The 110,769-nt window shown below is 40.1% G+C and overlaps 3 protein-coding genes across 20 annotated transcripts; all 3 read right to left on the bottom strand.

Annotated features, from left to right (window-relative positions):
* Positions 1 to 4,074: 4,074 nt before the first annotated feature.
* LOC119743067 (mitochondrial sodium/calcium exchanger protein-like) lies at positions 4,075 to 26,690 on the bottom strand. Of its 2 annotated transcripts, XM_038219413.1 has the most exons (18): positions 26,247 to 26,690; positions 24,536 to 24,688; positions 22,727 to 22,779; positions 18,967 to 19,024; positions 18,366 to 18,477; positions 17,663 to 17,830; positions 16,921 to 17,043; positions 15,918 to 16,040; positions 14,822 to 14,896; positions 12,519 to 12,680; positions 11,963 to 12,135; positions 11,274 to 11,406; positions 10,761 to 10,882; positions 10,462 to 10,539; positions 9,329 to 9,404; positions 8,245 to 8,325; positions 7,775 to 7,839; positions 4,075 to 6,685 (listed from the first exon to the last, which is right to left on the bottom strand). In XM_038219413.1, the coding sequence occupies exons 1-18, from the start codon at positions 26,472 to 26,474 to the stop codon at positions 6,500 to 6,502; spliced, it is 2,169 nt and encodes a 722-aa protein (XP_038075341.1). In that variant the 5' UTR covers positions 26,475 to 26,690; the 3' UTR covers positions 4,075 to 6,499. The 2 variants fall into 2 exon arrangements, with proteins under 2 accessions (XP_038075341.1, XP_038075342.1); XM_038219414.1 differs by lacking the exon at positions 14,822 to 14,896 and having other exon boundaries at positions 26,247 to 26,688.
* A 5,815-nt stretch (positions 26,691 to 32,505) lies between these two features.
* LOC119742517 (fibropellin-1-like) lies at positions 32,506 to 55,771 on the bottom strand. 6 transcript variants are annotated; one of them, XM_038218472.1, is made up of 17 exons: positions 55,097 to 55,771; positions 54,050 to 54,175; positions 51,924 to 52,034; positions 50,106 to 50,225; positions 49,394 to 49,510; positions 47,738 to 47,884; positions 45,808 to 45,924; positions 45,021 to 45,131; positions 42,856 to 42,993; positions 41,725 to 41,832; positions 40,038 to 40,148; positions 39,060 to 39,176; positions 38,272 to 38,388; positions 37,433 to 37,546; positions 35,364 to 35,522; positions 33,891 to 33,990; positions 32,506 to 33,001 (listed from the first exon to the last, which is right to left on the bottom strand). In XM_038218472.1, the coding sequence occupies exons 1-17, from the start codon at positions 55,233 to 55,235 to the stop codon at positions 32,608 to 32,610; spliced, it is 2,346 nt and encodes a 781-aa protein (XP_038074400.1). In that variant the 5' UTR covers positions 55,236 to 55,771; the 3' UTR covers positions 32,506 to 32,607. The 6 variants fall into 6 exon arrangements, with proteins under 6 accessions (XP_038074400.1, XP_038074401.1, XP_038074402.1 ...); XM_038218473.1 differs by having other exon boundaries at positions 47,738 to 47,869; XM_038218474.1 differs by lacking the exon at positions 49,394 to 49,510 and having other exon boundaries at positions 55,097 to 55,770.
* A 3,022-nt stretch (positions 55,772 to 58,793) lies between these two features.
* LOC119742514 (fibropellin-1-like) lies at positions 58,794 to 109,633 on the bottom strand. Of its 12 annotated transcripts, none has more exons than XM_038218460.1 (34): positions 109,054 to 109,632; positions 108,213 to 108,353; positions 104,546 to 104,677; positions 103,222 to 103,338; positions 101,610 to 101,726; positions 100,065 to 100,187; positions 98,310 to 98,438; positions 97,735 to 97,857; positions 97,127 to 97,243; positions 96,143 to 96,262; positions 94,704 to 94,820; positions 92,096 to 92,209; positions 91,527 to 91,658; positions 89,635 to 89,754; positions 88,785 to 88,904; positions 87,143 to 87,259; positions 86,037 to 86,156; positions 84,649 to 84,765; positions 82,996 to 83,112; positions 82,020 to 82,148; positions 78,239 to 78,346; positions 77,265 to 77,387; positions 75,922 to 76,041; positions 72,700 to 72,813; positions 72,186 to 72,299; positions 70,872 to 70,985; positions 69,893 to 70,006; positions 68,816 to 68,929; positions 67,839 to 67,952; positions 66,877 to 66,990; positions 64,627 to 64,746; positions 63,075 to 63,092; positions 62,476 to 62,602; positions 58,794 to 61,496 (listed from the first exon to the last, which is right to left on the bottom strand). In XM_038218460.1, exons 1-34 carry the CDS (start codon positions 109,181 to 109,183, stop codon positions 61,109 to 61,111), a joined length of 4,254 nt encoding a protein of 1,417 aa, XP_038074388.1. In that variant the 5' UTR covers positions 109,184 to 109,632; the 3' UTR covers positions 58,794 to 61,108. The 12 variants fall into 12 exon arrangements, with proteins under 12 accessions (XP_038074388.1, XP_038074389.1, XP_038074393.1 ...); XM_038218461.1 differs by having other exon boundaries at positions 104,546 to 104,674; XM_038218465.1 differs by lacking the exon at positions 66,877 to 66,990 and having other exon boundaries at positions 109,054 to 109,633.
* Positions 109,634 to 110,769: the final 1,136 nt, after the last annotated feature.

Genomic DNA, 110,769 nt, shown 5'->3' with positions numbered 1-110,769 from the left:
AAGGGTCCAAATTACATCAAAATTACACAGAACTGCAAGCTCCCAGTCCTGTGCACGGCTTCCACCCATATTTTTTACAAACCCTCAAGTTCATGGCCCACAGCATGCCCAAATACCGAAGATTTTGAGGGCATGCAAATCGTGATTTGGCCGGCGCAGGCAATTTCGGACCGATTTACTGGTCTGCACCCTATAGAGAAGCGAGGTTTTGAAAAATTTCCCCAAACCACTTGTACGGCACGAGGAAGGATGGATGACTCATATTTCATCAAAAAATTGCAAGAAAAAAAATCTCTGACTGCGATTTCTGGCCTGAAAACAAGCCCTCTGTTTGCGGCTACCTTACTGTAGGGCGCCCCCAACGGGCGTTAATTGAGTTTTCGCTCCTTCCGACCCCAAATTACCCCCCCCCCCCTTGTTTTTGAAATTGCTGTGATCGGACGACGGTCCATCGGCCCTTTTCAGATTTTGGGCGCATTTGTTGCGGAACCGCCATTGGTGACCCCTTTTGAAACGCTACCCCCCCCCCCCCGGGTTCCGCCCCCCTGAAAAAAAAACACTCCGCAAACATTTGACAACAAACGATGGAAGGCGCCATTTTGAAACTACAGGTAGCAGACCAGTAAATAAACTTCCATAGACCCCAATGGTAAATGCTCCCACTTCAAAAATTCGGGAAAATACTCACAACTCTCCAAGGTGTTTGAGACGCACATCAAATTAAAACTTATTTCATCATCTTTCATTTTCTTTTCAATTTTCGGGGGGTCAACTGATGACTTTTAGGAGAAATTTCCATCTGAAGATGATCACCCCTGAAAATAGTCCTGAAGCCCATCGCCATTTTGAAAAACGATGCCTACACTCCATTGCAAAATAGAGCGCTTTAAGGGTCCAAATTACATCAAAATTACACAGAACTGCAAGCTCCCAGTCCTGTGCACGGCTTCCACCCATATTTTTTACAAACCCTCAAGTTCATGGCCCACAGCATGCCCAAATACCGAAGATTTTGAGGGCATGCAAATCGTGATTTGGCCGGCGCAGGCAATTTCGGACCGATTTACTGGTCTGCACCCCTCTGCACACCGCCGCCATTTTGTTTGTCCTCTATCACAAACATTATTTTGTACATTAAAATAAATAGCGGGAAAGTCGTCGTTTTTTTAACCAAGATGATTTTCCTGGGTATTTAACGAAGAAAGTTGTATTAATGGATAAAATGAAAGAAGGAATCATCGTCAGTTTAATTTTATTGGTTTTGTTTAAAACATGTTATCAAAGGCATAGCTTTTTTTTTTTTTTTTTTTTTAGAAATGTGATTTATTTCAAAAAATGTTGACCAAAATGTTTGGCCGCAGAGAAAAATTGGGTTTTTTTGGGGGGGGGGGGGGGGGAGGGGGGAAGGGAGGACTATTTTTACGTTGGTGGCGCCATTAACATCCCTATTTTCCATACGAAAATAGGCTACATACAATGTCACCACGGTCAAATCGTGGGACCCAAAAAAATATTGACCGAAATTTTTTTTACCACCTCTTGGGCTGGGCTCAAGAACCCCCCCCCCCCCCCCCCCCCAACGTAGGCCTATTCTTCAGTGATGGGATTTAGGAACTTGGGTGCAGAGTGTTTTAAAATAAAACCTTTGGATTTTAACACTGAATATTTGAATAATGCCTGCAAAAGTGCAAATAATGTTGAATATGACAGGGGCGGATCTAGCTTTCAGGAAATGTTGGGGGGGGGAGGGTAATATGAAGGGAGATGTGAGTGAAGACGTGCCTTGCTGGGGGGGGGGGTCCAGGGGCTTGCCCCCAGGAAACCTTTCAAATCTACGATGTTTTCTCTTGCATTCTAAGGCAATTTGTGAATAAATTTTAGCATTTCATTATTCTTTTGGCCCAATTTTACCAGCACATATGAAAAGTAAACGCATGTAAGATCAGCCGTTTCGCGATTTCAACACCTGATGAAAGTAACTGTAGGAAGGCCTAAAAAAAAAAAAAAAAAACCTATAACTAATTGATTTTAAAGAGTATATTTTCCAGGCGATATTTCCATGTATGAGTTTATCATTTTTTTATTGGCATATGAGCACTATGTTATCTGAAATCAGCTTTCCGAAGTACAAAAATAACTTAACTGTCTTAATTTAATTAGTTGAGTATTAAAAACAGATATCATTAAATTTAACAAATTACATTACATGCATACTGTTTCTCTGCTGTTGATTAGCAGTTGGACTCGGTACCTAGTCGGACATAGGTGTTTTATTTTAACTTGTTTGACCTGGGCTTTTAAATTCCTTGAAAGTTTATTACTTCTTGTTTCAAAAATATAAATCCAAATAGATAATTAATTCTTTTTACTATAATCCCTTTTAAGCAGTTTTCTCATAAAAAAACACAGATATGGCTGAATTCTTTGTATCAAGGTTGTTAGGAAGCGTTGATATAAATTAAATGTCGAAATGTAGCTTAAAACTGATTAAACATTTTGGTGAAAGTTTGCATTTAATTAGCAACCCAAACTGAACAGATTTACAAAAACAAAGAAATTATACACATGCAAAAATTGCACATAAAGAAGAACTAACAAATTTTAAAAGGCTATAGAGAAAAACATAAGATAAACAGTGACTGTCTTCTAAAATAATTTTACTTAATAAAAAAAAAAACCCCACTAAATTGCAACTGCATACGTTTATAATGCGACAATCACAAAGCTTAGAAGAAAATAAAACCAGTCCAACATAATCATCAGTTCTGACGGAGAGTTTGTTCGCGTATGGGAAGTGATACAAATCTCCTGTCTGCAAGCAACCACATCGGTCTAGGCCGTGTGCCACCAGAGATTCTATTGCCATCCAAATCAGCTGCGCATTGCTTCTGTCAAGATTTTTAAATCGGAAACTAGCAATTCTCTTAAAACTTAGTTAAGAGAATTACTGATCGAATAAAATAAACATTTTTACTTACACGGGAACAAGAGGTATTGTTCAGACACCATCAATAGTTAAGAATGCAACCTTTTGTGACTGCATTGTTGTTTTGTTTGGTCCAGTTGATCAGATAATTACAAAATTGGAGACAGGCGCTGTCCCTGATCTGCAAGTAAGCCGTTTATCATAGGAGGTACACATCATAAATTCTGTCAAGTTTTCAAACAGAAACAACACAAAATTGAATACAACAAAACAGCTGACAGTCGTCTATTCCATCTGCCTACAAAATAAATTGCAACACAAATACTGCCATCTTGCATGGTCACATTTTCTTATGACGCAGACACTATTGGCATTGAAATAACCAAAAGAAATGTATTCACGTGTGACAGAAGATTCTTTATAATGATTTGCACAACAATAACATTTAAGTCAGCCAAGAACGCAGCAACAGGTGTGAACAGCTTATGTATGCACTAGTTGACGGCTCACCTTTTCACTCAAACAAATTGTCCATGGCTTAATGAATATTCCGAAGTGCATCACAAATAACAAATACCAACAGCGATACCAATTTCAAAAAAAAAAGTTTCAAAAGTTGTGTCTTCACATATGTGCATACTGCACTAATACTGCAAGTATCATGCAAATGCCTGCATTTGCATATCCACGTCATACATTTTTAATATATTCATTCCAGGACAGATCGATCAATCGTGACGATTTGCACATTAAAACTTTGAGATTGATACAACCCACAATGTATCACTGCAATTTGCTTATTTGAATTACACTTGATTTTAAATGGAAAAAAATCCTTAGGCCAAAAAAAAAAGTCTCCGGTTTCTGGTATGCGAGCGCGTCGCCGTAGCCATGCGCGTCGGCAAAATGAAAAAGTTGTTTTTTCAATGAAAGATGATGTCTCAAAACCGCCAAACTCACTGGTTTGACTGGAATCCTGCTGTTGCACAATTTTAACGTGTTTTTAGATTATGATCGAGAATAAGCTTTATGTGGCCTCGCTGGTCTCCCATAATATTTGCACTAAGTTTAGTCGGGCACCATTTGCAGTCATCAGCCGACATTTGAAGCAAACAAAACAGGTAAAAAAAAAAAAAAAAAGCCGCGACGCCACACCACTTTTTGGGCGAGCTCCATACCAGAAACCCGAGACTTTTTTTTTTGGCCTTATGTAGTCTACTTAGGCAAGCGTTTGAAATTTTATTTATTTTATTAGTTAAAGTACTGAACTATAGAAATTTCACACCCAATGCTGATTGCTTCTACTTTGCATATTAAATTTACATCATCATCGAGGTTTATCTAAATAGAGTTATAAAGAATACCTTAGCAAAAAAAATAAAATACAAAACACAAAAATCAATTCTTAGAATTTAACAATTAGGTCTGTGCATTGTTGAGTTTGAGGGGCTATATTAATCATATTTATTTATACAACGCCTGAATAAATCCCTGTCATCTGATTGGTAGGTCATTGATCACATGTCATTGACACATGTCAATGACACGTTCCTTTCCAAAGTGAATGCAAAGGAAAGAATAATTTCATTCGGTGACAGGAATGTTCCATTCCACTCGGCTTCACTTCGTGGAATGGAACATTCCATCTGTCACCTCATGAAATTATTCTTACCATTGCACTCACAAACATTCATTATTTGTACAACAATGTATATTAATTTCAACAACATATTCACATTCATTTAGGTATGAATACATCTTCCTGCAATGGAACGCCTAAAATGAGACAGTGTATTAAAAGGACCATTCAATGCACCAGCATCTAACATTTACATCTAACATTTACGTTTTGATTTTCCTATCTCCAGAGAGAACAAAAAAGTGACATCAATTCACATCATCTGTATGGAGTAGGAAGGTTAGCTCCAACAATGGTCTGCCTCTAGCAGAAATGCCTAACCAAGAGTGCTATCAATTCGGGCGTTTCACAATGCAGTGCACCACCAAGAGTTTGCCATGGAGAGTCCATTTTTCTAGTTTACGGTCGACAAAACATGGCCCATTTGAATGAGTGTCAGTAGACAACTTGAACTAATTTGTTATATAGATTGGGGCATAGCGTTCTGCCGCCTCACAAAAAAACCCACATTGATAAAAAGAAAACAAAAGAGCAAACAGATACTCGAAGCATACCTTTACGAAACTGCTGACTGGAAAAACGAAAAATTTCAAATGTCCCGCGCTGTGAATTTGTTGACCATCTCCCACAATGCACTGGGAAAAATGAACTCTTCGTGGCAAACTCTTGGTGGCGCACTGCATTGTGAATCGCCCGAATTTTAAACAAAAAACTGGAATGCTAGCCTGAATACAATAAGTTATATACGCATTAAACTATAAACTATGAAATTATAAATGCTGTATTTTACTCCAAGATTTAGGAGCAACTTAATGCTGGTTTCTTTAGGGCAGGCTGTACAGCCCACATCTCACTTCATTTCTACAATGTCTCATGATTGATATCAAATATATTAGGTGCAAAAATGTCTTATTTGTAACAACTTTTCGCAGAAAATATTTGATGTAGCTTTATATAAAGTGAACTATGACATGCAGACACAATTTTAAAATTATGGAATGTATATTTGTTTTAACACTGGCTGACGGCTCTAGACACAGCTCGACAAAAGCTGATAAGCCGGGGGACTGCTAGATTGTTGCCGCATTCCTGCTGCATAGCCGCATCCATTCATAGACAACGGACGAATGCCTGCATGTACACATTCCACCCAATGTGCAGCTGTCCATGGCCGAACAATACCGGCGTCAAGGGGTTAATGATCGTTTACAACTAGGTTGCAATGTATTCTTTGGTTGAGGGGGAATGCCTATTTTTCTTGGACGCTATACCATCATCTAAATGCACTACCACCTGAGAGCGCCATATAATGGCGAGCTGGTTCCATTATGCATACATTTATGTTAGCACAGAGTGGAGCACCTTGGTCCACTGCTTACGGTGTCCAACTCGTGTGCGATGGTATGTGGGTTTGAACCCGGATGGGAACACGGTGCTTATGTTCTTAGGCAAGACATTTTACTTCAATTGCCTTACTCCACCCAGGAGTATAAATGGGTACCTGTGAGGGTAGAGACCAGAATGCGCTGATCTCGAGCTGCTGCAGAAAACTGGTCTCATTACCCTATGAACAAGGGTAATAATAAGCCAGTTCGGTATTTCAACTGCACATGTGCACAACGATATGGGTCACGGATAATCAAAAGATCGAAGGCGCATGAACGCGTGGGCGCACGACGCTTGCGTGTCAATTACTAGCAGAATGGGCGTGCGCGTAACAGCAGGTAACATCACCTCAGCGATGTTATACCGAATGACCTCGGGTCATTGAAATACCGAACTGGGAATATTGTGAAGTATATTGAAACTTTGGTATAAAGCACTATACACATTGATGTTATTAAAATGCAATGAGAAATGATTTTTTTTCCTGGGGGTGGTAAGAAGAGGTAAATACACACCCTCCCCATCCCCTTTGGGCCACGCCCCTTCCACTACCACTTAATAACCTTGGTCTCGGTCAGGATGGCAATGACCAGGAAGCACACGTAGAGCACATAGAGGCAGATGCCGTAGACCCTGGTGGCTTGGAACTTCCTGAAGACGTGGTAGAAGAGAGAGAAGAAGAGACTGACGACCAGCCCGGCTGCCAGTACATACTGGAGCTGGCTCGACACCAACTGCAAGATGCAATATGAATAATGGGCATCAAAAACCCTTGTACGTGTATCGCTGGTTTTGATTTTACCATTTAACTCCGGGCTGTGCAAACGTTTCCAACATTCCCGATCTTTTTGTCCATATCTAATAGAAAATCGCTTACATTGTTTGCATAAGTGGAACGTACCCCTGGTACCAAACTTCTATTTTTTTCCTGTTAAAGGGAAAATACAACATTTGCAAACATCGAAAAATAAAACTACCAAGTTGTTACGAAATACCTTACTAGGATGTTGGTAAATGACATGCTAAAGCATCCTGTAAAATCATGGCACCTGGTGTGAAGCCATTTTCAAGAAAATGGTATATTTGTATACATTTCCAACGCTGGTCGGCCGACCACCGTTGGAAAAACCTAACTATTTTTCAATTACTGCTCCAAATTTACCATTTTTTTAGTCTAAATTTTGTTTTGTTAGCTATTGGTTCCATGTTCATGAATGGGTGCAGGCCAGCTAGACTGGTTCCCTTACCTTACAATTTTCCGGTATTTTTGATCCATTTCATCTTTAGTGGAGTCAGGGAACCAGACTACTTGAATATTTTTGTTTTTCTTGGTTTTTCCAGCATTTTCGAACACAAAACGTCAAACATGTCAGTGCAACAATATTTGATCTATTATACTAACCCCCTAAATAGTTCATTTCTGAAGATTACAGCAAAAGCCAATGATGTACATTCCCTTTAAAGTGCAAGTTTTATGCACTTTAATATAACTACAGCGATTCGAGCGCAGACCAGAAACCGGATACTTTTTTCTGGTCTTAAGCAAGTCTAATTCAAATGTGACGGGGAGTCAGTCAGTCAGTCAGTGAGATAGGTATAAATAGCATTGTAGGCTAGCCCTCTAGGACCAGCAGGTGGCACTCCCACGCACAACCTTAAGAATCTATTTACTGGGGAAGACACGAGTATAACTTGACCGCCTAGCTTGTCCAGTTTGGCCGGCCAATTAATCCAAATCTGATGCAGCAGCAGGTGAGAAGGAGCAGATTCTATTTTGGAGACAGAACAGATGAAGTAAAAGGGTAAAAGTGGCAACAACTTACATAAAATGTGCCTCCATGTTTAATGCAGGCGATAGTACATGAGATGCCGATGCCGAGAAGCATATCTAAAAGGTACAGTTGTCAAGGAAACCTCATCCTAAAAATGCTTCAATCATTCAAAAACCACCTAGTCTACTACTTCTCTCCAATGACTATCCAGCATGCATTTGCACACAAATACCGCGCCGTGGAAATAGTACTTTGGTTGCTAATGGTATAGTACTTTGGTTGCTATGCGCATAGTACTTTTGGCCGTGCACAGAAAGATAGCAAAATTAGAAAGTAACATGTGACTCGCTCTCGGCCAATCAAGACACAGAATCTGGGGGTGAGGTGTTATAACACACCATATGTCCTTCAGCGGGTGGGATAACCATGTAACAACATGGTGCAAGTTGTGCATGTTGAGATGAAAAGTTCCACTTTAAGGGCCGCCAATCCCCCCCCCCCTTACTAGACACAAAGGATACTGAAGAGAGGTCCACCAAAGCAGGCAGCCACAGCCATCCTAGGATAGCCCTGCTTAGCCACGGCAATGTCTGAGACCAAATCTGAAATTTGGGAGAGAGTCAATGAGGAGAAAAGAAAAAATGCTTAACAAGCTATCATCATTAAATATTTATAATAGATGGCAACCAAATTTCTTTTGTGAAAGAACTGCAGTACAGTGGATGACAAATGTCCTTTTTCTCTCTCCAAACCCTTAAATGTGTGCAGGCGAGTTTTACCGTTTTACTGGCTGTTAGGGCTTGGCTGGGCCTGTCGCTCAGAAGCTATAAATATGTATTTTTGTATTTTTTATTGTAGTGGGCCCCTCCTGATGTTCAGGGCTGGCGACGGCGCTGGGCTTGGCCCATCTGATCAGGACCCCTTTAAATTTTGTCTTTTCCACTAAAATATTCCAGTCTCGAGGATGGTTCATACTCCATGTGATAGCAAATGCAAAGCGAGTTTCATAATGTCAACAACTGAAGCTCCACTGTGGCGGTCACACTGATAGTTGCACGAAATAAGAATTCATGGTTTATGGACATCGACACAAATAGAAACATTTTCTGCCTTGTATTTGTGCCAAGGCATGCTGAACCAGGCCAGTTTTGTGCAGGGCTCCAACATCGAGCATGAAAGTTCGTTTCCTGTCCCATTATTATATCGATTAAATAAAAAATACCTTTTTGAGACTTTGATCACAGAACTCGTATCAGGAGCTTGCGACACCATCACGGTGTCTTTGTCAACTGGTGTTGTTGATCATCGCCATGGAGGACGACCTCTGGAAGCGCAAAATCCGCGAGGCTGTGGAAATCCGCAGACACCACCCCCATATGAACAGAGATGGAGGGTACGAGCTGGCCCATACCACGTGTACGACCGCCTCCTGTCGCGCGACCAAGCTTGGTCACGTGACGGGTCACGTGAGGGCCTCAACAACACCAGTGACAAAGACACCGTGATGGTGTCGCAAGCTCCTGATACGAGTTCTGTGATCAAAGTCTCAAAATTAAATGAATTTATTTAATTGGCTCCAACATCGATTCCATGTGCCATACATACCTCCTATGCTGTTTCCCCAGGCCAACAACGTCAGCCCCAGAATAGCATTACTTAGTTGGAAGACTAGTCCGTACATCTGTTAAAAAAAAAATGTTGGAAGCAGGACTTCTTAATTATTAATGAATACTTTGAGGTGATGAATGCAGAAACTGTACATTATTCCAAAATTTAAAGAAAGAATTAAGAACCGAAGCGGAAAAGGAAATGTTCAGCTTAGATTAATGAATCAGGAAAAGCAGAAAGAGAAAAAAACTAAAACTGAACAAGATTTGAACCTAGGTAAACGTAATGATGGTAAGTACTACATACTACCATGGATGTGTTTAAAGCTCCATGATACTACTATGCCAACTTGGATCCAAAAATATAATGAATACAAAACAGATAAGTCAATCAAAAATGATTGTAAAAAACATTCACCAAATTAATTTCACAAATTAAGTTGAAAATGAGATGTTCTTTTAATCCTTCAAGGCATATTGTAAAAAAACCTTTAAAATTTCAACAGCACATTTTGAACCATTTACATCCATAGAATTATAAAGTGTAATCTGGCGAACAAAATTAGAGGCCATTTTTTTTTGGTGGTGCCACGCTCACGTGCACGCTGCACGCGTTCGTAAAGACAATACGCGAGCACATTTTGGTAATCCTATTGACCTATCGCGGTAGAATCGCGTCAAAGCAGCTTGTGAAATGCGTCAACGCAGCTTGTGAAATATTGTCCAATTACATGATATACAAATTGGACGCGGAACGCGCAAAATCTTAGACAAACAAAACTTAGTGTACAAAAATTCCATAGGGTTATCTAAGGGGCGTGGCTAACTCGCAAACGGCGATAGGTCAATTGGCCTAGGAGCCCGGAGTGCATGCGTACTACCTGAGTGCAACTCGCGCAAGCCTGGTGCCACCGCAGTTCAACCTCAGAAAATGGCTGTCACCAAATTAGTCTACAGGAATGGAGAGCATACATGTATGGAAACACACTGTCTTTGTGCCATACTTCTGAAAACTCATAAGATCAACTTGGAAATCGAATCAACATTTTTTACAAAATGGGAGCCACACATTATTCAGCAAATGATCAGACCAAGTAAATTTCAAAAAATTCAAGATTTTTAAACACTAACCTGTAATAGATTTACGATTTCATTTGCAACTGAATAGATCCACAGCACAGATACACCAAAGGCAAAATATGCAAATAACTATAAGAGAAAACAAAAGAAACGTTCTGTAAGCAAATCAGTTTAAGCAAAATAATTTCATGACCTGAGCAATGGTCTCCCCCGACTCTCCTTTTCTTACCGTTGAGGGGGTACTTTACCACTGAGCCATTGACATGTGATTGACTTGCTTAAATGAACACCATGACGAATACATTTTAATTGCAAGAAAGAATTGCACGACAAAAGATACTGTGACTTACAAAGTGGTAGACTGGTGGCTTATCGGATCTGGACGTTAAGTACACCACCAACGCTAAGAGGAAGCCTACACACAGCATGAGTTCCCATAGCATGAAGTTACCTGTCACCACCCTGGAAAAGTCTGGAATGCAGAAATTAATAAGTTAGCCTAATGACCTCTATGCATATTCATGATACGTTTGAGGTTTGAGGAGCATACATAAAGCAATGTGGAGATGAAATTGTATATTCCCTATGCATATTCAATAATTGAATGAGCTGGGAGAAGCCTACAGCAGCATGAGCTTGCACAACCAAAAGTGAAGTTATAATCAAAGCTTAACCAAAAATGTCATACTGCAGTAAATGCTTTAAAGAGCAATACATTATATTAGAAATAAAGAATGTCATGACACAAAATTATTATTTAATATTTTTGGAGGAACCACACATCAAACATTTCCTAAAGAAGTACTTGTATGTGACCATTCGAAGATGTTCAGACTCCTGGAAAGGGCTGAGAGTCTACTTACTTTTGGTGACCACCACACAGAAGAGTGGTCCAATGGCGAGCTGGAAGCAGTTCAGGAGTCTATTCCAACAGTGTTTGTCTTCGGTGTGGTCAACGAGTGGGACAGTCGCTTGCATCACCAGCTGGATTGGAGACTACAGCAAGACAGATATCAAGAATAATATTATTAACTTAACTTACTTGACTTTATTTCCATCCATGGTAGGTACATATGCAATAATTATACAAATACAATAATATTCAAAATTATGCCATTGAGTTTTGTTTGTGGCAGATTTAAAGAATTTATTCAGAAGCCAAAAAATCCAAAGGATGCCGAAGGTTCGCAAGGATTTCAATGGGTTCCCAAGGATTCCAATGGATTCCCATGGATTCCAAAGAATTCCAACGAATTCCCAAGGATTCAAACAGATTCCCAAGTATTCCAATAGATTCCCAAAGATTCCAATGGATTCCCAATGATTCCATTAGATTCTGAAGGATTCCAACTGATTCTTAGGATTTCAATTGATTCCCAAGGATTTCAATGGATTCCCAAGGTTTCCAACCGATTACCAAGGATTCCAATGGATTCTCTAGGATTCCAATGGATTTCCTAGGATTTCAATGGATTTCCTAGAAATCCAATGTATTTACAAGACATCCAATGGAATTCCAAGAAACCCAATGGATTCCAATGCTAGGCCTTACCTTGAAGATCTCATACATTTTGCCAATGATGGACTTCCCCTTCCAGTTTTCCGTGTCGATGGGGTTGATCCCACGCAGGAATTCCTTGATTTCCCCGCCAAACCCAGCTATGCAGGTTAATTGCGATTCGTCGTCATTGGTGCGTGTGCCAAGCAACGGGGTACTTGGGTCATCTGTGCTCATAAAAATTTAAACAGATACTGGGTAAGGGTAAAGTTTTCTTCTTATTTTCAATAGTATTTTCAGTTATAGAGTTAGTTCCAATGGCATATTGGAGCTGGATGGGAATTTCCCCCGTGTTTTCCCCCCCAATACGATGCCTTATACTTGTACACTTAAAATGCACTGGTCTATAGTATGTATTTTTCTTTCGTAAATATTTCCAAAGTGCTTGTAAATTGTATTAGTGTTACTAGTCAAACGATGCCCTTTTTCCTTTTGAACGTTACTTTGCCTTAACTTCATTTCATAATCTGTAATGTATGCAGGGCCCCAAAGGAAACCAGTTTTTGACTGTTTAGGCATGTACCCTAGGTAAAGAAATGCAGTAAATTACCAGTGTTAGGAATGAAGGATCTATGTACATCAGGCAGACCGTTCTGAGTGCTGACCACCGGACCGTCCTCTCCCCCAGGTGGTGTGTTGATTGATATGCCGTGCCCAGCCAGCAGTGATGCAGCAACTACCTGCTCAGAGTCTAGCAGAGCCTCGGTAATAGCTGTGGGAGAAAAAAGACGATCGTGTATAGTGTAGGGCCCCTGTTTAGTTTCGATCAAATTAGAGTCAAGGGTGGTTTTATCATTCAAAGATGACCTTTTCAACCAAAAAGCAGACCTCTCTCAAATACAATGACACATATTTTTGGAATTTTCAACAGTTTCTTGGGGTAGAAATTACGATTTTCATACGCGGTTTACAGCTGGTGCCATGCGATTCAACGCGGTACTGTGCATTCACGGTGCATCGCGGTGATCACCATCTTGATTTTCGTGTTGCGTTTGGTCGTCGTCATCGCCATTTTACAACAGTGGGTTTATGGAGCAACTTCAACAAATAAAGAAATAATATTTTAGCTTCAATGATCACATGTCCTATTAGGATTCATCAACGATTACTACTGATTTTGAGGGTCAATGCCACATGACATCAACACCAGAGACAACCTAATTCAAATCAAGATAGTGACAAACAACCTGCAGAGTTCACAAGTTCACACTAATAGAATCTGAGCCTGCTGATAATGTATCTACCAAGTCAATAATGACGCAATATCAGTGTGAATTGCATTTGATGTATAAGCCATAATAAAATGAGATGATAATCATGATAATAGTCAATATTAGTCGGCAAATATCACATGGGCTATTATATTCTCTATGAATAGAGTATGACCAGATGGCTTTAGAAGATTTGGAGATTCCTAAGAGTTCTTAATGCTACTGTAAACATCTAATCTTAAATTTCACAAAATAAATTTGTGGCTTCTTGAATGGGATGTCCACATGGTGCACCAGGGAAAGATGGGTCATGCACATGAATCAGAATATTGTATAGAGTGAGACAGAATGATCTGGACCCAAGTTCACCATTTTTTTGTGGCAAATAGAATATATTGAGAAAGAAAACTGAGTGTTTAATGTGAATGGTTATTACCTTGTCTTTCACAGGAATTTAGAATGTGTTTTAATTTAGTGGCCATTTTCATTGAAGTGGCTCATTTTCCAGTCTGCACACAGAATTGATTTTTGCCTTTTTTTTTTTACACGCATCAATAACTTCAAGTGAGTCAGTCACCATGACTAGGTTTTTCTTTGTTATTACACTGCTTCACATCAGTACGTGATTTCAATCAATTTGTTGAACCATGGAACGGCGGTCAGAGTGTTTTTTAGCATGTGTTTTTTGCTAGCACTACAGCGGATGACACTTTCACCAAATACTAGCCTATTAAACATATCTCCTTTGCACTTGTTATAATTGCTACATGTTTTTAATATATTCTTCAATAGGGTCCAGATCATTCTGACTGACTCTGTACTGTGCTTACAGAATGATTATGGAATGATCACACTGATCACACTTGTGGCAGTACAGGGTGAAACAAAAAAAGCGAAACCCAAATGTCGGGACCACTAATTTAGTGAAGTTCTGATGTAGCACTTTCAAAATCTAGAACAGAATAGAATAGAATTTTATTGTCATTTGTATATAAAAACATACATTAAAATTCATTATGGCCTTGCGAGCTATTAAAAAAAAAAAAAAAAAAGTATAATTACATACATACATAAATCAATGAGTAAAATGTGTTAATAACGACTTATTACTGATAAAACACCTTATACAATCACTATTAAAAAAATGCATTGATACTCAAAACCAAATAAATTAATACTAAAACGTTAAAACTATATTAACACTTGTTCATTTTATACTAGACGTTCCGGTACTGCACTGGGATAAAAACTGTTGAGAGTGCGATTGGAATTAGCCCGGATTGTTCTGTAACGTTTCTAGGATATGAAAGCCCAAATTATAAGCTTTCTTTTAGTACAAGAATCATTCAAATCACTCATGTACTTTTCAACTTACGGAATTAAAAATTGAAAGTGCTACATGCAGAACTTCACTAAAACAATGGTCCCGACATTTGGGTTTCGTTTTTTTGACTCACCCTGTACTCCTGCTGTTGAAAAACAATGCAAAGACTGTGTGCACAGTGACCTGTCAATGGTAACAAAGAGATAAATGGGAGGGACCACAGGAAGGGTCTCTTGGGTGGATTGACGATGACCCCTGACGCTCATATGAAGATGGTATGGTTTTGTGTATATTCGGAATACAATTAACCATACATACTTCGCGCACCACCCAGTGCATCTACGTGTGTTTCTCCGTCTGACGCCTTCATGTGTGGTGACGAAGCGCCGTCTTCTGTTTGTGTGTACGGAGTCCATACAATCACCAATGTTATTTTTTACCATTACAACCTCGCTTTCACATCATACACATGTACCACCCCTCTCTCAAACAGCATGAATTTGAGAAAACCAGGAGTTTGAGCACGGCTACCAAACTGTCACTTCCCTCTATGCATTCCACAAATATCAAGTCTCTACCATGCAAAAGTCCAATCTTCAACCTTATGATCATCAAAGTCTGTTCAGTGGTTTTAGATTTGAGACAATAATGTACAAGGCTTCAGTTTGCCTGCTTCGCTGGGTAGGCCACTTTGCGGAGGAACTACCGATTCAGGGACGAATGCCTGCTTTGTGGACAAACGCCCACTTTATGCGGGTGATCAAGTTGTGAACACACACATGCATACACATTTTTGTTTATGCTATAAATTGAGATTTTTCTTTTGTTCCTCTTCCCTTTTTCTTTGTTTGTACGATAACTTTTTTGAAACAGCTCTCACTGGTTTTGTACATGTTTTCCAATCGAGGTCGTTCTCGATTCGAATCCTATCCTCGATTCATCGATGATGTTGCATGGGTGCGTCCTCAATTTACACCATAAACACGCACATGCATATACTGTACTTTTGAGATTTATAGACAAACCTGGGTACACTGTACACACACAGACACTCCATTCAATGGCGATAGCATTGTGCAAGCTATTGTAATTGTACAAAGCAACTGCCCCATGATGGATTATCTGAACAATAGCTAGCACAATGCTTTCGCCATTGAAGGGGGCCTTCGTGACAGAATTGACAGCGTGCCAGGATTGGTCAATGTCTGGTTCTATGTTTGGTTCATCATGAAGGTTTCTGACACAAAACACTCTAAACGAAGGGTCGCTCTTCAAAATCTGCAAATCATTGAAGATCTGCAAACAACTTTGGTTTAACCGGACATAAAATATACCCCCTCCTGAATCAATTCATCGATCCCAATTAATCGGAATAGAATACCTTGGATATTAATTGTAAATAGAAAGTGCTTACCACGTGGAACAGGTACATTCCCGCCTGGAGTGTAGGTTTCACTGACGTACCGCAGCAGAGGCCCATAAAGCCGCCTATCTGAGTCAGGTACTGTAGAAACTACGTTGCCGCTTTCTGTAAAATCTGCAAATAAGGTCAATTCAGACAAAAATATGACCAAAGTTCATAGTGGGGACATATCAAATATCCGAGTATACAACGGAAGCCAAAAATATTTAAAGAATTTTGTTTTTGGCAATAAATATCAGATAAGAAGGAACATTATATCAAAACTATCCTAAACAGTATTTCAAAACCCAAGTTGTGTTTTGCAATGGGCTCCGTGCGGGAACAAGAGGGGGCGCTTTTTTGCCCGCTTATAATTGAGACTAATGTTATTCTGAAAGTGCACAAAAGCTGTGTCTTTGCATGAGCGACAGCCATCGTCGGCAATGCGTTCCAATGTCTCCGAGGAGTGCCATTCTTTTTGCTGATCTACATGTTTCAATTCAATTTTTGTGAATAGTGAAAAGTAACGTAAAATTACAGAAGGCCAAAAAAGAAGTAGTTCTGCATCCGGCTACATGGCATTTGAAAATAGGGTAGGTAGGTAGGGAATTTTTTTTGGGGGGGGAGGGGACAATTTTTTTGTGTACGATCATATGGAGGGGTCTGCGTGAAGTAAAAGGTAAAAGGTACTAATTGATGGTTTTCAGGTTTTTTCCTCATTTTTCCCCCCATCAAAAAAATTTAGGGTACGGGCTGTCAAAATAGGGTAGGTACCGGTAGGGTAACCGGAAGCCGAACTATTATTTTTTTCTGGCCTCAACTTGAGAATGATTTCCCTGCTGAAGGACAATTACTACGGCTAACTACATCTAAGTTTGGAAGGGGTTTGCAAGTTGCGGATGAAAACACAAAATTTTCAGATATGGAAATGAAATCAATTGTTTGAAATGGCAATAAAACGTCTCGAATCAGTTCACAATAGTTCTCTTTGCAAATTGGTCATCCGTCAACTCACCATGGCCGGTTCCGTTCATGACTGTGGCATTCAGTCGTACCTCCCAAGGCTTGATCTTTGATTGGTACAACTGCCGACCAATCAGAACGAATAATACATAGCCGACGTAGAGAAGAATAAAACCTTAAATGTAAAAAGAAACAAAACAAAATCTGCATAAATTGTCAAGTACTGATGAAGAGGTTAGATTCAAAGTGCAGACTTGTGCACATAACGTTATTTTTTACCCATCCAAACATATTCACTTCTTCAATTTATTCCTGGAATTCCAATAGCAGAACAGAAGGAAGAGAAGTAAAAAGTTTTGTGTCCGAGACAATTTTTTTATTTATTTATGTATTTATTTATTTTTTAATTTTTTTTATTTACCGGTATTGTTTTTGTTTGTTTGTTTGTTTGTTTGTTTTTTGGGGGGTGTTTTTTTTTGGGGGGGGGGGGTTATTAGTAGTCATTCTTTTCCCCACAAATGTGTCCTTCCCTTCCCTCCTTTCCTCATCCCTGCCAAAAAAATAGCTGGTTTTCACTTAGATATTACCCATTTGTATATGTCAATCAGTGAAAATTCTCGGAATACACAGCTGAGAAATCAAACGTTGAAATTCAAATGCATGCTTATTGAAATCGCTTAGTTTTATGAGCAATTGACAATTTACCACAATTTTGCAGATTAAAAAGAATTCCTTTAAAAGACCAGATTTGATCAAATGCACCGCAGTAAAGAAACAGACATTTGTTAGCATACCTATTGCCTCTGCAGTCCATATTTTCCCCGTGTATAAAACATAGAATGTCCAGAATGCTGCACCGATGTAGAAAATGGCGTCTCGTAGAAACGGTCTCTTGGCCAGCTCAAAGGGTTGGGCAATAGAAACAGACCCAGCTACTACTGTAGTCACGAAGACACCAGCCCCTAAAAAGAAAAAAGAATAGTGTTTTCATTTACAAATGTACATACGTGAACGTGTTGCAAATTTGTGATATACACATGTAAAGGGCAAGTATCCAAGCAGCATGTTAGCAGAGTTAAAGACATTTTAAGATTCACTGTCATTGCTATTTTTAAGTTTCTACTCCGAAAAATAGATTTTTAGTTTACACTGCTATTTTTCTAACAATTCCAAAGTTATATTCACTTTCCAAATTAAACATCCAACAACAACAAATATGATAGACCAGCTGGGAACCATCCTGTTGCACAGCCGATCTGTTTTGTGCGCAAAAAGACAAGCCTAAATAAAATTCTTTTTTGAAACGGTTACCAAAAAAATCCATTATAGAAAAAAGGGTAATTTTTATGTCAAAATAAAACAGAGAAATGTTTTGTTTTTTAGAGTGTGGGCATTAGATATTCTGAACTACAATTAATTTTGCTGCATATGAACCACAACATGTATCAAAACGAAAACACTGAACAATAAACATGTTTGTGAGAAATGAAGACGTACCAAACAAAGCTCCGATCGCCAATCCAGCATTGCCATCCTTTGCGTTAGAGATCGCCGCTATGGCACTGAAAATATCTGGAGCTCCATTGCCAAATGCAAGGAAGGTCACACCGTGACATGACAAGGTTAAAGAGACAATTTACAAAGAGACCAGAAATACAATATTCTAAAGTTATCAATGAATCATGCATCCCAGAACTCTAAACGATGATCACCAAATCAATTATTTATCAATTGCTTACTCAGGTAATCATCAATAATCACTCCAATCAATTAATCAATTACTTAATTAAACAACTAATAATTCCGCCCTCCAAAAAAATAACTAATCAGTCAAGAAATCATCCCATCAATCAATATATGTCAGAGATTATCAAATAATTAGTCAACCAAAGAATTTGTTTAATTATATCATTCAACAATTCATATCATTCAACTTAAACTTGAAAAAAAAAAACAATCCCAAAATCTATCAACTAATTATGAGAAACAAAATTTTTAAGAGACCGACAAATCTATACCACAAAATATTAATGAACAAATCAACTTTGTTAAAAACAACTTCCAAGAGAGAGTTGCAAGGGGTTGACAAAAAGGATATTGCTATATTCTGGCTTAGCTTGAGTGACTTGGAGATGGCAGTCAACGATGGACAGAAACTGAAACAAAAGCAAACAAAAATCATATTAGTCCAATAAATGACTTTCATGGAAAATGAAAAAATATGACACGAAAATACACACTGTCTGGCAATTCAGGTGTCAAAAAAACATGTCCTACTTTTGATCCTGAATAACTCTGTTGTTGACCAATGGAATTAACCCTAACTCCCTCGGGCATTTTTGACTCGGATGAAACCTCAATCATGCAACATCCTCCAACTGCCTCCATGTAAAAAATTGCACACAGCCTCAATCCTGCAAAATCATCCGTTTATTTCTTGAATGTGGTCCTTGGAGGGGTGACCACTGCCTCAGTCCAGCAAAATCCTCCAGCAATCACTGTCATTTTGTCAATATGTTGAGGCAGAGCCAGCGACATCCTGGAGCAGTGTGGAGGATATATTATACAGTATTTCAAGTATAATGTACCGGTAGGCCTAAATTTATGCACGGCTGAGCATAAACAACACAAGGTCCGGCCCAAGACCTTGACACAGTGCATCCTCAGAAATAAGCCACACCCTTTGGCCAGTAGCCTCAATCCTGCAAAATCAAAGAGGATTTTTTGAGGTTTTTGGAAGGTTAGGATTAAACCAACTTTTCAGATCATGTAAAACAAGGCATGATTGTGTGTTGTGCCAAACGATGGAGGAGGTGATGACAAACCTTTGTGGTAAAAACTCAGGAATTCCAGATTTCAAAAGGGATAACTTTAAAAATCCTCAAAGCAGGAAATATCCCGACAAATTTCACCCCTGTACTTCTCATCAATTGCATTAAAAATACATGCACAGGTACAGGAAGAGTAGTCATCCTATAAAAAGGTTTTGTTATTTGAAATCAGAATGCTATCAAAACAAACATACACAATGTATCACCGTTCATTCACATTCAGGAACTATTTACAGATTAGAACAAATTTCCTCGCAAATTGCTTCCTCATTCAGTTCCAAACAAAACCTGAAATTTCCCGTTCCTCTCACATCTGAAACCCAGATTTATTTCAGTCCTCTATCCTATCATGTTTGTGGCCAATTACAGAAATGCTGTTAGTGTTTTCCTCAATTAAAAAAATAGAGACAAAGAATTCAAAACAAGGAACCGAAAACGCAATGTACATTACACAGTGTCTGGAAAAACATGTCACAACTTGGTCTAGGTATAAGTTCCCCCATTTATTTTTTTCTGAAACTGAAAGCAATACAAAGGGGAACTGCCATTCGAAAAAAAATACTGCTTGTTTACTGACGGTAAATCCATACCTGCAGTCGTACGAAAACAAACATTTCAAGGGAAAAGCAATAAAAATAGCAGTTAAATAATCCTTTGTGATTGATGCCTGTTTACATCTGTTTCACATCACTTCTTACATGACTATGCACATTCACAATGTTTGCTTTTTTTGTTTGGACAAAACTGGGAACTACCAAACAATTTTCTACATCCAATAGGGGCCTACTAGTATTTGAAGTAGAATAAAATATCAAGCTAATAATCTGTGGAAGACAGCCTGACTATCCGTAAAGGGGGAAGTTTGAAATAAAAATTTAAAAAACCCAAAGGCAGCCACAATGTAATTGTTCATTGCAAGTGTTTCAGGTGACCAAACTATATAAGGAACCAGGTAGACGTACCGAGTGCGGCGACGGTTGTTTCTTTAGTTGCACCTTCTTTATGCTTGCCCGTGACTATTGTGTTCCATTTCTTTCAGTATAATAACATGAATAGGGTTGTTCAAGGTTTTTTATGTTATGCTAATGTGGGTTCACATGAGCAAAACAAACCAGTGATGTCATCATCAAGGCAGGAGCTTCCACTGGGTGAGAATGCTCAATTAGCAAGGTCAACTCAGTCTGTTTGGCATCTCTTTGTTCGTTACATGTGATAGTAAACAGCAATCATTCAATGAGTAAACTAAATGTTCAGGCAAAACAATTATCAGAGGCCACTAGCTGGGAGGCATTAAGCCCGGTTCATACTCTGCGCGAAAGCGAAAGCAACCACGAATTTGTGACGTCGTGGCAAGTATTCGCGCTGCGAATTCGTAAAAGTTGAACATATTTCAACTCGGGCGAATTTCGCAGCGAATGTTCATGACGTCAAATTCGCTTCGCATTCGCATTCGCTTGAAGTATGAACCGGGCTTTAGAATAGATGCCACATGTACATAAGTATTAGTCATTACTTGTTTAAAGAAAAAGGTGGAACATTTATAATACAACCACTCTGAAAAAAAACTAACGTTCCGTGAAATAGACATTGTCAGCAAACCCAAATCTATCACGTGCCTCTGTTTTGTGTGATAAAAATGCTGCAATCTTTAATAACTGAGTTGACTCTGACCTATAAATTAAACACACAGTACAGATTGGAATCTTGGGGCAAGAACGGTTTATCGTCTGGTTCAAGTGGTGTTTGAGTGATCGGTGATCATGTGCAAGGCTGGCCCCGTCATGTGACTACTGCGGCTGTGAGTAAAGCTAATCTTGGCCAAAAGTTCAAATGCCTTTTTAGGAATTCAGGCTGTAAATGTATTTCTTGAGCAGAATGATTCAAGTTCAACATTAATCATTCTAACGGCTGCTGATTGAACCCTGTTTGAACCCTTTTTGAACCACAGCTACATTTGGCTTTTAAAACTTCTTGTTGCTTTATCAAATTGTGTACTATGCAGCTCCAAATAAATGAGGTTATCGTGTAGTTAAGGATTCCGTTCCATATGAGAGAATGCAAAGACACTTTTAGGTTTTGGAACTCACCAAAAATGTTACCAGGAAAATTAACTATATATATTTTTTAGTTCGCTAAAATACAACATTGAATATCAGTAGGATTAAATTGGTAGAAAGAGGGCAGGGTTTAAAGGGAATATACATCATTTGCTTTTGCTGTAATTTTCAGAAATGGATGGAATTGGGGGGTTGGAAATATAAAGCAAATATAGATGCACTGACTTTTTGAAGGTTTTGGGTTTGAAAATGCTAACCAAGAAAAACGATCATTTTCCTGTAGTCTGGTTCCCTGACTCCATATAAGAAGAAACAGAGCAGTTTACATACATTGGGGAATTGTAAGGTCAGGGAACCAGTCTAGCTGGCTCGTACCCGTTCATAGGTTTGTAATCGATTGCAAACAAGTGCAATGGTCAATTGGGGCCGGTATTTGAAAAAAAGCCAGTTGTTTCCAACGCTGATCGGCCGATCAGCGTTGGAAATTGATACAAAAATACCACTTTTCTTGAAAATGACAGTATACCAGGTGCCATAATTTTACAGGATGCTTTAGACTGTCATTTACCAACATCCTATTAAGGTATTTCGCAAAAACTTGGTAGTTTTGTTTTTCGATGTTTGCAAATGTTGTATATTCCCTTTAAATGAGGAAAATTATGGGGTAAACTAATGGCAGCGCCTGAACTGCTGTGACTCGCACGTGTCTAAGTGCTAAAACAGGTAAGAAAGTCATATTTTTTTCCAAAGTAGGCCTACTAATCAAAATTTTAAAAATATAGAGTTAATTAATCTCAATAAAAAAAAAATGCTGGGGGCTGCAAAAGGCATTTTGGAAATTTGCCAGTCATTTGCGAAAGTCATTTTGACTGGAACAAGTAAAATAGGGAGGCGTCCTCAACTACACTTTTTTACTGAAAATGAGCACTACACAAGTTCCATTGAGTATTTTATTTACATTAATACTTACAAATCTTCTGCAGTGACTCCCAGGGCAACAAACAGGAAAATCAGCCAGATAAACTGAAAGGGGAAACAATTGAACAGCTATAAAACAAATTGTAGGAACAAACTCTAGCCAGAAGACAACAGTGCCTATGTCCTCAGGCAAGACACATTACTGTGACTGTTTCACTGTACTAAGCAGGGCATTTCCCGAGTATTTTGTCAGTTATATAAAAAAAAACCCCATACATGTCAAGTCCAATTTTTACTCTGCAAATTGTGCATTCATTCTGCCTGTGAAACTTGACAGTGTTTGTTCTATAGTTCATTCTGCATGAGCAGTTTTTGTGTTTACATGTGCTCATGTTCACATAGTAAAGGAGTGTTCCAGGGTCCAGACCAAACAAAATGTAAGCATGAATAATATGCCATAACAGTGACTGATTTGGGAGATTTCTGGAAACAACAAGACAACTAGGATCAAAAGTAAGGTTTGGCACCAGTTTTTCTAGCCAGGTATGTGATGCACAGAATAAGCCAAGTAAAAAAAACCCACAGTTTCTCGTCCCCGCCCACTTCATTTTTCCTTTACGCTTACGGTTTTTTTAAAATCATACATTAACAATATATTTCGTCTCTTTATCTGTTTCCAGCAAATTGTAGCTATAGGGCCTATGTATGAAAGTTCAAAATCTGGAGGAAAGGGCGACGGCTCCTTTGGACACAAAAGTATCAGCAAAAGAGTCCAGAAATGGAAGAATGTATCTGCTATCTTGGTAAATACGCCATCTTGGGGGAAAAGGGCATCTTCCTTTGTTTCAAAATGCCATACAAGGAGCTATTATTTTTTTACCAGGACTTAAGAATAAGTGCTGTGGTCCAATGGTTACGGTGAATGGGGGCGCTGTGGTCCAATGGTTACGGTGTTCGACTCGTGTGCCGTGGTGCACGGGTTCGAATCCTGACAGTGGGAACATGGTGCTTGTGCTCTTGAGCAAGGCACTTTACCACTATTGCTTCGTCCTTTGGATGGGACGTAAAGCCGTAGGTCCCGTGTGTTGTGTAATGCACGTTAAAGAACCCAGTAACACTTGTCGCTAAGAGAAGGGGTTCGTCCCGGTGTTTCTGGCAGTGGCCGCAGCACCTTGTAAACCCTGGTGCCACATAATGGGTCTCATATCTCTCATGTACTTCATTCATCTAACAATAGACATAACTCCCAGTGCCTTGAGTACCTCAGTGCTCCGTTGCGCTAATGCCTGAATAGGTTTCTGCAACGTAGCCATACAGATACAGATACAGATACAGAAGTGCGCTGCACCTGGCACCTGATGGTACAGGTGGATATTGTTATCAATTATAAGCATTATATACAATTAGGGCGTTTTCGAATCCCTGTTCTTGACAACACGCGTGTAACACGAGAACGTGTTCTCGAGCTGGTTGTTACGAACGCGCGGGTGCGTGTCGCATCGATATAAAGCAATGCAAAATGGCCGAAAATCGTCTGAATTTGTAGGTATAACAAAAATTGTTGCAAAACCGGACATGCGGGGATGAAATTGCAGACCTGCACTATTACGGTATTCTTATTCCAATCATTAGGGTATTAGCAAAAAAAAACACCCACAAAACAAAACGAATCTGCACAGTCCGCCATTTTGTTCAAGCTGCACCTCGCCGAACCCTCCATCAACCGGGGAGTGAAAAAATCGATCCGCGAATGCCCTCTCGGGTCTGTTCGTCACGTTCGAGACCGCTGTTCTCGTGTCGGGTTAACCCGAGTGTTGTCAAGAACAGGGATTCGAAAACGCCCTTAAAGTCTAAGAATTACCAGTAGAACCAGAGCGAGAGGTAGCAGCTTGACTGAGAAGTCACAGTAGGCTACCTCCAAGTAGTTGACGAAACCCTCATCAATCTTGCAGTCGTTGGTGGCTCTGATGAAAGAACACTGCTGTGATACATTTATCTTGTGGTAATCAATGCACTGCAAATAAAATACATGTAACAGTGATTTATAATGAGTATTTGCTTAATTCTGAACTTTTTTAATTTTATCATGATTTTTTTAAGCTGCAGTAACAATTTAAATTAACCGCTCGATGTTAATCAAAGATTTATGATGACAAAATACAATAAATGTTATTCTTCCTATATGTGATTTGAATTGAGTAAAACTGTTTTACAAAACATGTACGGAAAAAATGTTGCAACCTGACGCCACTTCCGCGATTGTGTACAAAGTCTATGGAGAGTCAAGAAAATTTTCAAAGTATTTCCTACCAAAATTGGAAATGTTTCTCAGTCCCAGATTCATGTCTTATCATCATTTTTGCAATAAATGACCCTCATTGAGATGATGAAGCAAAAAGTGGCGTCAGGTTGCAACATTTTTTCTAAATGTACTTTAATACCTTCGCCGAAAAAGATTACAAGGAAACAAATTATCATGTAAAAGTTTCATTTGTTGAAACATCTTTCACGAAAAAAGCCGATAATTAAAGGGTTCATGCAATGTATTTTTCTTAGGCACACATTTTGAGAAACTTTCTTCTCCTCTTAGTCTTAAACGTATGAAAACTATTTGACATCCCTTTTTGGTTAATTTTATTGAAAAGTGCACTCCTTTAAAACCTTTTAAAAAATGTCCATGCTTTTTTCAGACATCTGAGGGTGCTGTTGCTGTGATGTCATTTCAGGGAGAACATGTTCACTAAAATACCTAGTCCAAAAATTTTGGGACTCTCAGTCTCAATACCGTACAAAACTAAGGTATTGAAATTGGAAACATGTATACAAGAAAATAGACTGCACAAGAATCATATATGGCATACTTTTTTTAAGAAAATAATTTTCACAGAATACTCAGACAACATACAAAATCATGACAGTCTGACACTCACTGACACTGATCAAATGTAGCTTGAGTAACTCCAGCTGACATGCTCCATAGTGAATGAATATGGAGCATGTTAGCCCCATAAATGTGGCCTATTTACTGGACTGCCTCCGTAAACATAGGCCACACATCCACAGGTACAAAAATCGTGTCGACGGAGCCAAATTTTGATTTTCACATTTAAGCTTAGTTTGTAGGGTTTTTTTGCTTTAAAAGCATACTCACCCTCTTTACAGGCTAATCAGAAAGTGCTGCCTTTTTCAGATGTCTAATTTTTGTGAAATTTCATGTTGAAATTTTGATACGCAAACATGTAAAAATGAATCTGGAAATTTCACGAAAAATATACATCTGAAAAAGGCAGCACTTTCTGATTAGCCTATAAAGAGGGTGAGTATGCTTCTAAAGCAAAAAAAACCTACAAACTAAGCCTAAATGTGAAAATCAAAATTTGGCTCCGTCGACACGATTTTTGTACATGTGGATGTGTGGCCTATGTTTACGGAGGCAGTCCAGTAAATAGGCCACATTTATGGGGCTAGGAGCATGTCAGCTGGAGTTACTCAAGCTAGATCAAATGATGAACTAGTTTCAAGTTTGAGAGGATCATTACGGATACAATTCAAACAGTTGGTTAGTTACAAACCTCTGGTACTCCAAGATGAGTGTGTGGTTTGTTTTTGGCTGCTGAATATTCCTGGGACTCACTGACACCGAGACCCGAGCTAATCAACCGCGGGCCGTTCGCCTTCGCAGACCCGTTATCAACAACAAGGGAACAGCTGACTGGCAGGCAACACAAACAACACAGCACACCGGCACAAACCAACACCGCACCGACGGAAACCCCGGTGGAGACGGGTACCACAGGCATAGCGATCGCACTACTGGGCCAACATGTGGAGTGGTAGTGCGGTAGTAAAAGGCTTCGTTTCTACAAGAAATACGGATTTGATACTTGGAGATGGAGTTTGAAAACCGCGTGCTTCGTTGACTTTGTCTGAACTATTTGTCATCATTTCTGTCGATCACGAACTAGGCCTACCAATTTAGTGCGGCTTTATTTTTGTTTACTGAGCAGAAATGGTAGGATGACCGAGATACCGTTTACATAGGTTAAAGTGCAAGGGCGTCAGGGAACATGTCTGTTTGGTAAGAATTAGACTCGCCACCAGCTTTTCAATGTAAATGGTTTATGGCCTTGAACAGAGATCAGCAGTGGCCTTGAAGCTGCCGGATTGCGCATCAAGCACAGTTAAGTTCATTGGGACCTTCGATAAACGGCCATTGTATAAAAAGTAATGACAATGTGATAAACATCCTTGGCATACAAATGCACTCAAGCCAATGAATGGCAAACAAACATGGCTAGTGATAAATTTCAAATGCGAGACTCAACTTCATCAAATACTAGCTCCCAACAGTGTCCGGCCAAACTCAGTGCGCCCGGGCGCAAGCGAAGGTGCAATCATTCCTCCATGGTGTAATATTGTTCTGGGGCCGGTTCCTCGATCAGTCAAAGTTTCTAGTTCAACGAGACTTTCGCTTTGGTTATTATCACTGGACAGTGGACACTGTTTGTTTAATAACACAAACTTGATTTTGTGTAACTTTTCCCTGTTGGGGTGGGGCGGCTTTTGACAGTTGCGACGGACGCATGATGCCCGGATATTTTTAAAACTATTGCGCCAAAGACCGACGCTCTCGATTTAAAAAAAAAAAAGAAGAAAAAAAAAGCTGTTTTCGAATTGGAGAATTTTCAAGAACCCGAGGAAAGGTCTTCAAGTTCGACAATTTCTACTAAATTGCCCTTTTTTGAAGTTTGTACTTAAACTAGGATGCCGCACAAAGGGTCTAAAAATAACAAAAGGTTTAGGCCTAATTGAATGACGTATACCTGACCCTGATCATGGAACACAATAATAAAAGGTGTGAGTCATTCATTGGACCGCGAAAGTATACTTGGGTTCGTACAAGGCACCGCCGACTATTCCACTTTATACAACACCTGAATAAATCCCCGTCATCTTATTGGTGGATATGCCTATATGCATGGGCGTCGCCAGGATTTTTTTTTAGAGGGGGGCAAACATTTTTTTTGCCAAAAAATGCTTGTATTTCTCAACACATTCTCGATTTATCAGTTTTAGAGGGGGACAGGGACATTTTGCCCCCCCCCCCCAACTCATTAAATTTACACCACTTTGTCTTCGCGCCTCTTTTTCTTTTCTTTTCTTTTCTTTTCTTTTCTTTTCTTTTCTTTTTTTTTTCTTTTTTTTTTTTTTTTTTTTTTGCTTTTCCAGGGGGGGGGGGGGGGGGCAAGTGCCCCCCCTTGCCCCCCCCCCCCTCGCGACGCCCATGCCTATATGGAAGTATGTGTATTTTAATTGTTCCAATACCCATGCACGGCCTGATGGCTGCACTGCAAAATAGACTCTACGGGAAGTTGCACGGCCACCACGCTTTTGCCAGTTCCGGAGCAATCAAATGACGATGGGTTTTTTTTCCAAAACAAATAATGACTGTTTCACATTCCTGCCATGGAAAGAGGAGTATACAGATTTCACTCGGCTTAGTCGCCTCCTTAACATTCCATCTGTGACATTATTAAATCAGTTACCATTTTACGTTTATTATCAATTTGTATAATATAGGCCCGGGGATGCTGGGTTCACTGTTGAGGGATATAGGCTTTTCTTTCCTGGCCTACATGTTAAATCTCTATAATTCCGAAAAGGACCAGACGATTTCGAGTGATTTATGTCATATTTTACGTGACGTATATTTGTTTTAGATTGAGATACACTGTGAAACAGAATATGAACTTGAAAACATCATTTCATTGAAAGAATTTCACTCTTAAAGATTGATTTCCCAGAGGCGGGGGCATGCCCTCAGACCCCCCCCCCCCCCCGGGCGTGCCGAAGTCGGGACACCTTCACTTATCCCTGCTCCCCCGCCCCCTCCCTGCTCCCCCGCCTTCTCTCACCCCCCCCCCCCTCCCCCCCCCCCCCTTCAAATGTCGGCTGATGACTGCAAATGGTGCCCGACTAAACTTAGTGCAAATATATGGGAGTCCGGAGAGATCACATAAAGCTTATTCTCGACCATAATCCAATCTAAAAACACGTTAAAATTGTGCAGCAGCAGGGTTCCAGTCAAACCAGTGAGTTTGGCGGTTTTGAGACATCATCTTTTATTGAAAAAAAAACTGTTTCATTTTGCCGACGCGCATGGCTACGGCGACGCGCGCATACCAGAAACCGGAGACTTTTTTTTTTGGCCTTAATTGAATTATTTCTCGAAACAAATCGAATTATTGGCCGCCCGACAATAATTCGGCTCTGCAGGGCAGAGTGCGCAGAAATTAATTCCCTTTCCCCTAATTTTCAGAGTTTTTTTCGTTAAAACAAAACACACAAATTGAAAACACGTTGGAAAAAAAATTCAAAATACGTCGCGCTCCATTTCTCTGCGTGAACAAATCGTGCAAAAAATGGGTACTTTTAGCCTTGTTCATTTGCCAAGATTAACTTGGTCGCAATAATGTGGAAGGTAACTCCAGACTTGAAATAAGGCTAAACACTTTGCGCGCCGTTTGTTAAATTAAACGATGTGGACTTGAAATGAGACTAAACATTTTGCGCGGTGAACGCCCACCTTAAACTTTAATGCCAGGAGTCGACACGTCACAGAAACGGAGCACAAAATCTAAACTCAATCACTCGAGATTTGTTTTAATATCAAATAGACGAAAAAGACCGGTGATAAGTGCAAGAAAAGTGGAATTACATTGTTAATTGTGGATAAAGAAATTGCTTTGTAATGAGCTGTTTCAATTTTCCACTAAACTAATTATCATACGAATAAATTCAAATGATGTAAAATATTCACATGCGATATAATAAAACATGACAGCCATATAAAATTGTCACAATGCTCAAGCATAATTTGGTAATATGTTATCAGTAATAAAATATAATTATATGATTGTATAAAACTCTCATAGAAAAATAACAACAGCTAGTTTACAAACACCCTGAAAACAGTACATTTTAATTATATTTGTACATAATGTTTATGATTAATTAAACTGGCCAATGAATGAGACCTCCCATCCCTTTCCCAATAAAGGAAAATATTCACTGAAGTAGGTTCAAGTCAACTGCATAATTAATTAGGTCTTTAAATACAAAACCATCAGCTACAATTGTTTCTGTACATTAATGTTTGAACTAAAGAAGCTAGCCTGTAATTGTGGTTAGCGAAAATTTGTAATATCTTGGACTACGAAGTCCGAGAATTTGGGACTCTCAATACTGTGTATGAGAGTCCCAAAACTTAAGGTACTGAAAACATGCAACACAAAAAAAAAATAGACTGGCACATATGAAACAACTAGTCCAACAACCCTTCAGTACTGCATCCATCAACTGCGCCAAAAGAAACATCTGGTACCGTTCTCTATTTTTTCACATCTCTCCATAGTCTGCCACCAGACTACAGAAGAAGTTAGTCTTTTCAAACAGATGGAAATGTACTAGTCTAGTCTTATAGGCTTCAAATTGAAATCATTTGACTTCATTTTCAGGTGCAAAATAAAGAAGAAATAGTCCCCTTTAAAAATTGAATTGAGACTTTAAACTTGGTTTGTGAAATACTGAGGACCTTTAGTCGTCGCCTCATGAAAATTTGGGAGAATTTTGTCATTTACAGAGTGAGTAAAGTTGGCCTACTTTTGTTTTGGCATGTTTTTCTGCACTCCAGGAGCACTGGCACCAATAACACTTTCCCTTTTGAGATTCAGTATTATAATAGTAATTTCCTGGAACCAGTAAAAATATACATGTTTCCTGCCATAAAAATTGAACAAAAAATGTGTAACAATACCAATATGTGGCTCCCTAAACAACACCAATATCACTTTAAAAAAAACCTCATCTTTGCAGTGACCTCACAAAGCTATAGAAAACAATGTTTAAATCGTCCCTATTCATTAAAAACAACATATATATAACATACCATGATTTATAAAACATAAAAAAAAGAACTTTTTAAAATCTTGCTATTATTACAGAGATGCCAACTTAACAGACTACAAAATAGTAATGATTCTTCCTGCAAAGAGTAATAATAATGTAAATACATGTGGCAACAGTCAAGTTTAAGAGTAACCACAGTACTTTTCAGAGTAGCCACAATGTTGGCATATAGGACAGCTGGAATTTTCAAGAGTAGTAACATGCCTCAAAATCCTAATAATTACTCCAAAAGAGTAATGGTTGGCATCTCCGTTATTATTTTTCGTTTCCTCAACATAATATCTTGACAGGGCGAGTTCCTAATGAAAACACTTTTGGTCCATTCATGGGCAACGGGGCTAGTTTAGGCCTTTTGCGTAGCAGCCAGCATCGTTTTGCTGGGATGCATGTGCATGAGTTGACATGAGGTAATTTGTATGCAAAGTGGTGTACATCTACATGAAGTAAACAGTAAATTTACAGACTGGACACGCGGCCATTCTAGACCAATGAAATGAAATTATCCAATATATGATACAACACTAATTGATGATGATTCATAAGATGGAATTTTGCATTGGGGTGATGTAAATCAAATTAGGTTTTGCCCTTCACCGATGTTTAAACACGTACTGTACCTCCCGAAGGGCAAAACCTAATTTGTTTTGCATCACCTCGACGCAAAATTCCATCTTATGAATAATTAATTCGGAACCCACTGCTATGTACATCAGATTCCCACCAGCCAACCGATCCCGTTAGCTCGGTGGTCGAGTGGTAATTAGAAAGCAGGAGGTCGTGGGTTCGAGTCCCACTCGAGTCATTTTTTCCAACTTTCACTCGGGAGGTAACTGAGTATATAGTGTTTATACGTCGGTGAAGGGCAAAACCTAATTTGACGAATGGATGACTCTTCAGGCTGGATATCAGGTCAACATCTACACTTGGTCTCCTTTCAAGTTGTTCTTATACTTTTGGGATTCAGAAAATAGACTTGCACACTTTATGGCAGGATGCCAGTTTAGTATCTCCTGCACTGCCTACAAGTACATTTTGGATTCATGCACGAAACTTGAACACTCTACAGATTGATACTAGTACTCAGTCAGGTAAACATACTCATGGTCTCCTTTCAAGTCATTCCAGTCTATGTATGTTGTGAACTGCCTACAAGTACATTTGGGATTCATGAGACTTGCAAACACTGTAGGCTGGATACCAGTCTAGTTCTCAGTCAGGTCCATATACTCTAGGTCTCCTTTCAAGTCATTCCATTCTGTCATGTACTGCCATAGAGCTATATTAAAATACCAGCGCTGACTCACGTACAAAGTGATGCCTGCTGGGCACATCCATGTTTGTGCACAAACCTATGAAAAACTTGAAATTTTGTACGTTTTTTTGCATGCATTTGTATTCTATACATTTGTATTCTATACAGGTGCATTATCAAAGCTGATTCGCCCAAAACCGAAACGCACGATCAGCAAATGAGCGTTTCATTTTGCTCCACGCAAGCAGTGCAACGCGTGCGCTTATGCGCTGCAGATGCTTATTGCTGTGACTCTTATTGAACCGTCATGACATGCTTAAGTTGTTTGCGTATGTTCCAATTGAGCGTTGCATTTAGAGTACACTTTTAAAATTCAATCTATCTAATTTGATTGTGTTCTGCAAAGACGAAAAATGTCTGCACCCAGAGCGGCTTTAAGGCGTCTCCGCCTGCAAGACTGAGGAGTTAGCGCTCTAGTAATTCAATATAGCTCCATGTGTACTGCCTTCATATACATTAGGGATTCATGATCATGAGACTTGCACATCTACAGACTAGAAACAAATCTAATACTCAGTCAGGTCCATATACTCTTGGTCTTCATTCAAGTCTTTCAAGTCATTCCGGTCTATGTACATTGTACTGTTCTGCCTACGTGTACATCTGGTATTCATGATAATGAGACTTGCACACTCTACAGGCTGGATATCAGTCTAGTTCTCAGTCAGGTCCATATACTCTGGGTCTTCTTTTGGTCTGTTCTCGTTGACGTCGCGTGAGGGCTCCATGTACAGTTGGGACTCTGCTTCAGGCAGCTCTTCGTAGACGTTGTTCACGTAGGCGTATTCCTCCTCAGGTGTCCGTTGTGGCTGCTTGGGCTTCTTCTGGGACGGTAGTTGCTGCATGGGCATCTGGTACCCCGAGGGGGTCGTGCTACTGGGGCGAGGAGGGGGTTGCATGGCATTCGCACCGGGGGGAGGGGAAATCGTGTAATCATAGGGTGGGGGCAGGTTGTCCTTGACTGCGTACTTTGGTGGTCGGAGCTGGGAAGCGTACTGGGGGTTGGTGAGGGTGGCAGCTGGGCCGGTGCTGAGTCGTGGAGGAGGGCTATCGAAAATTAAACATCAACCAAAAAATAAAATAAAAAACATCTTAATGAATAGCGAGTCAAAATATTCAAGTTGTGCATAATTACCAACCATTCCTAACAGAAAAAAAGCTGATATCCATCTATAGATGTTGCCAATTCAACCATATTCCGGATGCAATTAGTAAAGTCTGTCATGGGTCAATATGGCCCATCAGGCCGGTATTTCTCTCTGGTTTCATGTGGCATGAGAATATTTCTACTCCCCCTGGATGGGATGCAAGTCCATCGCAGGTTACTCCCCAGCTAATGCCAATACCCATACACTCCTGGATGGAGAGAGGCAAGTGGGGGGTAAAGTAGTTTGTCCATGGACATAACATATGTCCAGCAGCTGGATTCGGACCATGGACCTCTTTAGCATGAGCCACAAACCCTCACCACTACATCACATCCCCCCCTCACCTTTAGGGTTAATTAAATGACTATTATTTTGATGGAATAGGTTTTACTCTTTTTCAAGCTTGTACTTCGACTTTAGATTTTTCTTAATAAATGTAAATAATGATATTTTTGTATTAATGAGACTTTATTAGAATGCATCAAGTAAACAATAAAGGAAATATGAATTGACTGCAAGACATTACAAATGTACGTGTATTTGCAGGGCGTGGCCATTGTACTGTGAATATAAACTACAGTAAAAAAAATTTGGATACAAAAGTTTCAAAAATTCGGTTCTATTCTCAATGATTAAGAAATTTATCTTTTCATTCCTAATCATAAGTGGTAATAGAGACAGAGCAAATTTTAATGAATGGTGTTTGTACCAACTTTAATATGTGGTTTCATTTTTTTATTCATCCTTCAAATAATGCGGAAAAGCTGGACTTATGTAATTTTACTAACCCGGTTTTATTCCTTGCAAGGCAACAGCAGATGGCTACCACGATGGCGATAATAATGAGGACTACGACTACTCCGCCCACCGCTGCACCGATGACTATGGCTACGAAAGAGGAAAACATGTGACTATAGGGGTAAATTTTGGCGAGATTCTGAGCACATTAATTTTGCTAAGTACCTAAACATTTTGTTTGAAAAACAAAGGCATGCTTTTAAGCAGACCCAGGAGAAAAAGAACGAGAACAGGAGGATCAAAATTTTCCAAAAAATTAAAAATGTTAATCAAAAAATTTAAAAATAGGAAAAAAGTAGGACTTTGGAGGACAAACTTTTCAGGATAAAAGTAGGATGTCTGCAGGCTTTCAGGAGTAGTCTTTATTGATACGTGCCCATAAGCCTCATTTGGCCTGTCTGTATATACTCACAACACTTGTGCTAAGCTCTTGGGAGTACAGTTGCAGTACTCCTGCGCCCAAACCCTTCATTGTGTGATTTACATCACAATGTGTAACACTAGCTGTTATGAAAAATATCCATTTTGTTTCGGTTTTGTGGGACAAAACAAATAGGAAAAGTAGACATTTCAAAAACAAGTAGGAGCAAGGTAAATTTGAAAAAATAGGGAAAAGTAGGAAAACTTGAAAGCCTGCAAAGGTTACTGGCCATAATGCCATGCGATGTGTTTTGTTTGCTACCGATTCTTAGCCCATCAGAAACATTTTGAATGCTTGATGCCCACGGTTCAGTCGCAGCGCGAGCAAATTGCAGGTAGACCTGAGGGCGGGCTAAGTCACTGGGCCCAGGGTTGCTTGAAATCAAGAATACATTGGTACCGTATCACACTTTGGGTTGCATGCCAGAACAAAAACAGTTTGCTTTGCTCGGACTTTTTTTCTTCAAAGCAAAACACAACCCAACAAAACAGTTTGCACGAGTTGCAAGATGAAATTCAATGCCCAATGCAGGGGTGTGGGTGACCACTGATAAAAATAGCTGAAAACAGCTGAAAAAAAGGGTGTAAAGAAGCTGAACTTTGGAAATCTCCTATACTTTTGTACACAGCAAGTGATGGGAAAAAAGCTGAAATCAGCTTTAAAGCTGAATTTCACACCCCTGCTAATGATTTCCTGTTGTAAAAACAGGTAAATGAAAACAACAATTCGCATTTTTTTTTATGTTATTAGGTAAAGGATGAACCCTACATGTATCCCTGCTAATACTGTTGTTCATTACGATCGATCAAGGGAAAAAAAATTATTTTGTTCCAGAAGTTTGTTTTGGTTGCATACAGCAGAATACCAAGAGGAAATTTGAAGGGGCTTTGGTTAATACGTTTAAAATTAATGCATACCTTGAAGGTATATTGGATAGCAACATAGTCAACTTCTAAACTGAGTGCGTCTCTAAACACAGGAGGACTATAACTTTCCTTCATGACCTTTGAACTCTTTCAAGATACAAAGAGATGGATCTTACCCTGAGACAGTGCCTCGGTTCCCCCACTCCTACTTTCGCAAGAGGGGCCGGTCCAGCCTTCAACACAACTACAGGTGTAGGCGTTGGCGTTGTTTGCAGCTGAGTTGCAAGCGCCGTTGTTTCCACAGGGTGAGCTATCGCACGGATCAACTGTCACTGCTAAAGGACAAAATATATAACAGAAAAACATGCAAACTAACTGGGAATCACAAAGTTGCAGTTTTAAAAGCCTAATGGTGGTCTAAATATACTAAGCCTGTGCTTGATAGGTATTAAACACTATATTTAAGACCGATTTGGACGCTGACAATGACCCAAGCCAAATTATCAGCGTCTAAACTCCAAACCGGTCTTAAACATAGTGTTTAAAACAGGCCAAGCTTCACATTCCATTCATAATAGCTTTGCACTAAAAAAAATCTCAACTTTTCAGTCCCCCAGTCAAAACAAGTAAAAAAAATATAAATTTCCAATAATTTGTTCAACAAGTTTACTTCATGTTTTTTAAACACCCCTCTAGCTACGTTATGGCATGTCCCTCTCCCGAGTAGTTGTAAACAACTCCTCATACGAGTGTGCATCGTGCCAATGCTTGTGCGCGCTTCGCCGAATAACAAAACAAACTACTAATTTGAATTTCCTACGGTGCGTCTTAAGAAGCACCGTTGGAAAGGCCTTCTTTCGTTGATTACTTCAAAATGACAGCTTGCCAGAAAGAATAATTTCACAGGGAGTTTAGTCCCCTTACTATCTTTCAACCAAGTATGTTTTTCAACAATAATTACGACAGTTACTTTTTGGATAGCTACAAATGATGGACTCTGGCTTAAAGAAAACTTAAATGCATCTTTGCTTTTCCCTATGCAAAGCCATTTTCCGTTGAAAGCCCAACCCTCCAAAAAGTTTGTTTATGCGTTTTGACTTGCACGTTATGATCTCAGTTGTCACTTGGCGTACGTGCTTGGGGAAAAAAGTTCTCATTCACGTATATGTAACTGATTGCAAACTGTCTGTCACTTTAGCGCAGTATTTGAAAAACATGACAGCATACTAGGCGTACGCATTTCCCAGGATGCCTGATCCTATTACTCACTTAGAATCGAGTAGGATATCTCATATATTATGTCACTTCGATTTTGAATGTTTTATTTGCATATTTTGTCCATTTAAATCCGTATAAAACTCATAAGTTGATGTCACATGATGTCGACCTATTGCTGACTGATCTATTCTGCAATGCATGAAAATCTCTTGAAATGTGGGCAGTCTCAACGAGTTTGGGCAAAATATCATGGGAAAAATGCATCGGTGTTTGGTCTGACGTATCCGGTTCGTTAGTGTGACTTCATCTCAATTCAACCATGCGTTTTTCACACGGTGTAGCATAGCACGAATGGAACCGGAAGTTAACGCAGCTCCAGCGTTTATCCAATGGGCGCTAGTAATCAGTAGGGCAGGCGCGGGCATGACTTTTTACTAATGAACCGGATAGGTTATCTTTAAAGCTATAGTCCATCATTTGCAGCCATCCGAAAAGTAACTGGCGTAATTATTGTTGAAAAACATACTTAGTTGAAAGACAGTAAGGGAACTAAACTCCCTGTGAAATTATTCTTTCTGGGAAGCTGTCATTTTGAAGTAATCAACGAAAGAAGGCATTTCCAACGGTGATTCTTAAGAAGCACCGTAGGAAAATTTTAATTAGTAGTTCGTTTTGTTATTCAGCGCAGCGCGCGCAACTATTGGAACAGCGCACACGCGCGCGCGGTTGTTATAATTCGTCGGATCAGTGCGCGACGTCACGTATAGCTGCAATTCAAAACATGATTCAGTAACTTTTGATTTGAAATTGAGATCTTAGAATGCTGGTTTTTCTCGGAATGTACAGCTGAAGCTTAGCTGAAACTTTATCAGGTTAGTTGCTTAGTATCCTTTATTAGATTTTGAACACTTTTGTTGCTTCAAACGAACAAATTGCACAAATTACAAATGATGGACTATAGCTTTAAGCATGTCACATATGTCTGGGTTGTCTTTTCAGAGGAATTCACAATTTCATTTGTTTTTACCTGTTTGACAATACTCCCCAGTGTACTGACTTGTACAAGCGCAGGACCCGCCGTTACCACTGGCAGATGCCACGCAGCTGCCCCCGTTTTGACAAGACTGGGCACACACGATAGCTGAAAAGAAAGATTTGTAAATAAATGACCTCAATTTTCTGTAATTACTTTACAAAGGGTGATTTGGATTACCGAAAAAAGGAAAAAAAACCTGAAACAATTTCTGATGTTTGAATTCCAAAAATGTTGGCGGTTGGACAACATCTAACACTAGGTGATGCTGTTAATGACGGAAAGATTTCTGTACTTAACAAATATACATAAGTCTCTCCCCCAAATCTGTCCAGGAAAGACTGACAAGCATGGATCATACTTGGCTTTCAATTTTTAACTTACATTGTAAAACTGGAATCAAAATCATTAACCCTAACAGAACTCGATCAACCCATCAATCCCCAACGACAAGTTTTGTTGGAATCTCAGGATGGGTTCAGTACCCCTATTAATGACAGTCTTTTACATTGGGTTGGCACACTGCCAAATTAAAGTCAGAAATATGTGTGGGCAGTTTCCCATATGGTGCTGGAAATTGCCAGGATGGGTATGGTTCCTAGTAAATCATGCTAGGGAGTTAGGGTTAATGAATTGACTGAAATACTGATGTCGATTTGTTTAAAACTCAAATTTCATCCAACAAACTTATTTTCTCCTTGTTGTCGTTGAGTTAATCACAAGTGTTTTTCCCTGTGTCACCTTTTTGGGATTATTTCTGAAGAGTCCATAACCTTTAAAAAAAACAACTGTAAATTGCATTTTGACCTTAAAATTTAAGCTTAAAAAAATACCTCTTTCGCAAAATTCTCCTGTAAACTGATCCAGACAAACGCAAAAGGAAGTAGACCCATCGTTGGATGCGACGCATGTGCCGCCATTTTGACAAGATATGGCGGAACAGGCTAGCACTAGAAAAATGGGAAGATAACAAAAGTTTTACCCTTCACTGACATATATTTTTATATACACGTACTGTATGCTTAGTTGCATGTTCGACCTTAACAGTTTTGAGCAATGCATTCGTTAAAGGGAATGTACATCATTGGCTTTTGCTGTAATTTTCAGAAATGAACTATTTGAGGGGTTAGTTTAAATCGATCAAATATTGTTACACTGACATGTTTGAAGTTTTGTGTTCGAAAATGCTGGAAAAACCAAGAAAAACACAAATGTTCAAGTAGTCTGGTTCCCGGCCTGACTCCACTAAAGAATGAAATGGATCAGTTTATAGATGCCGGTAAATTGTAAGGTAAGGGAACCAGTCTAGCTGGCTTGCATCCGCTCATGAACGTGTAACCAATAGTAACCAAAATTTGGACGGAAAAAAATGGTAAATTTGGAGCAGTACCGGTAGTTGGGGGAAAAAAATGTAGTTTATACAAATTTATACAAAATTACACTCTTCTTGAAAATGACTTCACACCGGGTGCCATAATTTTACAGGATGCTTTAGACTGTCACTTACCAACATCCTAGTACGGTATTTTGTAAAAATTTGGTAGTTTTGTTTTTTGATGTTTGCAAATGTTGTATATTCCCTTTAATGCTCATGATAACATATCACCAAAATCACACCTACCCGTGTCACAATATGTCCCTGTGTAACCGTGTCTACATATGCAATATGCAATGTCATCACCACGTGACGCAACACAGACGCCGCCGTTGGCACAGCCGGAGTCCCCACAAGTCACTTCTGTGGAATTACGGTTAAAGGAAACAACATTCAACGTTAAACATGTCTATCCCTCATGTTTAGTGAAAGATTACTGTGGTCATTTGCTAAACCTAGGCTTAGACTCCAAGTTTTGGTCAGTCACTTTAAAGCCTTTAATGTGTATGGTGTTCTGGCAAAATGAGACAGAACTGGGCACAGGCCAACTGGAGAAAAATGCAAAAAACCAAAGGTGGTGATTTTTTTTCTCGATTTTTGATTGATTGATATTTATTACTACACATATTTTGAAGAAATCTGGAATAAACATGCTGTTGAGGATAAGCATTATAGGCATCTTTCATACTCACTCCTGCAAAGCAGTCGAAACCTGGAAGGCCTTTTTCCCAGTATTTAACTTTTTTGACACATCGATTAATGCGAACTTTAGATAGCCATAACTTGTCAACGGAATGTCCATTTTCTCTTTCCTAAATATCACAAACTCAATTCAACTGCTGCCCAGTTGTGTCTCATTTTGCCCGAACATCCCACATATGCAGACCAAACAGAAATACTCAGAGAGGCAGTCTACCAAATGTTATTAAATCTTTAAAACTTTGTGCATTATTTCTAGCCAATCCGGTTCATTAGTGTGACGTACTCATCTCAATTCAACCATGCTTATTTCACACGGTGTAGCATATAGCACGAATGGAACCTGAAGTTAACGCACCTCGAGCGTTTATCCAATGGGCGCTGGTAATCAGTGGTTTGCGCGTGTGTATAACGTTTTTACTACCAAACTGGATGGAGATTGTGTACAAGCGATGTGAGCCACTGCTGAGGAAATGAACCTTTTTCTTGTGAATCTTAAACGTTGATATTGCTACATGTACACACCTTCTTCACAAAATATGCCACTGAATCCTAAGGGGCAGGAGCAGTAAGTGACGTCACCAAAGTAAGCGCAGCTCCCACCATTTAGGCACGGAGACATCGTACAGGGCATTTCTGGAAAAATGAATGAATTGGAACACAAACATTTCAGGAGGCATATTTTCTTTCCTGGGGGGAGGATGGGGTGAATTATTGAAGAAAGAATTTTGAGGCAACCATAATATTTTTGACATGTTTGTCAGTTTTGTTTTTAATTCTACAATTTTTTGTGGAATGAAATATTTCCTCTATCATTAGAAATAATGGGCCAAAATGATTTGGTCCATAAATTACATTTTAAAGGAAATTTGGCAAGAAATCATTCTTGACAATCTTTAGGCATTTGAAATTTTCTTTCAACTAGCAACACCGATTATATATTTATGCATAAGCCAAAAAAAAGAAGAAAAAGTTTCAGGGGAATCTAATCACAGTTTTCCAAACTCTCTGTTTTCAATGCAAACTGCTCCATATTTCTCCAATAGGTGTCATGCTGTTTAAGAGTACTTTAGAATCCTTTGCTTTTGTGTGTCTTTTTTTTTCGTCTGAAGCAACAAATTGCTCAAAATCTTGCTCAAAAAAAATATGCATAATTTTGGGGGGTCTCTCAACTGGTTGTTGTTGCTAAATGAACGAAAAAGTCCGCCCATGACCCATTTTGAAACCAGTACCTTTAATGTTTTTTTTATTCCAAACGATACTCTTTCAGACGGAATATTTTCACACGGTTTTTAATACCATTCCTGTCTCCACTTTTGAGCAAGGTTTTCTCATTAAATCGGTAGGTACATTACTGGGTAATTACTAATGCTCCTATGTGCCTTTATTAATCCTCCTGTAATTTAAACAGTCACAGACAGTTCCACTTCCCCTGCTATACTTTTAACACAGGCTAGTCACCAGCAGCCAGATCATATGTCAAGCAAGCACTGTGACTAGTCAAACTGGGTCAACAGACAAAGCAGGCAAGTTGTGGTCACAGCTGTTTTGTCACTCACCCAGAGTCAAAGCATAGCTATATCGAGTTACTTAAAGCTACAGTCCATCATTTGCAGCTATCCAAAAAGTAACTGACATAATTATTGTTCAAAAACATACTTGGTTGAAAGATAGTAAGGGGACTAAACTCTTTGTGAAATTACTCTTTCTGGCATGCTGTCATTTTGAGGAAATCAATGAAAGAAGGCCGATGCATCTAAAGACGCATCGTTCGAAATTTCCGTTAGTACAAAAAATGTTGACAAAGCGCGCGCGTAAGCGTTGACACGACACACACGCGCGCAGTTGCTATAATTCGTCGGTTCAGTGCGCGATATCGCATAGCTGCAATCGGCTCAGTGAGAACGTGTATCGGACGCTGAATTCAGGCCCAATTCAAAACATGATTCAGCAACTTTTGATTGGAAATCGAGATCCTAGAATGCTGAGCTGAAATTTCATCAGGTTAGTTGTTCAGCACCCTTGTTTAGATTTTGAGCACGTGTGTTGCTTCAAACGAACAAATGATGGACCTTTAAACACTTCCAGCCACTCAATCCTGCTTTATGTAGCCTGGGAATTATTAGCTGTTGAAAACAGTCACTTGTTTAATTTCGACTGATATCACTACTTGGCACTGAATGCATGTTTGCAAAGGTATTCAGCCACTTACGTGTTTCGCAGTACGTGCCAGTGTAACCAGCAAGACAAGTACAGCCACCATTAATGGAAGTATCACACTTCCCTCCATTAAGACATGGAATCAGTGTACAGGGTGAAACTGAATTAAAACAAATAACAATAATTCGGTCATAAACAAAATTGTGCAAAAATTCTTGAAAGTTGTATCATTACTGATCAATATTTATCTTGAACTTAACAGCTGCAAAATTATTGCACGTTGTCTTCATTTGAACTACTACGAACAAAATTGGTATTGTGTGTCATTTGTATTGAACTAATCATCCACACGTAGGGGTTTACATTTAGCAGGTTCAAATCGCGCTCCAGTAAATTTCTTTGTTCATTTTTTTTTAACGATTATCAGCACTTTTGCATAGCATCCCAAATATAGACAGAACTTTAATACCAGCAGTGTCAAATCCACTTTTGGGAATGCTGGAAACTTTTATTTGAGGTCCACCTAATTTCAGTCAACTTTCCAACATAAAACAGAACTAGAAATAAATTGGTAAACGTTTGCGTTGTTTGCTGTCAGTGGACTCCAACATCTTGCTTTCAACTTGAGGTATACAGGAAAAACAAGTACACGTCAACACCTGTATGGTGCCAACATGTGGGGCGTTCTGGCAACAATGAGACGGAGCTGGGCACAGGCCGAAGCCGTAAAAATGAAAAAAATGGAGAAAAAAAATTTTGACTTTTTTTTTTTATTTTTTTTTATTTTCAGATTTATTGATATTTGTAATCTTCGTAACGTATACTACATATATATTAAAGAAATTGAATAAAAATTGTGGAGTAAAAGTGTTTTTAAGGAAACAAACCATTTGGCATCTTTTATATTCAAGAATGCAAAACTAAAAATGTTAAAGGCCTTTTTTTCGCAGAATTTTGCCTTATTCTCAGAACCGTATTGTAAGGCGAATATCATTCTCTAATACACACAGACTCTCATTTTGATCACTTTCCAGTTGTCTCATTATGCCAGAATGCCTCACATGCCATTTACAACTAAAAAAAACACCAAAACAACCCTGAAAAAAAGGCAATTGAAGGACTTACATCCCTACATCCCTGTATGTTGTCTAAAATTTCCTATAATTTTTCTGTCAAGGTTTACCCCAATCCTGGCAAAAGACGCCCGTCCACTGGAACGGACAGGCGCATGCATACGCAGTGGACAGCCATGGCGTGGAGTAGCAACTCCCACCGTTCATACACTGGTGGTTAACACAGCCATCATTGGAAGAATCTGCATCTAATGAAAAGGATGAAAAAGGTGTTTGTTTTTTTTTAAGTAACGAATAGACTCTTTGAAATCTACAGGGCGAGTCAGAATGAACTGGACCCAAGTTCACCATTTTTTTTGTGGCAAATAGAGCATATTGAGAAAAAATAAATGAATGGTTATTGCAGCGTGTGTTCTTTGCTAGCTTTTCTTTAAAATGGTACAGTGGATCAAGTTTTGTATTCGTGAAACTGAAAGACAAAAATTGTTTTTCCCTAAAAAAAATTCATTCCACAATTTTTATTGTGTTTCTTTAAAAATGTGTAGTAGACATTTCAAAGATTACAAATATCAATCAATCCAAAAAAAAAAAAAAAAAATCATCCCCATTTGGTTTTTGCATTTTTCTCCACTATTAAAAAGCCAGTAACATATCTCATTTCGTCAGAACGCCTCACAATTTTACATTCAGTCATGGGTATTCAATCACGTCTCGGAGATCGTCAAAACTTTAGTTTGACTATTGAAAACCTCTTAACCAAAACCACTAACATTCTCCAACCCTCTCTGATCTTCAAAATTTACAACAATTTGGCAGGATTAAGATACAAAGTCAGCGTTACTTTAAATGGAGCTTGATAACCATTAAAAGTTAAAGTTAAACAAAAAGCTGCTTCCTGCACAGTAGTTCCAAGACTTCACTCATAAAGATCGTGCACAAGTGAAGTAAGAGCCAAAATATTCACCGGCATTTCTAGACAAAAAGGAAAAAGCTTGAGATTGATATCACCATCGATCTCCATTAGTAAGACTGGATTGGACACAGCGACCTCCATCTTGTGCATGCATGCGTAGTCATATCACTGATCTCTATATAAAGACTGGATAGCTAATAAAGAGCCGCACAATGAATGAATTTGACGCCATATTGGTGAGACCGGTGAGACCGGCTGGTGATCTACAAAGGACAAGTTGCCGTCTTATATAGGCAGCATGATTTCTTTTGTAACGTCGCGGCGCAGTTCACTTGACTTATATTTTGACCATCACCACTGACCAAGGTTTACTACAATTTTTCTAACGTCGTGGTTACTTTGCTGCAGATCACTTTTTCGGTGTTTTTGAAATAATAATCACTACGGAAATGTGTCCCTTTTAGAACATCATAATATGTGTACGTGACCAAAATGCGCGTCAACTGTTGATACAACGCGCGCGTATTTACGCGTAGAACGCTCGTATTATACGCGGCCATCTTCGTGAGACTGGGGGCGAATTGGTCAATATGCAAAGTCTACTGTGTGAATGTTGTATGCATATCCGCTATCCAGTCTTTATATGGTAGTCATCAGTGTCGGAGGCCGTGAGGGTTTGAAAGTTCAAAATGCGTTCGTTTCACACACAGACCATGCAGCACGCACGTCACGCATGCGCGGTCTTAAACCCACACTGTACTACCCAGCTGTTTGTGTCTGCGTTTTCCGAATCTTCAATGCACACAAGTGACGCGTGTCCAATCCAGTAAATGGAGACCAATGGATATCACCACTGATCTCTATATAAAGACTGGAAAGCTAATAAAGAGCCGCACAATGAATGAATTTGACGCCATATTGGTGAGACCAGCTGGTGATCTACAAAGGACAAGTTGCCGTTTTTATAGACAGCACGATTTCTTTTGTAACGTCGCGGTTCACTTGACTTATATTTTGACCACCACCACTGACCAAGGTTAACTACAATTTTTCTAACGTCGTGGTTACTAAAATGCCGCAAATACCACTTTTTCGGCGTTTTGAAATAATAATCACTATGGAAATGTGTCCCTTTTAGAACATCATAATATGTGTACGTTACCAAAATGCGCGTCAACTGTTGATACAACGCGCGCGTATTTACGCGTAGAACGTTCGTATTATACGCGGCCATCTTCGTGAGACTGGGGGCGAATTGGTCAATATGCAAAGTCTACTGTGTGAATGTTGTATGCATATCCGCTATCCAGTCTTTATATAGAGATCAGTGGATATCACCCATGAATAGTCTGGTCTTCGTACCTATTTCGCAGTACTGGCCAGAGTATTGGTCCGGGCATAGACAGTAGGTGAAGCCAGACACACTTTGACACGTTCCTCCGTTCTGGCAAACATTGCTCGGGCAGCTGTAATCTAACAAAAAACAAAAGTCAAAAATAAAAAAAATTATTCACCAAGACTTTCATGGTGTTTGTGGAGTGAACAGATAATGGCTAGATATTTTTAGCAAGCTTGGGTGATTAGAACTATGTCTTCCAACAATGTCATTCTAGTGTCAGACTCGAAGCACAATTGAACATTTGTACACAAAAACTAGACTAACATTTTCTGCGTGTTACATTTCTTGCTAAATCTCGTCAGTTGCCATCATTTCATACATTTATTTTCATGTTGATACCAAGTTACTAACACTTTTTTTTATTCAATAATAGGTTTTTGTCCTTCATCAACATATAAACACTGTACATGTGTACTCGAAGTGTTACCTCCCGAGTGAAAGTTGAAAAAAAATCACTCAGGTGGGACTCGAACCCACAACCCCCCGCTTTCTAGTGCAGACATCTTACCACTCGATCACCAAGCTTTTTCATCCATTTCCAAGTTTTTCTATACTACATGTATAATTCTTAAATAGTAAAAATTGTGTGTGTGTGTGGGGGGGGGGGGCAGAAACATGGATAACATACCTGCAAAAAACTCTACTTCACAATTTAAGTGCAATCCACCTGAAATTATAATACAAACCGCAAGAACTTTATCCTGAGCAAAAATGAGTTGAAAACAGTCCCTGTGATTTCTACTTTCTTACCCATCTCACAGTACGGGCCCGAGTATGGCATTGGGCAGAGACAATACATCATGTTAGTTGAGATGTCCCTGTAACATGTCCCTCCATTCTGGCATCTATCGATACTGCAACTATAGTCTGACAGAACAAAAATTAATACAAAACAGAAAGCAATCAATATTACGATCTTCATTACAAACAAGTGCAGGGCAACGGACTATTCAGAAAACAGTTGGTGGTGCTACTTACCCTGTATACTCATAAGAGCTAATGTTGTGCAAACCCGACTCAAAACCGATCCGACCCCGCACCGACTTCGGATCGGGTCGGTTTGTCCATCATTTCACTTGGGTTGGGTCAGTTTCGGTTTTGTGTTACAGCTTGCAATTTTTGGGTCGGGAAAAAACCTGAATTAAACCAAAATAAACCGAAACAGATCGAAAATTCAGAGGGTGCAATATTTATTGCAGAGTCACTGTGCCCGGTATGACAAAGACTTAATTGGGGTCTATTACACACAGTCTATAACATGTACGTATGAGTACCGTGCGGAATGATTCAGGTGCTGACATGAGAGAGATGACGATTTTCACGTAACGCAACTTAGTTCAGGTAAAAAATGCGGACACAGTTGCCCAAACCAGATGTTCGGTTTTTGTCGGGTTGGATCCGTTTTCCTTGATTTTTTGTCAGGTCAGGTCAGGTCGGGTCAGGTCAGGTCAGGTCGGGTCGGGTCAGGTCGGTTTTAGGGAGTTTAGATCGGTTTCGGTTCAGAATCGGTAGGCCTATATATCTATAATTTTTGGGTCATGCATGGCCTGGTCAAGCCGACCCGATGCACAACAATAAGAGCCACTGTGCATGACACGATGTGTGCAGGCGCGGTTCTAGAACCAATATTTGGGGGGGGCTAGCAGGGTGGATCCAGAATTTTTTTCAGGGAGGCGTGCTGAAATGTAGACTGGTTATTTTTTCCAGACACTTAGGCCTCCGAAAATCAAGAGGTGGGGGGGGGGGGGGGGGAGGCCTCATGCCATATTTTCAATGTGAACGCCAATAAAATCCTAAAATCATTGAAACTATATTAACTAATACACCCTTGTCACAACTTTTTTAGGGAGACCGTTCGCATGTACATCACAATCCTTCTTTTTGCTAATGCAATTTTTTTTTTACAGAATTTATTTTTTGGGGGGGCTAGACAAAATTTTGGGGGGCTAAAGCCCCCCCCCCCAGCCCCCCCGTAGAACCGCGCCTGGATGTGTGTACATATTGGTTTGTGTTGCAAATGAACAATTTTTTTACGAGTGTGCACGGACTAGTGGTGGGATTTAAATCCGAATTTTGTATCAATCGGTTTGCATTCCACTATTCGGTTTTTGCTTTTAGAAACCAGATACATGAAACGGAAACCAACCTTGAAAAAAAATTAAGGCTTCTATTTGTTTGTGACACAGGTTATTAAAAAACAACTGGAATATCATGTAAATTTGCTCCATGGTCTCTGATTGTAACTGCATTCACATGTTTTGCTAGTGGTCTTTTGGTATATGTATAGCCTGCCCATTCGACTTATCATCAGAGATTTGCCATCCATTTTCTCGATCCCACCACTCGCACCGACCCATAGCCTCTTTGCAAAGGAATGATAAACATGATAAACTAAAGGTCAGACGATTTCAGTGGTTATATATATAGAGTGCTTTATACAAATGTATCAAAATGCTTCACAACTATTACCCCCTCTCATCAGGCCATGAGGCCAATTTTCTGCCGCAGATAGAGATCAGTGGCATCTGGTCTGTACCCAATTGAAGTAAAGTATCTTGCCCAAGAACACAAGTACCTTGTGCCATCAGGGCTCGAACCCACATACCATGGTATGCATGAGTCGAACACCGTAACCACTGGACCACAGCGCTCTACTCTCCCAGTTTTTCAGCAGGCTTACCTGTGTCCTGACAGTAGTCCCCAGTCCAGCCAGGCACACACACACATGCATACCCAGCGTCTTCTCTTGCTGTTGTGTAGCAACGTCCACCGTTCATGCATTGGTGGTTAGCGCAAGCCCCACTGGACACAACTGTATCATTATAAACTGCAGGAAGATACAAATTACCATCATAAATTAGTACCATATATATCAAATATTGGAAGCCCTTTACGTGACAAAATTGCACAAAACTTGGTAAGATTGCTTTACTTGACTCATTTTCTTGCTTTTGAGAAGAAAAAAGATAATAAAAGAAATCATAGTGCTTAAGAGTGCTGAAGGAGTTACAATCCATTGATCACAAGTCCAACACAAGTCCATCATACCGGTATCTCAATCAGGTGCGTCAATCGCTTCTCAAAAGTGGGGGGGGGGGACATACCTTGATCAGAAGTAATGCGAGTGCCCGCTAATAAGGGGCCCGCTAAAGGGCCCTGAAAAAATTCTGATTCTAGATGCTCATGTGGTGTGATCTGAGGCAATTTCTGACCACTTTAACCAATATATTCTGAGCAAAAGATAATGATTTAAACATCATTTTCGAGGTTGAAGTCATTGAATAAGCTATTATATTCTTAGCTAAAGCCTGGGGTTCAGGGCCCGCTTAAGGGCCCCGAACAAATTTGGATTCTAGAATGTGGTGTGATCTGAGGCAATTTCTGACCACTTTAACCAATATTTTATTAGCAAAAGATACATTGTACTGTAGTACATAATAGGGCCCTGTAAATGAGGCACGAGTTCAAAAATCTGGGGGGGGGGGACGGACATTTGATATTGTGTCCCCCACCCTTCAAAAAGTGGGGGGGGGGGGACATGTCTCCCTGTCCCCCACCCCAGGATTGACGCCCATGATCTCAATCACTAGTCTATCACATGTTCATCAAAAGTCCACCAAATGTTCATCACAATTTGTCATCACAAGTCCATCACAAGTCCATCACAAGTCCATCACAAGTCCATCACAAGTCCATCACAAGTCAACCACAAGTCCATCATAACTCAATCACTTGTCTATCACACGTTCATCACAAGTCATGACAAGTCCATCACAAGTCATGACAAGTCCATCACAAGTCATCACAAGTCCATCACAACTTCCATCACAAGTCAATCACAAGTCCATCACAAGTCAACCACTAGTCCAACACAAGTCCATCACAAGTTCATCACAAGTCCATCGCAATTCCATCACAAGTCCATCACAAGTCCATCACAAGTCCATCACAAATCATCACAAGTCCATTCAAAAATCCATCACAAGTCATCACAAGTCCATCAGAAGTCATCACAGGTCATTACAAATCCATCACAATTCATCACAAGTCCATCACAGGTCCGTCACAAGTCATCACAACTCCATCACAAGTCCATCAAAAGTCCATCACAGGTCGAGAAAAGTCGGTCACAAGTCCATCTTAAGTCCATCACCAAGTCCATTCGATGTTCTCACAAGTCATCACAAGCTACATTTAAAGGAACTGTGACAAAGGCAGTCCTTTGTTAATGTTTATCTCCTGGTTACGCGGAAAATGATCTTTTTACCAGACTTATGAATTGAGTCACTTGTGAAAACTGACTTGTGATGTACAACACTGAACGAAGATGTCTTACCGGTTTCGCAGTACTCGCCCGTAAACTGATTTGGGCAGTCGCAATAGAAGTAACCAGACGAGGTCTCCGTACATGACCCGCCATTGCGGCATCCATTGGACATGCAACTACTGCTTACTGGAACAAACACAAATGGTGGAAGTGTTTTGGGTGCTTTAATTTCATTGGGCCTAAATGTTATCAAGTTTTTCAAAACAATTGTTGGCTCAAAGATGTAGCCATTCTTGCACACACGTATACTGCACTGAAGTCTATGGAATCCCCGGCATGCACAGCAAAGGGTCTATGATACATGTGAGCACGTCTTTGATTTCGTTGGTATGCCCCACTAAAATACTGTACGCGTGTGGCAAACTGTTCTCTCTTGAAATCTTGATGACTGAACACGCCCCTTGAATTTGCGGAATAAGGCTTACAACCACAAATCGGATCCTTTGGGAGACACCTTAGCGTCATAATTCATACCTCTGGGAGACATTTCAATGTCTCAGTAATGCCTCAGCTCCTATTTAGAGGCAAAAAGGCTAGATTGATTGCTCGTGGTCAAGTTAGTAAAATAACCAAATTTTGTGGGTGAAGGATAAGGTAAAATTTGGGTAAAAGTCATTAAAGTTAGAAGAAAAAAAATGCACAAGCCTTTGGGTAACTACTAGTATTTAGCAGTCATGAAATTGAGCCCCAGAGTATGGGTCCTATATAGTGCTTAGCTTACCACTGCTATCACAATGGTCACCAGTCCAAGGATGTGAACACACACAAACGTATGCTTCAGCTGACCAAGAAGTTGGGTAGCAAGACCCACCATTCTCACACGCTCCGGCTTCACAGACATCTTTGGAATCGATGGAAAGGAAAGAAATGATGCTTTTAGTGCTAACACAATGGATATGCGCAATTGGGTGATCGAGCCATGTACATGCTTACGCTCATTATATTGTTTGTGCAAACTTAACATGTGACACTGTAACTTATTTTGCAAGTCTATCTAGACCCACTAATTTGGGCGCTCCTTTTTTGACATTTGGGATTTTGGTCTGTCGTACTGGAGACCAAAATCCCAAATGTCAAAAAAGGAGCGCCCTATAGGTGGGTCTACATGTAGGCTAGTCATGCATTGCACAAACCGTTGCATAAATAGTCCTTCGGAAGATTTTTCGAGTTCCAACTTGGAGCACTTGTCCTCATGCATGTAATGGTTCTACCAATAGTGTCAAGCACAGAACTTGGTCGATCTGAAAACATGGCCTGTGATTGGTCGATTTTTAAAGAGGCGTGGCTCAATTGACCTATCGCGGTTTGCGAGTTAGCCACGCCCCTAAGACAACCCTATGGAATTTTTGCACGCTAAGTTTTGTTTGTCTCAGATGTTGCGCGTTCCGTGTCCAATTGTATATCATGTCTAATTGGACAATATTTCACAAGCTGCGTTGACGCGATTCTAAGGCGATTCTACTGCGATAGGTCAATTGATCCGTCTATTGCACAAGGTAGTGACAGTGTAGTGAGTACACATAATATTAATAAATACTATTAAATGTTAATAATACCAGTTGACAAGAGCCCAATATGGAGTGTCATGGCCTAGCGGTTAAGAACACCGGACTCATGTTCTGGTGTTTCAGAGGCAACAGTGGCGTGGGTTCGAGCCAGTGGCGTGGGTCCCGTGTGTTGTGTAATGCACGTTAAAGAACCCAGTACACTTATCGCTAAGAGAAGGGGTTCGCCCCGGTGTTTCTGGCTAGTGCGATTATCTTCAGCCATGAAGTCTGCACTGCAGGAAGGAAGGAAGGAATTTGCCTGAACTTTGCATGATCAGGATATTCCTTTAAAAAAATTCTTCCAGGAGTAGCTAGGGGCCTAGCTTAACTCCATGCAGCTCTAATGCTAATGCGATAAGCATTAGAGCTGGAGTTACTCTAGCCCGACTGCGTCTGGCCGTACAGTACTATCGCAAACTCGTACTACAGAGCTTGCGATAGTACTGTACGGCCAGACGCAGTCGGGCTAGAGTTACTCAAGCTGCTCCAGGAGAACAGACACATTCCGCGCCCCAAAACTGACCATGACAAAGGAACAACACTGTCATTGAATTTCGTGCCCAAATTCAGGTCACAACTTTTTTAGGCCCTACTTTAAAAATAAAATCAATGAATTTTGAACCGATGATCAGCCTAAATATTAATGTTTCAAACCATGATAAGACCAACAAAGACGAAATACTAACATGAATGTATTTTGATACTCTCCCTTCGTCCTAAAACACGAAATTGTACCATGCATAGAGCAAGCTAGTAACAAGAAGTACATAAACACGATAAATATCGCGCGGAAAATAACAAGAAAAAACAACGCCCTCTATCTTAATCCTGCCGGTTTAGCGCCAATGGCGCCTCTACTCCACAACGGTTTCGACGCACGTGTTTTTAGTCGATTTTTATACTGATAACGCGACTGCAATTCACAACAGATAAACAACGTTCTTGGACTCCATGTCTTCTAAATTGTCTAATTAAATGATATCCTACCGTACCGTGCTCGCAAAAGTCACCGTAGTATGAGTCTGGACACAGACAGAAGGTGTTGCCGCCGTAGACGTTACACGTCCCTCCGTTCAGACATGGATTAACATCGCAATGATCGCCTGAAAACACGGGATACATAGAGACAGAATGAAACACGACTGCTATACACTTAAAACCCGTCTTCAATTTGAAAAACAAAATCTACAAAATTCTAACAACCAACAAAACATCATGAAAATCCCGCGAACATTTTCACCATCAGACAGAAGGAAAGAAACTAGTCTGAACTGGCTAGTACTCAAGGATCAGACGAAGTTGGAAGAAAAAAATACACCTATGGAATGGACTTGATAAAAAATCATGTGCAGGCAGATGTATGTATTGGATTTTGCCCTCGTTGCCTGCAGAGTTCAACATTACGTCCAGGGCACTGGGGAGTGAATATCCGTACTCCCCCCCCCCCCCCCCAAAAAAAATAATACATATAATTGATCTTTACAAGGACTATATAAATAAAGTATAAAAATACCAATATGCTGTGCCAAATATCATTACTGAAACATACTCGAACGCACCCAGTCACGAATTTCTATACGCCCGAGGACAATGCTTTGTCCTTCGTCCAAGTGATATCATCCCATATGTAGATTAATCACATAACCGGATCGAGGACTGGGCCGTTTTCAAAACAAAACAAAAACAAACAAAAAACGCTCGAGGACTAAAACGATCTTCTGTTTTCCCTTTGTGTGTCTGTGCCTCGATCTATCTGAAAGCCATGCATTGTACACATTTCCCCACGTAACAATGCAGTGAGCGTGGCATGAGCTTTTAACGAATCGTGACACGGTTGTGGCAATCATTCACAAGGACACACTATAATCCAGGTAAAGTATTTGTTTGGTTTTCCCTTATGCAACAGACGTGGACGCCGACTTGATATAACCGTCCATATCAATTCATTATTTTGGTGCGCATGATCAACTTCTTTGCCTGTTTGAGGCCTGCCAATTGCCGACCAAGCTTGCTAATGACACTCATATACCGTTGATTATTATTCAGTTTCATTGAGAATTATTGCATGCTTCAGAATTACACATAAATACGTGCGCTTTCCCACTCAAGCGTACTTATTATGGCAGGGATACCAGGGTAGAACAGTTACACAAACACAACTGTTGATTTTACACAAGGGTTTTTGCTAAGGCCAAAAAAAAAGTCTCCGGTGCCCGACTAAACTTAGTGCAAATAATTATATGGGAGTCCAGAGAGGCCACATAAAGCTTATTCTCGATCATAACCCCATCTAAAAACACGTTAAAATTGTGCAGCAGCAGGATTCCAGTCAAACCAGTGAGTTTGGCGGTTTTGAGACATCATCTTTTATTGAAAAAAAAACTTTTTCATTTTGCCGACGCGCATGGCTACGGCGACGCGCGCGCATACCAAAAACCGGAGACTTTTTTTTTTTGGCCTAATGGAGCCTTTTTTTGCTTCGTCTGAATATATAGGGCCCACTGTTCATACGTAGAGCTAAAACCCAGCCCTATGTTACGGAAATAACTTTATGGGAAAGTCGTAAACATTATTTTTCTCATACGACCGATCTGAACTATGAACTATGCATTCCTTATTCCTTTAAAAGGGCTTTGTTTCGTTGAGTAAGTTTACATGAACAAAATTTGGACAATTACGACCTGGAATGTGCCCAATTGGGCTAAACGAAATTATATTAATTGGAAGAAGAATATAAACGTCCACACAACCAGCTTCTAAAAAACTAGACGTTTTTGTGTTATTTTTTTGCGAGAACGAATTTCGTGGGGTCAAAAAAAAATTTCCGAAAAAATCAAGCTGTTGAGTGCTAGTTGTGAATCCTGCCGCCCCGTGGTTCGCATTCAACAACATTTTGTGGTGCTGTGTGTATATATGACACACACAACGCGTACAGTTCATTGAATATGGCTTGAAATACTATGCTTATTCCACAAAAATATGTCTGCCGCGTTTTCGTCTTTTCTCGGGAACGGCAAGACATTAGGTTAGTTTCCTTTCAACCAGTATACAATCCAAAACATGAAATTCTCGGGAATTTCAGCTAGGCTGTAATTCCCCTTTAATATTAAAGTTTTACCGTCACAAAATGCCTCGTCGTAGCCGTCACTGCAGTCGTCCTGGCCGTCGCAGATCCAGTAGAGTGGTATGCAGGAGTCATCGTGAGGACACTCAACCACTTCCACGTAGTCTTGGTCGCAGAGATCTGTTTTAAAATGCAATATAGATTAAATTTTTCCGGTCGTTATTGTTGATTGTGACGCCAGTCCAACCCCCCCCCCCCACCCCCCGCCTGAAAAATTTGGACTATATCCATCCCATCTAATTAAATTTCTGCATCCATTGCAACTGATTGTGCTCGATGCAGAGTGGAAGTCCGCAGGTACAGCGGTTTATCAACAAATGAACTTTCATGATATTATACAGGGTGAGTCAAAAAGACAGTGACCTGAATGATGATTTCTGTTCTAACAAAATAATATGCTTTGATACACCAATGAAGTACATGCACGTTCGTCCACTCATCTGACGACAAATTACTGAAATTGATGCATGCTATCAGAAGTTACGCATGTTTTACTGAAATAACCAATTTTGATAGCTATCCATGGAATGCCTTTGGAAACTATTGAGCTGAGTGAGAATTATAGATTGCACACAGGCAGTCAAATACAAATGAAATTTTAATCATTTGAGTCAAGACTAAAACGTTATTTTTATACTGTCGGATTTTGTGTTTTGAATATAAGGAACATTACGTCACTCTCTTCATTTCTGAAACAGGTGGTGATTTTTGTCTGTTTTCCTTTGCAAGTTTTCGTCCATATTTCATTGTATGTAATGGGTGTTCATCAATTCGTAGTAATGATCAGTGGTGGATAGCTGAATTTTGTGATCTTTTTATTGAAATAGATAGACATTGGGAATAGAGTACGTAAGAAAAAGAACATGTACTTTCACAGTTACTAGGCAATAATACATGCACTTTTATCCCTGTGTTATTAATATGAAATGAGGCGAACCATACATTTGGTAAAGTGGTGTGTTTTTTCTAATTCGGTAACTTTCTTTTTGACTCACCCTGTGTGGGAGCCCTGTTGGGTCTATCTTTTTGTCTCCAACTTACCGTCATAAGGAGAACCAGAACCGTCCCCCGAACTCGGCCAATCAGTAGTGTCACCGCTGCCGTGACCCGATGCTTTACATCCACACATCCACACTAGGTATCCACACGTAACAAACACCAGCACAGTCCTTAAAAACATGCTGAATCGGTGGACGGTTAAGTTGCTTTTTTAGTGCTACAGCAACAAAAACGTACATGTACAGGTCAACTCCTCGTTAGTTGTCACAGATACTTCTAAACCACTTTGAATACAGCCCTACACTTAAATTTAGGTATAAAAATACCCGAATTTTGATGACGTCATTTTGTTCAGTGCCGAAATTTGTAGGACAGGTTGATTCCAACAGGTTCAACAAATATTTATCCACAAGTGATTTCTTTTCCACTCCACCACGGAACACACAGATGCTTGGCTCCTGAACGCGTCAGTCGTCAGTCGATGCAGAGCCTCATGGCCAACTGAATATCTATACATCTCTTTCAGCCCAACATCCTCGTCTGTTGTTGATGAATTCTGAGTAGCAAACGTCATCAACTATAATATACACACTTTCGATTCAAGATCAGTTTCTGGACGAATTCATCTACAGGGGTTAAACGCAGAAACCCCATGCCATAAGCCTACATGTAAATGGTCACGTAGTGCACGGTAGTTTAATGGCAAACAGCTAACACACTTCAATGGTTTTTGTTGACAAACCCACTCGTGCATATCGACCGGCTCTTCACAAAAGTTTTGGGCCTGCTCTGCAGGGACAGAAACTTTTGTGGAGCGCTGCCGATTACGTAACAGTTAAGCTGAGCCCGAATAAGGACACAACTTTTGTGACAAAATTTGTTTGCAGCGGTCGTGCAAGGAAATGAGGACGGCTTCAAGTGCCGAGACGTCTCGATTGTGCAAATATGCATGGTATTTATGGGCGTCACCAGGATTTTTCTTGGGGGGGGGGGACAAAGCACATCCCCCTAGAAAAATTCCTGCACATTGAAATCTCGATAACTCAAAACCTGTAAACTAAAAACCTGTAAACTCAATTCCCTTCTTAAACTTATTCCCGTCAATTGTTGTTGAATAGAAAAATTGGATAACTCAAAACTCCCTTGAGGTTTGACTTTTCGTGATTCCACTTTCTCTTCTGGCATATTCTCAATTTATCTTCTTCTTTTTTCGAAGGTGGGCGGGGCACATTTACATTTACCCATCCCACCCCCGTCGACACCCCTACAGACGCCAACCCTTTTTGTTAAATGTGTATTATACTAACAGCAAATAGGGCCCCACACATTTGGTTTTTTCTTTTTTCCCTTTTTATTTGCTTTTTCGGGGGGGGGCAAGACAAGTACCCCTTGTCTCATCGTGGCAACGCCCATGATGATATTCAGTGGAGAGAAGATGTGTGAGCAGCACCGTGATGCCTTCATCGGAAGTAAACCAGGTTTTTTTTTCAATTTCAGATTTGCCCGAAACTGCTGTTACATAGCTGAAAGCCATGAAAACTTTATTTCACAATTCGCTGTTTGAAAGTGAGTTCAGTAACCTTTCTTTAAATTTGTCAACAGCCATTGTTACAGAGATAGAATGGAAGTCGTCGTATACGGCACGTACTACGCGTACGTACGGCCTCTATGTGGTGGCATTCAAACGTTAGCATCAGAGTATATAATAGTTGTAAACAAACTTACAAAAACCAACAAGGATACGATTCAACAGAATATGACTATCATCAGGCGGCGAATTCAATAGAAACCAAGCAAACCAAGCCAGGCAGAACCGGGGCCAACAAAATATGCAACCTTGCCACGGTGCAGCACCTATTCTTCCATCCCAATCATTTTATTACCAACTGGCCTGCCGTACTTGCCATCCACACGCCATCCAACTCGCCTAAACCAACCACCCCGGTCACGCGCAAGCCAACATCATAAGCCAAACAGCCAGCCCACACCATACTGGAATTTGTATCCCTGTGGAGACATTTCTTTGTTCTCGTGTACTCAAGTTTTCGAGTTTAAAAGTATAGTTTCAAAATGCTCCTATTTTAACCAGTATTAATTTCCTTGGCTGAAATTCGGACTTAATATCCCTTACATAAACCGCGGATCCTAGACACCAGAATAAACGACTCGGCCCAACTCCTGGTTAGACGCGTGAAAACGGCCCGTACTGGTGGCAAATACCATGAATACTTTTCAACAAAGACCACTGCGCGCGGTGGCTTTCAGATTTGCAAGGCTCTGGGCCTCGAAGTCTGTCAAGCCAGCGAATTATATTTTTGAATATTCAGTTTTGGTGTTTATTACTGAATTCTGATAAGTGATAACTACATAACCATGGTAATGCCGAGCACAATATCTTTAGCTTTAAGATGAACAATGAAATGTCGCTTTTGTTTCATCGGTTCGGCATCGCATCTCTCTAAAACTTTTTAATAAAAGCCTCATTAAAAACGAAATTTGGGTAAACGGTGTTCTCCTCGAAATTTGACGTTTATTTCCCGGTCAAATACTTCATCTATGACGATAAAAACTGCACAATACAATCTGTTATATCCTGAAGTATTTATTTCTTAAATAATTTGGAACAATTATATCAAGTAGTTTTGCTTACAGTTTTATGAATATTTCCATTTTAGATGTCATGCAAAACCCACACAATCATGGGCGTCGCCAGGATTTTTTCTAGAGGGGGGCAAAAAATTTTTTTGCCAAAAAATGCTTGTATTTTTCAACACATTCTCGATTTATCAGTTTTAGAGGGGGGCAGGGACATTTTGCCCCCCCCCCCCCCAACTCATTAAATTTACACCACTTTGTCTTCGCGCCTCTTTTTCTTTTTTCTTTTTTTTTTTTTTTTCTTCCTTTTTTTTTTTTTTTTTTTTTTTTTGCTTTTCCAGGGGGGGCAAGTGCCCCCCCTTGCCCCCCCCTCGCGACGCCCATGAACACAATGGCACATCTGGACAATTCGCGATTACGCGCCAGCGGGTATTAATGCCCGTTATCACGCGTCTAACCAATTAAGGCAAGTCCGCTCAGTGCATTTTGTACTGGAGCTCAGAACAGTCGTTTATCCACCTTGGAAATTTCTAGTTTGTTTTAGTAAAATCAAAATATCTATTTCGTGAAAATCTTGTGGAGCCGAAGACGTATAGAAATTGCCCTGTGGAAACGTATACAATATTTTGTTCCCTATATATTATACACGTCTCCAGAGGGTACCGTGTATCAGATCATGCCCGTACTCCCGCCAATAACTTCAAGCGTACCCCCCCCCCCCCCTTGAGCCAAAGCTCGATATCTAAATCTAAATCCCCGAATAGACCCAACACTTATAAACAGCTTTTTTGGGCTATCCTTGGCTTTGTATATGCATGTAATAAATGCATTTTTTTATGTATCCCTGTTTGTTTGTTTGTTCATATTTTGCCAAAATAAATAAATAAATAAAGACAGACAGACAAGGACGTCACGCTTTGTGTACAGGATGGCTTTCCTATGGGCGCCAAGGTTGGGACGAGATCCAATCATCAATGTAAACAAAGCGTGACGTGGTACGTCTTAGGTGTATTGTTCACGTATAAAAAGTTGCGAAGTGCTGAGATTGATTAATTTGTTAAATTGATATTCTTCTGTTGCCTTCCTTAGTTTTCAGCGATCAGACGCCATACAATAAAGTAAGATTCATTCATTTACCTCTAAAAATTTTGCATTTTTAATCATCTTTAATTTCGAGACCTGTGCTCCTTCAAATACCTAATACAGCGTAATAACATGCTTGGCTGATAAAACCGTAAACAGTGTTTTAATCAATTATGGCGAAAGCCTACAATTCTGAATACAAGCGTCCTTTAATTTCATTATATGCTGTTAATAAGTATCAAGGACAATACAAAAACAGTTCCACTATTTCAAACTGTTCTGAGTATAAAAATATTTTCAAAACAATATTGAGAATTCTACTAATATAATTATGTTCTCATTCGTTAGGGAAAAAATATCAATTTACGAAATATAAATCTGTACATGCCAATAAAACAATTCACCGCAATAATCATAATAGGGCCTATCAGTCGCAATAAAATATACACTTGCATTTATAAGCATAATATAAAAATAATTGATTTTGTATAAAATAGTCAATTTCAGATATAATAAAAATATAGTGACTTTTTTCCCTCCAATTTTGTCGGTAAACCTGTTTTCACTGGATGATCACTAATTTTTCATTTCAGGCTGATGTATTTCCGGCTTTGTAATGCAAAATCTTGTAACAAAATTTTAGTTTTCGATTAATGATCCCTGTTTACTTTTTCCTGGTTTTGCAACACTGCTAACGTTGTTAGCATTGTGACTTAAAATGTGGTCCCTGGCTACATGACATTATACAGGCTTCTGGCTTCTGAGTAGCGCCCCTTCAACAAATACATTGACAAAATGGGGAACTGACGACACAGGACCTGATAGCTCAGTTGGCAGAGCACTGGAACGGCAATTCAGAGGTCCCAGGTTCAAACCCAACTCCAGTCATTTCTTGACTCAACATTATTTGTTATAATGCACCTGGTCAGTTTCCCTGTGGGGTTTATAAGATGTTTTGTATTCATGGTTAAAGGAGTAATTAAGAAAGCGGTACAAGTGTACAAAACTGGACCAGCAACCTCACAAACTTGTACCGACGAACCTGGCCTTATAAAAATACATAAAAATCCCTCATAAGCAAGCAAAATAAACACTAACGCAATAATTATATACAGATATCTAAATCCTTTAAACCATAATTCAACAATCAGCATATTGCTCTGTGCAAAAATCTGTGTAAAATACCATCTTCAAGTTAAGCTGCAAGTCTCTGAGTAAAAATCAACATGAGTAAATTCTTGTAAAAAACAAAACGGTACTAAAATCTTGCGTAAATACAAAAGTTGTAGCAAAACTAGGCTTCTAGCATTACCCACGCACATTTAAAAATCGCAATCATAAGTATTTTCCCTGCAACATGCAGATTTCCTGGCCTTTTCATTAAGATCTTGGTTATTTTACACATTTTGGGGTTCACTTTTTTTCTACCCTGTACCCATTACATATTTGACATACGATTCTGAAAATCTACGATACATTCCTCAAAGGCATATAGGATCATTTGCATTTATCCTAAAAGTAACCTACCAAATTATGATCAAAAAGCTTACTTGGATTAAAGACCGTACTGGTAGTCTGGTACAAAACAACCCGTGAAATGATTCCGTCTAGCTTGCTCTCATTTAGAAGGAATCAAGAAATGTATGTGATTTCCAACGATCAGTCAATTGACTGATTTTTGGAACAAAGAGTGTTATTGACAAAATCGTGTTTCCCAATCAAAAAGGTTGTGCTTGGCTTTTCACTCTTGTCTCGAAAAGCGTAATATCCACTGAGCTGAAACTTTAATAGGTTACGTTGTGAACGTTCTTCTTTGCATTTTGAGTGGTGTTATTATTGGAAATGAACAAAATGCATGAAAAGCAAGTGATCGTATGTGCCTTTAATGATGGAATGTTCCAACAGTGATTACATGTATATAAAGCAAGCTATCCATCAAACCAATAAAACAAGTTTGTATGAAAAAGAAAAAATCATTTAACAATGTTGACTTAAACAACTTTTTAAGGATTGTCCAGTTTGTCTTTAGTTTGTATTTTACACTGTAGTGTATTGACGAGTGTTTTCTCCAATTATCCCGCACACAGAATATAAATCTTGAAAGATTTTACCTTATTTATTTTGATGGGTGTATAATTCATACTGCCTAGTAACCCAATGGTCCCTGTTCCATGCAAAACTGAATTGTCTGTTACCTTGCTTTAAACCACATGGATTAATCAGTGAATAAACACAATGTAGTACAATGTAATACAATGTAATACAATGTAATACAATGTAATACAATGTAATACAATGTAGTACAGGTGCTAATGGATACATTTCCTGTATACACCACAATGGTCATTTGTTTTCTTCACAGAATGACCCCCTGTCTTACGGTGCATTTTGTTCGCGCAGGGTAAGGTAACCACCTTCATCTATATCAGCCGAGGTCGGACGACTGGTGTAGGAGGGTGGCCGATCAGGCTGGTACCCCGCGTTGGAGTAGCCTGTATCCTGTTCCTGAGGTGCCTTGGCACCATGCCCAGGCAGATCGTAGGGGTTCTCCAGTGAGACCGGCTGTTGCTTCTCCGGTTTGAGTCCATCGCCTCCAACAGCGCCCCCTGTTGGCAACCCAGTGACAGTGTTGTCGTTGGCGTTGTAATACGCCATACCGCCGCCAGCCTGGTTCTGGGAGCCTGGGATGGAGAAACGGGTGTTGTAGAGAGGGGTGGGGGCGGGGACCCCTGTGCCGGCTTGAGGATTATCGGCGGTGCGTGGTCTGGTAAAAAAAAATGATAAAAATAATTAACAAATTTATGCTATTGTCAATTCAATCCTTAGAGTCCTGAATTGCATTTTTTCATGTTGTGTGAATGAATACTCACAATTTTGTCAGATGTGCAGGAAAGTTGCAATTCATGTACTCCCCCCCCCCCCCTCCCTTTTTTAAAAATGTTTTGCTCCTCCACCCCTGGTGTTGAATTCACACAACAAATTTTAGTATTAAATAAATCACATGCACATACAACATGCAGAACTATACAGGCATACAGGGATATGGTTTCGGCAAAGAAGAGTCCCTCGTGTGCAAAGGTGTCCAACCCCCCCCCCCCCCCTTTCCTCTCTGCCCCCCCCCCCCCCCCCCCAACCAAAAAATGGCCAAATTATTTTAATCTGTGCCCTTACATTTTGTCAAGTTTTTGCAAGTGCTGTTCAAAGTCAGCTTAAAGGGAATATACAACATTTGCTTTTGCTGTAATTTTCAAAAATGGATGGATTTGGGGGTTATTTTTAAAGCAAATATTGTTACACTGATTTTTTTTAAGTTTTGTGTTCGTAGATGCTAGAAAAATCAAGAAAAACAATCATGGTTCCCGGAGCACACTTAAATTAAAATGGGGCAATTTGTAGACGTAGGGGAATTGTAAGGTCAGGGAACCAGTCTAGAAGGCTAGTACCCGTTCAAACATGTAGATGTGTAATCGATTGCAAACAAAATTCAGGTTAACTAGTACCAATTTTCTTCAAAATAACAGCACACCAGGTGCCATGATTTTACAGGATGCTTTAGACTGTCATTCACTAACAGTCCAGTAAGGTATTTCATAATAATTTGCTAGTTTTTTTTTTTTTGATATTTGCAAATGTTGTAGATGCCCTTTACGTTACCCATAGTGAAGTAATGCCCAAATTTTGAAATCCGATACACTGGTTCAGAGAAAAAGGGAAATATTAAATTAAAGCAGAGAGGAGAGTACCTTCGCTTGTGGACTGTCCGGTAGATGAGGGCGAGCAGGATGATGATGATCACTATGGCAACAAGGCCCATAGCTGCCCCGCCAACAATCAGTCCAACTGATGCGGGTTTGTCCCCTGTTTGTGCATCTGGAAAAAAAAGGGTTACAACAAAAATGTATTTTTTTACTGTCTCACATGCATGCGGAGTAATTTGGGAACAACTTACAGTGTTTTAAATTAAGAAAAGTTGGTGTTCTTTTTGTTTTTCTGTATGGATGCTCTTGACAGATAATGAGGTCATGAGTGCAGTCAATGGGGTCTCGGTCTTTTTTTTTTTTTTGGTCAATTTCGTTGAGGTAAAAATTCTCTTTTGTTTTATCCCTGTAATAATTTAACAAAACTTTGTGTTCTCCTCGAGCCTTGAATATCAATGGGTCTTCTTAGCTGGAAATGTAAGTAAATGTAAGTAAAGTAAATTGCAAACTTTGTTCAACGACATATCTTTGCAATTCACACTCACAGTTTAATGGAATGATAATCTCTATATACATTTCTCGTGAAATACATATGGCATTGAACATCGATATGAAAAGTGGTTTTTTTTATTTAAAGTACTTACTTGGATCAATCTTGTTATCTGGGGAAAAAAATAAAAAAGAAGTGGAATCATAAAATGACATTCTTTTACAAAGCTTTAAAAATATCTTACTGAGCCAAATTTAACACAAAAATCTTTACTGTGCGTCAAGTTTGCTTGAAAATAAAATCATTCTCCCACTTGCGCCTGTGGAACACGGAAAATGGAGTGCGTCTGTGCCCAAACACAAACATGTAACATTATTTCGTGTTCCACTCGTGCCCGTGCGTGGGATAACAAATAATAGTTTTGTCAGAATGATTTGTACCCTTAATCATCCACGAGAGACATTCATGTTGGAATTTCAGCTTGGCATTCCATGAGAAACAAATGATAAGAAATTCGTTGGAGATGGGTAAAAATGAAGTTTCCTTACGACCTTTTACATCCGGATTTTCGTATCTAGGGCTCCTTGTTTGATCAAGTTTGTTTTCATATTGCGTACTTGCGTGAGAACAAATATGATAACGATGCGAACAATTACCTACCTACATCCAATGGCTTCTAGATTTAGTCGGCCTTGCTATGCCGTTCTTATCAACGGTCATTTTAGATTTGTTTGTGAATGAGAATTAGTCCTTCAAGTTAATTTAAAAAAGGGTGTGTCCTAAAAGACATTTTAGTCTCTTATTACAGATTTTACCCAATGATAGCCACAAAATTATTTCATAAATTTTCATCTTTGTACGAGTGCTCCGAGTTCCACTTGTCCACATGTATTTTAGATTTTCGGAAGTGAGAGGTCAACTTTTGGCATGATAAATCCCTTTTACGTCATGCGATTTTTCAGTTTCCATAAATTGAGATCCTAGTAACATTTACAAAGGTGTTTTCCGAGGATGATTTTCTTAATAAATCCACGGGTCACAGTTTTTCAAACGTTATGGTTTACTTCATGAATGCCATAGTTCACTTTCTGCAACGTTTGAAAATATAATCATGACGGAAACTTGTCCGTTACAGAACATTATATTACGTGCATGTACGTGATCAAAATGCGCGTCAATTCTTGATACAGCCCGCACTTTATGCATGCATAGAACATTCATATATTGGTGGCCATTTCCGGAAGATCGTTGGCAAACTGGTCAAAAGGTGACTGCTCTATGTTCCGACACCCCTATGTTCCGACAAACTAGATTGTGTTACTCCCGGTTAGGGTTAGGGTTAGGAATAGGAATATGTGCAGTCGGAACATAGGGGTGTCGGAACATAGAGGTGTAACCGGACAAAATACAAATTCAACTGTGTGACTGGTGTATGGGCATCTGCTATCCAGTCTTAATATAGAGTGCAATAATTATATTGTCTGTGGACAAAATGCGGCGGCGGCCATTTTCTGCGGTGGCACCAGGCTCGCGTGAGTCGCGCTCAGGTACTACTCCGGGCTCCTTCGACCAATAGGAATACCAAAATGCGTGTGCGCCTCGTCATTCAAAACGCGTGCACCATGCGCGTGAGCGTGACACCACCGCAGTAAAAGCTTCTAATTCTGGTCGCCGGATTCCACTATGGAATGACCTCCATGACTGACCTTCCTTGTTGCAGAAGTCTCCGCTCCAGCCGTTATTACATACACAGACTGCTTTACCGTTGGTATTGGTTTTACATGCCCCGTGACTGCCGCACATATCATTCGCAGCACAGCCAATTGCTAAAAAAAAAATCAAAATCCAGTTGGTATGTAAAACAATGGTGATATTAATTGCATTTTTGGAATGTCCACGCAACCCCTGGGAAAGGCAAGTTTTAAAAGCTGGCAAATTTGTCTGCACCAAAATCCTTCAAGCCCCAGTACGGTCAGAGGTACACAGAATCATGTGCATGTTTATTTTCCGTTTGAAGCAACAAAGCTTCTCAAAACCTTAAGTAGGCTGTATAACAATTAACCCTCCTGCTATTTAAGCAGTCACAGACAGTCAAAATTCACTTCCACTTCCCCTGCTATACTTTTAACAAAGGTTAGTCACCAGCAGTCAGATCATATGTCAAGCAAGCACTGTGACGAGTCAAACTCAGTCAACAGACAAAGCAGGCAAGTTGTAGTCACAGCTGTTTTACCACTCACTCGGAATCAAAGCATAGCTGTATCAAGCTACTTAAACAGTCCCGGCCAGTCAATCCTGCTTTAACGTATAGGCTTGGAATTCTTAACTGTTGAAAACAGTCACTTGTTTGATTTTGGATTGGAGGGTTAACCTGTTCAACTTGAAGCTCAGTCGCCAGTGTATATTTTGAGCAATTTTTTTTTTTGCGTCTTGCAATTGGATTCCGTTGCTAGCACATGTAAAAAGAAAGTGCCTGCAGGCACACTTATTTCAATGATTGTTTTCTTCTGAACGATACCATTTCAGGTGGAAAACTTTTACAGGGTATTTGGTACCAGTCCTATCTTCACTTGACTGGGGGTTTGAACCTGCAACATTCAGCTTAACGTTCCGGTGCTCTACCAGCTATCCAGGCCAATGTTGGCGGTTCAAAATATGAGGGTTTGTGGCTTTATAGGCCTACAGGGCCCTTGAATAAAGACATTGACAATTTGGAAAAATGCCAACATAATCCACGATATAGTAAGGCACGATAAAATAGCACAGCGATATATTATAGGTCAAACATGTCAACACACACGTTTGTTTTACATACGCTTATGTGGACATTCCTTTGTTTTCGAGTAGTTAAGAAAACTCGGTACAAAAAATAACTTTACTTACACTGTGAAAACTCTTTCAACCCATTTTTTTTCCCTATGATTCCCTATAGTGTTTCTCTTCATTTTGCTACAAATAAACCTTACCCAAAAATGCCTGTTTTCCAGAGAGGGTGAAACGTTATGTGCACATCCACGGCTTAGTCCACATAACGTCAACACAACCTGCATTATGTGGACATCTTTTGTTCACAAGTCCACACAGTGAATGTAATGCCTACCCATGACTGACTACATACGTTGCAGATTACAGATCGTGATTTATCCGGCCTCAAAATGAACATAACATTCTCACAAAAAGATCACATTATACACCAAAGTACTCACAGGGACACATCTATAATACTACCCCAACTGATATAAATTTGGAGCACGGCCGGATCCATGCTCACTACAAAATATAGGGAGAATATATGCCCAAAATTTGTGGTGGTATTCCCTGTTCAAGTCCCACAGAAAAAAACAAGTCAACTTGTTACCATTCGTCTTTGCGCGGGGAGCACAAAAGTCATGATATGCAAATCGCTTGCAAAACTTTTGGATTACAACAGAGGGCGCACTTGGTCTCCCTATATTTACAGCATCATTAAACTTAGGCCAAAAAAAAAAGTCTCCGGTTTCTGGTATGGAGCTTGTCCAAAAAGTGGTGCGGCGACGCGGCTTTTTTTTTTTTTTACCTGACTTTTTTGCTTCAAATGTCGACTGATGACTGCAAATGGTGCCCGACTAAACTTAGTGCAAATATATGCGAGTCCAGAGAGGCCACATAAAGCTTATTCTCGACCATAACCCAATCTAAAAACACGTTAAAATTGTGCAGCAGCAGGATTCCAGTCATACCAGCGAGTTTTGCGGTTTTGAGACATCATCTTTCATTGAAAAAAAAACTGTTCAGTCATTTTGCCGACGCGCATGGCTACGGCGACACGCGCGCATACCAGAAACCGGAGACTTTTTTTTTTTGGCCTTATCCAAACAAGGAACAAATAAACTGCTGAAGAATCACCCCAAAAAGTACTTTGAGTGTACAAGATCAAGATAGACTACTCAAACTGTCTATTGTCATGTAACACACACCTGTTTCACATCGTGTTCCAGAGTAGCCTGCAGGGCATTCACACACAGCTCGGCCATACCCAATGTTATTGCATGTTCCACCATTCAAACAATTTTTGTTGGCACAGACCGAATCTAGCAGGAGACAGGAAATTACAAAGAACTAACTGGATCAATTGGATGACAAAAAATAAGACGGGAGGCGGGGGTTGGGGATAGGGGGAGACAGGTCTGAATACGCTTAAACAAATACAACTTTTTTTTCGCCGGACAAATTTTCCTTTTTTGTTTTATTTGAAAAACAAACAGACAATAAACATATTTCAATTTTCGGAACTACGAGGTGAGTCAGAATGAACTGGACCCAAGTTCACCATTTTTTGTGTGGCAAATAAAGTATATTGAGAAAGTGTTTCATATGAATGGTTATAAGCTTGTCTTCCACAGGAATTTTGAAATTTTCAAATTAGTGGCTGTGGTGAGCTATGCCATTTTAATTGAAGTGGCTCATTGTCGAGTCTGCGCACGGAATTGGTTTTGATTTTTTAAATGTGTCAATAAGTTCAAGTGAGTCAGTCACCATGACTAGGTTTTTATTTGTTATTACACTGCTTCACATCAGTATGCAATTTCAATAAATTTGTTTAACCATGGAAATAGGGTCAGAGTGTTTATAGCGTGTGTTCTTTGCTAGCACTTTTCTTCAAAATGGTACAATGAACATATTAAACTTTGTTCTCCCCAAAGTAATTCGTTAACCCCTCCCCCAGAAATTTGAACAGAAAATAAAAGACGACAAAATAAGTTTTAATATGATACGTGTCTAAGACGCCTTGGAGAGTGCGAGTATTTTTCCTGAATTTCGGAAGTGGGCGTGAAATTCCTCAATTTCCAACCAAGTAATAGGGCGCTTCATCAACTGGCCCCGAACAGGGAAGAAGGGGAGGGGCATTTGCAAGGGACTGGGCAGTCAATTAACTTACCAACTTCACATTTTCGACCGCTGAAATACGAAGCACATTGGCACTGGTATTGTCCAGATCCAATGTTCACGCAAGTCGCACCATTCAGACATGCACCATCAACGCACACAAGATCTGAGGAACGGCAAATCAGATTTTTGGGGAAGGCTTAAAATTTGTGAAGAAGTTTAATACTCTTTTCAATCGGCACTAAATTGGGGAAGGGGAGACCAGGAGACTGCAACATTGACGAATGCGTAAGACAAGGCGTGATGTACAAAACTTGGTATTTTTTTTTTCTCTTGAATTATGCAAAACTTGGTATTTAAAGGTAAAGTGTATCATTTGTCATTAGTGCATTTTTTTATCGTTAGAAGCAACAAAAGTGCTCAAAATCTAAAGACAGATGATTAACAAACTAACCTGATGAAGATTCAGCACTGTGAATGCTGCATATTCCAAGAAAATATTCTAGATCTCGATTTCAATTCTAGAGTTGGCGAGTCATGTTTTGAATTGCGCCCAAAATCAGGGTCCGGGACACGTTCTTATTCAGCCCATTGCAGCTACACGATGTGCAAGCACTGAACTAATGCGTGTGTCGCATTTGCGTTGTATCAATGCTTGCATGTGCTCCCATTCATGGCTTTGCGGAAATTTCCCAAAACGCAATAATGACCCCCCGGAAATTTGAACATAAAATAAAAGAAGGCAAAATAAGTTTTAATACGATACGTGTCTCAGACGCCTTGGAGAGTGTGAGTATTTTTCCTGAATTTCGGAAGTGGGCGTTTTTATCACTGGGGTCTACGGCAGTTTATTTACCGGCCTGCGACCGTAGATGTTCAATATGGTGGGCTTGCAGGTGACCACTGACGTATGACGTCACGTGAAATTCCTCAATTTCCAACCATGTAATAGGGCGCTTCATCAACTGGCCCCGAACAGGGAAGAAGGGGAGGGGCATTTGCGAGGTACTGGGCAGTCAATTAACTTACCAACTTCACATTTTCGACCGCTGAAATACTGCGCACACTGGCACTGGTATTGTCCAGATCCAATGTTCATGCAAGTCGCACCATTCAGACATGCACCATCAACGCACACAAGATCTGAGGAACGGCAAATCAGATTTTTGGGGAAGGCTTAAAATTTGTGAAGAAGTTTAATACTCTTTTCAATCGGCACTAAATTGGGGAAGGGGAGACCAGGAGACTGCAACATTGACGAATGTGTAAGACAAGGCGTGATGTACAAAACTTGGTATTTTTTTTTTCTCTTGAATTATGCAAAACTTGGTATTTAAAGGTAGAGTGTATAATTTGTCATTAGTGCATTTTTTATCGTTGGAAGCAGCAAAAGTGCTCAAAATCTAAAGACAGATGATTAACAAACTAACCTGATGAAGTTTCAGCCCTGTGAATGCTGCATATTCCAAGAAAACAATATTCTAGATCTCGATTTCAATTCTAGAAATTAATTGGCACGCATGTGCCACGTACTGCATGATGTGGCACAGAACGAAGCAGTGTTTTATCGGCGGTTTAAAATTACCCACGTGACAGGCTCTCGACCAATAAGAATGGGCAAACCGTCTCAGGTATTTAGGAATAACATTTAAACTAATTACATTTTTCACTTGGAAAAACACACAGCTGTTTCGGCTATTTCGTTCCGGTGCTCTACCAGCTATCCAGGCCAATGTTGGCGGTTCCAAATATGAGGGTTTGTGGCTATATAATCCATGATATAGTAAGGCACAAAAAAATAGCACAGCGATATATTATAGGTCACACATGTCAACACATGACTGTTCAAGTCCCACAGAAAAAAAACAACTGAACTTCTTACCATTCGTCTTTGCGCGGGAAGCACAAAGGTCATGATATGCAAATCACTCGCAAAACTTTTGGATTACAACAGAGGGCGCACTTGGTCTCCCTACATTTACAGCATCATTAAACTTATCCAAAAAAGGAACAAATAAACTGCTGAAGAATCTCCCCCAAAAAGTACTTTGAGTGTACAAGATCAAGATAGACTACTCAAACTGTCTATTGTCATGTAACACACACCTGTTTCACATCGTGTTCCAGAGTAGCCTGCAGGGCATTCACACACAGCTCGACCATAACCAATGTTATTGCATGTTCCACCATTCAAACAATTTTTGTTTTCACAGACGGAATCTAGCAGGAGACAGGAAATTACAAAGAATTGTGTGGATCAATTGGATGACAAAAAATAAGACGGGAGGCGGGGGTTGGGGATAGGGGGGAGACAGGTCTGAATACGCTTAAACAAATACAACTTTTTTTTCGCCTGACAAATTTTCCTTTTTTTGTTTTATTTGAAAAACAAACGAACAATAAACATATTCAAATTTTGGGAACTACGAAGCGAGTCAGAATGATCTGGACCCCAGTTCACCATTTTTTTGGTGGCAAATAGAGCATATTGAGAAAACTGAGTGTTTGATATGAATGGTTATTACCTTGTCTTCCACAGGAATTCTGAATTCTGAATTTTTCAAATTAATGGCTGTGGTGAGGAGTTATGCCATTTTCATTGAAGTGGCTCATAATCCAGTCTGCACACGGAATTGGTTTTGATTTTTTTAAATGTCAATGACTTCAAGTGAGTCAGTCACCATGATTAGGTTTTTATTTGTTATTACACTGCTTCACATCAGTACGCAATTTCAATAAATTTGTTTAACCATGGAAAAAGGGTCAGAGTGTTTTTAGCGTGTGTTCTTTGCTAGCACTTTTCTTCAAAATGGTACAATGAACATACATGAAACTTTGTTCTCCCCAAAGTCATTCGTTAACCCCCCAGAAATTTGAACAGAAAATAAAAGACAGCAAAATAAGTTTTAATATGATACGTGTCTCAGACGCCTTGGAGAGTGCGAGTATTTTTTTTTCTGAATTTCGAAAGTGGGCCTGAAATTCCTCAATTTCCAACCAAGTAATAGGGCGCTTCATCAACTGGCCCCGAAAAGGGAAAAAGGGGAGGGGCATTTGCGAGGGACTGGGCAGTCAATTAACTTACCAACTTCACATTGTCGACCGCTGAAATACGGCGCACATTGGCACTGGTATTGTCCAGATCCAATGTTCACACAAGTGGCACCATTCAGACATGCACCATCAACGCACACAAGATCTGAGGAACGGCAAATCAGATTTTTGGGGAAGGCTTAAAATTTGTGAAGAAGTTTAATACTCTTTTCAATCGGCACTAAATTGGGGAAGGGGAGACTGGGAGACTGCAACATTGACGAATGCGTAAGATAAGGCGTGATGTACAAAACTTGGTATTTTTTGTTCTCTTGAATTATGCAAAACTTGTCATTCGTGCATTTTTTTTCGTTGGAAGCAACAAAGGTGCTCAAAATCTAAAGACGGATGATTAACAAACTAACCTGATGAAGTTTCAGCCCTGGGAATGCTGCATATTCCGAGAAAACAATATTCTAGAATCTCGAGACCAATTCTAGAGTTGGCGAGTCATGTTTTGAATTGCGCCCAAAATCAGTGTCCGGGACACGTTCTTATTCAGCCCATTGCAGCTACGCGATGTGCAAGCACTGAACCAATGTGTGCGTCGCTTTTGCGTCGTATCAACGCTTGCATGTGCTCCACTCATGGCTTTGCGGAAATTTCCTAAAATGCGTCTTTAAACGCATCTTTGGAAATGACCTTCTTTCGTTGTTTTCTTCAAAATGACAGCATGCCAGAAAGAATAATTTCACAGGGAGCCTGGTTATCATTACTACCTTTAAACCAAGAAGGCTTTTCAACAACAATTTCATCAGTTAATATTTGGATAGCTGCAAATGATATACTCTATCTTTAAGTTACAGTCACATTGGTGGGGTTCCCCGTAGTTAATTTTTTTTGGCCATTTTCTTGGTACACCATAACCTGTTCTATTATTGTATCAACAAGTAGATGGATCAAAGATAAGTGCAATCACTTACCAGTAAGAAAAAAAAAATGGAGGAAACCTTTCCATTTCGCTGGTCCCAGGAAGGGTTCTCTTTGTACCTATTTCATGGTTCTCTTTGTACCTATCACCGGCTGATAACTGACTGTTACTTCTGAATCGGGCAGTGCTATCACATAGGATGACCCCATAAGGCCAATGAATGGGCTAAATCTGGCCCATCTTGTACACCAGAAGCATGAAAAGACTTCCAGTTCAAGTGGTTTGCTGTACAGAATAGCTGCTTCAATTCAATATTATGGCCTGCACCCTCTAATAAATGAGGATTCTCTAGTCTGTCGATGTGCCAAAACAGAATGACCACTAAATCTGTGATTTACTGAAGTCCTCAAGCGGTTTATTAGAGCTAATATATACCTGTCCCGCAGAATTGACCGGCGTAACCTTGTGGGCACATGCACGTTCCACGGGCTTGGCCGTGCCCTACGCAAGTTCCACCATTACGGCAATATACGAAGTCACAAATTATATCTGTCAAGATAACAAAGAAAAGGAAAAATCAGAACAAAAACAGCAAGTAGTTATATCTACTTGAGGAGAAGCAGGCAAATAGGAAACATTCAAAAAGAAAGAAAAAAGAAGTATGGACAAATATTTTATATATTTTTTTGAAAAACAAATATTGAAAATATTGGCAACTGTATCAGAACCAAGACAGTTTATCGTCGTTCAAAATTTTGAAAACTGAAAAAAAAAAAACATTTTAAATTATTTGGGAATGTGGACATTTTGAGCAGCTCTAACTTCTAAAGTCAGGCACCAGATCTCTGACAAACTTACTCTGCCCTGGCAATTTCTCTGCACAAAAAAAAACATGGCTAAAAAAACAAAACATGCTCTAAAACAGAAATGATGATTTTTAAGTTTGTACCTGTCTCGCAGCTGGTACCAGTAAAGCCTGTCATACAGTTACACTTTGCTTCATTCTGCACGTTGATATAACAGGTTCCGTTATTCAAACACGTCACACCCAGACAGTCGACGTCTGTTGGCAAAACAAACCCAAAAGGGTTTTTTATAAAACTCCTTAGTGTCTTTTACTAAGTACTGCATGGACTGAGTCCCCCAAAACCCATCACTGACCCTGCTTCACATAATGCTTTAGGACCAAATCCGCTGGAATCCACCACAAGACCACCACTACTATCGGGGGCTTTTGATGGACTTGGAACTCATGGCTTGCCAACCAAAACCCCCAAAATACGGGGGGGGGGGGGGGGGGGGATTTTGATGAAGTTGGGAAGGTTAGGGTGAAGTATGCAGTTGTTAAACATTTTAGTACACACTGGTCCTTCCTGCATGGTTACTGGAGTGTAGGATATCTGAACAGGGATGTTTTTCGAGTCCACCACAAGTCCAAATTTCATCTTTTGAATCATCAAAAGTCCATTCACAAGTCAATCTTAAGTCGAGTAAGTGGAGTCACAAGTAAATCACAAGTCCAGTCACAAGTAAATCACAAGTCCAGTCACAAGTAAATCACACATCCAGTCACAAGTAAATCACAAGTCCAGTCACAAATCCAGTCACAAGTAAATCACAAGTCCAGTCACAAGTAAATCACACGTCCAGTCACAAGTAAATCACAAGTCCAGTCACAAATCCAGTCACAAATCCAGTCACAAATCCAGTCACAAGTAAATCACAAGTCCAGTCACAAGTAAATCACACGTCCAGACGTAAGTTAATCACAAGTCTAGTCACAAGTCAATCACAAGTCCAGTCACAAGTAAATCACAAGTCCAGTCACAAGTAAATCATCAGTCCAGTCACAAGTAAATCACACGTCCATACACAAGTAAATCACACTTCCAGTCACAAGTAAATCACAAGTCTAGTCACAAGTAAACCACAAGTCCAGTCACAAGTAAACCACAAGACCAGTCACAAGTAAATCACAAGTCCAGTCACAAGTCCAGTCACAAGTATAAATCATGAGTCCAGTCTCAAGTACTGTCACAAGTAGAGCCCCAGTCACACACTTACGGTTTGGAGCTACGAATATCCATGGTTTACCAAGAATCAATGGATCATTGATGAACCATCGAAATTTGTGGAGAAATCAACTTTCTAAGAATGCACTTTAGTTTCAGGATGAATACATCACAGTTGGCAAGAATATGGATGGATTGGTGAAGAACATTGACAATAATAATAAGAAGAATGACATTAGCACCACAGTCGGCTGCGATTGGGCCATGGGTGACCCTGTTCTGCTATGAATAAAGTGTGGATATTCGTAGAACAACCTTAGCAGAACCCTAGCACATCCGAGCATATCAATAGGGCGTAGCGAATTCATAGAGATTTCTACCACAAATGAACTACAAATCTCCAAGAATATGTTCGAATAGCCACATATAACACTACAAATCAGTACGGTTGTCCTACAGATGTCCCATGGTTGCACTACGGATTGATTTTCATGACGATTCACCACAGAAGTTTTGAACAGTTTAAAACTTCCGTAGCCCCTCCACGAATACCCAAGGAAGATGGCGGATAACCACGGATGTACTACTATGGTACTCCCACGGTTTATCACGAATTTCAAACGGTGGAGATCCTTAGCTCCAAACCGTAAATGTGTGACTGGGGCTTAACAGTGGATGAACAGTAACAAAGGAATGCCTTTGCCAAAGCTTATTTGAATAGCTGCGATGGACTTGCAGGGACTTGTGATGGACTCAACTACATCACTGGATCTAAAGGTGTATGACACAACGAGGGATATCTTGGTTGTGTTATCTGAACATGTATGGAAATAACGATGGATATAGGTCCAATTTCCAGAGGGGGCACTCTGGGAACTTTTTTTATTTAGAGAGGAAAACAATGGGTTCCGTAATAGTTTCAAACAATACAAAGGTTTTTTTGTCTTCTTCAAATTTCCAGCAAGGATACACACTGACACTTTCCTAATTAACCCTTAAAACTCAGCCCTAATTTTGAGGTTTTTTTTTACTAAGTTGATTTCTGGGACTATTTCATTAGTATTCTTTATTATGACTGGGTAAGTTAAATACTAACTAAAAGCTTGTGAGCTAGGCAATAAACAATTTTGAAAAAAATATCAAAATATGACCCCCCCCCCCCCTCTAAATGGCAGTCATTTTAAAAACTAAAATTTTGGGTTGTTTTAATCCCTTTTTATGGAATTTTGGCAAAGCAATTATGCAAACAAACTGCTAGGAGACTTTTGAATGCATTACTACAAAATACAAACAGGAGTCAAAAGAGGGTGGCAAACACAAAATACAATACTCTGAAATGTTCGGTCGTCGGCGATCGATTTTACATAGGGCTGAGTTGAAAGGGTTAAGACCATTAAATATACTGGTAGCATGTTCTGAAGACATGTAACATAAGCCAGAATATCCTAAATTAAAGATCTGGGCCCAATTTGATAGAGCTGCTTAAGCACAAAATTTACTTAAGCACAAAAAAACATTGATCAGTAAAATCAGGTTACCGGCCAAAACTCCATGTGATGTACTTTGCTTGTGACTGTATTTAGTTGTTGTTTACTTAACATAACAATTGCATGGAGTTTTGGCCGGTAACCTGATTTTATTAAGCAAGACTTTTTTGGTGCTTAAGCAAATTTAAGCAGCTCTATGAAATTGGCCCATAGCGACTCCATGCTTAAACAGCAAACAAAACCTTGGGTGACCTCGCATGCCAGAATTGCTTTGCGAGTGTGGGCTTCATGCACAATTAAGCACCCCCTCAATGGTTACCAGGGGAGAGTTGGCACAGACCACCGGGATGGACACTCAAATGCATTGCTAACAGTGCCCATAACTCATGTAAAGAAGCTGTGGTTTGGCGCACACTTAGAACAAAATACCTATTGCGTACATCGCATCATATGCATGCCCACCAAGGCTTTTGAAAGTGGCCACGAAGCCCCATCTACTGATGGTGCAGCATACTCAGTAGAATTTCCTCTGAATTCTTCCAAACCATCTTCATGTGGTCGAGGGGCACACAACAGGGCCAAGGCCAAGTGTCTAACATATCTCATTCCCTCTCCCTCACTAATGAGGGTACTTCTATACTATATCCACAGTGAGATTTCAGGTATACTTACGTGTCTCACACGTTTGGCCACTAAAGGGGTGACGGCATTGGCACGTGAAGTCGGCCTCGAGGTACTGGCCAGGAATGCAGGTGCCACCATTTTGACAGGGACTTGAGGTGCAAGGGTGTTCTGCAATGAAAAAAAAAAGCCAATAAAGTACGCCACCAAAAAGATTGGCTTGCTTTTGTCAACCGTACACATGCTCGGCACCAAAGACTACAAAGTCTGGAATAGTCTGGGGGACTATATGGAATATTGTAACAGTACCTCGCCTGTATCTTGATGGGCCGAGAGCAAGTCACATGGCATTTGCTATTTTACTATCTTGCAGTGCAAACCCTAAAAGACTACACAACTTACGGCTGAAGAAGCATTATAGGCATAGCAACCAACAGAGCATGCAGCCGATTTGCATGTGTGCAAATGCAAATAAAATAAAATCCTATTGTTTTAATCCTATCCTTGGCCTTTGTCTTATGGGGTCCAAACTTATAAGTTATACTAGCAATTAGCTACCTTCATTGTATCAAGGTTCAAGACATACATAAACATGGACATACACTCCAGATATCGCTGTTGAACCAAATGCACACACAGGTTTACATTACATACATGTACCTTGTGTGGACTTTCCATTGCTTTCGTGTAGTTAAGAAAAACCAGTGAAAAACTCATTTTTCTCAAAATGTGAAAACTCTTTCAACCCAATTTTTTGTCTATGATCCCCTTTAGTGTTTCTCTTCATTCTGCCATGGATAAACCTAACCCAAGAATGCCTCTAAACCTGTTTTCCAGAAATGGGGAAACATTGTGTGGATGTGGTCAAGTCCACATGTCAAGTGCTACTTATTTTAACCATATATGCTCTTATTTTAACCATAGTTAATTTCCTAGGCTGAAATTCGGACTTAATATCCGTTTTCTAAAACTCTTCCATTTGCGACAGATCAACCCACCTTGGAAATTCCTAGTTTTTGAGTAAAATCCATACATCTAATTCATGAAAAACTTGTGGGGTACCAAACTGGTACCCCGCAAGTCGGTGGGCATTCCTTGTGAGGTACCTCCCATTGTTCCGGTACCCCATTGGGCAGTGTTTATACGTTCACACACACTGACGGACAAGGCGGAAACAGTATGTCCCTTCGGCTTCGCCGGCGTGGCATAAAAAAGAGATTTCACCCCAACAGAGGATATCTCCCTTTGATTCAGCAATAATATCTCGGTTCTTTTTTTATCCACCCTGTTGTGTCAACCATCTTCAAATGACCTCCCCTATGGCCTCCTCTGTCTCTTTTGCACGCGCTGTGCTGTTCCGTTGATATAATTAGTGCTGACATGACTATACTCACCATCTGCACATGTCGGGCCAACATAGCCAGAAGCACACTCGCAGGTGAAGTTTTCAAAGGATGCACTATAGCTAGGCAAACATAGACCACCATTCTGGCATGGGTAGGAGGCACAGGGACTTTCTGCAAATGCAGAGGCAGGGGGGAAATCATATTAAAGAGGTTTTAGAAAATTATGTCTTTGAATTTGCATAATGTAACATTGTTCATTGTTTCATTGTTCCTTTTTATCCTCTACTAAACTTGGACAGTTTTTTGTTTGTGAATATTTGACGTCGTTTGTGTAAACTGCCTGTTTCTCTGCCCACCCATTTTGGGTTTTATTTGCGCATTTCTGTAAAAGTACTTTCACATCAGTTTTGTTCCAGTTTGATCCTCTGTTTTACATGTTTTACACGTAGTTTTTCGTTTAGACATTCAATTTTCTTTTTAACTATCTTTACATATTTCTTTCTTTATGTGGTTATTTTTATGTAATTTTGATACATTTTCATGAAGCGTGTAATTGACAACCTACACTCTGTTGGCTGTTGAAATAAAACAAATCAATAAAAAAGAGACTTCCCTACTCTCACATCTTGGAGTTGTTGAACAAAGAAATTGACTGGAGTGGGTTTGAACCTGCGACCTCCGAATTACCATTCCAGTGCTCTACCAACTGAGCTATCCAGGCCTATGTTAGTGGCTCCCCATTTAGTTAATGTCTTTGTTCAAGAGGCGCTAGTCAGAAGCTATAAACCTGATATGCCATGTAGCTAGGGACAACGCCCAATGTCACTATGCAAGCAACATTGGAGATCTACGAGGCTCCTGCCTACCAGATAAATGTAGACTAGGCTATATTTGTTTGAAAAATATTTCACTCCTACCCTTTTCTCTTCTTAATTGTAAAATCTAGACAGGCAATAATAAAGCAAATGGCAAATAAAAACACACAAAAACACACCATTGTTGCAGTGTACTATAAGACTCACCAAATTCACACTGAAATCCTGTCCAGGCTACAGGGCATAAGCATATAGCAAAGCCTAAATCAATGCATGTCCCACCATTGTCGCAGGAATCGGCAGCGCAGTTATCATCTGTCCAGCGAAAATATAAGTCCAACAATACAACAATGAAATATCAAAACAAAAGAGTTCTGCTTTCATCCAAACATACTTCCCCCCCAAAAAAAAAAAAACAATATAGGCGTAGGCGGGATACCATCAGTCAGTGGAAAATAAAAAAACTATTTGCGCACCAGTTTGCATCATTTGCCATGTGGTACCATTCAGTACTCAAGATTCAACAACCATTGAGTTTCAAGCAGATGGATCTGGGAGCTAGATAAGCTAATGTGAACATTTCAAGGATGTCTGTGCCTGTCTATAAACTCTAAACGCCATCAATTGACCTTCACTTCTTTTTATGTGTTCAGGAAGATGGGTACAAGGTGAACCCAGGTGGACTCCCTTTCCTCCCTATGTTATGGAGGGAGTCCAGGGTCTGAAGTGCTCAAAACTGGGCAAAAAAATTATGACCGATATTTTCAATATTTTTACCTTGTAGGAGAAGCCAATTTTTACGTCTTAGTATTCTATGTGTCCTTATCTATTGATCCGGGGGTTCAGGAATTCCATATTCAATGCTGATCGACGTTAATCAGGAAAACAAACTCTTAAACAACGTTAAACTTGTACATTTTTGTACAAGCAACTTTGCTAGGCAGAAGTTTCTCACACGTACCGAGTCGTACATGGCATACGGCCGTGTAGTGTGAACGCACAGTGCGCACGCACGATTTGCTTAGTAACCGCCCTCAAACGCATGCGCACTAACTTGAAGGTGCGGTCGCCTATCCAATGACCAGGCGTGTTTTCGCAACAGTGACCAGAAACATGTTTCGGCTTTGGTTTTTGGTTGAGCGTTTTCGTGACTTTGGTTGGCTGAAGTGACGTCACTGTTCCAACCAAAACCGAACCAAGGAGGGCGCTAGCATGCGTGTGCGCTTTCGTACGTACGCATATACGACTTGGTGAGAAATTGATGAAAAGAGACTACAAAAAGTACCAGTTTAATGTTGCTTTAGAGTTTATTTTCCTGATTAACGTCGGTCAGCATCACCATCATCATCGTCATCATTATCAGCATCGGTCAGATAAGGACATATAGAAAATGTAGGCGTGAAATAAGCTTCTGTAACGAGGTAAAACGTAACAAAAATCTGATCAAAATTTTGGGTGGTATTACGTAGAGAATTCTCATCCTGGATGTCAGTCGTAATGCAATGAAGGCTTTCGTCCAACCTGGGCTAGGGGACAAGGGTATTCTAATTAGACAAGAATAACATGTGGACTCTGTGTAGGGGCAGTTTATAATAATAATAATAATAATAATAAACATAACTCTTTTCGCAGCAATAGGGTGACTTTCCCATAGACTTGTGCACAAACCTAAACTGTCACCTAACCCAAGTTCACCTTATGTTTTTTCCACGAAATTTAGTATTTATACTAATTGGACCATGAGGAATCGATCTATATGGTTAGCGACAGCAAAATTCCTTGCCCTAAGGGTCGTTTTCATAAAAGGGCGACAGTTATTTTGTCGCCCCAATAAGGTGTATCGCCCTATTGTGGACTGAGTTCGCAAAACCTTTCGCCCTATTACAGTAATAGTAGTAATAATAATAATAATGGAGTCTTATATAGCGCACATATCTACCAACAATTAGGTACTCAAGACGCTGGAAATTATGTCTATTATTAAAGAAAGGTAAATAAAGTTTATGAGAAATATGAGACCCATTATGTAGCACCTTATAAGGGTTAAAAAGGTGCTGCGGCGCATATTGCAGCCACTGAAACACCGGGGCAAACCCCTTCTCTTAGCGATAAGTGTTACTGGTTTCTTTAACGTGCATTACACAACACACGGGACCTACGGCTTAACATCCCATCCTAAGGACAAAGAAATAATGGTAAAGTGCCTTGCTCAAGAGCACAGGCACCATGTTCCCGTGGTCAGGATTCAAACCCATGTATCGCGACACACAAGTCTGGAAGCCTCAAAGTACACCCACCAGTCAAAACTGGTTTTTGTGCCCACCAATCAGCATCTTAATTTTTTATATATTTTTTTTGTAGTAGATACTTATTTCCATGCTATCAATTCCTAATAATACAAATTCGTAATAAATACAAATAAATAATATTTAAATTGAATAACATACAATTATAGTACAAGTATACGGACAAGAATATAAATATGTATATATGTTTAGTAATAATCCACTGATGCCACAGGGTGTGCTTGAAAAAAAAAACGGAACAGCTGCTTGAAAAAACTTTATTTTTTGTGAAAAAGCCACTCCGACACAAAGTCCCCATTGTCATCTTTTTCTTGAAGCCAACCCCATTTCCATTTATTTTTTGTTTTTGCTTCTATGGCCTTTAAGCTGTCAGTTCGTTCAATCACTTTGACTTTTTCCTTATACCTTATTCTGACTACCCAAAATTCCAACGTTGTATTCGACACGAAACATGTTGGTGCACATGACCTTTGCACTACGATGCGCGCGACAAAAACATGGTTGGTACCCGGCGTTTTTTGTATTCATATATCACTGCGTTCGGAAACCACCAATAACTAGAAATGATAGACTTGATTTTCAGGCTGAATGCAATGTGTGCTTAGCACAGAAAACGCCCGCACGCGATGGGCACGCACGAGGCACCTTTGTATGCGTGCAAGTACGTTGGCCGCCTGTATCGCATGCAGGCTCGGCAACAAAAGAGACTTGTTTTTAAGAATACTTCAACGAACAACGTACGTTGTGCCACACCGTGCATATGCGCAATCCTTACAACATATAGGCCTATGTACTAAACTCAAGAGGGCTAATGAGGTAAAAATCAACGCATTTCCAGTTTTTCTTCTCTTTAGTCAGGTTTATTTTAACGGCCGAAAAAAAAACAGAATTTTTCGTGATTTCAAAAAAAAAAAACGGAACCGGCAAAGTGGCATCTCTGAATAACAAACAGTATTTTATTTTGAGAGTGGAGGAGAATGCAGGCATTTCAAGAAGCCAGGGCTTGTAGAGAAACACCTTAAAAATTAGAGGAACAGATGAAAGAAGAACACATTAGTAATCAACACAAACATAACAGGCAACAAAGACCATACGGGACAAGAGACAGACAAAACGGACGACGTAATGTTCAGAAACCTTGAACCACTCTTCCGGGAACCACTCTTCCAAGAAGAATGTATCTTTGAACACAGTGGCAAAGTGTACCTGTACCATTATTTTGATCAACTTTCACTCAAATTCAGGATGGTTGGACTACTCTTGTGGACTACTTAGAACCAGAAAATAGGATTCCATTACCGGTTACCAATATAGCCACCTGCGTTATACAGCACAGCAGGGAACCATGACGACCAAGGAGTTTCATGATGACGTTTTGACCAGCGTTTGACAAGAGGCATTCGCACATGTGGAGGTGTTTACAAGTGACATCCAGAATCCAGCACCGGTCTAACTAATTGTACTCGCCCCAAATTTTCTCCGATGAGCCAGTATATGCAAGCGCACAGGCAAATAATCTGATGTTCTCTGGCCGTTTCTGTTATTAACCCATTTGCCACTGTACTGCCCAAAACCTCCCTAGGCGTTACTCAATCCTTGTACCGTCCAAAACTACTTGAGCACTCTATGGTTTTATTGATTTCATAAGCCAATAAATCACTGTGATACTATGCTGCACTTACCCAGTAAGATCTCGCAATGCAGACCAAAAGTTCCAGGGGGACATTGACAATAAGCGTAGTCATTCGAGTAGCTACTCTGGCAGTAGCCGCCATTTGTGCAGTTAAAGGTTAGACACGGGTCAGCAACCTCTGCAAGAAAATATCAAATATATAGGGGTCAAAAATCAAATTCAAACCTCTTAATTACGGTTTAAGTGTGCGACCTACTGAGCTCTCAAAGACACACACTCGCATCATACAGTATAAAATCTGCAGTATTAAGGTGAAAATGACAGTGGCATGGAGGTTTGTAGAAGTGAAGGTTTGTGGTGTGATCTGAAGCTGGTCAGTCAACGATGGTAGGACTTTTCCGTCAATTGTATGCGATCAACCTAATTAAGTTGGTTGCAGCGTCGGTTAACAACAGCCCTAGCTGCCCTTCATAACGCTCAGCAAGGACCCAGGACCAAGAAGTTTTGTGATGACATTTTAAATGTCACTTGTTAAAATTAGGGCACATGTGTAAAGTAGGTCACATATTAATCACCAGTCGTGTAGTGAGTACTGTGAGTCAGGTTGTAGGTACATACACTGTTCAAGTGTCTATAGGTTCAAACATGTATCCTCTTTTTCACAAACAATATTATACATGTATCACTTTAACAACTATAGTAAAGTAATATTTCTTGTATAATTCAAGGGTAAGTTTTGATGTTTTCAATTACAGTTGGTCAGATATTTTACGTTCTGGATGAAAGTTTCCTTAAATATTATAAAGTTTGTGCAAAAACAGTATATGGCTGTTTGTGATCACTTTCTTAAGTCCCAGTTGGTACGTCATGCCGCGTGCATATACTGGTATTGCGCGAAGTACACACATGTTATTTCATTTGCGTGATAGTCAGGCGCCATTGGCAAAGGTCTCTTCCAGTGGTCTCCCCTGACTCTCCCTTTGCGACCATTGAGGGGGAAGTTTAACACTTTTGGTTCAATGTACCTGTTTCACAGCGTTCGCCGGTCCATTGACTGAGACAACTGCATTCCGCCACACCATACCAACTGTAGCAATAACCTCCATTTTGGCAGTACACACTATCACATGGGTCGACAATCTCTGCAAATAAGTGGATACAAGCAACGTGTGGTTTAAACCGATAAGTGGCGCGGTCGGCGATAACGTCCCAAGCCAATCAGGCGAGGTCTATTATCTGTGACCTGGCCCTATCAACACGTTTTAAATAACATGTAAATAACTGCTCAATCACTGTCACCATTCATGAATACCTCTTCAGTCAAAGACTATAATTGTAAAATGTCGAAAATTGACAAGATCCAAATGATTTTGTTCTACCATTTACTCCGTGTTTGGGCCGTTTCTATTATGTGCGTGGCACATGTGTTGCGCTCAACATCTCCTTGCAGGGGCGGATCCAGGATTTTCCAAAAGGGGGGGCCCTGAAATATTTCAAACCTGTGCAGGAAATTTTGTTGTGACAAACCAACTCGCGAAGTCACGGCGTGGGGTTTGGGGCAAACTTAAGGGCCCCTAACATTTTGGACTTTAGAAGCTCTCTGGTGCATTTTAGGGCAAATCTGGGGACCTCTGCAGTAGATTTTTCCTCAAAATTCAGAGGAGATTTATAATATTTTTAAAAATAAATATTGAATAATTATTTCACAAACATTACAACTTCCTAAACTGGAAAAGTATATGGTGTCGGAAGAACCAACAATATCTTATTTCTATCACATTCCTATTGCACCACGAAAGTTATCGAGACTGTCCATCAAAACTTTTTGTAAAAATTTGCCTTACCTAATATGAAAATATATTAAAGATGGGTGTTCTTTAAAATAATGGAGAAGTTAAGTCATCCCCGCCTACATGCGCAAACAATGACATTATGACAATGTTAGTTACCGTCAGCCACCGGCCAGCACTGGCCGTATATTGCATCGCGCACACGGCACACTATCGGTGTGCATATAACAGCACTGTGAATTGTGTAGCGGATCCAGAAATGAACCCATTGTGCCGTGGCCGAAAGGTTTGCAGAAATATGCTATGGTGTATCACATACGAGAGAAACACTCTCGTTGTAAATATTTATTTCAATGGAAAATACATACACAGAAAAGAGAGATCACGTTCTGGGAATTAATTTGAAGAAATTCTCTTTCTCCATCCATGTTCGTTACGTACTTTCTATGATCCAAATTCAACGCAATGTATATGTAGCCCGTAGTCACTGGTTCCGGTCCTACATCATAGCTTTGATTCTGTCAGCATGCGGTGGGAACCAGTGAATGGTGATGGCACTGCACTGCACTGCTGCATGCCGATTCGTACAGCGGCATGGCTTCGATGTCGTGAATGTGCATTTTGATGACACATGCGTCAGAAATACAGGCTTTTTTCCGTCAAGATTTTGCATGTCCAGATGAAATTAATAATAGCGTGTGTAACTTTTTTTTTTCCTGAAGAAAAAAGGAGGGGGCGTGCACCCCCCACGCCCCCTTTAACACACATGTTATTTCATTTGCGTGATAGTCAGGCGCCATTGGCAATGCGTCCGAATTCCAGTGGTCTGCCCCAACTCTCCCTTTGCGACCATTGAGGGGGTAGTTTAACACTTTTGGTTCAATGTACCTGTTTCACAGCGTTCGCCGGTCCATTGACTGAGACAACTGCATTCCGCCACACCATAATAACTGTAGCAATAACCTCCATTTTGGCAGTACACACTGTCACATGGGTCGACAATCTCTGCAAATAAGTGGATACAATCAACGTGTGGTTTAAACCGATAAGTGGCGCGGCCGGCGATAACGGCCCAAGCCGATCAGGCGAGGGCTATTATCTGTGACCTGGCCCTATAAACACGTTTTAAATAACATGTAAATAACTGCTCAATCACTGTCACCATTCTTGAATACCTCTTCAGTCCATAGAGCTAGGACCCAGCTCTATGTTCAGTCAAAGACTATAATTGTAAAATGTCGAAAAATTGACAAGATCCAAATGATTTTGTTCTACCATTTACTCCGTGTTTGGGCCATTTCTATTATGTGCGTGGCACACGTGGTACGCTCAACATCTCCTTGCAGGGGCGGATCCAGGATTTTCCAAAAGGGGGGCGTGAAATATTTCAAACCTGTGCGGGAAGTTTTGTTGTGACAAACCAGGAGGCATATCCATAATATCTATATATATATTATATATATTAACACAGTATACTCAGTGTTGTCCCAAGTGATTGTGAGAAAACATTACAAAACAACTAGGGTGACCCCCCTCCACCCTGTACCCCTTGAGTACAGGGTGCACAGAGAAGGGGGCGGGGTTGCAAGCCAATGCATACATATGCAGAGCGATAATTTGCTTTTAATAAATTGTTATTTAATTCCTGGTTGAGTGATAAAACTTTTGCACTAGTAAGCAGGAGGTCGTGTGTTCAAGTGCCACCCAAATAGGTTGGAATACACTGACACAATATTACCACTGCATTTGATAATTGTTGACTGCTATGATGTGGGATATGCCATTTTTAACCCCCTCGGAGTGCACAGCACCCCTCGGTTTTAAAAACGTCATATCCCACATCATAGCAGTCAACAACTGTTTTGTTATATCGTGCTAATAACTCAAAAAGATGGCTGTTACTTACTGTGTGAGAAATAAATTAAATCACTGCGATGTAACCTTTGATAACTGAAGGTTTTGATGTCCTGCCGCACACGAGACTGAGCGTTTGACGCTGCAGTTCTCATTGCGCAAAGCTAGCACGCCGGCAGGATGCACACGCGTGCGCAACACACTCAATGAACAGAGTGCAATATCACCCTCAGTGTGTGACATGCATTTTTATTATCCAGACACGTGGCTGTCCTAGACCAATGGAATTACAGTATCCTAGCACACAATATAATATTACAATATATATCTTCCAAGTGATTAATATATAGCAGTTGCCATTATTTCAGGTGGCCGGTATGTCTGTTAGCAATGATTCCAGTAGCCAGTAGTTTATAACTTACCAGTTTCACAATGCTCTCCTGTGTAGTCATACCAACAGTCACAGTAGGCCCTGCCATTGTACTCGTAGCAATATCCACCATTATTGCATGCATAAGTATCACACAAGTCCGGTTGATAAGCTGCAGATTGGCCAAACCAAAAAACAAACAAACAAACAAACATCCCAACAAACAATTAAACAAAGAAAAGGTAATCAGTACAGAGTTTAAGATTGGCAAAAGTCAACAAAACTGTCCAAAGTTGTACTTTGTGCTTTTCAAGTGCAGGTTGTTTCAACCCAAAACAAAAACTGTGCAAGAAAATCTATTTTCATGCTTCACCTTGTGTGTCCTGCAGGGGATGTTTACAAAAATAACCTAACAACATTTGTTTTCATCAAAGTGTTTTGCCACAAAATTATGATGAACAAAACTCAGTGCCCAAAAGCTATTCATTGTGCTTGAAATTGAAAATAAAATCAAACAGAAATTGTTAAATTTCCAAATGTATTGTATCACTTTTTGCACACGGCCCACAGGGGTTTCCTCCAAAAAAACATGTACCAAGTGGTACAACCCACGGCAGTTCCACAAACAGTACAACTGCGAATTTCAGTTTGCCAGGCAATGGGGCGTGACCTAATATATGCAAATTAGACACATGCGCATCGGTGTCGCAAAGCTGTAGGTATTCCATAGACACTCGCTGGCAAAGCTGTGATACACGCGTGGCATGGAACAGTACGAAACGCGTCCACCAACCAACCCACCCACCAACCAACCCACCAACATAAGCAGCTCAAGCCAGCACGGCGTGTTTTCACACCGCCGTGGGAAACCCGAGTTCCCGGCATTTCAAAAGGTGTTTTATGTTCCGGTTTCTGGTGAAGCAGAAAAAAATAAATGGCCATAATCTTGTCTCGGGCAAGCATAAGTCATCAGGCATGCAACTGGGAATTTAGAAAAAAAAACGAGGACATCCCAATGCAAACCACACAAGACTTTGTACAGTGTTTTTCAATTCGCAATGACATTCGTGAGAAGTCAAAAACGAGGAAATTAGCAGATCCGAGGAAAACTTGCATGCGTGATTAATAAAGATCCAAGCTAGGAGTTCATCAACTTACCTGTTTCACATTGATATCCTGTCCAATTTCCAACACAATTACAGAAAGCGACTCCCCACATCGGGTAACATGATCCACCATTGTAGCATGTGAATGCATCACACGGTTCCCCGGCAACTGAAGGATGATGGAGGATTCATTTTTATATCAGATTTTTAATAACAAGTATTCGTACTGTATGTAACTCCAGGTTTATTGAGGGAATAAAAGTGTACTTGGCCAGTTTTAAACAAGTCCATTAAAGACCTGCTGGTGTAATGGATGCTGGTATTAATAATAATAATAACAGAGTCTTATATAACGCAAGCATCTACCGACAATTAGGTACTCAAGGCGCTGGAAACTATGTCTATTTTTTTAAAGACATGTAAACAAAGTTTGTGAGATAATAGCCCAAGCCGAAGGCGAGGGATATTATCGCGATTTTAAATACACCTCTAGTCTAGCTATGTTATGGTATGTGCCTCTCACGAGTAGTGGTAAACATAGGCGCGGGTGAGATGCGTACTGCGCAATGTGGCGCAGAACCCAGCTGTGCCGGTGTAGTGTGAATTTAGGACTATGAAATACTGACTCATTGGTAGCATTGCGCATGCCTAAGTGAGGTTTGTGAACGTTTAACCAATAAAAGGGTAAAATGGACCAGATTTCATAGGAGTCCAAATTTCATGTGACACTGGAAAAGTGTTAAAGACCAGCCAGCCAGTGTTTTATCAACCGTTTAAAACCAGCCATGTGACGGGCTCTCTACCAATAGGAATGGGTAAACTGTCTAAGGTATCTATAATATTTGTTTATAACTCCAGATTTTCATGAGGTAGTCTTCTTTATTTTCAATACAACAGTTTAATAGAAAAATGGAAATTATCCGGGAACAGATGTTCAGAGAGGTTTTGCAAGCGAACGGCTACGGTTAGCAGACAACGTTTCATTTTGTGTCGTCTTGTGACATCATACACAACTCGAAATCCGCTACGCATGCGCACGGCACGGATATATCACGTCAGTGTGAAATGCACAGTAACTTTTCGATTTTCACCCACTCTTCAGACAAATTATTTAATCACATATGATTTGATTGAAAGGGAATTTGCCGATCATATTTATATGCCACTTGTCTGTGTTTCAAAGCAGGATTAGCCACAGCTTTCATTGGCGGCTGCCATTTTGGATTCTGGCTTGGTTCCAATAAGTTAGTGTATGCATACGGGTACACGATAAGAAACAACAGAATGGTTAATAATAGTTATGAATTTAGCTAAAAACGTATGTGTACATATTCGTTGGGATGTGAAAACCCCTTTTAATTAATATCTAAAAGTTTGCTTATAAATTTAGTTTTATAATAACCTAAGATACATGTGCTTCTTTTTTTTTCCTTTTACAAAGTTAGAAATGGTAACACCAAGCAACTTTATAGATTATCGATTAATAAGTTATTTCCTGAAAAAGCGATAAAAAATAACAATGTGTTGATGATACAGATTTCATAAAGCTGCCATGATAATTGACGTCATTTTTTTTTTTACTTTTGACTATGATTCATCTAATGTTGTTAACATAATGCCAACATGAGAAATTTGTATCTGAGAAGACGCTCTTTGTTATTGATTGTTTGTGATGAGTTGTCATGACGACTTACTTGTTTGGCAGTCTGTTCCTGTCCAACCAGACGAACACAGACAAATATAGGAGTCACCACTAAAAGAGTAACAAGTCCCACCGTTCTGGCAAGGTTGGGTTTGACACGAGTCAGAATTATCTGTAATTCAACCAAGAAAAAAAACAGCAAAATTGAGATCGTAATTCTGACCAAAAAAAAAAGCCCACTCCGTATCTCAAATGAGTAAAAATGCACATCATATTTGACGATGGGAAAAACATTTGCTGTAAGATTTGCCGAAGTTAAATTCTGTTCAACAAGTTATTATTCCTGAACCCTTTGTTCAACAACTGAGTACAAACCTAAGTATGGCATCAAAAGTAACCCCTCCCCCTCCACTGGTGGGCTCCCCCCCCCCCACTCCACTCTTGGCAGGTCCCAAATTAGATATATGATCTGGGTAAACCCTAAAAACAAAATAAGTTATGAAGTCTACTGTCTCTGGAAATAATAGGATCGCGTGATCACTTCCGATCCCACATAAAACACTGCAGTTGGAATGGTATAAGCTGCTTAACTAGGGGATGTAACATTCCCCAAAAAGAAAATATAAAAAGGCTGCCCCCTTTCAATGAATAAGGTTTAGGCCCCCCCCCCCCCCCCCCAACGAATGAGGTTTAGCACCCCCCTCCCCCAACCCACCCACCCACCACTTTTCAAATTTCCAATGGCCGGTTGGATCGGCGGTGTTTTGGCCTCCCAACTTTCAAAACTGTTTGCCGCTGCTGCTTAAAAACACACTGAATGCAAAGGCTCTGGCAAACAATCCATTTTTTGGGGGGGGGGGTGTATATTGTTTTAAATTTGGTGACAGGGTCCATTTCTCTACCTTCATTCTCACAGAAGACACCGCTGTATCCATAAGTGCACTCACACACCACGTGGTCACCAGCTTCCACTCGACAGGACCCACCATTGTGGCACGGATTCGAGCTGCAAGGGGACATAGCTGCCGAAAGACAAGAAAGCAATCAAGTGTTAAAGGGAATACACAACATTTGCAAACATCAAAAAACAAAACTATCAAATTAGGGTGAAATACCTCACTGGACAGTTAGTGAATGACAGTCTAAAGCATCCTGTGAAATCATGGCACCTGGTGTGCTAACATTTTCAAGAAAAGTGGTATTTTTGTATCAATTTCCAATGCTGGTCGACCAACCAGCATTGGACAAAAAAAAGTTTTTTGTTTTTTTTAAAACTGCCCTCTGTTTACCATATTTAGTTAGTCCATATTTTGTTTGTAATCGCTTACACTCCTATGAATGGATACAAGCCAGCTAGACTGGTTCCCTGACTTTACAATTCCCCCGACGTCTATTTCTCTGTTTCATCTTAAGTGGGGTCGGGGAACCAGACTACAAGAAAATAATTGTTTTTCTTGGTGTTTCCAGCATCTACAAACACAAAACTTCAAACAAGTCAGTGTAATAATATTTGCTATAAAATGCTAATCCCCCAAATCCATCCATTTCTGAAAATTACAGCAAAAGCAAATGTTGTCCATTCCCTTTAAACAAGAGAGCAACACTTTCTGTGTGGAAAGTTGCAGCTGATTTCAGGAACAGAGCCCATTACACCATGCATAGGATTTACACAATAACTTAATGATCGATTTAATAAAAAATTGCGTAGCTGCAGTGTGCATCATTTTCAATCCATGTAACTCAAATATCTTGGACGAGGATATAGCAGTTTATACAACATTTGTTGGAGTATCATTTATGTTCAATCACGAAACAGTTGCTGAATAACCTCTGCCCGCAATGTTGACGTAAGTTGACGTAAGTTGTAACCAAAGTTAAGGTTATAATAACAGAGTTGTAGTCGAGTACCTTCCGAGTACCTTCTGAATACTTTGTTTATAATTGAGCTGTTTCTTGTGAACAACGCAAGAGAAACATTGACAGCAGACAGCAAAATGAAGTCAATGTTAAAAAAAAAATTTATTTGAGACTTTGGTTACATAAAACCCCTTTTTAATTAACCTATTGGGACAGAAGTACCCTAAAAGTACTCGAAAAGTACTCTGCGAGTACTTTCCTGAATAATTTTGTCTTAAAAGGTTAGTTCGTACAAGATTCTGATTGTCTAAAGTGTTTCATTTCTTTTGATGGGGATTTATGTTCAGTGTGCATTAAGATAGCAGACCAGTAAATAAACTTCCATAGACCCCAATGGTAAATGCTCCCACTTAAAAAATTCGGGAAAAATACTCACAACTCTCCAAGGTGTTTGAGACACACATCAAATTAAAGCTTATTTCATCATCTTTCATTTTTTTTCAATTTTTGGGGGGTAAACTGATCACTTTTAGGAGAAATTTCCATCTGAAGATGATCACCCCTGAATATAGTCCTGAAGCTCATCGCCATTTTGAAAAACGATGCCTACACTCCATTGCAAAATAGAGCGCTTTTAGGGTCCAAATTACATCAAAATTACACAGAACTGCAAGCTCCCAGTCCTGTGCACGGCTTCCACCCATATTTTTTACAAACCCTCAAGTTCATGGCCCACAGCATGCTCAAATACCGAAGATTTTGAGGGCATGCAAATCGTGATTTGGCCGGCGCAGGCAATTTCGGACCGATTTTATATTGGTCTGCACCCTTATGCAGCTTTCTCCATACCAAACCATCATAATCTCTGGTAGCTAAGCTGGTACTCGGAAAGTACTCGACTACAACTCTGGTAAATAACATGAAAGCTGGAGCTTACATATAGAGCAGTTAATCCCCGTGAAGCCAACGGGACAGCGGCAGAGGTAGGTGCCACCCGTGAGGCGTTGGCAGGTTCCACCATTCTCACACGGGCTGGTGACCCAGCTGTCGCACACATGTACGTCCAATTCTTGTAAGACACAAAAAACAAATTTACATTCAATCTTTTTGTAAACAAGTGCGAGTGCACAATAGGCTCTGGCCGTCTTGCATAAGCCCCCCCCCCCCCCCGGGTTTCCCATAAAATATTGTCCCATCACTGCAAGATTCCCAAGATGTTAATGCGAGAAAGTAAAAAAAAAACAATTATGAAGGGCGCTCTACAACTCAACCATCGCTACCAATCACCGAGGTCTTGGGCAAAGACTAACACAGAACTCATCCCCCGGATATGAATTGAGACGGCCCTAAGCTGATGAACCCCCTTTCAGATGGAACAATTTTGACACTATTCAAGTAACTCCATAACTTTCATGTGCTACCCCATCATTTTTTTGATTTTAAATTACCTTTTTTGATACCCCCTAATTTTAAATTTAAAAGCCTAAATTGGGAAGTTTTACTTACCGGTTTCGCAGTTATAACCTGTGAATCTTGGCGGACAAGAGCAGATAGCAATGCCCCATAGGGACTCGCAGGACCCATTGTTGAGGCATGGGTTGTTATCGCATGCAGCATCCGCTAAAATGAAAAACACCAACAAAAAAACACGGATTTTGTTTTATTCATTCTATGAATTTGGATCCATTTTTTCCCCGCCCTGTTACATCTGACATCTATGATTTTGTAATGCTGGATACACTCCTTATTACTGCAGTCATCCTCCAAGAGTGATTATGAATAGCAAACAACCTCAACAAAACAAAAATTGCTTGAAGTCATCATTAATAATACTTGAATGGTAAATTAAGTTCAGCGGAACGGAAGCATGAAAATGTCACACTTTGGACCCTGAATTTATTGAATGACTCACATGCATTCATACCCTAGTACCATTTGTCAATTGTGGAAACAGATACGTGTGTTTGGACATTCCTAATGTTGAAAACACCAGGTGTAGATCATGGGCTTTCTAGGATTTTTTTTTGGGGGGAGGGTATACAAGGTTCTGCGGCACATATAGCAGCCACTGCCAGAAACACCATGGCAAACCCCTTCTCTTACCGATAAGTGTTACTGGGTTCTTTAACGTGCATTACACAACACACGGGACCTACGGCAGGCGCGGATCCAGGATTTGTTCTTAGGACTAATGCGAGCGCGGAGCGCGGAGCGCGGAGCGCGAAGCCCTTACGGCGTGGGGTCCGGGGCCCGCTTAAGGGCCCCGGGAAATTTTGGATTCTAGATGCTCTGTGATGCAATCTGAGGCGATTCCTGGCCCCTTTCCCCCTGAATTATTTGTGCAAAAGTTGATAATCTTGTAAGGATTTTTTTTAAATATACTCTTGTTTTTACAAATTTTAAGCTACTGTGTACTTCAAAGTTGCAAACCATGTATTTTTGTCTTCATAATTTCTTGCATTGTATTTAAAAAAAAAAAGGAATTGTATTGACTTAGATTGTAAACTGTTGCAACGGGCAATGCACTGAGGCATTTGCTCCAAGGACTAATGCGAATGTGAAGCAGTGTCCTACGGCGTTGGGTTCGGGGCCCACTGAAGGGCCCCGGGAAATTTTTGATTCTATAGATGTTCTGTGGTGCAAACTGAGGCGATTCCTGGCCCCATTTCAGCAAAATGTTGTGAAGATTATTAGGATTTTTTTCATTATCGCTTCGGTTTGCGGTAACACCATGTGTTTTTTTTATTTTTTGTTCATTGGTTTGAAATTGTACTCTTGTATTTCTTAATACAAGCCTAGTTAAGTTTCTTCTGTTCTTCACTTGATAACCAAGTATTTTCGACTGCATAATCAATTTCTTGCATTTTATTTTTGTAAAGGAATTGGATAGGCTTAGATTGTAAACTGTTTTAAGGATGCGTCGGTACATCTGCCCCGAGGACTAATAATGCGGAGCGCAATGTCTTTCGGCGTGGGGTCCGGGGCCCGCTTAAGGGCCCCGGGAATTTTTTTTGATAATTGGATGCTCTGTGGTGCAATCTGAGGCGATATCTGGCCCCTCTTTCCCTGAGTTATTTGAGCAAAATGTTTTAAGTTAAATAAGGATTTTTTTCATTGGTTTAATATACATGTATACTCTTGCTTTAACAAGCCTTTTAAGTTTCTTCTGTTTTTCACTTGATAACCATTTTCGTTTGCATAATTGTTTTCGTGCATTTTTGAAACAGAATTGTATAGACTTACTTTGTAAACTTTTGCAAGGATACTTTCTAATGTTTTGTATCAAGTATAAATTTTCAGTTTATCAATAAGGTAAGATTTTCTACGGACATTTTTTACTGAAACGGACATGTTTTGGACTCCTTGGAAGCGCGTGGAAGAAATGCTGGCAAATTGTTATACGAAAACACACCCCTTGACCAATAGTCCAAAGAGCAGCGTTCAACCATGGATCTGATCCGTGGTTCAACGTGTATGTCGCGCTCATCGCGCTAAACACAGCACATTGGCTGTCACACGTGCGTGTTTTTCGTACCGGTACGTACGCTCATATGAATCGCATTTCATAACCCATATACCATGCAGGGTTACGTATGGATACGTACGGTGGGATCGCGGTTTACTTCAAAGCTTCTCGAGTTCCCTGTGTCATACGGCCAGTACACAATGTTTGCAGGCCGCTGATGTTTAATATCGGCGCCGGCATTTTTGTTAGAAGGTTGCCCTCCTCCTTCCCTCCATTTCTCTCACCTCCCCCCCTTTTTTATCCCCCCTGTTTTATTCATTTTTTTTTTTTGTGGACTCAATTTGACGGGGGGCACGTGCCCCCGCGGCCCACCCCTGGATCCGCGCCTGTACGGCCTTATGTCCCATCCGAAGGACGAAGCAATAATGGTAAAGTGCCTTGCTCAAGAGCACGCGCAATATATTTGCACAGTCAGGATTCAAACCCATGTACCACAGCACACGAGTTGAACACCTTAACCATTGGACTACAGCACCCCCAAAATATCCCTGTTCAATAATTCCTGAGTTCACTTACCCATTACTTTGTTGTTTTTTAAACTTTTTTTTGGATACGGCTTCTCAAGTTTAAGAATTTCAAGAATATTACCTATCGAACAATTTACTCCCAGCCAGCCCGAGCTGCAGATGCAGTATGGTGAACCATAGAAATCGTCGCACATCCCTCCGTTCAAGCACTGCAGCTCTGCACACGACGTGGGGAATACTGGCAATATGATAAAAACAAACGAACAATTTGCAATGAAATTCACATTCAGCATTCATAGGTTTTGAGATTAATGCATTGACTATTAAAGGGAATCAATATGTGTTTGGCCGGTTTTAAACAAGCATGTTTAAAACCGGCTAGGAGCCTGGTCATCGATAATGGCCTCGGTTTTAAACTTTTTAAAACCGGCCAAGCACATATCTATTTCCGGTCAAAAAGTCAAAACAATTCAAAAATGCACTTAATGATTTCCAATGCTTTTTATCAAACAATTTTACCTCAGGTTTTGCGAAACACCCCTCCTGCCACATTTATGGTATGTGCCTCACGCACGTATAAGTGCTAAAAAACTCCTTACTTGGAAATTAATTGGCACGCATGTGCCACGTACTGCGCGATGTTGCACAGAACGAAGCAGTGTTTTATCTGCGGTTTAAAATTAGCTAAGTGACGGGCTCTCAACCAATAAGAATGGGCAAACCGTCTCAGGTATTTAGGAATAACATTTAAACTAATTATATTTTTCACTTGGAAAAACACACAGCTGTTTCGGCTTTTTCGATCGTAGTATATATGTTTAAAGGTAGGGTATATCATCTGCATCTATCCAAAAAGTAACCGACCAAATTATTTTTGAACAGCATACTTGGGTTAAAGATAGTAATGGCACTTAACTCCTTGTGAAATAATTCTTTCCGGCAAGCTGTCATTTCGAAGAAAACAATAAAAGGAGGTCTTTCCAAAGATGTGTCTTAAGACGCGTCTTTGAAAATTTCCATTAGTAGATCGTTTTTATTCGGCGAAGCTATGAATGGGTGCAAGCAAGAGTGCTGACACAATGCACACGCGCACGTGGTTGCTATAATTCATCGGTTCAGTGAGTGACATCACGCAGCTGCAATCTGTTGAATGAGAACGTGTCCTGGATGCTGATTTCGGGCGCAATTCAAAACATGACTCGGCAACTTTTGAATTGAAATCGAGATCCTAGAATATTGTTTTCTCGGAATGTACAGCATTCACTGAGCTAAAACTTCATCAGGTTAGTTGTTAAGCGCCCTTCTTTAGATTTTGAACACTTTTGTTGCTTCAAAAATGGGGAAAAAGAATCACAAACGACAAAAGATATACTGGTATTCTTCCTTTTAAGAACTACTCTTACATATTGTCTGTAGATGCAATGAAAAAAATATTCAAAAAGTCCATATTCCAAAACACATGAGAAATTCACGTGATCTTGTTATCGTAATGTCACTTCACATTCCACATTTGATGCCCTTGACTTGTTGTCAGACGACAAAAAAATGTCAAAAACTTACGTGTTTCACACCTCTCACCACCATAGCCGACCGAACAGTAGCAGGAAATATAATCCTCACCGTAACTATAACATTCGCCACCATTGAGGCACGGGTTGGATAAGCAGGGGTCCATATATGCTGTCAAATGATTAGATAAAAACAAGCGTCAAGGAAAGAAGGAGTACCGTAATTTTCGGAATATAAGCCGTGGCTTATACATGTACGTTGATTTTGCCAATGAAAATGTGTACTGCTGCTTATACACAGGGCGGCTTATACGCCGAACCTTGAAGAATAAATATAAGATTCACATGTGTATTTAATGTACTGGTATAAGAAGACATCTGTTGCTGAAATGAATTATCAATCAAGAAAGTCATTGACAAACCGAAACCACGTCCCACGTAAAGGTTCTGAGCGGTACAAATTATGGTGAAAGCTAGCTAGCTGTCTCCGATCGACGCTTGCGACAAGCCGTACGTGATACGAGTGCTGCATGCATGCCATGCAGCATGCTTTCCCCCAGCGGACCACACCACTTGTGGTAATAAAGGGGTGTACTTCCTTGGGAACAATAATTACCTATATTTCTGCTGTTTCAAAAAAGAAAAAAGATGACTAATACTTTCTATGGTGTTCGAAACATTTCTGTATTTGATAATGAGGTGTTTAACATCACAATATAATTTTTTTCCTTGAAATGTATTCAAGAAACGATGTAAACTCAAAATAGGGACTCAATCACCCCTTACAAAATTAATGGATTCGTCCATAAATATGGCAGCATTGTTTAGACTATTTTTGACAAAAGTTACGATAGTAACTTGAACTTTTAACGTTACTACTCATTGGTAATCACAACAATTTGTTTTGAGGTAAAAACGGACTGTTTATTCTTAGGAGAAAACAAATCAGCATCTGTTGCCACAAAGCAAGATTTGTACGTAGCGCTCCAGTCAGGGGGCCAACAATTAAAAAAACGCACTTGTTTCTTGTACTCACCATTTTCGCAATGATCTCCATTCCATCCATTGTCGCACAAACAGAAGGCATATGTATGGAAACTTGTACAGACCCCATGCCCACTACAATTGAAGGTGTCACACGGATCAACTGTACCTGCAATGGATTCATGGCAAGACGATAGGCAATGAGTACCTGCTTTGAGGTGGTCCGTGGCATTTTACATTCAGGGTACAAGGAAAGGTGTAGCGGGAATGGAGGGATACAGCAAGGTTGAGGAGAGGCACTGAGCAGGGGTGGAGGGGTACAGCAGGGGTTAGGAGGGTTGAGGAGGGACACAGCAGGGTCAAGGAGGGGTACAGTAAGGTTGAAGGAGTAGTATATTAGGGGTGGAAGAGGGTACAGCGGGGGTGCAGCAGAAAGTGGAAGAGGTGTAGAGAAGATCAACCCAGTAGGGATGGAGAAGGGGTACAGTAGCATTAAAAGAAGGATACCGTGGGGTTGGAGGACGAGTACAATAGGGTTGGAGAAGGGGTACAGAAGGGTTGGAGGAAGGGTATACAGTAGGGTTCTGGAGGAAGGGTACAGTAAGGTATGATGAAGGGGTCAGTGGGTTTGACAATAGCGACACTCAGGGCACTGCTTACTTGCTGGGTCTGAGCAGTCAATGCCTTGCCAACCTGGCTGGCAGTCACAAATCGGATGATCGGACGGTGTTAGGGAACAAGTCCCGCCATTCAGACAAACGTAATTTGCACAAGGTGAGATCGCTGTCAGGAAAAATATAAAAGAATAAAAACTCAATGGATGAAAAAAACCACCAAAAAATGGGAAATAATTCATCCAATCGTAACATTAAGAGATTTTTGCACATTGACCCTCCTATGCAAAGAATCATTCTGCACCAAGTTGTCTTTTCAGTCGAAATCAATCAAGTGACTGTTTTCAACAGTTAAGACCCCCAGCCCACATAAAGCTGGATTGACTGGCTGTGACAGATGATACAGCCGTGCTTTGACTGTAAGTATAGGTTGGTAAAGACAGATGTGCCACCATTTTCCTGCTTTTGTCTGTTGCCTGAATTAGACTAGTCAGAGTGCTTGCATATAATATGATCTGACTGTTTGTGACTAGCCTGTGTAAAAGGCATGGCAGGGGAAGTGGATGGAATTTTGGACTGTCTGTGCTGTTTAAACAGTAGGAGGGTTAATAAAAGACTTACATGTAACACAGTAGTGCCCATACCAGCCGAAGGAGCACTGGCAGTAAAAATCGTCTCCATACGAAATACAGGAGGCGCCATTCTGGCACGGATTAGAGGAAGAATCGCAGACGTGGACACCAGAAACCGCTGTAAAAATCAAGCAGTGGGAACATATATGAAGAATTTATTTCTAAAATGCGCCATTTTGGTTACCTTTTACTATCCCGCCCTCTCCTGGTTGTCCATTTAAGTCAGTTTGGACAGCTGTTATATAGTTGAACACAATTTAAGACTACAACAAAGTCAAAAATAAGGGAATAAATGTGTGCTTAGGAGGAGTTAAACACTATGTTTAAGACCGGTTGGAGTCTGGATGCTGATAATTACCCGAGGCGAACCTTTACGGTAAAAGAAATCACAATATTTCGGTCCAAAAGTCAAAACATGTCAGAAATTAAAAATTCCCAACGATTTTGTTCAACAATTTTACTTCATGTTTTTCGAAACACCCCTCTAGCTACATAATGCAGTGTCCAGCTCGCGAGTAAGACGTAAACAACTCCTTTTATGGAGATCGGTGCGTGCGTCGTGTGTACTGCGCGATGTCGCGCAGGTGCAACTGTGGCAAGTGCGTTGTGACTATGAAATACTGACTCACTGGTAGTATTGCGCATGCCTATGTGAGGATTGTGAACGTTCAACCACTAAAAAGATAAAAGGCACTGGACTTCATAGGAGTCCAAATTTCATGTGACACTGCCGGAAAAAGACCAGCCAGCCATGTCTTTATCATCTTTATACACGTGACGGGCTCTCGACCAATGGGAATGGGTAAACTGCCTTGGGTATTTGTGAATGAAATTTCAAAAACAGCATAAAGAATCATAACTGCAAATATCTTTCACATTTTTTTTGAATTGGATATATCACATTTTGGAAAGAATCTTCGATATGAGGGCACAAAAATAAAACAATACAGTCTTTATTAAAAAAAAATCCAAATACTTGGAGGTAGTTAGGTATCCAAGTTTTGAGAGGAAGCATATATGGAAACAGACAAAAAATAACTAAGTTTTGAACTTTTTTTTTCTGTTCACAATTTGAACAGCAAACTTCAGAACTGAATAGTTTGGCACCATCAGTTGTCAGGAAAAACATGTAAAATGTTAAATATTTAAGAAAGTGTAATACGTAAAAAATTTCAAAGGAACGGATATTTGCTGAAAACATGTGCTAGTGTAAAATTCATGTTGAAGAACCATTAGGTAGGTTAACTTGTTCGTTTTAAGCCTAAGTTATGGGCCTGTCCCAAATATACCACATATTCAAATAATCCGATTATTCAAATAGCTTTTTGCCAGTTTGAATATTCAAAGAAAAAAACTTACGCACGTGCACACACGATGATGATGTTAATTTAATCGTATCGTAATTTAATCGTAATTGCAGCGCTTCATTGTCAGATGCCACTTTTTTGGTCGACGAGGGTTTGTTGCTCCCATCCTTTTCGATTAAAACCCTTGACACTTATAAGACACCTGCTGTAAAACACTCCAGCCGTCCGATCCATGATATTCATCGACACAAACAAATTTTGACCGGCGTGTTTTGCATCATTTTTTTTTACTGGTGTGGCTGGAAAGCAGTGGCAGCTGGCGCGTGTAAAACTTGAGCAGAGAGTTTCAAATAATCAAATATATTTGGTGAAACGCTGTTCCAAATAATCAAAAAGAAAATTGACAGCCCTACTTGAGTTCACTTGTCTTATCTTACCAAATTCGCAGTTGATTCCAACATAGCTCATATTGCAGCTGCAGTAGACGATGTTCATGTCGCTGTAGCATGTACCTCCATTCTGGCAAGGGTTCAGGATGCTACAGGGGTCCGTGAGGGTAACTGACGGAGGGGCAAAGATTTCCAAAAAGTGGGAAATTGTCTATTAACCTGTTAACCCTAAACTCCCTAGTGTCTCTTACTAAGTACCGGACCAAGTCTACCAATATCCAACACTGACCCTGCTTCACATAATGCTTCAGGACCAAATCCGCTGAAATCCACCACACCACCACCACTACTACAGGTGGATTTTGATGGACTTGGTACTCACAGCTTAATTGCCAACCAAAATTTAAACAACGATAATAGCATTTGGCTCGGGTTGCAATTCCTACTTTTTTGGACTCCATTCTGATGCGTACGTCAAAGTGTCATAAAATTTTGTTACCATTGACTCCAGATGACCCTGGCAACAGAATGGAACACTTCAATGAAATCAACTACTGAGCTGTAATAGTCACATTACATGATTATTTCCGAATTAAGAGTTGTTTTAAAAATTAACTTTTTGCTGAAAACAAAACAGCTTGCTCTGTGATGCACCAGCTGCTTTTTACAGGGCCTTGGCATCGGAAAAGTTCTCAAATTTATCAGAAATTAAAAATATTAATAGAAATATGAGACCCACTATGCAGCAACTTATATGAAGGGTATACAAGTTGCTGCGGCGCATATTGTAGCCACTGCCAGAAACACCGGGGCAAACCCCTTCTCTTAGCGATAAGTGTTACTGGGTTCTCTAACGTGCATTACACAATACACGGGACCTACGGCTTTACGTCCCATCCGAAGGACGAAGCAATAAAGGTAAAGTACCTTGCTCAGGAGCACAAGCACCATGTTCCCACGGTCAGGATTTGAACCCATGTACCACAGCACACGAGTCGAACACCGTAACCATTTGACCACTGCAACCATTTGACCACAGCACCTGTGGTCTAGTGGTAGAGCACAGTATTCATGATCGTGAGGTTGTGGGTTCCAGCCCCGCCGTGGCCATGCGTGTTGTGCCCTTGAGTAAGGCGCTTTTACCTCAATTACTCCTCTCAACCCAAGGGCGGATCCAGAACACAATTTTTGGGGGGGCCAAAAAAATTTTGGTCCCCCAAAAAAGTGGGTCTTAAATTTTTGGATTCTAGATGCTCTGTTGTGCAATCTGAGGAAATTTCTGACCACTTTAACCAATTTTTTTGAGGAAAAAGATGGTGGTGTACTCATTGCCTGCCTTTATTGCGATGTCACATTAAAAAAAAAAATTGGTTTCGTTTTTTTTTGGGGGGGGCCATGGCCCCCTTTGGCCCCCCCCCCCCCCCTGGATCCGCCCTTGTCTCAACCCAGGTGTTAAATGGGTACCGGCATTACTTAATGCTGGGAGCAGCAGCATATGAGTCTGGCCCAATCGCTAATGAAAGAGATGAATTCGTCCCTTTACCTTACTTTACGTCGAATGAGAGACTTGATCAAGTAGTTTTGACAACTTACCAGCTTCGCACGTTCTGCCCCACCAACCAGACGGACACAAGCAGATCGGCTCACCATGGTCAGCATTGCAAATCCCGCCGTTCTGGCACTGCACCATGTTGCATTGGTGGACACTTTCTGTGAAGGAGGAAAATCAAAATCAAGTCCATCGTAGCCCTAAGTGTTAAAGACACACTCATTCTCTTGGATTTTGTATTAGATCATCCAACAGTGCACCATTAAATTAGTTGTCAGAAAGCCAAGTTTGAGATAAGATGTCCTGATAATGTGACATTTTGTCAAACACAGCTTTGAAAATAAATGCAAATTCTAAAGATTTATAAGAAATGCATCAAGTACATTTCTAGGGAAAGATTGCATTCTCACTGGGAACAAAAAGGAAATCACAAAGGGAGACTGGCTAGGTGCATTTTAATTATTTTAAAGGGAAGATACAACATTTGCCAACATCAAAAAACGAAATGATCAAATTATAACAAAATATCTTACTGGGCTGTTAGTGAATGACAATCTAAAGCATCCCGTAAAATTGTGGTTCCTGGTGTGCTAACACTTTCAAGAAAACTTGTATTTTTCCAACGCTGGTCTGCCAACCATCGTTGGAGAAAACTGGCTTTTTTCAAAACTGCTCCTAATTGTTCATATTTAGTCATTCCGCATTTTCTTTGCAATTGATGACACATCTGTGTAGGGGTACAAGCCTGCTAGACTGACTCTTTCCTCATAATTTCCAAAATCTATAAATTACAACGTCTCATCTTAAGTAAAGTAAAAAAAAAACGGACTACAAGAATATGGTTGGTTTTCTTAGATTTTCCAGCATCTCCAAACCCAAAACGTGAAACAAGCTAGTTTAACAATATTTTCTAAAGCACACTAATCCTCCAAATCCATTTATTTCTGAAAATTGCAGCAAAAGCAAATATTGTATATTCGCTTTAAAGGAAATGTACAACATTTGCTTTTGCTGCAGTTTTCGGAAACAAATTAATTTGGAGGATTAGTGTGTTATAGGACATATTGTTAAACTGACTTGTTTCACGTTTTGGGCTTGTAGATGCTGGGGAAAAAAAATAAGAAAACCTATTATGTTCTTTTAGTCTGGTTTCCTGACCCCATTTTAGACGAAACCGAGCAATTAATATACTTTGGGGAATTGTAAGGTCAGAGAATCAGTCCGGCAGGCTTGTACCCCTTCACAGGTGTGTAATCAATTGCAAAGAAAAGTCAGAATAACTAAATATGAAAAATGAGTAACAGTTTTTGAAAAAAGCCAGTTTTCTCCAACACTGGTCAGCCGACCAGCGTTGGAAAGTTTTTCTTGAAAATGTCAGCACACCAGGAGCCATGATTTTACAGGATGCTATAACACTGTCATTCCTTAACAATCCAGTGAGGTATTTTGTGATAATTTGATTATTTCATTTTTTTGAAGTTTGCAAATGTTGTATCTTCCCTTTAAGGTTGAACAAAGAAATTGACTGGAGCAGATTTGAACCTGCGACCTCCTGATTGCCGTTCTGGTCAACATCTTTGCTCAAGGGGCGCTAGTCAGATGCCATAAACCACAACTCCAGTTGTGAAATTTGCTCTTCAATATGTTAGCACTCACCACAATTTGGGCCGTTGTAATCGTCCGTGCAGATACAGTACGCCCCCATGTGGTCATGGTAACATGTGCCGTCATTTTGACACTGAAGATATGTGCACTGAGTGTTGCTGGTGGTAGCTGCAAAGGAAAACGAAAGAGTGATCTAGCAAAAGGAAAGTATGTTGAATCCAGACGCTGCTTCTTTTTGGTTGTGTACAAGGAAAAAATCCACCGATGAAGAGCATGGGGTAGTCCAATGCATCTTTAAAGATGCATACACTGACAAATTTATATTCTACCAAAAACAAAATATGGGAGGGGGGTAGTTTTGTTTGAAATACGTTGGCCAAGTTATGTAAAGGTTACTTTAGAAATGTGGAATTGTGGATCTTTGCAGACCTCCAAATCAAAGTTCAGTCAACAGTTTGGGGCAAATTTGAGCAAGGACCAGTGGTGAACTAGTGGTTGGTTCGTGACGTAACTAGCGCAGGCACACTGAAGTTGAAGTGCAAACGTCTCTAGTCGAACTATTGCCATGTCAATGGCGGTCGCACATTACTATTCAACACTTATATTGTTTCTCTCTATTTACACAAATAAGGCAAAAAAACAAAAAAACACGGTCTCTGGTCAGACCAAAGTTCCGGAATTGATGCGGCGACGCGGCTTTTTTTTTTTTTTTTGGCTTTTTTTTTTTTTTTAAGCTTGGATTGTACAGACAAGGTGGGGTACTATTTTGCTTTTTTTGGTGTCCTCATGTACATTGGTGTCCTCCATAATTTGCCTTGGTGCCCTCGATCATTTGCCTTGGTGCAATTTCCCATTCCTTGGTGCTCTTTGGTAAAAAAAGAATTGAGGAGGTGCGGCAATAGAGGGCGCTGTTGGAGCTACCGCGGAACATTTTTGAAAAAAAAAAAAGATTGACGCGCATGATTAAAATCGACGCGCGTGCTGACCAGAGACCGACTTATTTTTTTGTTTGGCCTAATAGTGATTGTGTAGGCCTATAGCTTAAGACATCTTACATAATTGCCAATATTATTGTACAATGGTGACAAAAGTGACATAATCGCAAACTAACATGGAAAAACTGTGCAATGAAAATGAAATGTAGTGCTTGCAGTTTCGTTTTCCGCCATTTTTGTTGACAGTTGGTCCTATCGGCACTATGTTATGGAAATTCCTATTGATAACCAGCTATAAATGGTAGGCTGGTCCAGAATAGTTGACTAGAGCAGTCCAACCATCGTCGACTAGACAAAGTTCGGGCTGAGTAGTCGAACTATGGTTAACAATAGTTCCTGCGCAAACTTGCCCTTGGCAAGCAGCTTGTTATCAAACTTACCAGTTTGACAATAGCTGCCTGTGTATCCGGCCAAGCAACCACAGGTCCAAGCAGCAACGGGTCCCGGCAACACAGACAGATCACAATTGCCGCTGTTCATGCAGGGACTGCTGGCACAGACATCAAAGACTTCTGAAATACAAAAAGCAACATCAAGAAAAAAAATATTTGAATACAAGTGTATTCCAATGTGTAATACAAGTGTGTTCCATTATTCCAATGTTTCCCTGAAAAAGTCAAGACGCTGCCCTGTATCTACTTCACGTTCTCTTATAGGAAAAAGCCAATACTACCGAATGCAAAAAGAAGAAAAAAACGGTCAAGGCAAATTGAAGGTAGAATACATAAACCTCAGTGACACAAATATTTTTTCACCAAAAACGTTGATCAGCCATTGGAAATGATGAAGCAAATGGCATTTTGGATTGAGATCATTTTTATAGAAAATACTTAGAAAAACTTAAGTTTAAGTAACTAGGACTTTACAACTTGCAAGGGAGGTTTTGAGTTTTTGAGGGAAATTTGGGAGTACAATGACGATGACGACGACAAAACACGCAAAACCCCGCTGAATCGCACGGCACTAACCGTAAACCTCGTAAGAAACTCATAATTTCTACCACAAGAAATTGAAGAAACTGCTTAAAATTACAGAAAAAAAATTACATTAAATTAAAGTAAGTCTACTTTAGGTCGAAAAGGACATTTTTGAATAATAAAAAAAAATTTGACTCTAATTGATCGAAACTAAACAGGAGTCCTACACCACACGATCGCCCTATTAAAGTTAATTCCTCCATGGGAGGGGCCGTAGACTGTAGACTATAGATATGGCGGATAGTGAGTTAATACATATGGTTACACAATCATGACAATCGATATTTTTTTACTTCGAAGTGGCTATCGTTACGGCAGCCGTTGTTTAGCGCCCTCTACGATACTCTTTTGATACGCACGCAGGTATATAATTATTTGTTTCCCCACGTTTTAGCGAGCAGTGCGACAGCTCAATCGATAGAGGGTAAGATTTTGCACCGCGAGGATGCGGGTTCCCATCTCAGTTTTGTACTCGAATTTTTTTCCTTTTCTAACCTGAGGCTTTGGAGGATTTTTTTTAAAAGGGAAATAAAGTCCGAATTTCATAACGTTCAAATTCACTTTTTTCCTTCTAATTTTATATTTTCTTCTCATGTTTTTATAAAAGTTGCAGTACTACCGTAACGATAGAAAATGGGAAATGCGTTACGGCTGCCGTAACGATAGCCACTGCGTTTTTACTTACTACTACTACTACCATGACTATGACTGAGTACTACCAGACTACGCTCATCACAAACACTTGGCACTTACTGACTTAGAGAGTCAACTCCGGAATACAGAACAAAACACGGAGTTTGATTCTCTAAACGGTCATGAAATCTTGACAAATAATGCTGAAGTTGATGACGTGATGGTGATGCAGGATTCAAAGCTATCGCTTGATCATGGAACTTCCTCTATGGCTTGAAGCCTTGATCACATGGCGGTGTTTATCCTCTCGAGTCTGATCTCTTTAAGTCTGATCCCCTGATACGATTCATCACTGTACACTTATTAGGGACGTTCAGGAACACGCAAGTGGCGCGAACTTGCCAAGTCAGGTTTTTCAAACCTCGGCTTCAATTTCAGATTGGCTTCATCTCTAGCTCAACCATACTGAGAAGCCGATAAAAAGTAAAATCAAATATGCATAAACCTTGGCGTCATATTAAATTGTATGCTGTTAGTGGCATAGAACATAGCCCTACATTGAGTCTCTAAGGGCCCCAAAGTCAGAGTCTTTACGTCTTCAGTAGCCATAGTCGGGACGAAACCGAAGTTTTGAATAATAGCCAATAAAATCAAAAAGGGGTTACATGGGCTAATGGGGGCGCTGTATAATTTCTAATACATTCTCAGAGGGTTTTTTTAAGTGACGTACGTCTTTCTTATTTCATAATGCTACAATAACATTACTGCGTCCGAAAATGAACCTCTGCTCGACGGGAACTCCTTCACTCCTTCGGTTATGCGCCTATCATTATTGTTTCCTCCACCCCTCTCCCCGGGCTGCCCCACCCAAGATGTACGGGCATTGTCACTATTCAAGTGACCAAATCCCCACCCTGGGCAAAATTTAAGTGACACTCTCTGACATACAATGTCATGTGTGGGACATACAGTGCTATAGTGCGCCGATGCCAAAATTCCTACCCTGGGGCTTGAAAAACGTGGCCAAACCCAGGCCCGACATTATGGGGGTATATTGATAGGCGCCTGCAGGTCTCTAACTTTACTTGATATGTGACACTTTGTCTGGGGAGATTTATTCTAGACAAATTTTATTTCTTCAAACAGATTTTGAAGATAACGTCAATTAATTATTTCTATTTCGTACGGACCTTTTTTTAAACTTCATGAACTTGTAGCGAAGTAAGATTTGAGGCTTTGCATGGTGGAGAAACTAAATAATGAAAGGTTTGCGGAAACACCATGTGCGAATAATTTCTCAACTAAGAGAAGGTGAGTTTATACCTCAGTTCTCAACTGAGTTTATACCTCTGGTTCTTTTCAGAACCATTCTCTTAGTTGAGAAATTATTCGCACATGGTGTTTCCGCAAACCTTTCATTATTTAGAACTTGTAGCGACTGGACATCTCCGCAGGGCGCAGTCAAATTGTAAAATTACATGTATAAACAAGTACACTCTAACTCCAGTCCATTTGATTACCGAAAACGGATGATTACATTCAGATCTGAACCGGTGGGGTTATATTCTGAATTCCGACAACCGAGCGGCGAAGGTGCCGAAGAGCCTTGAGTAGAGACTATATACACAGTACGTGTAATACGAGCCGAGTATACACTTAGTGCGTTCCATTTGCGCGCAAAAGCCCAGAATCCCCGCTAGTCTGGTTTCCCAATCAGAATGATCCCCATGAAATTTCTATCAGATCGTGTGTCATATAAAAATAGAACATGGCGTAATGGGGTACGGGTCAGGTTAGCTGGCCTCGCCCGCCTTTATATTCAAGGACGTCAAGGCACAATGCATGACTGGATTTCAACTACGCAGACGCAGGAAATGAATGTTGCTCAGCAGTTTCGGTTTGATGAACTCAAAATTCTCAGAACTGATAAAAAAGACATAACAGGTATTTTGTTGTTACAAGTACAATGAATCCGTCCCGAACATTCACCGAGTGGCGCAACGAAAACGAGTTTGGAAAACTACCGACATTTTCAGAAAAGGACAGGATCCTGCAATGCATGCCCGCATGGGTCACGTGAACAGTGCACAGTGGCGGTCTACCTGACCTTTATAAGTTTCGTCAGAACACAAGTCAGAACTGTAAAATAGTCTACATAGGGCGGTGCTAACAATGGGTGCAAGTTGTAAATCATGTGTCCTGTGACGTCATACCTACGGGAAACGGACGAGCAACAAACATTCAAGCATCTTTTGCACGTTATTTTGCTCACATTAAGCAGTTTATGCCACCATTTTTACACCAATCACATTTCAAGAGATGTTCATGCAGTGCATGCAGAAGAGAACGTCCAATTCGTAAACAAAATGCAACATGCATCTATAGGGTAGGGGCGGTGCGAAAACGAAAAACCAAAGATCCACACAATAATACTTACGGCAACGCATGCCGACATAGGAAGACGGGCAGACGCAGACCGCTATCCCATGCACGCCGTAACATGTCCCTCCATTCTCACAGTAGCCTGGCACACACACCGAAGACGCTGATGGTGGTACCGATGCTGGGGGAAAAGGCGCTAGTGGGATAAGGAAGATAAACCAAGTTAGACAAAACATCCCATAGTACAGGCTTTGTGTTTATAAGTCGAGCCCTCTTAAAAACAACATTGCAAAACAGATGAAGGGTGGTTTCTAAAATATGTATTTCCCGTGCTATTTTTTGAGTTCCCCCTCAAAAAAAATACTTTTTTTCAACTTTCTAGCAATACAAACGTTATTCACGTTTGAATGAGACATTGGACAAAAACTGACGTTTAGTTATTTAATTATTTCTTTACAACATTCGAATGGCTACCAGAATAACCTAGCCTGTTTGGTACATAATGATCGGGATACTGTGCGTCATATGAAAAAAGGGTTCCTATTATAGTGCGTATAAAATGTACACGGAAAACAATACTTTTGGAATAAAAAAATTAAAAAAACAGCAAAAATGTAAATGGTTCGTTCCAAAGATGGGTTTCAACAATGTATTGGGTCATTTCATTTTGTTTTGACAATTATTAAATTCATCAATTTATCATATTTAAGATGGACAGCTTGAAAAACTGGACCGGCCAACAGCCCCTTTCAACAGCCTGGCCCGATGACGATGCGTGTCGGTGAATTGAGTAATCGTGATGGTGATGCGAGAGCAATGGGGATAGGATCGTCATGACCGATACTGATGGTGATGATAAGGATGATAAATGTTCAATCGTAATGACGGATACTTACAGTGTCCCGGCGACCGACTAGGAGTCACGAAAGGCTGACCGCTGACCGTGCCAGACTGCAGTGCGACTAGCGCGCCCAGCACCGCCAATATTCCCACGCCACGCAGTTTCCCATCCGCTGAAAACATCATGGTCCGTAAACCACTCCCGTTCCCGAACTCGTGCTAAAACAACTTCGCACTAAAATCACCGTTAAGTCTCCCTGTACTTTCCCCTGTCCTCAAATAGTTAAGCGAATTCAAACGTCTGCAAATGAGTAGTTCTGACGATCAGTTTCAGTCTCAAACACGGAGCCAACAGTCACGGAGTACTTCACGATCGACTTTCTCCCGTTCACCGCACCCAAACGGTATGACCATCAAAAAGTAGAACCGTTTGCACACGACCTCGAAAGTGCGACAAACCAACAAAATCTATACGTAGTTCGATGACGTGATTAGGTACCGGGTACAAGTTTGCACTTATTATGCATTCTCTATTAATAAAATACTAGTGAGGCCATACAATTATATGAATGCTTTCCTTTACGGCTGGGTGCACCGATTCAGCGGTACATAGTTACTAGACGTACGTAATTGGCTGTAGCTCTGTCGGTGAATTTCGTGTACCACCTGTGGAACTTTCACCTGAGGCAACGCATCACGTGATAGTGTGCGTGCGGTCCAGCAGTTGGTAGTGACCTGGAGTAGAATTCCATAGGCTTTACAATTGAACCTTTGTATGGGTCTGCGGCTCAACTTATAATAAATTATGTAAAGAAAGAACGCTCATACAAGAGCACCGGTCTATCAGTTCAAGAAGATAAAATTACAGGAATTCGTGTCCGTACTCCAAGTTTCGATCCGTCAAGGTTTTGCTGGGGAGTTATTTCTCAAGTGTCCCCCCAAAAAACTGACGCTCATGTTGAACAAAGTTGACCAGTTTCAAGTAGCTTGTCGAACAGATGTTCATTTCATCTTTGTTTTTTGTTTTTGGTTTTTTTTTACCAAATTCAGCCCAAACACGAGAACAGAAATGCCGATCCTCAGAGAGATCATACAAGGACTTTATACTATACAAAACTCCGGCTATTCTTCCATTGTTGTGAAGGAATGTAAACCTTGGGGCGGGTACAGGACTGCGCACAGCACTAATTCTCAATTCAAAATTGATAAATCCATAGAGCAAGGTTCCTTGCGCTATGATAAATCCGAGCATGAAACGAGTCCTTGGGTTTATAAAATGTTGCTGAGCATACACTGCAAACAATTCCTTAGCAAAACAGTTCACCGGACCAAAATGCCAACATTATATAGTGTGAATGAGCTAACTTTATAGTGTTGGTTGGTTTACAACCGTTTCATGCTTAGCAGCTAAAAAAGTTAAGCAAAAATGCCTGCTTATCAATTCCATGAAATTGGACCAAGAACAAATTGGGTCCATGTATCAATGACGATTTTTTTTTTACCAGTTCAGAATAACTCAGGCCTATTTTTACACTGGGGGGTTACATTTTTCAATGTTAATTTTCAACCTCGTCCCGTTTGAATATGCACATTTAAATTGATTACTGTTCGACAATGTTCCCGTCCAATATGCTGACAACTTTGAAATGCCCTAGAAAACATGAACTTGACTGCTATGCAAGAAATGTATTCGCTACTGCAGACATAGCCATTGGATTCTGCTTTGTCATGCAATTAATTCCGATGGTAGACTCCATTCTAAAAAAAAAAAA

Source organism: Patiria miniata, unplaced genomic scaffold (genome assembly GCF_015706575.1).
Source record: "Patiria miniata isolate m_02_andy unplaced genomic scaffold, ASM1570657v1 HiC_scaffold_6, whole genome shotgun sequence".
Classification (NCBI taxonomy): domain Eukaryota; kingdom Metazoa; phylum Echinodermata; class Asteroidea; order Valvatida; family Asterinidae; genus Patiria; species Patiria miniata.
Note: the sequence above shows the minus strand (reverse complement) of the source record. Positions and strands in the feature narration are given on the sequence as shown.

Bases quoted from the DNA above. Each gene is read 5' to 3' on its own strand.
- LOC119743067 (XM_038219413.1), bottom strand. From the start codon at position 26,474: ATGCCTGTGGTACCCGTCTCCACCGGGGTTTCCGTCGGTGCGGTGTTG. The intron at 24,689-26,246 runs GTTTGTAACTAA...TTTTATTTGCAG, and splicing joins CTCATCTTGGAGTACCAGAG to TGCATTGATTACCACAAGAT. The intron at 19,025-22,726 runs GTAAGTATTAAT...CTTTTGTTTCAG, and splicing joins GGAGTCACTGCAGAAGATTT to TTTCTGTCCATCGTTGACTG.
- LOC119742517 (XM_038218472.1), bottom strand. From the start codon at position 55,235: ATGTTTTTAAGGACTGTGCTGGTGTTTGTTACGTGTGGATACCTAGTG. The intron at 54,176-55,096 runs GTAAGTTGGAGA...ATTTTAAAACAG, and splicing joins TTCTGGTTCTCCTTATGACG to ATCTCTGCGACCAAGACTAC. The intron at 45,132-45,807 runs GTAAGAAAGTAG...GTTTTTTGTTAG, and splicing joins GGGCCCGTACTGTGAGATGG to ATTACAGCTGCCCGAGCAAT.
- LOC119742514 (XM_038218460.1), bottom strand. From the start codon at position 109,183: ATGATGTTTTCAGCGGATGGGAAACTGCGTGGCGTGGGAATATTGGCG. The intron at 103,339-104,545 runs GTAAGTTTGATA...TTTCCTTTGCAG, and splicing joins AGGCAGCTATTGTCAAACTG to CTACCACCAGCAACACTCAG. The intron at 70,007-70,871 runs GTAAGTTAATTG...GTCTCCTGCTAG, and splicing joins CGGTCGACAATGTGAAGTTG to ATTCCGTCTGTGAAAACAAA.